Source organism: Felis catus, chromosome B1 (assembly GCF_018350175.1).
Source record: "Felis catus isolate Fca126 chromosome B1, F.catus_Fca126_mat1.0, whole genome shotgun sequence".
Lineage (NCBI taxonomy): Eukaryota > Metazoa > Chordata > Mammalia > Carnivora > Felidae > Felis > Felis catus.
In genome coordinates, this window is record NC_058371.1 from 163787284 (window position 1) to 163913786 (window position 126503).

Below are 126503 nucleotides of genomic sequence, written 5' to 3' on the forward strand. Positions count from 1 at the left end.
TCCTGTAATTCTAAATTTTTTTTTAATGTTTATTTATTTTTGAGACAGAGGGAGACAGCATGAGTGGGGGAGGGGCGGAGAGGGGGGGAGACACAGAATCTGAAACAGGTTCCAGTCTCCGAGCGGTCAGCACAGAGCCTGATGTGGGGCTCAAACCCACGAACCGTGAGATCATGACCTGAGCCGAAGTTGGACGGTTAACCGACTGAGCCACCCAGGCGTCCCTGCTTCCTGTAATTCTAAAAGTTTATCTGCAGATTCTGATGAGTTTTCTTACAAAACAATCATATGTTCTGAAATAATGACAATTTTATTTTTTCTTTTCCAATTCTTACAGCTTTTTTTTTTTTGCTTTTCTAGCCCTATTGCACTGCCTAGGGCCTCTGGTACAATCGAAGTAGTCGTAGCAGGCATCCATTGATCTCATAAAAAAAAAACCATGCCTGATCTCAATTAAAAAAAAAATTCAATAATTCACTGTTGTCATGTTCACTATAAGATTTTATATGTATACTTTATTAAGTTAAGAAAGTTTTATTTTTATTCCCAAATTGCTAAGGTTTTTTTTGTCTCAAAAATAATGAATGGGTATCAAGTTCTATCCAATGCTTTCTTACATATATTTTCACACATATTGTTGACATGGAGAATTATATTGGTTGACTTTCAAGTGTTAAACCTACCTTGCATCCTTAGAATAAACCTAACTTCGTCATTAACACATCTTTTTATACAATGCTGGATTTGGTTTGCCGATATTTTGCTTAGGAATTTTGCATCTGTGGCCATGATAGAGACTGCCCTTTAATTTTACCTTCATTTAACATTCTTTTCAGTTTTATATTGTACTAGTCTGGGTTCTCCAGAGAACAGAACAATAGGAGAAGAAGATGGTAGATAGATAGATAAGAGAGAGAGAGGATAGATAAGAGAGATAGATAATAGATAGATAGATAGATAGATAGATAGATAGATAGATAGATAGAATAGCCTATATGTAGCATACATACAAATAGATACAGATACAGGTATATCTGTATGGATTGGATGATGCCCATTAACAGGAAATAATTTTGGCAAAGCACTTGGCTCAATAGAGGGTCAATAGTCTGTTTAAGTTACTTGTATCTAAATCTGTATCTTCCATTGTTTCTGTATCTCTCGATATGCCGTATTTTCACACTATTTAGTTCAAAATATTTTCTAATTTCCGTTGTGAGCTCTTCTTTGACCTACAGATTACTTAGAAATTTATTATTCAATTTCCAACATTTATAGATTTCTCATTATCTTTTTGTTATTTGTTTCTGACTTGGTTTCATTGTCATTAGAGAATATACTCTATTAATTCAGTATTTTGACATTTGTTGAGTTTTGGTTTTGGGGACGGCATAGGATCAGTTTAGTAAATATTCCATGTGTAAAGAATGAATAATTTGAAGCTGCTTGTGGCACTGCTCTGTACGTGTCTATTAGGTTAAGTTTTACAGTGTTGTTCAAATTTTCTGCTTGTCCTGTCATTTACTGAGAGAGGTGTATTGAAATCTCCACCATGGAAAAGCCATTTAAGATGTAAGGTAGGTCCTGGGGTGCCTGGGTGGCTCAGTCAGTTAAGCATCCGACTTCGGCTCAGGTCATGATCTCATGTCTCGTGGGTTTGAGCCCCGCGTCGGGGTCTGTGCCGACAGCCCAGAGCCTGGAGCCTGCTTCAGATTCTGTGCCTCCCTCTCTCTCTCTGCCCCTCCCCTGCTCTCAATCCCTCTATCCCTCTCTCCCTCAAAAATAAATATTAAAAAAAAAAAAAAAAGATGTAAGGTAGGTCCTGAGAGCTTAATGAGAAAGAAGGAGACAAAGAAAAAGAGATAATCTGATCTGCAGTAGAAATTAACAGATATCTTGGGTGAATGTGGAAATCAAAGAAGGTAAGCGGGAGATTCCTAACCTACATGATGTGGAGGAAACAAAAGATTTGTGAAACAGGAGAATATCTATTCCATTTGAAGATGTTTAGGGTTTCTATAATGTAAACTCCTCTCTGTCTTTCCAAATCTTCAGTAAAATACACTATCCACTGAAGCACATGGTGAGACTATTTTACTTTGTTTTGAGGAAGTCAAGGGAAGAATCAAGTTCTATGTTTACTTGTCACAGTCCATAGGTGGCACTTGCTGTCAGTGTAGATCTATTTGCTCAGAACTTTGGGAAGTACGGAGCACCTGCTGAGTGCCAGGCACTGACGAGGTGCATTAAATGCACCCTCTCCTTGCATTTACCTTGCTTTGTAGCATAACCCAAGTGTCAGAAATGCAAGAGCAAGACCATCTATGAACGGAAATGTGACAGTGGAAGACAAATGAGAGAGACCATAAAAATGTGAACTTTGCCTTTCAACCTCCTACAATTCACAGAAGTCTTGGGGAGGATGCCTTCTTCAGGAGGGAGTGGAATGTGGATTCTGGCCATCTTATCCAGGGCTGGAAGGGAAGGAGACCTCACTTGGCATCTAGGTTACATGACTTTGCAGTATTGTTGTCAGGAGATAGTGTTGATAAAGCACTTGGCTCAAAAGACGGTCAATAGACAGTAGTTACTCTTCAAGATGTCTTTGTTATCTTTCTGTGTCTCCAAATTGGCAGTTAGGATCCAGAGAAAAGGGCAATGTCTTTTGCAGTTAAGTGACACCTCCTACCACCACCTCATGCTAGAAGAGAACTATGGCCCTGACACTAATACATTTGCTGTTGTCGGGTTCTCAAAGTTCCCCCAACATGAATAGGTTCAAGGGCTATATTTGTTATCTATTGATGCATAACAAAATATTGCAGTACATACGTGGCTTAAAACAATAGTTATTGTCTGTTAAGAATTTAGGAGCAGCCAAGCTAGATGGTTGGGCCTAGGTCTCTCATGAGTTACAGTCAAGATGTCAACTGGGGCTGAGGTAGAGTTTGGAGCTTGACTGAGGCTGCAGGGGCCACATCTCAGGTGGTTCACTGACATGGCCATTGGCAAGGAGCCTTAGTTCCTCACCACTTTTCCTCAGGGCTGCTCATGACATGGAAGCTGGCTCTTCTCAGATCCAGGACAGTGAGACTAAGGCAGGAGCTGCAATATCTCTTACAACCTAAGCTTGGAAGTCACAGGCCCTCCCTTTCGCTTTACTCTCCTCATCAGGAGTCAGCCATTAAGTCTGTCCCAAACTCAAAAAAGAGAATTAGGCTCTACCTTTTCATGTTTATTGATTTTGAGAGAGAGAGAGAGAGAGAGAGAGAGAGAGAACAAGCAGGGGAAGGGCAGAGGGGAAAGGAGAGAGCGAATCTCAAGCAGACTCTGCACTGTCAGTCCAGAGTCTGATGGAGGCCTTGATCCCTTGAACTGTGAGATCATGACCTGAGCCAAAATCAAGAGTTGGACACTTAACCAACTGAGTCACCCAGGCACCCCATGGGCTCTGCTTTTTGAAGGAAATGCCAAATCATTTCTAGAAATTTTGCTTTTTACTTAATTAAAAATTTTTTTATCTGAGTATAGTTGATGCACGTGACATTAGTTTCAGGTGTACAACATAGTGATTTGACAAGTATAGGTTATGTTGTGCTCACCACAACTGTACCTACCATCTGTCACTATACAATGCTATTACATCATCAACTGTATTCCCTGTGCTGTGCCTTTTATTCCCATGATTTATTCATCCTACAACCGGAAGCCCATATCTCCACTCCCCTTCACCCATTTTGTCCAACCCCCTACCCCCTCTCCTCTGGAAACCATCAGTTTGTTCTCTATACTCCTAGGTCTGATTCTGCTTTGTTGTTGTTGTTTATTCATTTGTTTTTTTTAGATTCCACATGACTGAAGTCATATATTTGTCTTTCTCAGTCTGACTGATTTCACTTAGCATACCCTCTAGGTCCAACTATGTTGTCCCAAATGGCATGATCTCACTCTTTTTTATGGCCGCATAATATTCCTGTGTGTGTGTGTGTGTGTGTACATATCACATCTTCCTTACCCATTTGTCTATCAATGGACACTTAGGTTGCTTCCATATCTTGGCTGTTGTAAACAATGATGCAAATTTCAAATCAGTGTTTTCATTTTTTTTCATCAGAAAGTTTTTATTGATAAATTATATAGGAAGTAAAGTATAGAAATGATTTGTTGTATTTAAATATTGTAGCTATTTTAGTTGTATGTTATAACTTTTTTTTTAGTATGAAATTTATTGTCAAATTTGTTTCCACACAGTTTTCATTTTCTTTAAGAAAATACCCAGTAGTAGAATTATTGGATCATATGATAACCTCTATTTTTAATTTTTGAGGAACCTCCATACTGTTTTCCACATTGGCTGCACCAATTTACATTTCCATCAACAGTGCACTAAGGTTCCTTTTCTCCACATCTTTGCCAACACTATCATTTCTTATCTTTTTTATTTTAGCCATTCTGACAGGTATACGGTGATACTTCATTGCAGTTTTGATTTGCGTTTCCCTGATGACTAATGATGTTGAGCATCTTTTCTGTGTCTATTGGACATCTGGATGTCTTCTTTAGAAACATTCAGGTCTTCTGCCCATTTTTTAATCAGATCATTTTCTTGGTATTGAGTTGTACAAGTTCTTTGTATATTTTGGACGTTGGCCCCTTACTTGGATATATCATTTGCAAAGACCTTCTCCCATTTAGTAGGTTGTCTTTTTGTTTTGTTCATGATTTCCTTTACTGTGTAAAACTTTTTTATTTCGATGTAATTCCCGATAATTTGGTTTTACTCTTGCCTTAGGAGACATATCTAGAAAAACATTGCTACATCTAATGTCTGAGAAATTACTGCCTGGGTTCTCTTCTAAGGACTTTTACAGTTTCAGGTTGCATATTTAGGTTTTTAACCCATTTTGAGTTTATTTTTGTGTCTGGTGTAAGAAAGTGGTCCACGTTCATTCTTTTGCATGTAAGTGTCCAGCATTCTGAATGCCACTTATTGAAGAGATGGTCTTTTCTCCATTGTATATTCTTGTCTCATTTATTGTAAATTAATTGGCCATGTAAGTGTGGGTTTATTTCTGGGCTCTCTATTCTATTCCATTGATTTATAAATCTCTTTTTCCGCCAGTACCATATTGTTTTTATTACTACAACTTTGTAGTATATCTTAAAATCTGGGAGTGTGATACTTCTAGATCTGTTCTTCTTTCTCAAGATTGCTTTGGCTGTTTGGGGTCTTTTGTGATTCTATGCAAATTTTAGGATTATTTGTTCTAGTTCTTGGAATTTTGATAGGGATTGCATTGAATCTGTAGATTGCTTTGAGTAATATGGACATTTTAGCAATATTAATTCTTCCAATCTATGAGCATGGAATATCTTTCCATTTGTTTGTGTCATCTTCAATTTCTCTTATTCATGTTTTACAGTTTTCGGAGTACAGGTCTTTCACCTTCTAGGTTAAGTTTATTCCTAGATATTTTATTCTCTTTGGTGTAATTATAAATGGAATTATCTTTTTCTCTTTCTGCTACTCAGTTAACAGTGTATAGAAATGCTGTCAATTTCTGGGTATTAACTTTGAATCCAACAACTTAATTCATTTGTTACTTCTAGTAGTTTTAGGTAGAGTTTTTAGGATTTCCTATGTATATTATTATGTCATCTGCAAATAGTAACAGTTTAACTTCTTTACCATATAGATGCCTCTTATTTCTTTTTCTTGTCTGATTACTGTGGCTAGGACTTCTAGTACTATGTTGAATAAAAGTAGCAAGAGTAGTGGACATCCTTGTCTTGTTCCTGATCTAAAAGGGAAAGTTCTCAGTTTTTCACTATTGAGTTATTAGCTGTGAATTTTTCATATATGGCCTTTATTATGTTGAGGTATATTCCCTCTGAACCCACTTTGTTGAGAGTTTTTGACGTGAATCAGTGTTGAATTTTATCAAACGCATTTTCTGCATCTATTGAGATGATCATATGATTTTTATCTTTCATTTTGTTGAGGTGTTATATCACGCTGATTGATTTCAACTTATTGAATCATCCTTGCATCCCTGGAATAAATCCCACTCGGTCCCGATGATCCTCTTAATGTATTGTTGAATGCAATTTACTAATATTTTGCTGATGATTTTTGCATCTATTTCATCAGGGATATTGGCCTATAGTTTTTTTTGGGGGGGGGAGCGGTTTGTGGTGTCTTCGTTTGGTTTTGGCATCAGGGTAATGCTCACCTCATAGAATTTATTTGGAAGGTTTCCCTCCTCTTCTATTTTTTGGAATAGTTTGAGGAGAAGAGGTGTTAATTCTTTTTTAAGTGTTTGGTAGAATTCACCTGTGAAACCGTGTGGTCCTGGATTTTTATTTTTTGTTAGTTTTTTTGATTACCAACTCAATTTCATTACTAGTATTTGGTCTGTTCAGATTCTCCTACAGATTCGGTTTTGTAAGATTGTATATTTCTGAGAATTTATCCATTTCCTCTAGGTTGTCCAATTTGTTGGCATATAATTTCCTATAGTATTCTCTTATAATCCTTTGCATTTCTGTAGTGTCATAGTTACTTCTCTTTAATTTCTGATTTTATTTATTTGGGTCCTTTCTGTTTTTTTCTTGATGAGTCTGGCTAAGGGTTTATCAATTATCTTTTTGAAGAACGAGGTCTTGGTTTATTGATTTTTTTCTATGTTTTTTTTTTCATTTCTATGTCATTTTTTTCTGCTCTGATTTTTATGATTTCCTTCCTTGTACTCACTTTGGGATTTCTTTGTTCTTCTTTTTCTAGTTCCTTTAGATGTGAAGGTTAGATTGTTTATTTGAACTTATTCTTGTTTTCTGAGGTAGGCTTGTATCACTATATATTTCCCTCTTAGAAGTGCTTTTGCTGCATCCAAAGATTTTGGACCATTGTGTTTTCATTTTCATTTGTCTCCATGTGCTTTTAATTTCTTCTTTGATTCCTTCATTGATCCATTGGTTGTTTAGTATTATGTTTTGACTCCATGTTTGTGTTTGTGCTTTTTCCAGGTTTTTTCTTATGGTTGATTTCTAGTTTCATACCATTGTGGTAAAAAAAGATGCAGGTATGATTTCAATTTTCTTGAATTTACTGAAGCTTGTTGTGTGGCCTAACTTGTGCGATCTCTTCTGGAGAATGTTCCATGTACACTTGAAAAGAATGTGTATTCTGTTGGTTTGGGATAGAATGTTCTATATATATCTGTTATATCCATCTGGTCTAGTGTGTCATTCAGAGACACTGTTTCCTTATTGATTTTCTGCCTGGATAATCTACCCATTGATGTTAGTGGGGTGTTAAAGTCCCCTACCATTTTTGTATTACCATCAAGTTCTCTCTTTATGTCTGTTAATATTTGCTTTATGTATTTAGGTGCTCCATTGTTGGGTGCATATATTTTTGTAACTGTTATTCTCTGTTGTTGGATTGATCACTTTATAATTATGTAATGCCCTTCTTGTCTCTTGCTCCAGTTTTTGTTTTCTCTGATTTTGTCTATTTTGTTTGATACTATATATTTTTTTTCTGCTTTCATTTTCGTGGTAAATGTGTTTACATCCCTTTACTTTCAGTTGGTATGTGTCTTTACATCTGAGTCTCTTGTAGGAAGCATACAGATGGGTTGGGTTTTTTAAAATATATTTTGCCACCCTATGTCTTTTGATCGGAGCATGGAGCATTTAGGCCACTTGTATGTGAAGTTCTAGCAGACAGGTGTGAACTTATTGCCATCTTATTGTTTTCTGATTGTTTTTGTAGTTCTTCTCTATTCCTTTCCTCCTCTTTTGCTCTCCTTCTTTGTGACTGATGAGTTTCTGTAGTGTTATGTTTGGTTTTCTTCCTCTTTATTTTTTGTGTCTATGTCATTGATTTTGGGTTTGTGTTACCATGAGGTTCATATATAGCATCCTAAGTATATAGCAGTCTAAATTAAGTTGATGGTCATTTAAGTGCAAATGCATCCTTAAAAAAAAAATTCTTGGGTATTCTACACATTCAGAAAAACTGCTCTAGTAATGAACTATTGACGTGATCCCTGAAAGTATCATGTAGATATATTTTAAAACCCGAGGGACATAATATTTTGAATATGGCAGTGTGCTCAGTACATGTTTACTAAATAGATGTAAGGAAGCCCCTTAGATTGTGACATAAAACCTCTGAATTTCTCTCTCATATTTTTTGATCTCTATCCCAAAAGATAAAACAATATTTAGGGCCCTTTCCAGTTCTAAGATGAAATGTGCCCCCATGAACATTTAAATTACTATTCCCCACAGAGATGGTGCTGTTGGGCTGAATTCTCTCCATCACCTACCTGCTTGGTTCTAGGGAAGAAAATGCATTCTGTGGGACCTGTGTGCTGAGGTGTGCTCCTTGACAGCCGGGGCCTGACTGGAGATAACACCACAGTGTGTCGTGTACAGCCATGAGAGAAAAGACAGATGATTCTATCATAGCTCCAGGAAGAATGGTGATGGGCATGCTTCTCCTGATGAGTCAACAACAGTTATATGGACACATTATTCTTCTAACAATTAGACTTAATCGTTAAACATTTTTTTCCTTGCTTTGTCCCAGGAGGAAAATAAGTCTGGATTTAATGTTTGTAAGTAGTCCTTCTAGCTCATCAGTAAATCAATTTTTCTATTTTAAGCATTAAAAAGGTAAGGCATTTTTTTATTCTTTTGTCTCTAGTAGTAAAACTTTCTATTACCCCACATTCTATATTTTATCAGAAATTTAAGAAAAGCAATTTGGAGAAATGCTTTTATTTAGTAAGATATTTAAATAAATTGATAGAATTTCCCACTGCATAAATACCATATTTTTTCAAAACTGAGGTTCTTTGTGTGTAGTTTCCCATTTTCATGCATCTCTCTTCTTATATACTTTTGTTTTCCACAGACGCTCAGTCAATGAATCCTGTTTTAAATAGGTCATAAAAAGTATTTGGGAGTACTCATATGAAAATGGTGATCGTTCTCATAATGGTGTCCTTCTTTATAGGATCCAAATCTAAAAAACAAAAACAAACAAAACAAACAAACAAAAAGACATGTAACTGACATGTAAAAACCATTCATGAAGGTACATTCTTATATAAAATTTCAACCATAATCTACTTTGGTTTTACTTACCTATCATAAAACCAAGAGAGATGTGATCAATTTATAAATCAGTAAGTGAAGACATAAAAAAGGATTCATGCATATGGGAAAGGCAGACTAAAATTTTAACCTCTGAAGTCCTCTTTCCAGGTATATGAATCATTCCAAAAGCACAACTGTTTAAGAATTATTAGCTGATAACATTGGCGGAAAATAAGCCTGGATTTTCTCTCTAGTGTTCAGTTTGCAAAATATCCATTTTATGGATGAGGGGATCATGAAACCTGAAATGTTATTCGTGTTACATTAATGCACGTGCAATCTACTTGCAATTTCAACTTCTTAGTCTTCTACAGATGCTACAGAAGAACAGCTTACTTTACTGATGAATAATTAATTCTATAGCTCTTGTTGGTATGATGAAATATAAAAGGCACTAGAAAGGAACCTAAGACATGAGCAAATGAAGCCACTGACTTCCTTTTCTTCATCAGCAATCACAGCATCCAAATAACCTTCATAATACAGGAGATAGGAGGTCTGTTTAATTTGTCATCTCAAAACAATAATAAGGAATATTAAAATAGCACCTCTGATCTGCGATGACTAGAACTGAGTCCTAAGGAAGTAATCAAGGATGCGCCCAAAGTTATAATTAGGAGTCCCCAGAAGACTTCTTATAATAATGAAAAGAATAAATGAGCAAAAACAACTCATTTGGTTAGCTATATTTGGTACATCCATATAATGGAATATTATGGAAGAATTTACAAATATTTTCAGAAGAATATATTGTTATGGAAGGAAGCTCATCATATAGTGTTTGGATGAAAAAAATCAGGTTAATACATAAAATGACTATACAGACATATGCACATATACATATATGATTCATACATTTATAAAGTTGGGATAATTGTGTGATATATAGATATATATGCACATAAAAAGCAGAGATGCACCAAAACTATTACCAGTGATAACCTCTGAATTGCTCGTCTCCCCAGTAGAACATAAGCTCCATAGGACAAAAATTTGGTCTTATTCACCATTTTGTCCTCAGTATCTAGCACCAGGCCTGGCCTCAGGCCTGGCAATGAGTACTTGTTGACTTAAAGAATGGGCTTTTTGGTGAACTCAGTATTCATTGACTTTATTTAATACATCTTCATATATATATATGATATGATATATGGAATATATATCATATATATATATCAAAAAATATGATATATATATGGAATTTTTAAATTAAGACACGCTTTCTACTTATGCTTCTGTTATTTTCATAATTAAACTGAGTGCGAAAACAGATCTAGCTCCCTTCACAGGTGGTTTGGATCAGTCTGCAGTTGTGATTAGCTAAAAATATTTTATTTGGACTTCTCCACACTCCTGGTATATGAGAATAAGGAAACAGGGAGACCTTTTTCCTTCCTAGATTTTCTAGCTTCCATATAAGAAGCCACCTCAGTTGGCAAAAGGAAGAAAACTTTCTATTTCACTTCTACCGCGACTACTATAAATATTACTGCTGCTATTGTATCTACTGCCTAATAAGCACTCACCATGCACTATTTTTTTTTCTAAACAATTTTATCGAAATGTGCCAAGAGCACACGGTCAGCACAAATGTATGAACAGGAAAAAACCCACATGTATCACCATGCACTATTCTAAGAGCTCTAGGTGTCGGTCAGACCTCAAATAACCTTGGGAGGTAGGTGCTACGATTTTTCCCGTTTTGCAGGTGAGAAACTTGAGGCTTAGAGGGATTAGCCAACTTGCCTGCAGTTACCCAGCTGTTTCTGACAACAGTGAGGATTGGAACCGGGTAGCTTGACCCCAGAGCCCATGCTGTTCATGAGCACATTTCACACACTAGGGATGAGATCAAACAGTAATGCAAGCAATCAAGACTTGGTTGTATGGAGCACCCAGGTGGCTCAGTCAGTTGAGAATACAACTTTTGATTTCCGCTCCGGTCATGATCTCACGGTCGTGAGATCGAGCCCCAGGTTGGGCTTTGCACTGGGTGTGGAGCCTGCTTGGGATTCTCTCTCTCTCTCTCTCTCTCTCCCTCTATCCTTGCCCCTCACTCTCTCTCTTAAAAAAAAATAAATAAATAAAAAAGACTTGACTGTAGCTCTTCTTACATGTGTTCCCTATACTTCGGTACAGTTTTTTCTTGTTGTGAGGAGAGACAAGGAAGAAAAAGAAAATGGATAAATTCCATCACGAACACCACACACCCCCCCCCCCCCCACCCAGGCAAATAAAATGAAGTCTGAGAAGTTTCCATAATGACTAGCTGGTAAAAGTAGTATATATATCAAATAATAATAACATATATAGATATGTTCTGGCTTTGGTTTTATGCAAACATTGCTTCTCATTATCTAGTCATAGGAAGAAAAAAGAGCACACACTCCAAAGCACATAGTTTGCTGCAAATAGATTTCTCAGATAACCTCTATTCAGAACTAAACAAAATCCAATATATTTCGCATGCTAGAATCTCTGTGGTGAAAACGAATTATCCACTCTCCGCAGGCTCAGTCTTAATTGTACGTCTGAATAACGGGGAACGATTTTGTAAAACTCAAAGCCGACACCACCAAGAGGTCCTGCTGAGTCGGTCTGGGTGGGGCTCTCCACGTGAGTGGCACATGCAGCCAGAGCTGAGAATCTCAGCAACCTAACGATGCTAACAGGCTTCCTCCCCAGTTGTTAGCTCTGTCACTCACTAGCTATGTACCCTAATGAAGTTACTTCATGTTCCTCAGCCTGAACTTACCTATAAAATGAGGACAACAAGAGTACCAACCCAATGACGATTAGTTGAGGTAATACCCAAAGCACCTAGAACAGGGCCTGGGACACAGAACACTCACAGATTCGCTGTTGTGATGGTGTTGATGGTGATGGTGATGAAGAGGATGCCAATGTGATCTTTTTCACCTGAGCCTGAGACCATAACATGTTTCTCTATCCCAGAAAGCAGGGACCATAACTTCAACCCAAGTGGGATAGTATCTTTTTTACCATGAGATCCCTTACCTGAATGAACTTCTAGAACCATACATAATTTGGAGCTCATTGTGAGATAGTATTTAGGTCTGTAAAGGGGATGTGGTGCCTCAACTGTAGTCAACAACATGAAAGAATTCACTCACCTAGGATTGAAATGAATTTCCTTAGGAACTGCCCTCTGGTCTGTGACTACTTTCTGATTGTCTCTATAATTAATGGGGTCATCAGGGATCCTAAATTTGGCCATCTGAATTTCAGAGTCACTCAGTTCAGCACGGGAGATTCTTGCATAGCCCAATCTGTGGCAGAAATAGAAATGGTTTGCAAAGGTTTTATCACCAAATAGAAATCTGATGAGATCTAATAGATAACACCTGCATTATTAAGCCAGTTTCCCATTTATAACTCTACTCTGTACATCACTACAATTAGCTTGATTTATTACTCCAAATATTTATCAAAACATTGCTTTTACTATATAAATGAATAAGGAACATGCACCCAGGCTTAATTAACTAAACATACACTAATGAATATTCTGTCTCTACAAATTGCCTATCACACGATTATATTTTGCATCGAGAAAAGGAGTTCTCCACAATGACAGCAGCATATGCCTAAATTCTTTCTTACCTTTAAAATTCAAATATCACATGCATATTTTCATCCACATTTACAAGTCTAATAGAAAAGATTTTGTATGTCTGAAAAAAAACTGCACATCCTGTTTTTGCTTAGAGCTGTCAGTTCTTCAGGAAATCAAAGCATTTTATAGGTATTATCCAAATAGTTACAGAGAAGCCCAGATGGAAAAATGAGGGAACCATAAGCAACCAAGAATTCATTTTTATTTTATTTTATTTATATCTGGTCTCTCTAAAAAATACCTATCAGCTTCAGTTATTCACTTATTCGAGGAACAAAGATGTATCGAGTCCCTACTACATACAGGCATTGTTCCAGGTATTGGGGATAAACAGTGAACAAAACAAGGCTCTTGCCTTCATAGAGCTTTCGTTCTAGCTGAGGAGGACAGATTAAATATGTATGTGTACACTCTATCAGGTGGTGAAAAGGCCAAAGTCCCCTAGGGGACTAAGCAGAGTAAAGAGGACAGGGAATGCTCAGTGGCAGAGGCTGCTTAGAGTAAATGCTCACAGCATACTGCTCTGACCGAGTGCCATTTGAGCAAAAGTTTGAATGAAGTAAAGGAGCAACCCCGTACGGATACTGGAGGATGGGCGCTCTAGGGAAAAGGCATAGCAAATGCAAACATCCCGAAGGAGAATGTGCCTGGCTTTTTTGAGGGCCAGTTCCACAATGACCAGAGTGGAGTGCCTACGGGCAAACACCTTGGGGGTGAGTTTGCATGGGTGCTGGGGATAGTAGATGACACAACTTTCCTTGCAGACCCCTGGAAAGACTTCAGATATTTTTCCGACAGTGAGATGGCAATCCAAGGCATTCTGTGCAGAAATGCAGTGGCTACTGTGTAGAGAATAGACTCCAGGGAAAGGGGGGAAGAAGGGAGACCAGGTAGGAGGCCACTGCAATAATTTCGGTGAATGCTGGTGGGGGCTTGAGCCAGACTAGTAGTAGGAGAAACATTTAAAACAAAACCCGTACCTACGTACAAAATAGAGACAGGAACCCAGAGCTGAGACAAGTAGAGGCAGCAGGTCTGCGCACCACGAAGGGTAAAAGGAGAGCCACGGCAGCATCGGAATGGGGTGGAAGCTGTCTGACAGGCTGACGTGTTTACTAAGCTCAGGTCCCAAACCTGTGCGGTACCCTGTAATTCTAGTCACTCTGTCCAGTGAATCTAGGGTTTTTTATTGCTCAAATATCTAAGATCAACGTTCTAACTCCTTTCATGGACACTGCCTTCAAGGTCCTTCTAAAAGTCCTTGAAGATAAGGAACCTGACAATCCAAATCATCTACTAAAACAAGGGATTTCTCATTGTCCATAAGTTTTTATTAAGTGCTTGACTGAGTGCAGATGATTGAGATAACGTTTACAGAATTGGTCTTATGGACAGAAACTGAAAAACAGTAATCCCTAACTTCATTAATTTGGGTATTTTTTACATTTTAAAATCCAGGATGGTTAACACACAGTGTAATATTAGTTTCAGGTGTACGATCTAGGGGTTCAACACTTACATACATCAGCCAAGGCGCATCATGACAAGTGCCTTCCTTAATCGCCATCACCTGTCTAGCCCATCCCCCCTCCCCCAGCCACTTCCCCTCTGGTGACCATCAGTTTGTTCTCGATAATTAAGAGTCTGTTTCTGGGACTGCCTCTCTCTCTTTTTTCTTTGCTTGTTTTTTATTTGTTTCTTAAATTCCACATATGAGTGAAATCATATGGTATTTGTCTTTCTCGGCCCTCTAGCTCCATCCACATCATTGCAAATGGCAAATTTCATTCTTTTTATGGACGAGTATTATTCCGTTGTGCATATACACCACTTCTTTATCCATTCGTCTATCAATGGACACTTGGGCTGCTTTCATAATTTGGCTATTATAAATAATGCTGCCGTAAATACAGGGATGCATGTATCCCTTTGAATTAGTGTTTTGTATTTTTTAGGTAAATATGATTACTGGATCGTAGGGTACTTACACTTTTAACTTTTTGAGGAGTCTCCATACTGTTTTCAGAGTGGCTGGAAACCAGTCTGCATTCCCACCAACAGTGCAAAAGGGTTCCTTTTTGTCTATATTCTTGCCAACACTTGTTATTTCTTGTGTTTTTTCTTTTAGCCATTCTGACAGGTGTGAGGTGATCATTGTAGTTTTGATTTGCGTTTCCCTGTTCATGAGTGATACTGAGTGTCTTTTCATGTGTCTGTTGGCCATCTGGGTGTCTTCTTTGGAGAAGTGTCTGTTCATTTCTTCTGCCTATTTTTAGTTGGATTATTTGTCTTTGGGGTATTGAGTTTTATAAGTTCTTTATATAATGTTTTGGATACTAACCCTTTATCAGATAAGTCGTTTGCAAGTATGTTCTATATCTTCTCCCATTCAGCAGGTTGCTTTTAGTTTTGTTGATTGTTTCCTTTGCTGTGCAGAAGCTTTTTATTTTGCTTCTATTTCCCTTGCTTCGGGACACAAATCTAGAAAAATGTTGCTATGGCCAAAGTCAGATAAGTTCCTGCCTGTGCTCTCTTCTAGGATTTTTATTGTTTCAGGTTTCATATTTAGGTCTTTCATCCATTTTGAATTTATTTTTGTGTATGGTATAAGAAAGTGGCCCAGTTTCATTCTTGTGCATGTCACTGTCCAGTTTTCTCAACACCATTTGTTGAAGAGGCTGTCTGTTTCCCAATGGATATTCTTTCCTGTTTTGTTGAAGACCAACTGACCATATAGAGTTGCGGGTTCGTTTCTGGATTTCCTGTTGTGTTCCATCGATCTATGTGTCTGTTTTTGTGCCAGGACCACACTGTTTTGATCACTACAGCTTTGTAATATAACTTGAAGTCTGAAACTGTGATGCCTCCAGCTTTGTGTTTCTTTTTCAAAACTGCTTTGGCTATTTAGGGTCTTTTGTGGTTTCATATACATTTTAGGACTTTTTTGGTTTTAGTTCTGTTACATTTCCATCTGTTATAGACTAAATGTTTGTATCATCCCCTGAATTCATATGTCAAACTGTAATCCCCAATATAGCCCTATATGGAGATGGGGTTTCAAAGGAAGTAGTTAAGTTAAATGAGGTCACAGGGGGTGGGACCCTGATCCAATAGGACTCTCATTCTTTTAAGAAGAGACACGGCACAGCACGTGTGCCCACTCTCTCTGTCTCCAGAACAGTGAGAAAACACATTTCTGTTGTTTAAGCCACCCAGCTATATTTAGCATATATGTGTAAATATTTATATATAAAAATCTGCTCCCCAACTCTTCCAAGGAAAGGTGATAAAGGTCTTGGGCCACAAGTATACATAGCCAAATGATTAGCTATTATGGGCACTGGTATTATAAACAGCACTTTTCCTTGGCAACTAACAATATTACAAGTTCAATTTATACCTATTTCGGTCTATATCATAAACTGTGTTCTAGAAATTCCCATGAAAACAACCACTTTGATATGAATGCAAACAGAAACAATGTTTTCAATCTGATATACATGTTACAAAACTAATACTTTAGCATCTCCCTCCCCCACCTTAACCCTTTGGAAACCCCAAAATAATAGTCGACCTGTCTGTCCTGCAGCCATGTGGGCGTGTTCTGGGCCTCTTGGAGTTTCTGAGTTATTAGTGTAACCAGAATGATCCTGACATCTCAAGCATCTCCTTGTCTCACCCCAGTAAGCATATGAACCCGTAGAATTGTTCAGGACCTAATAAAGGTCACCATTATATTAAGTCATGGCCAAAGTTCTTAATTAGAGTCCACAGAACTTGTGACCTGCTGCCTTCCTCCCTGCCCATATACTCCCCTTACCTCTTCTCCCACCTCCATTTAGCTACACACACTCCAGCCCCACTAGCCTCCCTTTTCTTTAGATACCTCTGGCACTCTGTCTTTGGGCTTTTACACTAGCCAGTCCCTGGAGGGGTCTTCTCTCAGATAGCCACAGGGTCCACTGCTTTAAATCTTAGCTCCAGTGTCACCTTCTCAGTAAGACCTACCCAATCCCCTACTTATAATGGCACCCCACCTCCATACTCTGGATGCTCTTTACCCTGCTCAATGTTTCCCCACCACACTCATCACTTCCTAAAATACAACGTCATGGAATTATTGTGTTTCTTCCTCCTGCCAGGGTACAGATCTTTCTCTGTCTTATTTACTACTTATACCCCTGGTGTTCCGCATACATTATGTTCCACCAATACTTGTTGAATGACAAATAAGGTAAAGAACAGTTGGACATAATGGTTTGCTTTCACCAGACTATGACTCATAACTGAACAAGCCGTGTCTCCAACGGGAGAGAAGCTGACCCTGTGATTCTGTATCATCCCTAGAAGGCAAATGTTTTCTTCCATAAATGTGGACCACAGATCTTAGAATGTTACTTAGGGGTGATCAGTTCAACATCGCCCCTAACTTCACCAGGTAGCCAATGCCAGGTCACCTCTGGGTGATGAAGTGCTCTGTGCGGAGGAGGGTCGAAGGCCCAGGGAGGCCCATTCATAGAAGCCCACACCAGAGTTCCCAGCACTTTCCCAAGGAGGGTAGTTAGGGACCTAGGGCCAAATATCTCCAAACAGATTGTGTACTAGCTAGCAGAAGAGCGCTGTGAGCATCGGGGACTGTCTCCAGCATGTTCCCTCCACTGAAGAACCCTGTAAGTGGAGGGACCTGTGAATCGATCCGCTGTCCACAGGATCTGTCCCCACTTACCTCTCTCATGTCTCCTCCCATCTCTCTCTGTTCTAGCCACGCTGGCCTCCTCACTGTTGGCAGCCAACACCAGGCATGCGCCACTCAAACTTTTGTACCTGCTCTTCCCTTTGCTGGCAGTGATCGCCACAGGATATACGCAGGTGACCTTCCTCATGTCTTCCAGGCTGCTGCCCACCCTAAAGATCACACCACAGCCACCCCTCAGCCTGCACGCTCCATCCCCACCCTTCTTACCTGGCCTCACTCATCTTTTCGTCACATTTACCACCACCTGCCCTTCTCTTTCTTCGGTGCTTACCTTCTGTCTCCTTCCACTGGAATGTAAGCTGTATGGTAGTCAAGGGTTCTGTTTGGTTCCCGTGACAGCCTCCCTGCTTAGAACAATGCCTGGCACGTAACAGGCATTTAATAAATACTTGTTGAATAAACGAGTGAATCCAGGAATAAATGACTAGTCCCTTTTTTGGTATTAAAACTGCTTCGGCTTCTTTAAAGGAAATACTACTTTCAAAACGGATTTACAAAGTTCCATATTTGAATTTTAAGATCCTTCAGGTATATTATTTTGGAACATACATACCCTAATATATGCATATGTGGATAGTATTCACTTTTTGATATGGGGTGATTTTTTAAAAAATATAACTTACCTAGAGGTCTCACCACAATATAGTAGTGATTCCAACAAGTGAGTTAACCTATCCCAAATTACATGATTAGAACTTGGCAAAGCTGGAATTCAACTTATTCCATGGTCCATGATGTTCCCACCATGCACACAGTCAAAACTGGGAGCACTCCTAACGTGTTAATATGTGTTTCTCATGCTTAATAATTTACACGGTATCCTTTTTATACAATCAAGCTTAATTTACTCTGTCATGTATTCTTTCTTATATCATTAGACCATGCCTTGAAAAAATGGTTAAACCGTGTAACTAGCCAAATCAATGTATATAAAAAGTCACAAAATGACGTCTGTAAAGTTTTTTCCTTCCAGGATAGACCCAAAAGATCGCAGTCGTAAGAGATAATAAAACAACAACAGTCAAAAACCTATGCTCACCTGATCAGCCCTCGATACATAATATATTCACACCATCTGTCTCGATCTGTGCTGTCAATATCCTACATAAAGAACAGAGAAGAGAATGTTTAAAGCATAAAAAACAGTGCTCTATTCTGAATTGCCAAGGAAATGTGTGAAGGACAGTAATAAATATGCTTTTGTGCATGCTGTTTTCTCTGCCTCACTCCTAATGATCTGTCAAGGTCCAAATTATTTATTCACCCTACAGACATTCCTGGAGCACCTACTGGGTGCCCATCTAGGCCCTCTACTGGGTGCTGGGGGCACAAAGGTGAAGGTGGTCTACAGAGAGGGTTAGGCAGGTGAATCAGCAATACAGACACTGGCTTCCTGTGGCTTTCCACGTCCTTCATCCCAAGCAGAATTTACCGCATCCTCATCGTTCATGCCCTGCAGTACTTTATACACACCAGCTACACCATTCTGGACAGTTACTTGTTTCTAGGTCTCCACCCTCCCCTTCCTGAGCGGAGGGACCCTTCATCACGTTGCCGCCCTGGTACTTAGCACGAAGCCTGGCATTCGGCAGGAGCTCAATCTGTGTTTGTTAAATTGAATCATTGGAAATAAACACATTTGGGGAGTAACCATGAGTCTTTTAGATGTTGAAAGCTTAAGACCGGTGTTATTTTTCATCAGAGAAGCAGAACATAAACATATTCTTTTTCCGTAATGTGGTGGGAAACTAACTAATATGGAGCTTTTATACTGAACAAATTTCCACCTCCTTCTTTTTAAAAATCCTATCAATAAAAAATATACGTCACTTTTGATCATTTCTCAATTTTACTATTAAAATTTAACTTAAAATATATTTTTAAATCACTAAAAGAAAACACATTTATTACCTATTTCTTCATTTTTTTCATAAGCTTAGTGGTGAACACATAGATGCTTGTTAATCTTTACTATTATTTATATGCCACACTCAACCCATTTACATGCCTTTGCATACATGGAAAAAATTATACTACATTTTAAAAGTTAAACTTTAAAATGTTAATGATGAAAAAAGCAGATAAAATTGAAAGAGTACTGTTTGGTTTGCCTTGGAAAGAAATAAAAATTTAGTCATTCAGCTGTATATACTGGGAACCATAAACTATGAATATGTTTAACTGTCATGTTTTTTATTAGATTTTTAAAAAGATGCTGTCAAATTTTAAGACTGCAGAATTCAAATACTCATTTCTTAAAGAGAAAAATCTGTCCATCCAAGCATTTATGATTAAAACTCCTCTCCTCATTAATAAACTTCCTAATAGAAAAAGCTATATGAGAATTCACTGCCAGTCTTGACACAGCTTTTGACCATGATAGTGGTAACCAACAGAGGATTAAATAAAAATCAAATAAAATGCCTCTTCCTTAACACCATCCATATCCCTTACACATACACACACACACACACACACACACACACACACACACACACTATACGAATTCCTTCTCTTATTAGGATGCAATTGTTTCTTAGACTTGCCCAATATGGTCATCTAACATTCTTTTATACTTTATAGACTATGTACTCACACGTTTATCTTATCTGATTTTATGCGTACAGCCAGATGCACATAGTACATATACATATACAGAGCTCCCACTTCCTGAGTGCCCCCTACATACAAGGTTGAGGGCCCTGCAGACATTATCTTATATTTCATCCTCATATCCACCCTGTGATACAACAGACATTACTCTCACCACTTTACAGATGTTGCCACGGAGGCCTGGAAATTTTAAATAGCTTGCCCCCAGGTCACACAGCTGGTAAATGAGGCACCTGTTGGGCTAGTGAGACCACATGGAGAGAGAGGCCCAGCCATTGACCAGCACCGAAGCCCCAGGCATGTGAATGGGACCATCTTCGAACCCCGGCCACAGCCACCAGCTGACTATACGAGTGAACCCAGGCAAGAACAGAAAACCCACAGAATCAAAGGAGTCTTAAACTACTGTTGTTTTAAGCCACAAAGGTTTGAAGTGGTTTGTTACACAGTGCTAGGTAATCAATACGGCCTCTGACTCCACACGTATCAGGATTTCCTTTTTTTCTTCTGACCTCTCTTTAATCTCTCTTCTGAAATAATCTCCCTGGGGCACCTGGGTGGCTCAGTCGGTTGAGCTGGGGTCATGATCTTGCAGTTTGTGAGTTCAAGCCCCACACTGGGCTTGCTGCTGTGGGCTTGTCGGTGCAGAGCCCTCTTCAGATCCTCTGTCCCCCTCTCTCTACCCTTCCCCCACTTGCGCGCTCCCCAAAATAAACACATCTTTGATAATCTCCCTTCTCTTCTCTCACCATCATCCCCATGATAGCTACATCAGTGTTTATTTATTTTAGAGAAAGAGAGAGAGACAGACAGAATGCAAGCAGGGGAAGGGCAGAGAGAGAGGGAGACACAGAATCGGAAGCAGGCTCTAGGTTCTGAGCTATCAGCACAGAGCCCAACAAGGGGCTCAAACTCAGGGACTGCAAGATCATGACCTGAGCTGAAGTCAGACACCTAACCGACTGAGCCACCCAGGCACCCTGATAGCCACATTAAATGCAACTTTATCAGAGGTTCTCTTTGGCCTTCCTTTTACACTTCTCTAACTTAGTAGCCGTATCATCCACTTCCAAGGCTTCCACGATTACCTAGATGGTGGCAGTTCCTTAATCTATTTTCTAGTCCTGACTGTTCTCCTCAATTCCAAATCCATATATCCAGCTGCCTGTTGGACATCTCCATGAATATCCCACAGATGCCTTGAGTTAGCCGAGAGCTGAATTTATTATCATCTTTGCAAAGCTCTTCTTCCTTCAGTAGTCTCTTTAATAATGTCACCATCATAAACCCTCTGACCAAAGCCAAAATCAGGGGCCCATCTTGACTCCACTTCCTGCTTTATCCATTGTCACAGAGATTCACTCATCTCCCCGATATCTGACTGTCTTTTTCCCCAGCTTGTAGTATTTTTAGCTGCTGGGTGTATCATCGAGATTTAAGAGTGTACCTCCTGACTTCTTATACATCCAGTCAATGAAATGTAAGTACGGTGTTGGAAGTCAGTTTCCTGGAATTTGCACTCTTAGCCCCTTCTTAATCCCGTCCTCTATCTTGCTAGCTAGAACATGGATGCTGCCATCGGGGACCATGAGGCAAATTTGGGAATAGAAACCTTGTAAAGTGATGCCACAGGATAGAAGGAACACATTCCTGAAACCATGGAGTGCACCAGGACTGGATCACCTGCCCAGAATTTTACATAAAGAAATACAGTAGTAAAAAATATTTTTAAAAAATTTAAGGGGCACCTGGGTGGCTCAGTCAGTTAAGCATCCGACCTTAGCTCAGGTCATGATCTCGCGGTTGTTGAGTACAAGCCTCGCATCAGGCTCTGTGCTGACAGCTCAGAGCCTGGAGCCTGCTTCAGATCCTGCGTCTCCCTCTCCCTCTGTCCCTCCCTTGCTCAGGCTTTGTCTCTCTCTCTCTCAAAAATAAATTTAAATATTAAAAAAATAAATAAATAAGGGGTGCCTGAGTGGCTCAGTTGGTTAAGCATCTGACTTCGGCTCAGGTCATGATCTCACAGTTCATGAGTTTGAGCCCCACATCAGTCTCTATGCTGACAGCAGGGAGCCTGGAGCCTGCTTCGGATTCTGGGTCTCCCTCTCTCTCTGCCCCTCCCCTGCTTGTGCACGTTTTTATCTCTCTCTCTCATTCTCTCTCTCTCATTCTCTCTCTTTCTCTCTCTCTCAAAAATAAACATCAAAAAAAATTTTTAAACATGTTTAGAAAAATAAAAATTAAAAAAAAGAAATACAGCTCTCTGCTATTTAAGCCACAGTAGAAACCCTATTCATACTATGCTCTTTCTCTTGTCTTTCCAAGCACTTGGTAACATAGGTAAGCTTTTTTCTCTGCAAATATCTCAAGAAGATGAAGTTGAAAACAAAAGGTAAAGGACCAAGAAATCTACACAGGACTTAATGGAATATAACAATTATATTTCTCATTATAAGTCACTGCATTTATTAGCATTCTAGTGTATGTATGTCTCAAGGATTTGATTTGTGTGTCAGTTCCCCAGAGCATGATTATATCTGGGTACACTGACAAATTCAGGTTTTGGACCCAAACAGGTAAGGACTAAATTCAGTTAGTGAGGCCCTAGATGGCTGATCAGCCAGCCTCTCTATATATTTCATTCTATCTTTTACACTCAACATCATAATTAACTTGCATAATGTGTCAGATTATAGTTCCTAAACATGGCTACGATAACCCACTTTCCATATGGTATTCTTATAATGTGACTTTGATTCTCCTCCCATGGAGATGATGGGATTTCTGTTTCTCCTCCTTGAATGTGAGCAGGCTTCTGATGATGGCAGAGGTCACACTATGTAACTCAAGGCTAGGTCATACAAGGCAATACAACTTCTTCCTGGTTCTCTTTGAAACACACTCTGAGAACCCAGCCATCTGCAGGGAGGAAGCCCAAGTTAGCCCATGGAGAGAACCCAGGACCCCGCACCCAAAGCCTGAACTGGGCTCCTGGTCAACAGCCAACAGCAACTTGCCCCCTGTGAGTCATCTGCAAAGTGGATCCTCCAGTCCTCAGTTGAGCCACATCTCTGTATGAAGCACAGATAGGCTATGCCCTCCCAGCCCTGTCCAAACTGCAGATCTGTGAGCAACCGAGGACTGCTGCTGTTTAAAGCCCCTATGTTTCTTGGTTTTCTACGCAGCAGTATATAATCAGAATACATATTAAATTGTTGCACTGGGGTTTTTTTTAACGTGAAGAAGAAACATTTTAGTTAGGAAATCAGAAATCCTATTAAGATTATGTTACCTTCACATTGCCGTGTTCAATGAGCTGTGTATAATCCCTGGAACCAGGTGCTGAAGTGATATATCCCAGAAATATCACTTGATTAGAGCTGCTTTTCAGTAGTTTTGAAACAGCAATAGCCTGAAGTTTCCTGTCAAGGTCATCTCTAAAATGCAAAAAAAAAAAAAAAAAAAAATGTACTTCTTAAAAAAATGTACTTCGTCATTGTACTTGCAAGACCATTTTTTAAAAGTACTAGGGGGGCGCCTGGGTGGCGCAGTCGGTTAAGCGTCCGACTTCAGCCAGGTCACGATCTCGCGGTCCGTGAGTTCGAGCCCCGCGTCAGGCTCTGGGCTGATGGCTCGGAGCCTGGAGCCTGTTTCCGATTCTGTGTCTCCCTCTCTCTCTGCCCCTCCCCCGCTCATGCTCTGTCTCTCTCTGTCCCAAAAATAAATAAACGTTGAAAAAAAAATTAAAAAAAAAAAAAGTACTAGGTATCTAAGTTCCCAAAGAGGATCTTCAAACAGTACACAACCCGAGTGATTCCTACTTGGGCAAATGACTGAATGTTATGCCAATGAACCAGACAGAGACCCAGTGCTTCAGCTGGGTAGGCTGACAGACTTTGGACTAAGATCATGATCTCTCCCCACAAACTAGTTGGAGTCAAGTTGATTTAAATACCTATTCTAAAATAGCGTTTGCTCAACTTTTCATCAGAAGAAGTTATGTCAGTAATCTGAGACCTGATCACCAGTATTACAGCTAAAGACTAGGAGGTAATAATAATAATAATAATAATAATAATAATAAAATAGAATTTAAAAAGAGCAAGAAGTACTGGTAAGAGAGAGAATCCTAACACTCACAGAGCACACCAGGCTTATGTAACCTACTCAGCTCCATCAACTGAACACTTACTAAAAGCCTCCCGAGTTTCTCCTGGTCAAATCCTGGCAAACATGAGGCTTCTATTAGTCTAAGCACCGCTGATGTGTAACTGAGATAATTAGGTAGGTACATCATGCTTTTGAGGATTTTACAGTTGGTCTGTTTGGGGAAAAATAGGGATATCATATTTGACATGATCCAGCCAGGAAACCTGAAACCACTCTAGGTGTTTCGAACAGGGTGAATTTAATATAGGAAACTGGTTACCTAGCTGATAGGAAGCAAAACAGGAATCAGTGAGGCAACCAGAGTTTAGCACCCAGTACAACTTGTTGGGCTAGAGGGACAACAATAGGAGATGATATTCCCAGTGTCTGCAAGCCAGCCATGGAGGAGGCAGCCCAGAGGTTGCTGGGGCTATCTAAGGAGGAGTTAGAGTCACAGGAGAGACTCAGCTGCAGCCAGAAACAATAGAGAGAGCAGAGAGAGAGAATGAGAAACACCTCTTCTTCTCTCCTCCTCCTGCTCTCCAGCCTTGCACTAATGTCTTCCATTAGCTAAACCTACCCAGCAGCCAGAAGGCAACAGACTCTGGGAAATGTGGTTCCCTGTGATGTGTAGCCAAGAGGGACACGAGCCAGGAATGGATCCAAGAGCAAATAGGCAGCAGAACCAACACAGGCATTTATAGAGAAAAGTAGCTAATAAATGACTGTTCAGTAAAAAAAAAAAAACAGGCAAAAAACAGTGACAAAGGCAGACAGACATCACCAAGTACTGAGAATATTGGAGAAAACTCATTGATGTAGGAAGGTAGGATCTGAAGGCAGAACTAAGCTTAGATAAGAATGTATAGACAGCTGAGTACCATTCAAAGATGCCTTAAGAAATAGAAGAGTGAAAAGAATGACCATTTATTAAATATCTTTGATACTGAATATTCACAATAACTGAGAGGCAGGCATTAGCTCTATTTTTTTTCTTTTTTTATATATTAAATATAATTTATTTTCAAATTGGTGTCCATACAACACCCAGTGCTCATCATTAGCTCTATTTTTAAATGAGATTAAGTAACACGCCCATGGTTATTTTCCAACTGCCCTGTCTGGATCTGTTCTCAGTCCTTCTCTGTGCCCTGAGAAGCTAACCCAGGCAGATTTCATGTCCTGGGCTCCCTTTTCTACTGATTTCCAGTTAGGTTTGGTCAACTACAGGCACCAGTAGGAGATAAAAAGGAGAGAGAAGTTGTGGTATTTCTTCCCCATTAGCTGCATTCTTTTTGCCTGTGGCCCCTCTTCCTGAATACTATAGTATCTCTTATCTCTTCTTTTGATCCTTCCAGCCTCTTGGTAAATAGTCCCTTATTTAGGTCTGCAGTGAATTCTGTTCCTTCTGATACACACAACTGGGATTCAAATCTGGTCTAGAGAATTCCAAGGTCACTGTACCATTAGAGAATTCCAAGGTCACTGTACCATAGATAGTGTTTTCATACAAATATATTAGCAATATATTGGAAAATAATCTATGAATTTGGTTTCATATTTTCTCAGTCGATAAATTTTATCCAGTGACGATAATAAAAATAAATAGTATATGTATGGGTACAAAGAAAGGAGAGGAAAGGAGATGGGGGGGAGAGAGGGAGAGAGCAAGAGAGAGAACACATTTTATATTTCCTTATCAGTTAATATGTGATCAGCCCCAAAACCCTATAATGTGGGCTGGAAAAAATAATTTCATCCCATTCAGAAATAAAAGGACTGGAACTCACTGAGGTTATGTTACAGCAGGACCAAAAGTATAACTACAGACTACCGGTTCTGCACTCTTTCTTCTTTGTACATTTCTGATGTTACAGAAAACAAAGTGGTGATGGACTGGTGGCTCAGTTAATTACATAAAATAACATTGATTTTAGTTATGGTGTATACCTAAATGCTTCTAAGGAACGCTGCTATTTCCTATTTATTGGTTGTAAAGAGGTATTTGTGTAGTCAATAATTTTAAAAATCCTGTTGAATCAGCTAACAACATGCATAAGCATTCCATAATTCATTCCTAATATGACTTCGTGTTTATATGCCATAATCAGTAGAGAACGAAATCTCTAAATATTTACTCACAGTAAGAATTTTGTATCTAGTATTGTAGAAAACAAAGGCAAATGAAAATATGGAATGATGGCTTCACAAATCCTTCAATGTATGAACGTCTTCATGTCACCTGTTGGAAGGCTACAGGGTTCACGGACAGGGCTTCTAAGGAGTGACACAGAACTGTGGCTCTAAGGGGAAAGACTGCAACTAGCACTGTGCCTGGGACACGGCAGATGCTTGATCTGCGTTTGATGAATGAATTCTTTTTTTAGCTGCCCAACAGACCTTACATTTAGGGTTATCTGATTTGGTTTAATAACAATGGCCAGTATTAATGGAGCACTTGCTATATTCATGTAGTTTGCATGAGATAATATTTCTCACAAGAACCCTATAATGGATTATTGCCCCTGATTTACAAACGAGAAAACTGATGCCCAAGGTGATTAAATAACCTGGTGAAGGATACACCTTCAATTAGTACTCAAACCAGATTGTCTGATTCCAAGCTCTGGAATTTCATGCTTTTAACCACTCAAACACACCACTTCCCTCCCTGGTGCTACATGTCCTCAGTAAATGTTAGCTAGCTTTGTCACTGCTGTCATTGTCATTGTATGTGTGTGTGTGTGTGTGTGTGTGTGTGTGTGTGTGTGTATTATTAAATCAAGTGAATAAGTGAGAACATGTGAAAAGTGTGGTTTTGATTAGAGAGCTTTAAATATGCACTTAATAGAGGGTGCCTGGAAGGCTTAGTTGGTTAAGCGGTTAAACATCTAACTCTTGGTTTTGGCTCAGGTCATGATCTCACAGTTCGTAGGTTCAAACCCCAAGTTTGGCTCTGTGCTGACAGTGCAGAACCTGCATGGGATTCTCTCTCTCTCTCTCTCTCTCTCTCTCTCTCTCTCTCTCTCTCTCTCTCTCTTTCTCTCTCTCTCTCCCCCCCTCCCCCACTTACACAAGTACTCTCTCTCTCTCTCTCTCTGCCCCTCTCCCCTGCTAGTGCTTGCTCTCTCTCGAAGTTTAAAAATTTTTTTTTAAAAATATGTAGTTAATAGAAAGTTAGAAAAGGTAATCCTTTCCTCCTCTTTTCCAAACACATTCTGAGGGCTATCTTTAGTCTTCTCTTTCAAGTCTATTCTTTACATGTTGGAGGTTGGAGGGGGTTGAAGAGGGCAAGGGGGAAAAGCAAAGGAAAAATGGGAAGGACTTTATTCAACTGTTTCTCAGGTTAAGACCTTGCAACTTTAATCATAAAAGTGCTATTTTTTAAAAGCTAAACCCAGGGCAATTTAAGGTCAGTGGAATGATTTTGGAATGCCTGTGCTTGCTACATGAAAATTATTGAGAGAAACAGAGGCACTTCTTCAAATAGCTTTCTAAAGAGACATGGACCATCATCTATATCATCTGTCCTCTGAACACCCTTTTTATTTCTAAGACAAGCAAGAGTCTGGTGAGTGAATGGTTCACATAATTACGTTTGGATGGTTTGTTTATATTGCTAAGTCTGATTTCGTTCAGAAAATATTCAAGGATACCTGCACAGAGCCACATGATGCTGTGAGAAAAAAGCGAGGTAACAGGAAAATAAAGGTAGCAGACACATTAGTTTTGTTTAGGTGAAATTATAGTACAACCATGTTGTTCTAATGTACTGTATGTCACTTCAAAGCTCAGTGGCCTCTTGTCATGAACGTGGATAGGACCTATATGCCCTGTATTATAGCACTTTATGTTACCGTTTTCAATTATTATTACACAATGTTTAGTATGGCAGAGTTCGAATTATATACTTTTATCTTTGCTTTTAGATTACATTGTTAGCATCATTCATGATTTATTCAGTACTAAGTCACTGGTTGTAAATGTTATCCTTTGGGGATAAAATTCATTCCCCATTCCTCATGTCTCCTTATAGAAGGACTTGCTTAGAAAACCATGTCTGGCCTCTTTCTCCCACCTTTTACACTTGGGGAAAACTTTCCTAACTAGTTGAGTTTGGCAGAATTAACTGGGCATGCTTGTCTCAACGCCTTCCTCTCTCTTCTCCTTGGAGCCTGCCAGTTTGCAGACAGGGTATTTCTGGGATATTCTCTCTACCAAGGGGAGAGTTTGACAAGGCAGACACTGCACCTGCTGGTGGGTCGGCTGCTTTGGGGCAGTTTCATGTATTATTGGCGGATGAATTAGCAGGTCCACATAGACACAACTAAGCCATGCCATCCACATAAGTTTATCAGAATTAAGAGATACTTTGATGTCCCTGCCAAATTCCTCTACCTACCCATCAGTGGACTCTGAAAACATGAAGAAAACAGTATCATTTAGTACCCTCAAATCCTAACAGTACTTCCAACTGTAATAATCCTGTAGGAAAAGAATATTTCATTTTTCTGTAGTCCGGTTTACCACATGGTCCCAAGTACATGCAGGCTCTGAGTTAGGTCTACCTAATGCCTCATTGGGTGACACTCTCAGACTAGTCATCTAACCTCTCTCAGTCCACAGTCTTTATCTGTAAAATGGGGCTATAATGGTACTAACATTATACAGAGTAAAGACTAAATGCAATAATGTACTTAGCACAGCACCTGCTCGGCCATTGCTGGCTAACACAGCCATCATTGCTGCCCCGTACCATCTCTGAGGACCACCCACAAATGTTTTATGCTTCATTTTTTTTTTTTTTAAATTTTTTTTTTTTTTAAACATTCATTTATTTTTCGGACAAAGAGAGACAGAGCATGAACGGGGGAGGGGCGGAGAGAGAGGGAGACACAGAATCGGAAACAGGCTCCAGGCTCCGAGCCATCAGCCCAGAGCCTGACGCGGGGCTCGAACTCCCGGACCGCGAGGTCGTGACCTGGCTGAAGTCGGACGCTTAACCGACTGCGCCACCCAGGCGCCCCTATGCTTCATTTTTTAAAACCAGCTACATAAGGAAAAATACTTTGGGAGGGAAAAAAAAAGAAAAGTCACTGCGTTGAAATCAAAGTAATGTACTAATAATATTTCTTGGCATTTGTGTACTATTAGAAAGACCAAAGAAACCCACTCATGATTCCCAAAGTGTGTCACGACAAAATCCACCAGTTTGTCCGAGATGTTAACAGTCATTGTTATAGCTGGTGCGATCTCGCCCTCTGGTGATGGAAGAAGGTGGTGCTCTGACTTCACAATTGGGTATCGGGACAAAACCATAATCCTGCATTGGAATGAAAAGAAACATGTGCATCATTATTGGTCCCACCATATCATGGAGACAGGACTAAGCACATGTGTTAAAAAGGGATGTGCTCAAAGCACTAATATGGCTGTCTGAGACAATACATTGCATCTCTGCTATTTAGCATATCTCTTTATGTCGCTAAGCACAATGCCATCAACTCTGTTTTATTAAATACTATGGAGACACAAAAAGGGCAGAGTTAGCAATACACAAAATCTATTTTCCTTAAATTGTTACTCTGGCAACATATTTTCATAAATAGTTCTAATATTAATCAACACATTTGGGAATGTACAATCTTGCCAGCAAGGACACAAAGTAACAATTTACAAAATTAGGAATTATAAACTGTCCAATAAAGATATGAAAACATGTTCTACTTCACTCTAAGTCAAAGAACTATATATAAAAAGGATGAGCAGAGCTCAGATCTCAGCCAGGTCTCTTCCCTGGTCCCTGGCTGCATGCACTCTCTCTGGCCCCTCATGGAGCCCCTCCAACAGGATGACCTCTACAGTGATGTCACCTGAATCTGTGCACATGTCCAGCTTATCCTGTCCCACTTGGCCCTCCACGCTGCACAGAACATCCTACTAGATGTCACTTGACTGTCCAGAGGCATCTCAAATTTAGCACAATCTGTCTGCTCTGCCTAGTTGTCCCCGTCCCATTAAACAACAACATGTCCTATCAGGTATTTGGGTAACAAACATAGATGTTGTCTTTTATCACTTCCTGGCCCCTGACATCTAAACCATCAGTAAGTCCTGTCAGCTCTGTTCCAAAGTAGGTCTTAAATTTGCCCACCCCCCTCCTCCCCATGACCACGGCTCCTACCTATCATCTCTCACCTGTGCTAGTGCACCTACCTCATCACCTGTCTCCCTGTTCGCTCCCATCCTTGCCCCCAACAAGCTGTTCCCCGGAACAGCCAGAAGGATCTTTTTGAAATGTAAATCAGATCAGATGGCTCCCATTTAAAACGCAGCCAATGGCTTCCCATCAAAATTGAATTCCTCAGTCCCCAGCATGGATTATGCGACTTTCTAAGAGCAGGGGCCTGCCCTCGACCTCATCTCTTACTGGTTCCCCTTCAGTCCCCACATTCAGGCCCACTAAGCCTAACCCTGCCTCAAGTCTTTGCACTGGCAGTTCCCTCAGCACTGCCCACGGCTAGGTCCTGGGTCCTCCTCATGGTGAGGTCTGCAAAGAGACCTTCCTGACCATCCCTCAGCATCCCCTGCCCCTCCTACCCAGTCATGTTCCTTTTCTACATAGCACTTATCACGATTTCAAATTCCTATTTATTTCCATGTGTACATATTGATTTTCTGTTTCTTCACACCAGAATGTAAGCCCTGTGAGGACAGCATCCAGGTCAGACATGCTTAGCGCTGTAAACCTCAGCTCCTACACCGAATGGTTTATAATGCTGAAGAACTGAAAATATCCAGCAGCCGGGCCACCATGAAAAACAATCACGGAATATGCAAAACAATCACGGAATATGCTATCTTCGGCACCTTCTCATCCCTCCCAGGAAGCACCCCTAAGGCATATTCATAGGACAAAGGAATGAGAACATCAACCTTCCGCTCTAAGCCCAAGCTTCCTGGTCTTCAGGGCTGGGTTCCCAAAGTACACTCACCCCCACGTGTGATCCCTTGTGCTTGGGCCAAAGTCAGTATAGAAACCCAACTTCTCCCCTAGCCACATGGTTAAGTCATTGTTCCCAATATAGGGCTTAGAAGCATCACTCTCCAAAATTGTTATGAAATCTGCACCTATTCAGAAAAAAAAAAAAAAGTATGTAGTGATTAACCACAGCTGTGCAAAAACAGTAAAACTTTCTTCTTCAACCCTTTGCCTTTCCTCATAAATTGAAAAACAAAGTAATTTCTAATGAGTCACTAAAGTGAAATGGGTCAGGCCTGAGCCATAAGAGGAGTCTTCCCATGTTTAGAATGTAATTAAAACATGGGACACCTGGAGAAAACACAGAAAAGGATGAAAATGTATCTTTTACATTTTCAAATATTTTTAACATCCTTCCCAAGATTTCAAATGAGCATAATGTTTGTTTCAAATACGCAACTTATGTTCAGAAATACAAAGTGGTATGTAACGGCATTTCATTCCTGGGAAAACACTTCCATGGTATTGGCACAGAAGTAAGTTTACTGGTTTTCTCTGACTCGGACCAGCTGTCCCGCAGGGCCTATAGTCAAGAAGAAAGGCCACGGAAATTCCTTACTGGCATTAGAATCATACAGACTCTCAGCATAAGTATGTCTCAGGGGACATGCTTATCATTAGGAGCAACGAGAACAGTTTAGACCTTCACAAACCTTGCTCCACGTTCCACAAAGTTGATCTAAGAACCAAATACCCGCACCGTTTAAAGGATGCTTCATACAAAGAGGCGCACCCCAGGGCACAGAAACTTAAAAACTGGCCCTTAGGCTCTTGAAAGCAATGTGCTTCACAAATGAGCCCTCACTCTGACCCATTCTGCCTTTTGATCCGACTGCTTTTGGGTCCCCCATGGTGGGTCCCCAAGCAACAGAAAGCACCAGGAAGAGTATCTCTTGGAGCAGGGGCCTGACAAGAATTCCCTGCAGATACTCAGTGTGAGGCTTTGTTCAGGATCAACTGAATTGACTGCTCTCAAAGACAGATGTGGTTATGGTAGCTTAATCCTTCTGCAGCTGCCTACCAAAATGAAGCCTTTTTATGAGATTAGTTTATGATCCAGCAAAGCCTCCTCCTGTTCCTTATGATCTCGTTCAAAATAAAAATAACAACAGCGGTTTCTCAAAACCTGGAACTAATTCCGGTAAAAGGCTTACCTGTTTGACTGAGCAGCTGAGCCGATCCTTCTAGATTGGACCATCCTTCATTGTCATAGCCAAACCGAAAAGGCCAGATGGCAGCAGAGACCTCTGTGGCTGGTCCCTGAGGAGTAATTTTAATGGTAATTTACAATGACTAGGAACAATGGCGGTTCCAATCACCCAGCTTTCTCCACCTCTCTCTACCAAAATTCATATTTCAGCAAAGGAATTTTCTTGGTGAATTTTCCCACATTTAATTCATAAAACAGGGAGCTATTTGCTAGGTGATATTCTAATAATAAATCTTCTATGAGCTTCCAGCTTAAGCTTGGAAGTGAGGAGGAATATTTGGAAAGTGAGCATTTATAATAAGCATCATTTATAGTAGCAAAAAATTAGAAGCAACCTGGCTGTTGTTTCAATAGGAAAAATAGGAAAATGGATAAGTAAATGGTGTCACAGACCTACAATGGAATACTATCCAGCCCTAATAAATGAGACAGGGATGAATCTCATGAAAGTGATTTTAAGTAATAAGTTGCAGAATGTATATGTCAAATGTCATATAGGTGAAGTTGAAAACACGGAACAAACGATACTGTCGGGGGTTATCTCATAGGTAAGCACAATATAAAGAAATGTATGAAAAATGATAAACACCATATTCCAGATGGAGGTAACCCTTGCACAGGAGAAGAATGAGATCACAGAGGGATATACAGAGTCCTTCCACGTATTTGTAAAGCAGCCTGCTGATTCTGAGTTATACACATTGTTACTCCTCTATGGCACTGACAAAGCCAATATTCAGGAGCACAGCCGCCTTTGTGAGTTCATCTTTTGGGCTCATGGGCTCAGTCAGAGAATCACTGCCCAACCCTCACCATCCATCTTAAGCAAATACCTCACTGATCTATAACAGGGATCCTGAGGAATAGTATGGCTGCATTAGAACAAATCTATCACCGCAACTGGAAAAGCAACTTCGAGTGAACCATACAGGTTGAAGTTGGGAGGATGATAAGTAGCAACCTCTTGCAGTGGAATGCCACCATGTAAACACTGGTGACTCGGTATGCTACCAGCAGTAAGCTGGGCTTTTCATCTTCATACAAGGAAAATTATTCAGTTTAGTGAATGTCATATAAAGAGAAAGGAGACATCAGGGATTTCAAGAGGCATGATTATATTCATTACACTATCCCTTTTCATGTAACTATGTAACTATAATTAACTCTGGATTTCACCACTCCAAAACCTATTATTCTCTCATTCTTCCCATGTCAGTAAACGCCACCACCCTCCATCCAGTTGCTCAAGCCAAAGACATCAAAGTCATTCTTGATTTCTTCCTTCTCTTTATCGAGCAACATCTAATCCATCAGGAAATCCTGTCAACTCTTTCAGAATACCTTTGACTCTGGAACAACACGAGAGTTAGGGGCTGTCTCCCTGCACAATTGAAAATCCATGTATAACTTTTGACTCCCCAAAACCTTAACTACTAATAGCCTACGGCTGACTGGAAGCCTTACCAATAACACAACAGTCGACTGACATACATTTTATACATTGTATACATGTATTATGTAAGGTATTCTTATAATAAATATAACCTAGAGAAAAGAAAATGTTATTTAGAAAATCATAGGGAAGACAAGACATATTTACAGTAGTGTGCCGTAGTTATCGATGCTGTAAGTTTGTATCATCTGTTTACAAGATGAATCTTGTGTCAGTGTCTATATCAACATGGTCTTATATGATACAAAACACTATAGGTATTATACATATTACTAACAGCAGACATGAAAAATGAAAAGATGAGGTGAGGGGCGCCTGGGTGGCTCAGTTGGTTGAGCAACCGACTTTGGCTCAGGTCACGATCTCACAGTCTGTGAGTTCGAGCCCCGTGTCGGGCTCTGTGCTGACAGCTCAGAGCCTGGAGCCTGCTTCCGATTCTGGGTCTCCCTCTCTCTCTGTCCCTTCCCCATTCATGCTCTCTCTCTGTCTCAGACATAAACATTAAAAAAATTTTTTTAAATAAAAAAAAAGAAAGATGATGTGAAAAAGAAATTCATATTTACTTCCAGCTATAACAATTCATGCATTGATAATGAAGAAGCAGCAATATGTTTGCTTTATGGTAACCTAGTATAATCGAGATGACAGCTTCATGCTAGCCTAGCCTATACAATTAATGAATGAATCATTAAAAAATTTTTATGGCATACAGTATTATAGTCATCGTTATAATGCAATTTTGGAAACACTGTTCCATTTTTTTTAACCACTTGTCTGTAATGATAGGCTGATACACAGTTTCTCCAATTATAAGAGAGAGGCATACTGTATGCTGATATAATTCTTTGAAAGCAGAGTTATAAAACAGTGGGAAAACTAAGACGTGATTAATTTTACATTACATACACTCACCTTATGCCTATGTAAGGATAGGCTGTCCACCTCCATGGGAGTCTTGCACAGAGTGTTCTGCATGGTGAATACTTTGATGACAGGGACACCAAATGTCTAAACAGTTCTTGCTGTACAGGTGGTAGATTTTCACAAAGACACACACACACAACAGACAGGTTTATTAGGTGTACAGCGTGATGATTACTTACAATTCATAAAGTGCAAGTGGATCATCATCAAGGTCTTCATCCTCATTGTGTTCATGTTGAGTAGACTGAGGAGGAAGAGGAAGGGGCGGGCGGGTGGTCTTGTTGTCTCAGGGGTGCCAGAGAAGAGGTGGAGGAAGAGGAAGGGGAGGCAGGAGAAGCAGGCACACTTGGTATACCTTTCTGGAAATGCACTGTAATTTCTGTCTGACTTCTTTTGCGTTTTCATGTCTCTAAAAATGTTTCTACGCGGTACCAGTCCTTCTTCCACCATTTGCTTTAGGTTCGGTGCCCTTATCGTAGAAGGGTCCGTGTCGCGAAAGAAGTCAAAAGCAGTCTTGACTCACTGGACCCCTTCTGCTAGACTGTCTAATGTCAGTTTGTCTTCTGGCACTGCGTCCTCTACATCTTCCTCATCATCTGGCTCTGGTTTGGAAGCACTCATCTCCAGTGGGTCATCTGTTCATTCCTCTGGTGTGGTGTCTGTTACCTCTTGAAGTTCTCTAAGATCCGGATCTTGAAACGCTTCAGCCTCCACTTTTTTTTGCCATTATCCACAGTCCCTTTCGTGATTCCCTTGATTGGCTCTGTCATAAATCCTGTGAAGTCATGCACAACATCTGGGCACAGTTTTCTCCAGCAGGGATTTATTGTCTCGAGCTTGATGGCTTTCGTGACTTCTTCTAAACAACGGCATCTTCAGTGATGTAATTCTTCCAGACTTTCATGATGTTCTATCTGTCAGGGCTCTCCTCCACAGCACTGACAATTCTTTCATAGAATATTGTGTGTAATGAGCCTTAAAGGGCCAGAGAACTCCCTGATCTAGAGGCGGAATCAGCAAAGTTGTGCCTGAGGGCAAGTAGAGCACTTTGATGCCTTTGGTGTTGAACTCATGGGATCCTGGGTGGTCAGGGGCATTGTCTCATATCAAAAGAACTACAAAAGGCAGTCCTTGCTGGCAAGGTACTTCCTGACTTCAGGGACAAAGCATTAATGGAACTAATCCAGAAAAAGGGTTCTCATTGTCCAGGCCTCCATGTTATACAATCAAAAGACTGGTAGCTGGTGTTTATCTTTCCCCTTCAAGGCTCAGGGTTAGCAGCTTTATAGATAAAGACAGCCCTGATAATAAATCCACTGCATTGGCACGAACAGTGGAGTTAGCACATCCCTTCTACCTTAGATCCTAGTGCTCGCTTCTTTTCCATACAAACAGGTGTCTTTTGTGGCATTTTTTTCCACAATAGGGCCCTTTCCTCTGCAAGAAAAACCTGTTCAGGCTAATATCCTTTCTCCTCCATGATTTCCTTAATGGGGTCTGGGAACTCTCTGCTGCCCCTTGGTGGGCGGAAGCTGCTTCTCCTGTTATCTTGACAGTTTTTAAGCCAAAACCTTTCTAAAGTTAAATTCCCCAGCTTTAGATCCTTCCCCTGCCTTTTGCGCTAAGTTGTTACATAATGATCTCGCTTTTTCTCAAGTCGTAATGGAGTCTATAGGTATGCCTCTCTTACAGCAATCCCGCACCTACCTAAAAGCTGCATTTTCAGTATGACATAGAAAGGTATTTCGCAAAAAAAGTGGGAGGTTTTCACGCCTGCTGGTGTGGCCGCAGCGACAGCTTCATGAATCTCCTTTTCTTTTCTCCTTTTTCTTTTTACACTGGATCTTTTATTTCAAGACGGCTGGTGAATGTAGCTGCAGACCCCAATCTACAGGATATCAAGCAATTCAACGCTCTCTAGTCATGACTTTTCTCTGCTTCTTGGGAGCACTTCTAGCATCACTAGAGGCACTTCATAGGAGTCCCATGTTGATGTTCAAGGTCTACAGTATTGTTTACAATCAAAACCACCTGGGAACCACGAGAGATCACTTTTTACTGTAATATGAAATTTACTAGGGACAAACTGCTCGCCTGGAGATCAGCATCACACCGAGTTTTAAACTGATACGACGCTTGAGCTCACCGCGATAGCCGCAGGAGGTGCGGTAGTACAGTATGGACTACGGGTAATTTGATGCAGTTATGATTTAATATTGCATCTTTATGTTTACATTTCTCTCCACTGCAACCGAGCCAGGTATAGTCTGTGTGTGTGTGTGTGTGTGTGTGTGTGTGTGTGTGTGTGTGTGTGTGAAGTTTCGGTACATTGTAACTTTTGATAATAAATCTACCGACACTTTCTGGTAGTAAATGACAAAACAGACCAGTCTCTACATATATATTCCGCATTCACAACACACCTTTTTCTTAATTTTTTCACTATTTCTACATTGTGTGGGTGGCCTGCAAGTATTTGCAAATTGTCACAAACCTCCAGTATACTTTTTTTTTTTATGTTTATTTATTTTTGAGAGAGACAGAGACAGAATGTGAGTGGGGGAGGGGCAGAGAGAGAGGGAGACACAGAACCCAAAGCAGGCTCCAGGCTCCGAGCTGTCAGCACAGAGCCAGACGCGGGGCTCGAACCCACGAGCCGTGAGATCATGGCCTGAGCCGAAGTCGGACACTGAACCGACTAAGCCACCCAGGCGCCCCTCCAGTATACTGATTGAAAAAAGATCTGCATGTAAGTGGATCAGCGCAGTTCAAATCCACACTGTTCGAGGATCAAGTCTATCCTCTAAGTCTGCCCAGTTGTCTCCAACGGCTCTGCCACCGCACCCATCCAAACCTCCATAGTCTCTCTCTTGGATGACTGAAAATGCCTTGTCACGTATCTCCCTGCTTCTACCCTACAATCCATTCTTCACAGAGCAGCCAACCTGCTCTCACATTTCTTCATGATCCTGCTTGAAATACCCTATGACTTCTACTGAAAGAAAACTAAAATCAGGACACCTCACTGTGCTCTGTAAGGCCCTGTATGATGTGACCCTTCCCGGCCTCCCCATCCTCATCTTCTATGACTCTTCCCCTTACTCACCAAGCTTCAGCTGCACCAGCCACCTTGGTGGGCCTCAAACATGCCCCACCCACTTCCCCTCAGCCCTTTACACACATGCCCTCTGACTGAATCCTTTACCCCTAGCTCTGTGATTAACTGGCTTCATCTCAGCTTTCAAGTCTCCACTCAAATATCACCTCCTCAGAGCAGCCTTCTCTAACCACCCAGTCCCGTTACTCTCTACTCCCTAATCCTCTTTGCTTCCAAGCAGCCTGATCTAAAGTGACAGTCTATTTCCTCCTCTGAATATCGTCTTTCTTCCCTACTAGAATGTAAACTCCATGAGGGCAGGGGTCTTGTCCAAATTGTTTATGTCTGTACCCCGGGAACCAGGCACACAGGAGACATTCAGTATGCATTTATCAGATGAATGAAGGAAGGAAGGAAAGAATGAAAAGAACAGGTATTAAATCTAACTGAAATGACTCCTTTTGAAAAGAGGAAGATTATGGGGCGCCTGGGTGGCACAGTCGGTTAAGCGTCCGACTTCAGCCAGGTCACAATCTCGCGGTCCGTGAGTTCGAGCCCCGCGTCAGGCTCGGAGCCTGGAGCCTGTTTCCGATTCTGTGTCTCCCTCTCTCTCTGCCCCTCCCCCGTTCATGCTCTCTCTCTGTCCCAAAAATAAATAAACATTGAAATAAAAAATTTTTAGAAAAGAGGAAGATTAGGTATCTTCATTTGACCGACATGCTGCAATGATAACAAGTAACAAAGGACAAAAGAAAGGGACTGCGTAATGAATTATTCACTTACTAAGAAACCATTACTGAGTTCTGAGTGTGTGGCAAGCCCTTTGTCAGGTGCTGGACGTGCAAAGGTAAATAGGAGAAGCATGCTCTCCGTGCTCAGTATAGCTTTTTATTTTCATGAAAAATTTGCCCGGTTGATGCAGATTACTAAAATTCAGAGCTGACCCTCAAATTCTGTTTTAGCCAAAACTGTAATTCTAACTGCATTATGAAGCACATCACACTTCATCAGCGCAGAAAGCAAGCACAACACGGCAATAACTTACTTTTTCTTCTACCCACCTATCTAGAAGAGAAGGGGACAATAAAACATTTAAACCTGTCGACCGCAGGCAGGGAAAGGAAGAACAGGAAAACTTCCATGACTCATCAATACACAAACTACCCATAATCTTCAAAATCAAGAATTATCTAGAAGATTGTTTTTAAATCAAAGGCTCTCATAGTGTTGCCTTCAGCAATATCTGCCCATAAAAAAAGCCCACTATAAAGTAGTCCTTTACTTCATAGTTTAGATATATTAAATGATAGAATGGCAAAGATAACATCATACAACAAAATTTTCAGCAGCTTGCCTTTAATAAATGGGTCTATCCTGTCCCAAGAACCCAACTTCATGAAATAATTCCATTATATTATTAGCCTATGACCTAAGGGTTAAAGAAATGGGGTTCAGGGCCCTGAAGTCATGAGATCCAGATCTACAGTTCAAACACAATGTTAAAGTGTACAAATGTATGCATATACGTACATAACACATAACATTCTCTATCCAAATTTTTCATTACTTACCCCTTTGCCCAATTTCCTCTCATAGGTTTTATGCCGTAGTCCTAATCCCAGTAGCCCCGCACCAACAAGCAGCCACAAAACTAAACAAAAAGAAGAAATACTTTTTAAAAGAAACTAAGTTTGTCTTTTTATAAACAATTTTTTAAATAATGCTGCAACAGGGGCGCCTGAGTGGCTCAGTTGGCTAAGCGTCCGACTTCCGCTCAGGTCACAATCTCACGGTTTGAATTCGAGCCCCGTGTCAGTCTCTGTGCTGACAGCTCGGAACCTGGAGCCTTCTTCGGATTCTGTGTCTCCCTCTCTCTCTGCCCGTCCCCCACTCACACTCTGTCTCTCTCAAAAATAAATAAACATTTAAAAAATAATTTAAAAATAAATAAATAATGCTGCAATAAACAGAGGGGTGCATAGATCTTTCCAAATTCATGTTTTCATTCTATTTGGGTAAATATCCAGAAAAGGAATTACTGGACCATATATATGGTCATTCTATTTTTAATTTTTTGAAGAACCTCCATAACGTTTTCCACAGTAGCTGTACCAACTTGCATAGATGAATGGATAAAGAAGATGTGGTATATATACACCATGGAATATTACTCAGCCATAAAAAAAAAATGAAATCTTGCCATTTGCAACAACATGGATGGATGTAGAGGGTTTGATGCTAAGTGAAATGAGTCAGTCAGAAAAAGACAAATACCATACGATTTCACTCACATGTGGAATTTAACAAGAACAAATCAAGAAAAAAGAGACAAACCAAAAAACAGACTCTCAACTATAGAGAACACACTGATAGTTACCAGAGGAGAGGTGGGTGGGGGATGGATGAAATAGGTGAAAGGGATTAAGCATACTCTTGTGATGAGCACTGTGTAATATAAAGAATTGCTGGGGCGCCTGGGTGGCTTAGTCGGTTAAGCATCCGACTTCAGCTCAGGTCACGATCTCGTGGTCCGTGAGTTCGAGACCCACGTCGGGCTCTGGGCTGATGGCTCAGAGCCTGGAGCCTGCTTCCGGTTCTGTGTCTCCCTCTCTCTCTGCCCCTTCCCCGTTCATGCTCTGTCTCTCTCTGTCTCAAAAATAAATAAATGTTAAAAAAAAAAAAAGAATTGCTAAATCATTATATTGTACACCTAGAACTAATATAGCACTGTACGTTAATTACACTTGAATAAAAAATAATTTTATGAAATTATTAAATCTATTAGGAAAGGATTTTGTGCAAAGGAGAAATGTCTAATTCCTGGGTTAATTTTCATATGCGACATGCATGTACAACCCATACTTGAAACTCAGGCTTCAAGGAATCTTCCCTGAAAATGTTCCAAGGACCATGAGCTTAAGGTAAAAATAAATCACAAGTATGTACAAGAAATAATACACAAGAAAACAAGCCTCCACCGGCAGACACCAACCAGCAGGGAAAAAAAATAATCCTGTAGAATCAAACCCACAAATACTTCAGATGTTGAAACTTATAGAATCAGAATATAAAATAAGCATGCTTAACAGGTTTAGAAAAATAAAAGAGGTTATTCAATAGGATGATCAGGAACACGTGTGAAGAAATAAAATAGACTTCTAGAAATAAAACTACAAACTCAGTGGACAAGATAAGTAGCAGCAGACAAAGCTGAATAGAGAATTAGTGCAAGGGACGGCTTAAAAACAAAGGTAGATAATATGGAAGAGGTTAAGGGACATGGAGAGATAATTAAGAAGACCCAACACAATCCAACTGGATTCAAAAAGGAAAAAGAGAAAGAATGGAAAAACAGCAATATTTGCAGAAATAAAACTGAGAATTTTCCACAGGTGATATAAGACATGACTCTTCAGATTCAGAAAGCCCAAACACTAACAAGTAAGGTGGAGGGAAGAAGGGGAGGGGGAGTGCAGGAGCAGAAATCCACATCCAACATATCACAGGGAAACTCTGCAACACCAAAACAAAGAGAAATCGTTAAGCGCTGCCAGGCAAAAAAGATTATTTCCAAAGGAGCAAAGATTACACCGACAGCTGACTTCCCAATAGCAAAACCTGAAGCCAGAGAACAGAGTAGTATCTTTAATGTGCAGAGAAAAAAAGTAACAACCAAGTACTAAAAGAGCAGAAAGTGAAGATATAATTTCCAAACTAGAAAGAGGAGTAGGAAGGCGGAGGATAAGAAAAAGAGAAAAGGAAAACCCAATCCATGCAAAAGAAAGCAAGAAGAAAAATAGGGGGAAATCTACTTAAAGTAGACAAAGCAAAAGCAAAGTAAGATGACAGAAATAAATCATAATGCATGAGCAATCACAACAAAAATAAATTACATTTTCAAGTTAAAAGACGAGACTGACAGTCTAGAACAGGCACAATGGAGGCTGTAAAAAGATGGGTAGTTGCCAGGGTTTGGAGGAAGGAGGGAAAGATAAACAGGTGCAGCACAGGGGAGGTTTAAGGAAGCGAACCTATTCTGCAGGATACTGTGATGGTGGCTAGATGTCATTATACCTTTGTTAAAACCCACAGAACATACAACAGAGAGTGAACTCTAATGTAAACTATGGACTCAGTATCGGCTCATCAGTCCTAACAAATACACCACACTAATGCAAGATGTTAATAATGGTGGAAACTGTGGAGGTGGGGGTGTGAGGGGGTGTATGAGAAGGAACTCTATACTTCCTGCCCAATATATCTGTAAATCTAAAACTGTTCTAAAAAATAAAGTCTATTCTTTTTTTTAAAGACAAAGATAGTAGTTGCCATTGGTAGAGGCAGGGAACGATGAACAGGCAGAGCACAGGATTTTAACGCGGTAAATCACTCTGTACGATGCTATGATGGTGAATACATTTCATTATACATTCATCAAAACCCACAGAACATACAATACCAAGAGTGAGCCCTAAAGTAATCTAGGGACTTCGGGTGACAGTGACGTGTCAGTATACATTCCTCAGTTATAATAAATGTAATAATAAACTGGTGGTTACTGGTAGTGGGGGAGGCTGTGTGTCTGTGGGGCCAGAGGGTATATGGGGAACCTCTATACTTTCTGCTCAAACCAAAAACGGTTCTAAAAAATAAAGTCCACTTTTAAAAATTACACAAAACTGTCTAAATAACTTTGTAAATAAACTGTTCCAAATGCCTCAATTTGATGAATGAACTAAAGAATTCTGGTTCTTAATACTCTTACTACTACTACTACTAACAACAACAGCAACAATAGAGACAAAGATTGTCAGGATTAAAAATAAACAAACAAGGGGTGCCTGGATGGCTCAGCTGGTTAAATAAGCGTCTGACTTCGGCTCAGGTCATGTGCTGAGTTTGAGCCCTGCACCGAGCTCTGTGCAGACAATTCAGAGCCTGGAGCCTGATTCAGATTCTGTCCCTCCCTCTCTCTGCCCTACCCCATTTGTGCTCTCTCTCTCACACAAAAATAAACATTTAAAAAAAGTATTAAAAATAAGCAAACAAAACCTGCCGATCTTAGTTTAAGAGACCTACCTAAAACATAAGAGCAATAAAACAAAATTCTAAATTTTGAAAACATCCCCTAAAGTTTAGTACAATCTTTTCAAATTATGATGGAACAGTATGAAGGTGTTTACATAATGGTGGTGCTGCTTTGTGGCATTTCTTTCAGAAATACATTGAAACTTTATTTAGCTTGTTTTCTATCTCTTCACACTGTAATATTTTGTCTTCTTTATACAAGTATCAAGTCACTGACGGTGGAGACCCGTTTTTACACGTCTTTACATCCGACATAATGCTACGTAGTTCGGTAGTGCACTGTATCCTAATACACTGCCTGCAAATGCAATCCTTTCAATAAACATTTCTATTTAATCTAGTTCATTTGAAATCAGTCAGATTGAATAGTAAACTAACTTCATGTTTGAGTTTCCAGTTCATCAGTATTCCCAATGTTAACATATTTAAGCTTCCAAAAAAGAACAAGAAATGAAATAAATAGTTTGAAATAGAAAATAGTTCTAATGAGAACAAAGCATCTTGGAAATTCTACCTGTTAACTAATCTTATCTACATGAGAAGTGAAGCAAAACTAACAACAGAGTATTTGTGCTTGACATGAGAGGCTACCAGAGATTTGCTTCAAAGTATTTCACCACAACAAGTAAGGAAGACAGCTGTTAAGGATACTGGCAAAATGTTAGTGATTCTTGAAACTGGGTGAAGGGGGCATATGCAGGTGCACTATACTCTTTAATTTCATACATGTTTGAAATGTTATTACAATTAAGTGATTTAAAAAAAGAAAGCAAAACTTACAAAGTTTCATATATTTTTCACTCTTTCTGAAAAGCACTTTAGGACTGTTTTTTGTTTGAAGAAAGTCAAGGCTTTTCTTAGGACTAAATAGCATATTTAGTCCAATAATTAGCATCACTGTCCCTGTTAAAAGAGAAAGCAAGAATGTATTACATTCTAATCCAAAAATCCTCCCAATGGTAAATTTCAGGTTCCTAGATTTCATTTCAGTGGACATACCCAGAAAATTCAGTGATTGTGTTAATTTATCTCAGTACCTAAGCAACTACTCCAGCAGTGTTTTTGATAATTGGAATTGATCATAAGAAATTGGGGGGACGGGAGGTTCTAGGAACCCTGCTTCAAATGAGAAGACTCCAGCGTTTTCTTGATGAGGAATGTCTTTTAATTTCCTGAGTGTTTCTTCGTTGTTAGGTTGGTAATGGGTATCGCTGTCGATTTTGCAGAGGAGGGTGGAGCCCAAGAGAAAGGCGCCTTTTGAACTGCCCTAGGGACTGAGTTTTCTCCGTTGAAAAGACCTCAAATGCACCAGGTTGAGGAACTCGAAAGGAAGATAGGTGGACTCTTACTACAGCCGTGTCTGGGACAATAATTCTGGCTTGGGATGTGGGTCCTCACAGTGGATGCACGCTAGAACCAACCACATGTGCCAATAAGGCCAATCAAGACGAGCTCCATTCGGATGCATTATGATGTAACTTACATGTAAAGTTTACATACTTCTGAAGTTGTATACAATGAGAATGGAAACTGAATGACTGAACGGTATGTAAGTTAGAAAATGTCAAGCAGAAGTTAAGCTTAGGCAGAAGGCTAGCAAAAAAACATTATATGCAATTTTCAGGAAATAGCTGGAGTAACCTTGACAATGTTTATTGCTAGTTTCTGATTCAATACAGATTCTTTTCAATTGTATTAAAAGCTACACTGAGCATTACCAACTCTCCTTAGTTTTTGTGGCCCTATCAGTATGGCAGTCTTACTTAAAAAAATGTTTAGTTGTATGCAGCTTTAAAAAAAAAAAAGCACTCTCTGCAGTTTCAGGGGCAGCAAGCACTCAAAAAGCACGACTTCGTAACATTCTGAAGAAATAAACATATGCTTAGAATGGCTCTTACTGTTGTTCGTTTTCTCCACATGGCAGACCCCTAAGCAAGCTGGAGTAAGGAAAAAGCAGGGCATTGGACAAGGAGATAGAGCAGGACAGAGTACACACACCTGAAAGAAACCAGAAGAAACACAAAGTTTGCAAAGCCAAGGTTCTTGCAAAGGAAATGCAGCAATTTATGCCTCCAGCTGGATGAGTGCATGGGTGTTTACCCGAAATAGCAAATTCTCAGCTGTTTTAAAATATTTCACATAATTAAAAAAAAATATATCTTCCAAATCAGCCTGTCTTGCTAGATGTCTAGCTCAGGGAGTAGAAAAGTTTATGCGAAAACGTACAGTTACCGGAAAAATACCAAGGGCACAGGGGGATGGACAGGTAGAAGCCTAGACGTCTGTGCAGCCCTCACCCCCAACCATAATTCTGTAAGGATTTGTCTAATTTTATGTATGGTGTTTCCCCTACTACAAGTGCCAGATGGTCAAGGACCCTATGTCTCTTAAATCTCCAGCAAATGGCACTGTGTCTGAAACATACAGGCACCCAAGATTTTTTTTTGAATGAACGAACGAACAAAGCGAAAACTGCATTTGTGAACACAAAAGAACCGAATCCCTAACTGACATGTTTTGTCTCCTGAATTTTTCACAATTTTTATCCTGGAAGCATTTGACATGTCTTACTTAAACTAAAATGACAGGCAACATTTGATTTGTGGATGCCTGTATACATCAGTAATTTCATCACTGCCAGAAGGCAATTTTTGAAATACTCAACTGAGCTAAGTCTACGAAATTTTAATGGGGTGCATGGAAAATATTTATCCTATGATTTGGGAATTTATCATTTAGACTAAGATTCATATATATAAAATATATTTTATTGGTTAAAAATATGGTAAATAAAAATCACCAGTAAGACTTGGGAGAACCAGAAAAATCCCAATTTCTTTATATGTTTATGAGCAGCACTCAAGTAGCAACATGAGCGTCATGATCATACTTTTCCTAGCCTATCGTGTAATGCAACTGTTACACAGTACCTCTTTATACTTTACTAAGGATTAAACTTGGGTTTGTTTGTTTTTTTACAACTAATTTACCTAAAAGGCCTTTACAGTAATGAGTATTACTGAAACTCACTGATGAATTAAGAAATCTTTTAAGGGGCGCCTGGGTGGCGCAGTCGGTTGGGCGTCCGACTTCAGCCAGGTCACGATCTCGCGGTCCGGGAGTTCGAGCCCCGCGTCGGGCTCTGGGCTGATGGCTCGGAGCCTGGAGCCTGTTTCCGATTCTGTGTCTCCCTCTCTCTGCCCCTCCCCCGTTCATGCTCTGTCTCTCTCTGTCCCAAAAATAAATAAACGTTGAAAAAAAAAATTAAAAAAAAAAAATCTTTTAAGTAGTAATTTAGACATTCCTCCAGTTGTTTTATTTTTTATCAAGAGAGTCTATTTTAATAATAATTAAAAAAAGACACAATTATCCCATTTAAAGTAGGTCACGTAAAGTGCTAAATCCTAGTCAGCCTGACGGGTATTCTCAAGCAGTTACTTTAATCCAGACCTTTCAAAGATACTCACCCAAAAGCAAATCAGATCTTTCTCTAGCGTAGACACCTCCTGGAACAAACTTAAAAGCCGTGCACCATGCACAGAAAAGGATCTCCAGGAGATAAAATACCATGGCAATGGTCATGGCTTTCCCAGGGCCTGACCCTGAGCCAATAAGATGTCCAAGCACTTGAGGCCACATGGACGCTGTGAAGACAGCAAGCACACAGCCAGAAACGGCAGCTGCCCACGTGGGGAGGTAAAGAAGGCCCGCAGCTGAAGCTGCTCCTGTTTGTGACAGAGAAAGAAAAGAATCAGACGGGGAAAACAGAAGAGTCTCTCCCATTTTCTTAAAAAAAAAAAAAAAAAAAAAAAGGAATAACGGGCTCATAGGATGACCAATTTATAGCTAGCTATTCAGAGCCAGAAGGGACCTCGAGGGCATCCTGGTCCAATTTCCAGACTGATGAGAAACTGAGGTCTAGCGAGGTTAACGTGATTTGCTCAAGGTCATGCGGCTAGTTACTTGCACAGGTGGAGGCAGAGTGTGAACCTAGTAAATCTCAGTGCTATTTCTTCCGGAAAGACAGGGGGAATGAAATGGCCTTTTTAGCTTATTTGTGTTAAGACCCTAATAGCAAAACAAAACAAAACAAACTTCTAAAGAAGTGAAATTTTCTGTAATACCAAAACTGGGTCCATTTAATTTAACCAGCCGGATCCAGGACATTGGAAAACACATAAAATCAGCGCGGCTTCTAGAACATTTTTGTTAAGGAATTTTCGTGAGGACTTTGCATCCACTTAAACGCTGCCCCTTGTCCTACAATATGTAAGTTGGCTTTCCCAAGCTCACCTCCCCAAAAGATGTGACTGAGGGAGGATTAGTGGGCTTGCTGCTTTAGCAATGCTGCAGTCAGTTCATTCGTTACCCGATAGCCTGGTAGGTGTTGAAGTCTATGCCATCTGCCCAGTCCACAGCAGGCACTTAGTAAATGTTTGCTAGTTTGCTGAGCTAAACCTGAGAGTATAACGTTCGTCCCAATTCCTGGGAAATCAGTTCTGAAACAGCACATCAGGGTCACATGGCACCCCACTTTCAAGCCACCTGTGTAACACCTTTCTACAGAATATGACTTTTTATAGACAATTCAGTCAATTTTGTTAGAAGTGTGACCCACCCTTCAAGGATGTCTCCCGCAGGCTCCTCGCTGCTGGGGTGAGAACTGCAGAAAAGGAGTAAGGAACAGGAAGTGGTTCCAGCCAGCCTCTTGGTGCCCCGTGGTGCCCATCCATCAGGAAGTTCTACTTGTACCACGACAGGGCAGTGCCACGTAACCGCCTATCCTCCCCACCCCTGCTTCAAGATCATCGCTAAGATCAACGTGAGAACCAGATTCCAGAGCCCTCTACAACCCACAGAGTTTAACCTCACAGTGAGACCTTAAAATACTTAGATTTCATAATGGCTATTTTCATAACAAAAATTTTTTTTCATTTTGAAATAAATAAATGTAATGACCAGTTACTGTAGAAATTTTAAAAATACAGAACTGTAAAAAAGCAATTAAGAATTGCCTAAAAAAAAAAAAAAAAAAAGAATTGTCTAAGACTGAGCTGATCACAGCCAGTACTCCTATGTATTTTCCCTTAAGTCTTGTTTTATGTACATATGAAAATATTTTTATACTAACGGAACAATACCACTTATTGAAGATTATATTCTTCTTTTTATGTAACATTATACTGAGAACATCTTCTCACATTATTAGTGTTTTTTTCTAAATCATTTTTATGTATATATACCATCCACTAGATAATCCACAATACAAGCAACCATTTTATTATTGTTGGCCATTTATGAAGCTTCCAATGCTGTGAGGAATATCTTTCTTTTGTTAATAATCTCTTACTACATCTCCACTCATTTCCCTAAAATTGTCCTTTAAAAAGAGTCTAAAAAGTACAAGTACTGGGGTGCCTGGATGGCTCAGTCGGTTAAGTGTCCGACTTCACCTCAGGTCATGATCTCACGGTTCACAAGTTTGAGCCCTGCATCAGGCTCTGTGCTGACAGCTCAGAGCCTGGACCCTGCTTCGAATTCTGTCTCTCTTGCGCGCTCTCTCTCTCTCTGTCCCTCCCCCACCCATTCATCCTCTGTCCTCTCTCTCTCAAAAATAAACACTAAAAAAAATTTTTTTTTGAAGTATAAGTACTGTGTTAGGAGGTAAAAGCATTTTAAAGAATCATTAATTATGGGCAACTGCTTTTGTGAAAGGTTAAGAAACCTTGCTGGGGCACCTGGATGCTCAGTTAGTTGAGCATCTGACTCCTGGTTTCAACTTAGGTCACGATCTCACAGTTCGTGAATTCGAGCCCTGCATCAGGCTTTGTGCTAACAGCATGGAACCTGCTTGGGTTTCTCTCTCTCCTTCTCTCTCTCTGCCCATCCCCTACTCCTCCCTCCCCCCTCCCCAAGTAAATAATAAATAAATAAACTGTAAAAAAAAAAAAAAAAGACTTGCCAGAAGTCTCACCTTTTGAACCCTGCAGAATTATTCCTTTCTAAAAATCTTTACCAAATTAAAGATGAGAACAGTATCACATTTTGAGTTTCACTTTTCTAATGATTAGTGAGAGTGACTTTTTCCTGTTTACCAGCTTACAAAGGCTATTTTTTAAAAACAATGATTCCTGAGTTGATATTCCAAATGAAAGACATTAGAATGACTTTGTTGTTTCTATTACAAAGAATTGTCTGGAGGGAAAAAAAACATCTTCTCAAATTCCCTTGACTATTACTGTTTTTATTTTTAATTTATATTTTTAAATAGGCTATATATATATATTTTTTTTTTAACGTTTATTTATTTTTGAGACAGGGAGAGACAGAGCATGAATGGGGGAGGGGCAGAGAGAGAGGGAGACACAAAATCGGAAGCAGACTCCAGGCTCCGAGCTGTCAGCCCAGAGCCCGACGCGGGGCTCGAACTCACGGACCACAAGATCATGACCTGAGCTGAAGTCGGACGCTTAACCGACTGAGCCACCAGGAACCTCTATACCAGTGGTGGCATATGACCCACACTGTTGGTCACTTTGCCTTCTTCACTTACCTCCATACCTTAACTGTTTTGTGTTGGAGACTGAGTCCTTCCAAATAACGTCCTCCAAATCTTTACAACATCTAAGACACCAAGCAGAATTATTTTTTTAAGTTTATTTACTTTAGAGAGAGAGAGAGAGAGAGAGAGAGCAATCAGGGGAGGGGCAGAGAGAGAGAAGAAGAGAGAGAGAATCTCAAGCAGGTTCTGCACTTCCAGCTCAGAGCCTGATGCAGGGCCCAAGGCCACGAACCATGAGATCATGACCTGAGCCGAAATCAAGAGTCGGATGCCTAACTGACTGGGCCACCCAGGTGCCACGACACCAAGCAAAATTAATAGTAACTGAATATTCCAGTACTATTTATAATAACTAACATGTTAGTTTTCAATAGATCAGATTTTTCATACAATAAAATTATAGGAACACTGTAAAGTACACCGGGGTCCTATCAATACGTTTAGCACATCTGTTTTTTCTTTTAATAGAACTTTGATTTTTGTAATTTAATTGCCACCAAGATTTAAAGCCCATTAGAAGCTTCAAATCTGCTTGGCCCTGAAGTCTTTTAAACTACTATTTAACACTTCAGAGAGACAGCAAAACTACATTAGGTTTGACTCTGCTTATCTCGGGAAATAAGTATAACACTATAGGTTCACAGCTTTTCTGTCTTTTAACTGACAATGTATGTTTCTGGGGCCCCCAGTTTTCCATGTTTAAAATTAAGCTGCCAATTACCTACCCAGTAAGCATTTTCCTTATATTCCATGAAAACAGGCATGACATCAGGGCTGAACAAACCTCCGATGTATTTCATGTTCCTTTCCCCAACTGCATAGAGATTAAAAAGCTATATATGCTCATTGCAAACTCAGCATTTACAAAAGTATCTGACCCTTTTCTTGAGGAATCTCATGAGGCATCTCTCTGATAAGAAAGGTTACTCTTAAATTCTATTCATACTAACTTCCACAGACGCCATAGAGAATGCCTACCACAAAACACACGTGCAAGTAAAAAGGGCTCAACACGACTACAACAGTTTGCTCGTGACGCTCCAGGACGACAAGGACCTGGCTAACTTCATTAAATGAGCCAATCTATTCAAATTACACATATGTCAGGGCGCCTGGGTGGCTTAGTCGGTTAAGCGTCCCACTTTGGCTCAGGTCAAGATCTCATAGTTTGCGGGTTCGAGCCTTGCGTCAGGCTCTGTGCTGATAACTCAGAGCCTGGAGCCCGCTTCAGATTCTATGTCTCCCTCTCTCTCTGCCCCTTCCCTGCTCACACTCTGTCTCTGTCTCTCTCAAAAATAAACATTAAAATATAGTTTTAAAAAAATGAATTACACATATGTCTCCATCCGAGAGTAATAGCACTTAGGATGTAAAGAAATGTCCTTATTACGTTAGTCGATCCACACCTTCTATTACCAATCCAGTCTCAAACCCACACAGGACATCCAGTGCAACACTCTGAATCACCTGGTTAATGAACATGTAAGAGGGCATCTCTCTTCACAGAGACCAAGTTCACTGCTCTGTTACAGAGTGCGGAGTTTTTTATTGAACACTAAAACCAACTCTAACCATTTTCTGCCTTTTAAGGGGAAGGGAGAGGAGTGATGTAATTCAGGCATAGTAATAAAATAGTCAATCATAAAAATAAGTAGTTGCTCCTAACATATGATGGCTTCCATCAATATCCTGTAATCCTAACCAGTGTGACTGGGAGTGGAGGGTCCCAGCCTTGAATAAGCAAACGTGGACCCCAAAGGTAAGTCGAGAGGTGAGAAGCTCAGGAGGGCATTCCTGAAAACCAGAGAAGCAGGGAATCTTGGAGAGGGCAAGAGGTCTGGCAATGCGGTAATGTCTGACTTCCATCTCCTCAGACCTGCAGTAGAGACAGGGGCGCCTGGGTGGCTGGGTCGGCTAAGCCTCTGACTCTTGATTTTGGCTCAGGTCATGATCTCACAGTTCTTGAGTTTGAGCCCTAAGACGGGCTCTGTGCTGACAGCGCGGAGCCTGCTTGGGATTCTCTCTCCCTGCCCTTCCCCCACTCAGGCACGCACGCTCTCTCTCCCTCCCTCTCAAAATAAATAAATAAACTTAAAAAAAACTGCTACTGACACACATGCCTTGTTTGGGAGATGGGGGAGAGTATGTGAGCACCATGAGGTGGCAGTATGGCAGCTATAGGAGGAGAGAGGTAATGAAGGAGGAGGAAGTAAATTGTCAACTGAGTGGAATGCCAGGCACAGACACGTACAGGTAAACCCACGTACCTGTGACCCACCAGAGTAAACTGGTACCAGGAAACCATGAACAAGCTGAGAGCATCAATCCGCTCGCCAAGCTCAGCAGAACTGCACCTCTGTAAGAAAATAATGTGCTGTAGGACATCTACCATCATTAATATTTTATTGTCCCAAATAGAAAATACATCTCCTACCTCTGGGTACATCCAAGAGATAATATGAGTGTGAAAAAACCCAGTGAGATAATGAGAGCTCATTGAAAACCAATATTATATCCAGTCAGAACACTGAGGGGTAGCCAGGTGGCTCAGTCGGTTAAGTGTCCAACCTCAGCCCAGGTCATGACCTCACCATTCCGGAGTTCGATTCCCCAGCCGGACTCTGTGCTGACAGCTCAGAGCCTGGAGCCTGCTTTGGATTCTGTGTCTCCCACTCTTTTACTGCCACTCCCCAGCTCAGGTGTGCACGCATGTGGGCACGTGCTCTCTCTCTTTCCCTCTCTCTCTCAAAAATAAATAAAACATTGGGGCACCTGGGTGGCTCATCCAACTTCGGCTCAGGTCATGGTCTCACTGCTTGTGAGTTTGAGCCCCACATCGGGCTCTGTGCTGACAGCTCAGGGCCTGGAGTCTGCTTCAGATTCTGTGTCTCCCTCTCTCTTCTCTGCTCCTCCCTCACTCCCACTCTGTCTCTCTCTGTCTCTCAAAAATAAACATTAAACATTTTTAAAATAAATAAACAAATAAACATTAAAAATCAAGAAAAAAGAACACTGAAGTAATAGCAACTCAGACTTGAAATAAATGATATCTTCAATCTTTCATGGTCAATGTAAAACACAGCGATTGAGTACTCTCAGACTATTAAATTATAGTCCATATTGGCCATGTGACATGTGACATGTGACAACTCTGCCGAAGACAAAGAGAAAAAGTCACTGGGAATCGTTTCTATTTAGTTTGCCTCTTTTTCCTTCCTCTGCCTCAAAACAGTCTGGGCCTTTCTGGGACTGCTGTTAACTGTATAAATAATCGACAGTTGTGTGAGTTTTAAAACAACCACAAACTGCTTCATTCTTTTGCTACTTCGGCAAAAACTTGCAGGAGGAGGAATCAAAAAATTTAACTCCACTTTAGGGGAATATCCAGAAGCAATAATAGCTACCACGTGGCACTCAATTAAATAGCTACAACATAAACTAAGCTAAAAAACACAGCACTTACTACCTCCCATGCACTGTTTTAAGACTTTTGCATCTTGGGGCGCCTGGGTGGCTCAGTCGGTTGAGCGTCCGACTTCAGCCCGGGTCACGATCTCGCGGTCTGTGAGTTCGAGCCCCGTGTCAGGCTCTGGGCTGATGGCTCAGAGCCTGAAGCCTGTTTCAGATTCTGTGTCTCCCTCTCTGTCTCTAGCCCTCCCCCGTTCATGCTCTGTCTCTCTCTGTCTCAAGAATAAATAAACGTTAAAAAAAAAAAAAAAGACTTTTGCATCTTATTAGGCTCTCAATCTTCCCAAGTCTCTAAGGTAAATGCTCTTCTTATCCCCATTTTGCAGAGGCAGACACTGGGGGAAAGAGCACTTAAATAACCTGTCGGAGGTCATACACGGCAGCTCTGCTAGGACTCAGAAACCAAAAAAGGTCATCAGGCCCTGGAGTGAGGCTCTCGGCTACTATCCCGCCCACCCCCACTTCCAAGGTGAAGGATCACCCTGGGTCTACAGAAGACCAGATGTGAAAAAAGGCCGTGGAGGACACTGTTGATTTTTTTGTATCCCCAATTCAACGACAAATGTTTACGAGGACCTACTATGTGCAGGCTGTGTTCTAGGGGCTTGGGATACATCCATGAACAAACATCCCTTTCCTCTCGAGGGCTCCCATTCCAGTGAGGGAGGAACAGACAGTAAACACAATTAATAAATAATGCAGGATATCAGAAGGCGGAAGGCACTAGTGGTAAGAGTCCCAAGGCTGGGAGCACTGGGGCGGGCTGATGGGAAACTGGAAGCATGAGGAAGACACAGTTTATCTAGCTCCCTCATTCTCTCGGGGTCTATCATCAGCACTGATCCTTCGGCTTCCCAACGTCCCGTCGGTACGCTCTGGGCCCCTCCCTCGCCCTTCTCCCATCCCTCACCTCTTTACCGCATCAACACTTACCTGGGATGCAATCTCTTATGGATTTTAGAAAGCGATTTCTACTACGATGGTCATGACTCATGAAAGCCTAATGCAACATTTCTCCAGCAGGGTTCTGAGAAACACTAATTTTATGAGATGTTAACAGGTGTTCTAAAAGAGGAATTCTACTTTTTTTTTTTTTGGAGGGAGAAAGAGAGCGTGCACAAGTTGGGGGGGGGGGAGCAGAGGGAGAGAGACAGGGAGAGAGAATCTCAAGCAGGCTCCTCGCTCAGCGGAGCTTAGGAGCCCTATGTGGGGCCCCATCTCACAACGGTAAACTCATGACCTGAGCCAAAATCGAGAGTCGGATGTTTAACCAACTGAGCCAACCAGGCGCCCGGGAATTCTATTTTCAAATAAGTTTGAGAAACTCCCAGGAGGTCTCTCGTCTGCGGATGTGCATTGTGAATCACAAAGAGAGGAATGTGAAGTGCAGATTTAGGAGACGTTGCCTTTTTCTCTCAGGGTATCTATCAACATCTCAAGACACCAGTGTCCCACAGAACACAGTTGGGGAAATGCTGGTCCCATGAGCTACATCTCCATCTTCAATGCCTCCCTCCAACAGACAGAATTACAACACGTCTACCAAAAAAGCCCCTCATTTTACAGGTGAGAAAAACAAAGCCAGGGACACGACGTGACTCTTCCACAGTCGAATGATGAGTTACTGTTGGCTGAGCAGGACTCCAGCCCTCAAGCCTGGCCTCGGGGTCCTGGCCCAATTCTCCTTTTGCTGTTCCATATAACCGATGCCTATTTTTAAAGGGAATTTTCGAAACAAAGCTTTGATGCATGGGAAGAATCCCCTTCCTTTCTCTTCCTTTGTGCCTTTCTTCCTTCTTTCCCTTCCTCCCAAATATGCGAAGGCATCCAAGATCAAAAGATACAAGCTGTGAATGAGCTAACATATGGAAACCTCCTGGCTCCATGCCTGACAGAGTTAAATCATAAATAGTAGTTCTTTTTCCCATTCCCTGCCCTCAAGTTGCTTGCTGTCTAGCAGGAAGATCTAAAATAACTGTAATGGTATTTTTTTAATTTTTTTTATTGTTTTTATTTATTTTTGTGTTTTTTTTTAAATTTTTTTTCCCAACGTTTTTATTTATTTTTGGGACAGAGAGAGACAGAGCATGAACGGGGGAGGGGCAGAGAGAGAGGGAGACACAGAATCGGAAACAGGCTCCAGGCTCCGAGCCATCAGCCCAGAGCCTGACGCGGGGCTCGAACTCCCGACCGCGAGATCGTGACCTGGCTGAAGTCGGACGCCTAACCGACTGCGCCACCCAGGCGCCCCAATGTTTTTATTTATTTTTGAAGGAGAGAGAGAGAGACAGAGCATGAATGAGGGAGGAACAGAGAGAGGGAGACACAGAATTTGAAGCAGGCTCCAGGCTCCAAGCTGTCAGCCCAGAGCCCGATGTAGGGCTCGAGCCCATGTACTGTGAGATTATGACCTGAGCCGAAGTCAGACGCTTAACTAACTGGCTGAGCCACCCAAGTGCCCCTAACTGTAATGTTTTTTAAAATTGTAATACACAATAATAATAAAAGACAGAAGAGGTTAAGGGTGGAATTTAAGGTAGTATGTAGCATAAAGGAACCCTTGGGATAATCAGAGAAGACTTCACAGAGCAGATGCTTGAGCTGGGTTTAGAGGGGTGAGTAAGAGCTTGCCAGGACACCAAGGCATAGAAGGCAGCCAGACAGAGGGAAGAGCACATACTTGCAGACAAAGGCCTGGAACAGTCCAGCACTTCTAGGGAACTGGAAGTGATTTCAGCCCAGATGAAGCACGGGGATAAGGTAGGAAGTGTCTGTAAAAGTAAGAGGGGTGGGGGAACAGATCCTGTCTCACATGACCTCGTATGGAAACACCACTTAAAGGTTCTAAGCCAGGGAGTGATGGAGTTAGATGTGCATTTCTGGAGAGTTCACTGGGGGCGGGGCTGGTGGGGGCAGTGCAGAGAAGGCCACACTGAAGAGAGACCATGAAGAGGCAAGAGAGGAAGCCTAGATGAAAGATGGTGAGGGCTCCACAGAGGCAGATAGGGTGGGGATCGCAGGGGAAGGGACAGATCTGAGAGAAGTAGTAGAATTGACTAGACTTAATGCCAAATAGACACAGAAAATGAGAAAGACACAGTTGTAGGAGTTTCTGGCTCGGATGATTTCTGGTTCCTGGTTTCTGGCTCGGATGACAGAGTGATAGCTAGGAAGGGTGAAGCAAGGCATGGAGGAAGACGAACGTGTTTGGGGACTGGGGACTTCTGAGTCCAGACCTGGACACCTGGGGGTATGCTCTCATGTCTGCTGGGGAAGGATCCACCAGGCATTTGCCAAATGTGGGAACCTCCACACTGTAAGAGCAAACAGTTATCTGAGGCAGATGTTTTAAAGGTTCCTCCAATCTTTGTACATGAAAGGCTGGGCCTGAACACAGGAGAAAAGACGTATCCCAAAGGGTAGAGACAGGGTTAATGAGGACCAGGCATATGCTGGTTCCGACACTTAATCTCAAGACTGCTGACTCCCTGGGTGCCCCATGGTTGGAGCAAGTCCCAAAATATCACAGGATGCAGAGATCTCTCTGGGTGTCCCTCCTTCGCAGAGAATAGAGATCGATGCCCAGGCTGCCATCCTGTTTTCTCTCATCAGGGCACCGTGGTCTCGTCCCATCAAATGCCCGTAACTGTAAGGAGGGGTCTGAAGGAAATGGCAGCAGCGTGTCTTCTCTGCCCCTGAGAATGCTCCCCCATGTGGAAACTTCCTCAGAGCACCCAAGCAGGAGCTTCCAAAACCTTACTTGACCGGGCACAACCTTCAGCCCTCCATCCTCTGCTTTCTAGCAACTCTTCAGCACCGGGGCAAACACCCTCCACAGTACGCAGTAACGTCATGCAACATTGTTGCTATCTAGGGAAAGTGGAATATGAAATACCTGGCTGGCGCAGATCTAGCTGCTCAACAAAAGAAGTATTTCTTCCTTCAACTTTAATAGCCAATTCCTTGATGGCTTCCAAACCGACACTCACCCAAATGGGTTAGGATCTGGCCCTGGATGGGGGTGCCCACTCACGGCCCATCTGGAAACAAGCGAGACCTCTCCAAAAATCCAGTGGGTGAGGAACACGAGACTGCCAAAGGCAGCCCCTGCCAGGCACCAGGTAGGTCTGGAGGCCACGCCCTTGACTGCCACTCCAGTATTTTTCCCCTCTGGCTTACTGCAATCGCCATCTAGGATAAAAAATGGGAAATGGTCAATTACATGAAAATGTACCCTCTATATTTCACAGACTTGTAGCAAGCAAGAAATGGTACCTGGCTTCAAGGAGCTTATTTTAGAAGGGAAGATGTGGCACTGTAATACAAAGCGGAACGTGCTAAGAGCTAGTTGGTGTGAGAGATGATTTCAGGCAGGCTAGATCAGGAATGCTTTGGGGAGAACCAAGCATTTTGGGATTTCACAAGGGAAAATGCAGCGAGTTCTTTACTTCATGTGAAGTTAACAGTATGAGCAAAAACATATACAGGAAGGGGCACCTGGGTGGCGCAGTCGGTTAAGCGGCCTACGTCAGCTTAGGTCATGATCTCGCGGTCCGTGAGTTCGAGCCCCGCGTCGGGCTCTGTGCTGACAGCTCAGAGCCTGGAGCCTGTTTCAGATTCTGTGTCTCCCTCTCTCTGACCCTCCCCTGTTCATGCTCTGTCTCTGTCTCAAAAATAAATAAACGTTAAAAAAAATTAAAATATATATATACATATACAGGAAAAGTGACTGGTATGTTGAGGGAACAGATGCAGTCCTACTTGAGTGGAACATATTCAGGACACCAGGCCATGTCCCCGCCTTCCCCTGGGACACCAGGCCATGTCCCTGCCTTCCCCCCACCCCCAAAGAGGGCTCTCACCTACCCCACTGTGCACCCAGGGTAATAGTCGTACACTTACTGAGCAGTTCCTGAGTTTCAGGTCTCTTCCTAGCCTTTGATAGGAACTCATTTAATCCTGGCAACAACTTTACAAGGTAACCTCTGTTACTAGACCCATTTAGTAGATCCAAAAACTGAGGCCCAGAGAGAACAAGTCACTTGTCCAAGATCATACAGCTGGTAAAGAGAGCTTAGGCAGACCAACTCCACCACCTGTGTCCCTAACTATTCCCTACTTCCCAGGGCTGTTTCACCAAGAGGTCTCATTTCACTGCATCAATGACTTCACACACAAAAACGTAACAACCGGAGAAAATGCTGGCAGGAGAATGTCTTTGTAAGAACAGACAGCCTGCTGGGCTGATGGCCCGTGCTACTGGGAAGCTCTCTGCAGGACAGAAGAAAGTCTTAGGGTCTGTTTCATGAGGAGGAGGAAAGCCATTCTGCCAATAAAGGAGTCAGAGGGAGAGAAGCAGAGCTGTGAGCCACAGGGATGATGGGAAGGGTGGTGAAGACAAAGGAGGCCAGGGCCTGGAGACTGAGCAGTCTTTGGGTGGGGAAGAGGGAGACCTAAACTGAATTTGCGGAGCACCACTGCTGTGGACTCTGGTCGGGGACCCCTCTCCCAGGACCCAGCAAATCCTCACGAAAACTACAAAACTGCCTGGTGTGATCTGATATTCTGGGGAAACTGATGAGGAGTCTGGGGTTTTGTAAATGAGGTACGGGGCAAAAACAGGAAGGGACCAACAACTGGGTCACATAAATTAAAACAGAGGCGAGAAAAAAGAAAACTCAAGTCAGGAAATGTAAATGATACCCTGAAGTTCAGATCTTTATCAGCCTGTACCTGTGAAATTTGCTGCCTGAGTTTCCACCTTTCAATGTTAGTGTTTTATGAAACATAAAGCATATATTAGGGCACCAGACTGAGTTCTAAATGTTCTAATAGTAATGTCACTTGACCAATATCCTTGAATGATGTTCCCTTGTTCTCACTGTCCCTGTTTCATGCCAAAATTGGGGCGAGAGGCGGATTATACAAGCACTTTGTTCATGCTGAGCCAAAACCCTCTAAACTTCCATTAATCTGTGAGATTTCTCCTTGTATTGACAAAAGAACAGTGACTCACTGAGACTCACACAAAAAGCCAGGTGCAAGTTACCAGAATCTAGTAACACTTCTCCCTTCTTTTCAGAAGGATCTCAAGTTAGCATATGGAGTAAATATGCAAGCTGGGGATGTGTATGTCTCTGAGAAAGTCAGCTCCAGAGAGAGACAGGTGATTTGGTATAAATATGCAAGATTTCCTTTCTTTTTCAACCTTCAGACTTGGAGCTTAAACATCTTCAGACTCCCAGAAAAGAAAAAAAGAAACAAAAAATAAAAAACCCAGACAGTTCCCAGAGCCTTTGCTCATGAATAACTTCTCACAGTGTTAGAGATATACGGGGGTCAGTGTGGAGGAAGAGAGATGAAGGGTCTCATCCCTCAGCCCCATCCAGAGGGAGAGGGGAGAAAGACAAACTTTAAGCCAGCTGGGAGTCTCAAGCCTGGTTTACTCTCCCACTCCACACTGATACAAGCCAGAAATGGCTTATTATTTTCATCCTCGGTTCTGGCAAGGAAAAGGTGCCTTCTGCTTAGATAATAATCCACTGGCTGTGCTGGTTACTCTTTCAGAGGGAGCAAAAAATTGAAACAGAGGCAAAATGCAGAAAGACTTCTTATCTTTTCAAGATGTGTTCCATTCAGATAAGTAAATTATGCAAGAGAGCAGATCCCTAAATAAATTGGGCGTACGCTTACCTGTGTAAATGCGATCAAGTGTGGCTATGGTACTTAATGTCAGTATCACTCTGTTGGACATCTGATAACTCCAGATTGGATTTAGTGAAGTGTACCATATGCGGAGAACAAGAAGAAGAATCTGTCCTAAGATGAATCCCCAGATTCTGAGGTACCTGTAAGAACAAAAGTATTTTTAATAACTTTTTATGTGCTTTCAATGTACCATGGTCAGAGTGAATTTCATAGTTTCATAGAAGGAGTCTATAAAGTAGCCCTGTTGGTAATTTGCAGTAATGAACATGCCTTCATCTTCAGTCTTTATAAAGCCCATTACCTAGGCAACTTGTTGCAATTTCCTAATTCTCAAAACATCGTGGAGACTGATGGCAAGTATTCGCATTCCGATTTTGTGAAAAGGGGGAAAAAGTGAGACTTCTAGAAGCTGTATGCAAAGTAAAAACTATCACTTATATTCCTGGTCCCAACTTTCTCTTTGGTAAATGATCACACCTGGTTAAGATACGAACCTTTGTCGATGGATATAAGATACCATACCTTTGTAAGCCACTTCCTGTCCACCATGTCACGGCTTGTACTATCAACGAGGAAGACACTCCAAGGGCAAGGACCACTAGCCGAACTCTGGCATTTGGAGCCTGGAAGGAGGCGATGCTGCCTACAAACAAATTAAGGAGAGCTCAACATTTCCGGCAATCATGCATTGGAACACAATGATCTGCATTCGATAACTGTTGCATCTGACACCATCTCTACACCCAGACAGATAAATATGGACTTGTGTGTATAAATTAAACAATTTTTAATTTTTTGTGATGTCATTCTTAACAATACGTTCACTACGTTCAAGTGTACAATTCAATGGTTTCTAATATATTCACAAAGTTGTGCAACTATTACCACTAATTCCAGAATATTTTTACCACCCCAAAAAGAAACTCCCTTTTCCTCCTCCCTACTGCCCCAACCCCTGGCAATCACTAATCTACTTCCTGTCGTATAGATTTTTCCCATTCTGGGCATCTCATATCAGTGGACTCCTATACTAGGTAGCCTTCTGTGACTGGCTTCTTCCATTTAATCAGAATATTTTCAAGGCTTATCCATATTATAGCATGTATGAGTACTTCGTTCCTTTTTATGGCTGAATCATATCCACTGCATGGATATACTGCATTTCATTCATTCATCAGTGATGGGCATTTGGGTTGTTTCCATTCTTTGGCTACTAAGGATAATGCTGCTAGGGGTGCCTAGGTGCCTCAGTCAGTTAAGTGTCCGACTTCAGCTCAGGTCATGACCTCAGTTTGTGAGTTCGAGCCCCACATCAGGCTCTGTGCTGACAGCTCAGAGCCTGGAGCCTGCTTGGGATTCCGTGTCTCCCTCTTTCGCTGCCCCTTCCCTGCTTCCATGCATGCGTGCTCTCTCTCTCAAAAATAAATGAACACTATTTTTTTAAAATCAGGATGCAGAAAAAACATTGACAATTATTAATTTTATCATTCATTTATAAATATATAAATCATACACTGGAGGCACCTGGGTGGCTCAGTCAGTTAAGCAACTTCAGCGTAGCTCATGATCTCGCAGTTCATGAGTTCGAGCCCTGCATCGGGCTCTGTGCTGACAGCTCAGAGCCTGGAGCCTGCTTCAGATTCTGTGTCTCCCTCTCTCTGCCCCTCCCCTGCTCTCCCCCTCTCTCTCTCTCTCTCTCTCTCTCTCAAAAATAAATAAACATTTGTATTTGTTTTGAAAAAAGAATAATACTGCTATAAACATTTGTGTGCAAACAAGGTCTTATATGAACATAGGTTTTCGTTTTCTCAGGTATATACTGAGAAGTGGAATAGGTCATATGAGAACTCTGCTTAACGTTTCAAGGAACTGCCAAACTGATTTCAAAAGCAGCTGCACCATTTTATATTCCTACCAGTCATGTGTGAGGGTTCAAGTTTTCCATATTCTTGCCAACACTCATCACTACCTATCTTTTTGATTAGAGCCATCCTAGTGGGTCAAAATTTATCAGGCAAGAAAAGACCTAAACCAATAGGAATATGAACTAGTTTGTAGTTAAGTACATAGTAATTAACCCAAAACGTCTGAGGTGCCAGATGAGGTGATAGCATGTAACACCCAGATCTTCTCTGTCGTTATATAAGGATTCCTTAGGACTTTGTCTTTAAAGACAAAGTTGTTTCATTTCCTTAGCAGCATCTGAAGGGAGTTTTAAGGTAAACCACAGCTTACAGCAGCCTCTGTCTAGCATCAGCAGAGCTCAGTGACTACCCAGAAGAGGATCTGGCCAAAACAGTCTCTTCATCCTCAAATTCGACATCACTTTCCTACCTACTCCATTTTCTCAAATTTATCTCCACCTCAACTCAAGTGATGGATCTGCACAGAGGAAGGAGGCGAAATGGGAACAACAGGAAGCATCCCAAATACCATACACACCCCAAACTTATTAATATCAACATCCCTTACAGCCACCAGAAGTTACTTGGCCAGAAGTGGATTTAAACAATCAAAAAACCACCCCAGTAACTCTCAGTCAATAGCTCTGTAGATAAGGCTTGACACAGGCAGCATTGAGCAAAGGCAACAAAGAAGTGCCACTGACGAGACCACTCCCATTAAAGCCAACCAAGGAGCGTGATGAGAAAATGAAACCTGCAACACTCAGGCCACAGTAATTCCTAGGAGGGTACTGTAAGCCGAAGGCAGTGTAGCTCGGCCACTATACCCTCAACTCAGGGTAGAACGCCTCATTTCTATTATTTCTGGAGCTGACATTTTCACATTTGATTGGTCTTTCCATTTCTCTGGACGTCGTCTGCATAAAGGGTGCATTTTTCAGTGGTCTTTACCACTATCCTTTCGGAGCCCAAGATCTTGAGAAGCCGAGTCCTACACCCTTGCGGGTATCCACAGAACTCACTGCCCTAACCTCATTCTGCCTTCTTCGGGGACTGGCCCACAGAAAAGCAGAAGGCAATTTCATAGTAATTCCTGTCACTGTTTCTGAAAAAAAGTCAAATGACTGTATCCAGAGAGAAGAAATACACGCCACTTGGAAAACTCCAGAGAAACCGGCTGCACTGCATTGTAACAGAAGAGTAAGACATCTGGAGTTTTCAGCTACAGATTCAACCAGATCACAGTCTGGTGTTTTTGTTTTCTAAACCTTTTCTTCCATGACCCCACCCTCTTACTTTTTTACTCCCAGTACTTCTTCAAGGTCTCTCAATATTTATTTATATTAATAATCTCAATTCCTTGGGACAGTAAGTGTACATTCAAAATTTTTAATTGATAATTGCTAATGGCGACATAACACATTCAAATTCAGAATCTAAAAGATACCAAAGGTATGTATGGCAAAGTTTCCCTTTTATGTCTGTGTCTAGATACCATTTTCAAGTAACTAAAATGCTATCGGGATTTTGTTTTTTTTTTTTTTTAAATGCTTCTAGGGCCATTTAATGCATTAAAAACTAACTATATTTCCATCTAAACCTTCTTATACAAATGTTAGTATTCTGCACACACTGTTTAGTGATTCCTTTTTTTCACTTAATAATATATTTAAAGATTATTCCATTCCTTACATAATGTTCTCGTTCGTTTATATAGCTGCCCAGTATTCTACAGTGTTCCAATTTTCAAAACCATAATTTATTTAACCAATCCCATATATAGGACATGTAGGTTATTTCTAACCTTGCTATTACAAATATTGCTATAATGATTAACAACCTTATAGTTTTACCATTTTTTTAAAAAAAAATTTTTTTAACGTTTATTTAGTTTTGAGACAGGGAGAGACAGAGCATGAACGGGGGAGGGTCAGAGAGAGAGGGAGACACAGAATCTGAAACAGGCTCCAGGCTCTGAGCTGTCAGCACAGAGCCCAACACGGGGCTCAAACTCATGGACCACGAGATCATGACCTGAGCCGAAGTCGGACGCCCAACTGACTGAGCCACTCAGGCGCCCCAAGTTTTACCATCTTAAGCCATACGTAAGTATATCTGTAGGGTATATTTCTAGAAATGGAATTGCTGAGCAAAAGGGTATATATGTATTTGTAATTTTGATAAATGCTGATAAATTATCGTCTGCAGAACTTGTGCCAATTTATATCCCCACCAGCAATGTCTGAGTGCCCGCTTTCCCGTCCTTACAATACAGTGTTACCCGACTTTGGCAATCCAGCATATGAAGCTACATACAAATATATGTGTGTGTGTAAGTTGTATTCTACACATTTTAATTTTAAAATACATATTTAAAAAATTACATTTTTTCCCAGTAAACTGATCATATCCTTTGCTCTGTTACCTATCGAATTGTTGTTCCTTTTTATTATTGATTTGTAAAAACTCCATGTTAGTGATATTAGCCCTTTGACAAAAGAGTTACAAATATCTTTCCTAATTTGTTTGACTCTGTTTACTATAGTGTTCATTGGGCATAATTTTCCTACTTTCATGAAGTATCATTCAACAAATTTTAATGGTTTCTGAGTTTTCTGTCATAGTTGGAAAAAAAGTACACAAAATTTTCAAGAGTTGACCTGTTCTCCCTCTTGATTTCAGTGATTTTTTTAGGCTTTTCTGATCTGACAGAAAAGTTAGAAATGTTAAAGACATTGGCTCTTGGTCTAGTCTTCCAGTTCTAGTAAAACTCTTTAAGACAGTAGTAAGAGAAAGAGTGATCTTTGTTTTTCATTTAATCATTTAGCATACAAAGAACAATGTACATATTTTCCCTTGATTTTGAAAAAAACAAAAAACAAAAAACAAACACACATACACAACCCCTTCAAGAAGCACTTTTAAATCTTACCAATAGTAATTATCCGCAACAGGATTAGCATCCACTTCTTGTTAGCCAATTTCCAGAAAGGAGTAAGTGTTAGGAATATTGGAGAAAGAAACACTATGCCAAAACCTTCAAGCCCAGTGAGTTCTAGAGTTTGCAGGGGAAAGTAATAAATCATCGGTCCCAGGCCATGGCAGAGAGACCAAGAAACATACCCTAGGAAAAAAAAAAAAAAAGATTAAGGAGAATGTGTAAATGTGACTTTGTTTCAAACAGTAGCCCTGCCCCTCCACTGTAAGGGCTCCGGCTGACCACCCTCCTTCACGATTCTGACCCTAACTGGGTTCCTGTACAGAATTAATTCCTCCCCTTCCTGGGACAAGAAGAGAATATCCCAGGTTGAAAATGGCTTCCTGCTGTTGTGAGTCCCTTGACACCCCTTGTTTATTCCTTTAACCTTGTTCACACCCACACAGGTCGTCCGTTTATTGAAACCTCTTCATTTGGACCATCTAGGTTGAAATTGACAAAATTTCTTTACCTAAGTCAACCATCCTATAAAGAGCAATATCATGAAAAACAAAAAGGGGAACTAACAAGGGTGTCCAGCTGGCTCAAAAGGAGGACTATGCCACTTTTGATCTCTGGGCTGGGTGTAGAGATAACTACCAAAAAAAAAAAAAAAAAAAAAAAAAAAGCAAAACAAAAAAAAACAAAAAAAAAAACGAACAAACAGCAGGTGGCCCCTCCTTTGCTCCCACTCCAGACTACATCCAAAGGCAGGTTAGTCAGGCAACAATCATTTACTTGTTAGCAGACTTTTTAAAACCTAACCTTATAAGACAGTATGGCGTAGTGAAATTCCAGGATCTGGAGTCAGGTTCACCTCTGCCAACTACTGACTGTATAATCTTCTACAACAATAATTACCTAATGGGCACTTACTATGCGGCAGCATCTGTGCTAGGTATTTACAGAGATCTTATTCCTCCTACAGCTCACGTCCTATGATAATGGACACTTTTTACTCCCCTCTTACAAGCGTAAAAACAAACAAGAACAAAAAAACTTCTGAGATTCAGAAAGTAATCGTCTAAAGTTGAAAAAGTGGCAAACGGCAGAGTGAACTTAAACCCACGCAGACTGGCTCCAAACGTAGCCATCTAACCATCACGTGTAGTAACTTTCTCCCGAGGTACTTCTCAGGCTCCCTCTCTGAACCAGCAAAGTAGTCCTTTCAGCCACCTCACCGAGTTGCTAAGATTAAATGAGATCAAGTACACAGAATACCTAGCACCCTGGGTACTTACTGAACGTAATTCACTTTACACCGCCGTACTTAATACATTTGAACCTAGGGGGAAAAAAAGTGGGGGGTACCCTCCCGAGTATTACCAGCTCCCAGAAAATCAAGTTCTTAGGAAGGTGCCCCTCCCAAGCGAAAATAATGTTTCATAATGAACAGCGAGATTATAACACTGTCCCAAACATTTGGGAAATCTGACTTTAGTCACACGACTCCGAGAGAACTGCCCAATAATTGTCCTTGGGGCTTTTTGCAAAGCTGCGAGGTGCGCACATGGGACCCCAGTTCGACGCTTTTCGCGCAATGCCCAAACGCGCAGCCGCCACCGAGGCCACTCGTGCGGGGCCAACACAGACAGCAGCTGCCTCCCTGCGTGCTCACCTCAAGCCGCTGGGGGACACGGGGACCCCTTTCCTTGTGAAAGTTAAGGTCCGGTACTGAATCTTACTAACGTAAAGGTCGCGGAGGGGGCCGGTTCGGGAGCGGTCCCAGCCGCGCGGGGTCAAGGTCGACACGTGGAGAATAGAGAGCCATCCCAGGGTGGAGTGGAGCTCGGAGGCACCGTCTCCCCCACGGAATCCTCGGCTTCCGAACCTCAGTCTAGGTCTCGTCTTTTTTGACGGCGGTAGCAAAAGTTCCCAGAGGACTTCTGCATCCTGGGCGCGCGGCGCGCTCCCTCCCGAGCCCAGCCAACCGGCCGAGCGCCGCGGCTCCGGGCCGGGTGGGGGGCAGGCCCCCGCGAACGCGCGCCCGGGGGCGGCGGCCTCAGCTTACCCAGGAGGCTCTCCAGGAGGATTTCTCGCCACAGCCAGGACATGGCCGCGACGCGCAGCGGCGCTTTCCGAGCGAGCAGCGAGCGCCTGCCCCGCCGCGCACGCCCCGCGCCCGCCGCCGCGTCCTCCGGAGCCGGGTCCGCGCGCACGTCCCCTCGCCGAGCCTGCTGCCACCCTCCAGCCCCGCGGCCCGCGCGCCGGGCCGGGCCCAGGAGAGGGTGGGGCCGCCGCGCGTCCGCCCCCGCCCACCACACCCAGCCCAGCCTGCCCGGGCCCGCACCACCTGCTCGCTCCGCCGCCGCACCCCCGGCCGGCCGCCCCCGCCCCGCGCCGTGGCGCCAGGCAGACTCGCGGGGGCCTGGAACCCCGTTGTCGGGGCGAAGGCGGGGTTGCCCGGCTCGGCCGCAGAGCAGCGCGGGGATGGAGCGCTGCCGGAGCCCCAGAGGACGGGCGGCTGGTGCGGGGTCTAAAAGGAGCCCCACGTTGGTGCGCTGCGAGGCGCAGGCTGGACGGGAGGGGGCCTGCAGGACGGGCTCCGGCGCCCGGGGCCATCAGGTGCCAACAGGACCGTGGGCCTTCTTTAAGCCGGGGCTAACACTTGGGAGGCGGCATTAGCCTCCCGAGACTGAGCTACTTCTCAGCCGGGCGGTAAACAAATTGCGCTCTGGAAGGGTGGTCCGAAAATCCCAGAGGCTCCAGGATTTTCTATGGCTTGTAGAGACCTTGCAACACTTGCTCAGGGGAGAGGAAACAGGTGAGGTGAGTGGAAACTCTGCCCTCCTCAACTTCATGAATAATGATGTCTGAGAGTGCCCATCCCGAAGGGGAAAAGGGAGAGGAGTTCCAGTCAACAGCGGAGCCAGTGAAGAAGGCCGGTGGTTTCTCGCTCACATATTACCACACCCCAGAATGTCTTGAAATTTTTTTTGAACCTTCTCAGAGCAATTTATTTTAATTCGCTTTAATTTTTTAGAAGAGTTTATCATTTATCACTGCTGGAAAGTTTGCTCTGAAATGAAACAATGATGAGTTGCCTAAAAGCCTCAGAATCCCTTAAGAGCAGTTGTTGCTAAAAGTCCATAGGAGTTTTAGGCAAAGAGTTCCAAAATCACTTAGTTACTTCCTAGGACTCCTGTCACAAGGATAGCATATACATCAATGCAATAGAACTGAGAGCCCCAAAAGGAATCCTCTCCATTGGGGTCAGATGCTTTTCAACAAGCTTGCCAAGACAAGTACATGGGGAAACAGATGGTCTTCAACAAATGGTTCTAGGACAACTGGATAGCCACCTGAAAAAGAATAAAGTAGGACCCTTACCTCACATAATATGCAAACACTAACCCTAAATGGATCAAAGCCCTAACGGTAAGACATAAAACTATAACTCTGAGAAGAACACATAAGAGTAAATCTTCAGGGTCTTAGGTTGGGCAGTGGATCCTTAAGAATGACACCCAAAGCCCAAGTAACAAAGACGTAAGAGGTAAGTTGGACCTCATCAAAATTAAAAGCTTTTGGGCTTTCCATTTTTTAATGTTTATTTATTTGTTTTTGAGAGAGAGAGAGCACATGCACAAGCCGAAGAGGGACAGAGAGAGACAGACAGACAGACAGACAGACAGAATCCGAAGAAGGCTCCAGGCTCTGAGCTGTCAGCACAGAGCCCGATGAAGGGCTCGAACCCATGAACCATGAGATTGTGACCTGACCCAAAGTCAGATGCTCAACCTACTGAGCCACCCAGGCACCCCAAAAGCTTTTGTGCTTTAAAGGACACTATCAAAAAAGTGGAAAAGCAATGTACATATTAGGAGACCGTGTTGTCAAATCATACATCTGGTAAGGAACTGGTATCTAGAATATGTATTAAAAAAAAATACAAGTCAACAGTGAAAAGACAAATAACCCAATTTAAAGATGAAGAGATGTGATAGACCTTTCTCCAAAGAACATTATACAAGTAGCCAATAAACACAGGCAAAAAATATTCAAATCATTTCATTAGGGGAAGGCAAGTCAAAACCACAACGAGATGCCCCTTTACACTCACTAATATGGCTATAATCAAAAAGTCAGACAATAACAAGTATCGGCAAAGATTTGGAGAAAGTGGAACCCTTCTACATTGTGGGAATATAAGATGGCGTAGCCACTTTGCAAAACAGTCTGATAATTTCTCAAATGACTAAATAGAGTTAACATATGACCTATCACTGCTCCTGAGTATGTATACCTAAGAAAAATGGAAGTGCAGAATTTGTACACAGATGCTCACAGAAACAGTATTCAGAATAGCCAAAAAGTGGGAAAACCCAAATGCGCGACAACCGCTGAATGGATAAACGAGATGTGGTATGGCCAAACAATAGAATAATATTTAGCAATAATGGAATAAAGTACTGATATATGCTACACGATGAATACGGCTTGGAAACGTTACACTAAGTAAAAGAAGCCAATCACAATGTAAGCCACATATTGTATGATTCCATTTAAATGAAATTTTCCAAACTGGCAAATTTATAGTGACCAAGAGTAAGTTAATAGTTGCTCAGGGCTGGGGGCCAAGTGGCAAAGGAAAGGGAATTAGTAGGTATATGTTTCTTTCAAGGGGGGATAAAACGCTCTAAACTTAGATTGGGGCAGTGGTTGTACAATTCCATGAATACACTAAGAATATTGCATAATACTTGTTAAATGGGTGAATTATGGGTGTGTGAATTATATCTCAAGAAGATAGTTTTTTTTTTTTTTAAAGGAGACAGTTTTTGAAAATGCAATTCATTCTGGTTATTTTATTTTGTAAAAATGTTTTGGCTGAGTTTCAGTCATTTGGTATCAGCCATTCTTCAACATGTGAGGGACTTCAGTGAATGTAAACAGCAGACACTGCATTTTCCTCCCTTTTTGCCCACATAGGTTTATTTTTCATACACCCATATGAAAAGCATCTAACCTAGTGCTCTGTGTGCCATGTAGGTTTCAAAGCTAAGCTTTAGGGAAAACTTTGCTTCTATTAAGGATACACTGTGTTTTCTCTTCCACTCAGAGCTCAGTTTTTAGTCTTAGTATTTTCTTTTCCTCTTTAACTGTTTGATCACAGCTAACTTCAAGAGAATCTGGAAAAATGCAGTCTAGCTGTGGGCCCAGAAAGGAAAGAAACCAAGTTATGGTGAGCAGTTGTCTGTCTTTGCTATAAACACCTATTTTATACACAGTGTTGACTTGAGGTTCAAATACACCTCGTACTAAGGCACTCAGCACATCGCCTATGGTATTTACGGTATTTAACAAATGGTAGCTTGCATTATTATTTGTATATTCCTTCATAATATTTGACCTCATGCTAAGCATATTGTAGGTAAGTACTCATTTGACCATTACATCAATAGCCTCTCCATCCTGAGCTCATGTTAATTGCCTTTTCTAGGCACTCTCCAATATATTCTGAATTTTTTCCAACTGCAGAGAGAAGAATGGCGTCAGTATGCCAATGAAAATTTCATCAAAGGTTTTTTCCCCCTTACCCTCTACAAAGGGATAATAATATTTCGGTTGTGTTTGCAGTAATTTTTCTGATTTACCATTTTGTCCCTCTGTGGCGCATTGTGGGAAAATGTATCATGATTCCTGACCCTTTCCTATGTAGCTTGTAAGTGTAGTTTGAATTATTGTTCCTTTAGAAGGTTAATTATGAAGTTGCTTTTCATTTCATTCCCAAATATCGTAAGTCAAATAGAATGCTTATATGAACTTTTAATTAGCTTGCTCTCCATTGAATTTCATTGGTAGTTAACTACTGTTATTATATAACTTTTACTAATTACATACAGAATATGTTACTGTATAGCTGATATCAGCACCATTCAGTTTGGCCTGCTCTGTGAATGCATCTATTATATATAATTCGCTGCTGCTGCCTCACATTCTGTATTTACAATCTGCCTGGCTTTAATTTGATTTCAAAGGCCATGGTCTTTTCATTTTTGTCCTTATCTCTTCTTTGACCTCCAAATGCCATTTGCATTCTTATTTTACATGGAAGTGAATGAAGCCCATTATGGTATTGCCCACTGCTTCTTTCTTCTTTCCCTATTACTTGGAGCATGAGCACGTCAAGGTCAGTGTGAGCATATTGAGACTATTTTTATCAGAAGACAAGAATCTCTACTAGAAGATAATACTTTTACGGAATAATGAAGATCTTCTGGTCTAACAAAAAACAGAAATGATTTTCTTTGAAGAGGCAAAATAAGAAGAAAGTCCTTCATGTCACTTCAAGCTCTCAATTATGCTCATGATTTTTTGAAAAGGGTCTGTGCTGCTTCATATAAGCCAAGTTCATGTTTTACAATGACAAATGTTTGTTACTCCCTCACATCACATGTCCACGGTGGGTCGGCTGCGGTGGCTTTCCATCATCAGGAATCTGGGACTCAGGCTGAGGGAGCAGCGTCTATCTGTGGGTCTCATGGAAAACCACATTTCTCCCAATCACACTCAGCAAATACAGTGGTCAAGCCGACCTCAGTGGGGCAAAGTCTGTACAAAAGAGGCAGGAAGGGTTTCAAACAATAATGCAATCTATTACAGCATGGATACATACATACATGTATATATACATATAAATATATATATATACACATATAAATATATATATATATACACACACATAGAGAGAATATGCCATATACAGAAAATGTATAGTTCTGTTAGTCCTTTACATTTTAATTAATAATTGATTAGTAGTTATTTAATTATCTTTGATTATTTGCTTCTTTTTGCCTAATACATTGAGAATATTTTCTCCTGTCCATAAACAGTCTTCTGCAATGTGACTTTAAATGGCCATATGTTATTTCATAGGATGGTTATATATCATTTACTTAACCATTCCCCTTTTGATGGATATTGAGGTTGCTTTGTTTATGATAGTATTCAATAAACAGATTCCCTACCTAGAAAACATGAGAAGAGAGAGTTTACACGTCCCTAACAAAATGAAAAAAGTAATGAAGTTCTCTAAGAAGCTGATGATCTTTGGCTTTGCTTTAGCCAAAGTCTTCAAGGCACTGGATTTTACTTGAGATTAGCTGACTTCAACTTGTCCCTGTGAAGAAACAGAGTACTCGTTGCCTGCCTCTCTCCACTTTGGACGGCTAAGTTTCTTCCCTTGAATGGAAGCAAAGTGGAAGCTCTCCATGGCAGAGAAGGTTGGCTATCTACCAGATATTCCTGTCTGTCCTCGACTGTCCGTAGGATAGTGTTGTTACTGGAAGGGAGCTGCTAGCCAGAGGCTGCCCTTCTGAGCTCTCTGGCATCTCCACGGGGTCTTGTGTGACTGGTTCTCATCAGTGAAATGTGACCAAGTGACATGTGTCACTGCCAGACAAGGAGGTGGAAACGTGCTGCCCTCTCCCCTTCTCTCCTCTTCTGCTTGTGATATTGAGGCCCCAGGGAAAGACTGAGCCACAAGAGGAGGGGGGCCTAGGTCCTTGACTCATTACAAGGTGGAAAACTAGTCCATTGACTGGGAACACCAACCTTGAACTGGTATATGTGATTAAGCCACTGAAATGCTGGGGTTTATTCATTAGAGAACTAGCATTGCCCCAACCAATATGCCCACATATTGGTTAAGTGGGTATGAAAATTTAAGGGAATGCCATTGAGCACTCATCCTGTGCCCTTCTAGGCACAAAAAAGAGAACGAGGAATAATCTGGTTACAAAATGTGAGTGTGATGTTTGTACTAATTTGTCCTCTAGGAATTGTGACGCTGCCCCTCATGAATATTTGGTCAGTAAACACTCTCTAGGGAAATCAGTCTCCTCAATTGCCAGAGTCTTCTATCAGATTTTCAACTAAGGTTACCTATAAAATCATCACATTCGTTTGAACTGGAAAAATGGGAACCATAATACAGTTATTAAGAGTGGGGCTTTAGGAGCGCCTGGGTGGCTTGGTCGGTTGAGTGTCCAACTTCGGCTCAGGTCATGATCTCACAGTCCGTGGGTTCGAGCTCCATGTTGGGCTGACAGCTCAGAGCCTGGAGCCTGCTTTGGATTCTGTGTCTCCTTCTCTCTCTGCCCCTCCCCTGCTCATTCTCCCTCCCTCCCTCCCTCTCTCTGTCTCTCTCCCCCCCCTTCTCTCTTAAACACAAATAAACACTTAAAAAATTTTTTTAAATGGGGCTTCAGAGCTAAACCGACCCGTATTCAAATCCCAGCTCACTCATAGACTAGCCCACAGCTAACCCTCCGGAAACAACAGCCAAAAACCAAACTGCATTACTGATGTGCGGAGAAAACCTCTGCTGCCCTGGGCAGTGATGCCACAGGTTGCTCCGCTGACATGTCCATGCCGGAAACCCAACTATCCTGCAATTGCTCCTGCTACCGGCATCAGAGCCACCATGGCCCCCAGATCATCCCTTTCTGGCTGTCATATCTGCCAGCACCTCCAGAGAGGGTGTGTCCGTTAATGTCCCTAGGGAGGAAGCACACACCAGGACAGAATTGGAAGTGAAAGATATTTGTCGCATACTACGCGTCTGGGGTGCTCGCTTGTCCAGGAAGAGGGCAGACACAGAATTGAATATGAGAGAGGCTGACGTCTATGAGGAGACAAAAGCCCCAAACGGGTTTCAGCTCCATATTTATTGAGCGTTCAAGATCTTACACACACGGTGAACGTGAAGAAAACAATCAGATAGTAATCAACTTGTGTGTGTAAGAAGCAAAGGGTCTAGGGGACAAGCGGAGTTTGTGATCAAAATACAATAGTACATTGGTGTCAGATGGAAAGTAATTCCCTGCAGGTGATATAACAAGCTACTCGTGATTCCATTATAATATCTCGCTAGCTAACCCCGGGAGCTTTTGCCCCATGGTGGCGGCTTTCCAACCTAAGCTTTTTTCTGACCCATGTACATAAATAGAACCTATTTCCCCATAGATATTTATGAGGGAAATACTCATGAAAAACAACAGGGGAGGGAGCAGGGGTAGGCAGAGAGAGCCTTCAGAGGGTGATGCAGGTCTGACACTCAGGAAAAGAGAGCAGGTGGGAGGGAGGATGGGGTGAGAAGAACCTAAGACTGCAGTGACTGCTGCGAAAGTCTCAGCCGGATGGAATAGGAGCCTGTTTGAGGATCCTGCATGGGAGAGGAATAGCCCAGCCCCCCTGTACACCCCTTTTCCCCTCTGTTGAATGGAGTTGCTTGGTTAGAGACATGGAATCAATGCCTCAGTGGATGCCAGAGGCTGTCTGCTAATTGTACTCCTCACAGCAAGATTCTCTTGAAGGGTGATCTGAGGGGCACATTTCCCTGCTGCCAAAGAAGCGCTCCCATCTTTTCCTCTGGCATCACTGGCTCCTAAGTCAAAGTCTGACTGATGGAGATTAGACCACATGCCCTTACTGCAAGGCAGCCCAGGGGAGCAAGTGACTGGCATTTTCAGCACCAAAGGAGGAAAGAGTCTTCTTGGATATTGGTCAAAACAAATGAGTGTAAAATATGCAAAGCACTTTGCCCAGTGCCTGGTGTGTAACAGACCCTGGATGGATGGAAGCTGATTTCCTCACTAACCACACCAAGGATGTCAGGGAAGGTGATGGGAGGATTCGTTGTTAAATCAGTCTCTCCCCGGCTCAGATCTTGACTCCAGCCTTCCAATGAAATTAGGCAAGTGATTTAACCTTCCTGAGCATCAGTTTCCTCATCTGTAAAGCGTCCTTTGCAGAGTCATTGGGAAGATTTGTGTTACTATATGGAAAATGATTGGCCCAAGTAGGCTCTGAGAAAAAGAGCAATGCTACAGTTACTTTGTAGTGAACAGAGAAAGGAGCACCAAAATTAGAGTATACTCTCTGGGGGGGTGGGCACTCTGCCATGTTCATCCTTGGAGGCCTGGCACTCAGGATGAACCGCGGCATATGCCAGGCCCTCAATAGACACTTGTTGATGAATGAATGGATAAAACTATTTTTTCTTATGGACAGATAACAAAGACAAAGCTACATAAATCATTTTAAACTCGGATTTTATCTTGCAGATTATTCCTCTCTGATAATGTCTTCCCTTCTTATTTTTTCCCAACATTCTCACATTCTCTCAACCTCTCCAAAGAGCATAGGAATTATATAGTCAAATCATTTTATTTCATTAATTTGATCTTTATTCTTATCAAAGTAATAGAATATATGGTTTTAAGAGTCACAAGGGGCGCCTGGGTGGCGCAGTCGGTTAAGCGTCCGACTTCAGCCAGGTCACGATCTCGCGGTCCGTGAGTTCGAGCCCTGCGTCAGGCTCTGGGCTGATGGCTCAGAGCCTGGAGCCTGCTTCTGATTCTGTGTCTCCCTCTCTCCCTGCCCCTCCCCCGTTCATGCTCTGTCTCTCTCTGTCCCAAAAATAAATAAAACGTTGAAAAAAAATAAAAAGTAAGAGTCACATAGTAAGGACAAAAGATCTTTCCCCTGGTGCACCCCTCCCCACCCTTGATCCGCATCCCTCAGAAGCAACCAGTTTCAACTCCTTAGCTAGTTTTTTTGGTATTTACTTTCCTATTTCTATTTCTTGATTTTTTAAAAGATATTGGACACCGTTGATTTTTTTATTGTAGAACATGGGGGCTTAAATCTCTTCTCCCTATGCACATAGACACATACATACATACACACACACACACACACACACACACACACGCACACACACATAATTCTTACCTTCTATCCAGTACAGTTGTTACAGTGATTTCACAAACTTTTCATAAGTTAGCAGTGTGTTTGTTGTATTAGGATCATGTCACTGCTGAGCCTTACAGAATACTGCAATTCTATTTTATTTCTCCTATAGTTTTTGTGTCCTCTTTAGTTTATAATTGATTGATTTAATTTTTTTTCATTTACTTACCTGTGACAACCACAGATACATTCCCAAACTATCCCCAGAGTCGTAAAACTTCCTGATAGTCAAACCCATGAGATATCCTACCAGTTCCCTTCTTCCCCTGGAATCATCTCTCCTGGTTCCCTCCGCTCTTCTGCTCCAGTCATGGCAGGCTGCCTTCCAGGCTTCTCCGGGGCTCTTGTCCCGGAGCTTCCCATCAGCGCCATGGGAGATACTCCTTTCACCTCTCTTCTGTGTTGGACTCCCTGTTCCCAGGATTCCATGTCTTCCTCTTGACTGGTTTACTCCAGTGACTTCCTGAGAAAGAGGACATAGAAAGCACATAGGTTTTTTGAGGCTTTATCTGCAAATGTTATTATCCACCCTGCCAGTGCAATCCCCTGAGATTGAGAAATTATCACAATAGGAAATATATCATGGCAATGATTCATCCCAAGGCTTGGCCAAAGATGGCACAAATTCCAAAATAGCAGTGACTTCAACAAGTTGGGGTTTTGTCTGTCTCACATGAATGTCAGCATCAGTAACCCTGGGTTCGTTTGATGGCTCCACAGTCATCAGGAACCTAGGCTCTATCTTGTAGCTCACCATCCTCAATGGGCAGATCCCACTTCATGACCCAGGATAACTGCTTCCGCTCCAGACTTCATATGCTCAGTCAAGGCAACAAGAATAAGGAAAGAGGAGAAGGAGAAGGAGAAACGATGGCCCTTGAAGGACATTCCCTCAAAGTTGCACCCACTGCTTCCGCTTACATGTCATTGACCAGAACTCCATCATATGATTGCATTGACATTCTTTGCTTATTTTACCCTGGTTTTTCACTTTATTCTTACACAGATTTTATTATACTTTATGTCTGCATCATGATTGTTATTGTATTTTAAGGACATGGTGTGAAGTAAACATGCATCTTAATTTTTATGACGTTTATAGCTTCAATTTGCAACCCAGATGCTGGGTCTCACCAACCAGCGCTTCTGTTTGATAAGTTATACCCAATTTGAAGCACAATATCAGCACCACCCACAGATGAAAATGACTTTTGAAGGCTGGCCTGTTGTCTTCCATGGGAACTCTGTCCGTGTTGGTGGCTTTAGGCTTCGTAATTAGTTAGCTTCATTGGTGGTGGATGTCACACAATGTAAGGCAGGGAAATGGTGCATGCCTCCCACCCTGCAGAAGAAAGTGCTTTGCACTGGGAAAAATGACCACATGAAAAGAAGGGCAGAGAAGAAAGAACAGTCTTGGCAAGTGTTCAAGTCCCTCATTCTATGTTTCTAAGATCCAGCTGCATGTATGGCCTTCCCATAGTTTGCTTGTTCAGTGCGTCCATGGAACCTGTTAGACAATAAATCCTCCCATTTGCCCAAGCCAGCATGATTCAGGTTTCTGTCACTTGAAAACACAATAATCTTGACTAGCTCATATTCAAACAAAATACCTTCTTGTAATTGCAACAGAGCTTTCTCACTGTGCACGCTAGTTTCCTGGGGAGAGGTTAGGGAGTGATGGATAGGGGATACAAAGTTTCTTTTCAGGGTGATGAAAATGTTCCAGAACTGGGGCGGGGGGGGGGGGGGGGGGGGGGGGGGGGGGGGAAGGGGGCGTGGTGGTGATGGTTGCACAACTCTATGAATACACAGAAAGCCATGGAATCGTATATTTTAAATAGGGGAATTTTAGGGTATGTGAACTGTATCTCAATAAAGTTGTTTTTAAAAACCAGTATAACTTGTAGAATTTCATTCTGTGCCTATCAAATAGTTAGCAATGGATTCTCGTTATATCTACCTGGAGCCAGTTTACACTCACTCACTCTTACACCTGTAAGATTACGATCATCCCCACAGGACCCAAGGCAGGTTGTGTTCCTGCAACAGCAGAGCAGGAAGTGCCCCTTCTCAGAGACCAGCAGAAACAATTACTGTGGCCTGGGACACGGGGGTTTCTCGAAGAGTTGAAAGGAAATCAGTCACGTTGGCCAAAGTAAAGAAGATCTGCCTGAGTGAACATTTTCAATACAGTAAAAATACAATGAGAAAGTCTTGAGAAATAATGAGTTCACAATGCAATATAAGCATTTGGTTTTCTTTCAATGAAACTTATCATCAAGAGCACTATTTTAGCACAGGTCACAAAGAAGACTTACTTAGGACACAGGCCTGGAAAGTCAAGAATACATTTTATACATTAAAAAAATGTTTTTTGATGTTTATTTATGTTTTGAGGGGGGGGGGGGACAGGGTGCGAGCGGGGGAGGGGCAGAGAGAGAAGGAGACATAGAATCTGAAGCAGGCTCCAGGCTCTGAGCTGTCAGCACAGAGCCTGACGCGGGGCTTGAACTCATGGAACACGAGATCATGACCTGAGCCGAAGTCGGACACTCAACCGACTGAGCCACCCAGGCACCCCATTTTATACATTTTCACTTATTCATTCTAGCATTTCCTGGAAGCCCTCTGTGTGGGAGGGGATGTCGTCATCCCCGAGTGCACAGAGGGCATCAAGACATAGTCCTGCAAGGGAGGAGCTCATGGTCCAGTGGTCGAGTGGAATTGCTCAAGTACTAACAGCCCAGGATGGAAAGTGCTGCAAATCCTCACAGGACGGAGTAGGCCTGCAGGCCCTTGGAGGCATGGCTGTTAAGAGTCTATTTACTTGTAGCATAATGTGATGCTCATTTACATGCCTGAGCCTCCATTTGCCCACCTACAAAGGTGAGCTCCCTTGGAAGACTGTGACCCAAAATAATAAATTTCCAGAAAGAGTTACCTAGTATTAGTATTGTCCAATTTGGATATCATATATTCATCCAATAAATATTTGTTGAACATCTATTGAGCCGTGCTTCTCAAACTGGAATAAACAACAGGGCTGAGCAGCAGTGTATCAGAGAATATGGAGACTCGGCAATTCAGTATCACACGTCTTTCATGACATGTAAGCATTTCATCACATTTTTATGTTAAAATAGATGTGGATATACTACAGAGAAGGATGCAGAATGCTTATGAAGTTTCAGGATAGAGCACTTGAGGCTCATAGTAGATTTCTTTGTCGTGTGTCTTTGCTGGAGGAGAATTTGCTCCAGAATTTGCTCCAGAATTTGCTGGAGGAGGAAGGAGGTTTGTCCATTCTTTTCTGCCATTAACTGAACACCGGTTGTTAAATAAGCATCTCGGGAGATGCAAAATAACATCCCTGCAAGAGTATGTAACCTGAGCTGAAACAAAACACTTGAACAAATGAATCAAATAGAAATCCACAGGTGTGTCTTTTGAGAAGTGTAAGAGATCGCTTCTGTGTCTATGAAATCACTTACTAGTAGACTCCTACATGACAGAACTATGAAAGAAACAATTCAGGGGCCCCACTAGAGAAACTTCAAGAAGAAAATGAAGTTCAAACAGGTAGCTCATTAAGGAAACAGATTTAAGTAGAGAAAAGAAAGCGTCCTCCTCACATAGAGCAAAATCTCACATTGCTAGGGTGATCAAGGCAGATGGGCTTGCAGGTAGGAAGGGGATTCCAAAAGGCAGGGATTGGGAGAAGCCCATTCCAGATAAGCAGAATGACATCTAGAAAAGGGACAAAGTCAGGAAAAGCAAAGTTGTATATGGAATTCAGGGAGTGATCAGTAGATCTAAGACAGAAGTTTCACCAAGCGTGCCAGCACAGTCTAACGAAGAAACCTTGAACCCAAAGATGAAGAATGTGAAATGTACCTGCCACTGAACACAGGCTCAAATGAAGTTTGCTGACTTGCGTGAAAAGGACTAGACAGATGTGATAATGTACTCCACTGCTCCCTGGCAAGTTAAAACACGTTCAGGACCAGAATCAACCTGAAATAGTTCCAGTTTGTTGTAGATTCTGGGTCTGGAGTTCTTTTTTGTCCAGCAAGAAAGTGGGACGCAGGACTAAAAATGCGAGAGAGGCTAATGTCCGGGGGAAGACAAGAGCCCCGAGTAAGCGTTCTTGCTCCATTTTTATTAGGATCAGAAGGCTTACAAACATGGTGATGGATGTGCACAAAGAGACAACGAAATCGGGAACATTAAGTCATGGGCGTCAGGGAAAGGGGGTTTTGAGGATACGTGGTGTTAGGGGTTTGGGTCAATACAAAACAAAATAGGGCAGAAGGTTGTTTAGAGCAGATGTGAGGCAGCACCTCTGTTTACCTAAACTGGCCTAGGGGCCAAGAAAGAGGGCATGCTACCTCAGGGTCAACAGGGCACCTATCTTTTGCTAATTAGCTCCACTCTGGGCAACTGGCTATAGCCCTGTTTACCTGTTTACCTAATTTGGTCATTCCTTCCTGGGAAAGCAGCTTTCTTCTATAGTACTAAGTTGGGGAGGGGGGGCCTTTCCACCCTGAATACCTAATCTTGTTTACCTCATATACCTACTGGACATATACCTTGTCCTACTGGGGCCTTTACCCCGCCTTACCTAATCTTACTTACCTAATCTTGTTTACCCAAACTTGGGTGTGAACATCCTATGGCTTTCTAATTCTTTATGCCTTAGTAACCCATTGGTTGCAGGCTCAGGGAATTCCTAAACTTATTCCTCACACCAGTTAGCTTCCTCCTCCTTTTCTCTCATCTCCTGTCTATTTTCTCCCATTCTAACACACACAAGAAAATATTTTGCAACACTGCCCACACCATTAGCTTCATCATACACAGTTATGTCCAGGAGTAGCCCTGATGGCTCATCCAGAGGAAGAATAGCTTGTGCTGGTGGATAAAGGGGGAAAGAGTTGGGCTTGCTCAGTTTGGGGTGAATGTTCCCCATGCAGATTTGTCATTTTTACATCTTCATAGTTTCTAGATTGTCCACTCACCTTGGGAAGGAACTCTATCTTGATTAATGTAGTTCCCTGTGTCTTGGCACATGGTGTGGAGGTTTGAAGGAATCAATAAATAGCACCATTTTTCCCCACCCAATACCTAAACCAACTGAGAAATACAAAGGAAACAAGCAGATGGAGATTTAAAAATTAACGGCTTAATTACAGGTAAAAAGCTGAATGGGAGCATGTGGTTTAGATTGGCAACAACCCTAGATGTCTTAATAACAATGAAAGAAGTAGGCAGACTCACCCACACAGCTACAAAGCACCCTAGGAAACCACAGGTCTCCACCCACCGGGCAAACCCTTCATTGGGTGGCCAGTTGCAGAACAGAGCACCTGCTTTCTGCAGATTGATTCCAGAGAGAAAGGGAGGAGGAAGGACTGAGCATTGTATGCTAGGAACTCCTTCCCAAATCAATAGCACCTTGGAGACATTTGAGCAGGATGCATGAGAGGCAACATGTGTTGCCTATTAGGTGTCCTGAGAGGCCAAGAAGTCCCTCCCCCAATATGTGGCATTATGAACCATGTGTGCACTGGATTGCCTATGTGACGGGGAACTTACCAAGGTCAACTTGAAATAAGAGGTCCATTGAACAGAGGTGCTCAGTTATTCTAGCTGATCCTCTCTGGTGATGGAAGCTTCAGTGCACCTTCTTGTCCTCAGGAAAATAATCTGATCATATGATATACATTGTCCAGGTGGCATTGGAGGAGGGCAAAGGGTGCATCAGAAGGAATGAACCCCAGCACTGCAACTCCCAGAGATCTCTAGAGTGCAAAGCAGGTTGCTGGAGAGAGATGAAATGAATTCGCACAATGAGCCCAGGACCTTCTGGGAGAGAATAAATCAAGGACCCAACATTTTGGATATTTCAGAATAAATTCTGAAATCCAACATTGCTTTCAGAAATCCAAAGCCTTTGTATCAAAAATCTATAAAGAACTTATCAAACTCCACACCCAAAAAACAAACAAGCCAGTTAAGAAATGGGCAGAAGACATGAATAGACACTCCTCCAGAGAAGATATACAGATGGCTAACAGACACATGAAAAGATGCTTAACATGACTCATCATCAGGGAGACACAAACCAAAACCATGATGAGATACCACCTCACACCTGTCAGTATGGCTTAAATTAACAACTCAAGAAAGAACAGGTGTTGGCAAGGATGCAGAGAAAGGGGAACCCTCTTGCACTGTTGGTGGAAATGCAAACTGGTGCAGCCACTCTGGAGAACAGTATGGCGATTCCTCAAAAAACTGAAACCAGAACTACCCTATAATCCAATAATTGCACTATTAGGTATTTACCCAAAGGATACAAAGACATAGATTCAAAGGGTTGCACCCACCCCGATGTTTATAGTAGCACTGTCAACAATAGCCAAACTATGGAGAGAGCCCAAATGTCCACTGACTGATGAATGGATAAAGAAGATGCAGTATATATATATATAAAAGGAGTATTACTCAGCCATCAAAAATAATGAAATATTGCCATTTGCAATGACATGGATGGAGCTAGAATGTACTATGCTAAACGAAATAGGTCAATCAGAGGAAGACAAATCCCATATGATTTTACTCATATGTGGAATTTAAGAAACGAAACAGATGATTATAATGGGAAGGTGAGGGGAGAAGAGAGGGAAACAAACCACATGAGATTCTTAACAATAGAGAACAAACGGAGCTGATGGAGGGAGGTGGGTGGGAGATGGACTAGATGGGTGATGGGGATTAAGGAGGACACATGTTGGCATGAGCACTGGGTGTTGTATGTAAGTGATGAATCACTGAATTCTCATCCTCAAACCAATATTGCACTATATGTTAACTAACTAAAATTTAAATTTAAAAAAAAGAAAGAAGAAATCTGAAGATTTGCAAACTGGCTGGGTGAGGTGGAAACAGCATCAATCTTTCTAAGAGACAATACAATTTGGGAATGCAAAGCCGATTAAAGCAAAAGACTTTTATCTTTTTTTTTTTTATTTTTTTTTCAACGTTTATTTATTTTTGGGACAGAGAGAGACAGAGCATGAACGGGGGAGGGGCAGAGAGAGAGGGAGACACAGAATCGGAAGCAGGCTCCAGGCTCTGAGCCATCAGCCCAGAGCCTGACGCGGGGCTCGAACTCCCGGACCGCGAGATCGTGACCTGGCTGAAGTCGGATGCTTAACCGACTGCGCCACCCAGGCGCCCCAAGACTTTTATCTTTTATTTATTTTCAAAACAACATTTTCCCCTAGAAGTTTCATTATTTTTCAACAATACAAAAGAAAGTCTAATGAGACAATGATGTTTTGCTAGTACTGCTAATACTATATATGTATATATTTATTATTTATATATATATATATAAAACATTCATTGGACAATATAAGTCACTAGTAATCACCATGGAACTGAACTATAAGTAAATTGTGTACTATAACAGAAGAATCTATAATATTAAGCTTGTGACTAAAGCAAATGTTTAGACCACTTATTATAACCAAAATGTTCAAGCTTAGTAGCACACAAATAAGAAATGATCCCCCTAATTATAAATAATTACTGCAAGTTCATTTTTGAGAAAAAGGTCTGATTTGTTCTCTTCTTAGAAACAGCTCAGTGTATGTGTATTTATGTACATCAAGTTCACAGAGTTTTTGAGTTATAAAGGATCTTAGAAATCATCTAGTTATTTAGTTCAGCGGATATCCAAGTACTCTCACTTTACAGACGAGTAAAGTCACTTTACAAATGAATCAAGGTCAAGTTGTTTCAGGGACAAAACCAGACCAGTCTCTTATTTTCTAGCCTATACCTTAAAATGTGTATTTAAAAATATTTCCTATTTCTGAATTTTCTCTACTTTAGCATGACTTTCCATCTACCTGATCTAAATTAAAGCAGTTTTCTGCACAGACAGAAACCACAGAACAGAATCAGCAAGTGACACAAAGCTGTCCACACACCGCGACACTTCCTGGGAACAGAAGTAATTACAGTAAGGTGTGGAGATTTCCAGTGGACCCAGTGACCCCTGCAAAGGGCCCCAGCAATGTGCTCTCATGGGCATACGTTTACATACAATTTGCAAAGATAAACTTTTTTTTTTTAATTTTTTTTAACGTTTATTTATTTTTGAGACAGAGAGAGACAGAGCATGAACAGGGGAGGGGCGGAGAAAGAGGGAGACACAGAATGGGAAGCAGGCTCCAGGCTCTGAGCCATCAGCCCAGAGCCCGATGCGGGGTTCGAACTCACGGACCGCGAGATCGTGACCTGAGCTGAAGTCGGACACTTAACCGACTGCGCCACCCAGGCGTCCCAAAGATAAACTATTTTAACCACAGTTGGTGCAGACAGCCCACTGTCCCTTTCCACTCCAACTTCCTGTCTGTCACATTTCCCTGCTGCAAGGGTATTAGAGCATCTGCAAGAAATTTTGGGATCCCGCTAAGGAGGAATTGAGTGGGGAATATGTCGTGTCACTTGCAATTTGGAAAGTGTTTTGGAAAGTTTCAATAAAATGAGTAAGACACAACAGATATCATTGGACTTCTTATTTATTAAAGAACCAGAAGAAAAAAACTGTCTAGCTTTATTGAGGTGTAATTGACAGATAAAGCTACATAAATTTAAGGTATACAGTGTGATGGATTGATATATGTAGATGTTGTGAAATGATTGCCCCAACAAATAAAGTTACTTAACATATCCCTCACCTCACATAGTTTTTCTTTTGAAAGAAAATTCAGATTAAAAATTTAGAAGAATATGAAACAAAACTGGTTACTATGAAGAATGAAATCAATGGAAATTAGTCTGACATTGAGAAGCAAACTTGTGACAAAAAATTCCTTTCAGATCATACCAAAAGCAGTAATTCATCAAGAGAAAAAGGTAAATTTCAAATAGAAGTAATATATAGGTTTTCAGATCGTTTAACAATCCCACGAATGAACAGGAACAGAACCATATGTAAATTGGAAAGATATTTAAATTTCTTGCTAACTTGTCATGAAAGAGTGGCATCTGAAAAGATCAGAAATCACAGTATACTCCCAAAAGGAAAGGTAGAGGATCTGAGGTGGGCTCTATGCTGACAGCAAAGAATTGGACACCGGGCTTGAATTCACGAACTGTGAAATCATGACCCGAGCCGAAATCAGATGCTTAATTGACTGAGCCGTACAGGCGCCCGCAACAGTATTTTAAATTAGACACTGCACTGGGGTGCCTGGGCGGCTCAGTGGATTGAGTATCTAAATTCGGCTCAGGTCGTGAACTCGTGAATTCACGCCCCATGCCGGGCTCTGTGCTGACAGCTCGGAGCCTGGAGCCTGCTTCAGATTCTGTGTCTCCCTCTCTCTCTCTGCCCCTCCCTCGCTTGTGCTCTGTCTCTGTCTCTCTCTCAAAAATAAATAACCATTTTAAAATTTTTAGATTAGACACTGTACAAGCAAGCTAAAAAATTTCCTCAAATCATATAGCAGATATATGAATGACAGACTTCCCCAGATTTGACCACAAACCTCAATGTATACATGACATTACAAATGAATTGTGAAGCTGAGGAAAATTCTTCTCAACTGTCAGTAGTAAACAAATGTCATTGAGCCATGATGGAAGGAAATGTGAATTATCTTTCTACTCTCACATAGAAAATATTACAAAATCATTTTTTATGAAGAGACAAATAATTGTTTACATGTTGGGGAAAAGTGTTAGAGAAGTGTGTGAGACAGTTAATTAATAAAAAAAATACTTTCTTTTTCTGGATTGTGTGATGTTTGTAGTGGTTGTCCACTTTTTGAGATTTGTACCTTGTGATCATTTCTCATTTTAAGATACTCTCTTCCGTATCTGATTTTGTATTTGTAATTTTGGATCCTTTCATCTTGAAGAGGGTCCCTCAAATTGAATGAGCTACAGGTCTCACAAAACCAGGACCTGGCCCTGGATTTAAATTTAAATGGTAATAGGGGCACCCGGGTGGCTCAGTAGGTTAAGGGCCTTAGTTCAGCTCAGGTCATGATCTCTTGGGTTCAAGCCTCGCATTCGGCTCTGTGCTGACAGCTCAGAGCCTGGAGCCTGCTTCAGATTCTGTGTCTCCCTCTCTCTCTATGCCCCTTCCCCACTCATGCTCTGTCTCTCTCTCTCTCTGTCCCCAAAATAAAAACATTAAAAAAAATGTTTAATAAGACAAATTTTAATGGCAATGTATTTTCTTAATAGGAAGAAATGAGGGCCTCTTTTTGCAACCTCTGGGGAGCCCTCAGAAGCCCAACCCCTGGGTCCTGGGACCGCAAGTTGGACTGGGCCTTGACCAGCAGGTGGCAGTGAGGGAGAGCAATTCCAAATAACCTCAGCTGCCATCAAAAATAGCTGAAAGGTAACAGGTTATTTTTTGCATACTGCCTGGTACCAGATGTTTCCACTTTGGTGCTTCGGAGTATTTTAGAGGAAGAATTTTTAAGAAAGATACGAAGCATAAATATAGCCTCCCTAGCCAGTTAAAATATACCAAAACAATAATATATTTAATAGCACGTAGACCCCCTCCCCCCGCCGTGTTATAATTATTTTGTTATACCAAGATGAGCACTGTGCTTCAGAGTTTTACTATACCCCGACCAGTTTCTCCTAAAAGGTGTCTTCTTCCTCATTACCCTGCAGAAGCCACTGTTTTTCCACTTAAGAACAGCCTCTTCTAATCTGGAAAAGCAAAGATTAATTTACAACGTCTGTTACACGCAAAGCTAAGAGAACTTCGTGTTGATGAAAAACAGCCAAAGCAACCATAGCAGCAGCATAGGCTGGCGGCAGGTGGAAAGACTGTGGTCAGTTGAACCCCAGGGTTCTTTCCAGCGCTGACACCCCAGATCCTTAGCATAACAATTAACAGTCGCAGGAAAATACTTCCATGGGGCTGGCTCCGTGCCAGGCATTGTTCCAGGTCATTCACAGTGTTTATTCAGTTTAAATAATGCTCCAACAATCCTATCAGGTGGTCCTGTTATTACTCTTGTTTTCAGATGAGGAAACGGGGCCACAGTGAGGTTAAATATGTTGCCTTCTGCCACACGCCACGCAGGAAGGGGTAGGGCTGGGCTCTGAGCCTAGACAGGCTGCTTTACGAATTGAGGCACTTCAGCCACCTGCTACTGCCTCTGCTATAAATCCGGTCCTATTCGTATCCCTTCCAAAGAGAATGTCATTGTAAAATAGTCAGCAGGACATCCCCCTAAAACAGTAATATTGCCATATTCCCGTCTCTTACCAATGCTACAGAGGACGCTGCTGCTCAGTCTCATCCCCACCCCCCCACCCCCATGCTCAGAAACCTGCATCGCCCAGAAGTGGGAGAGAGAGAACTCTACTTGCCTCACGTCTCTTCTGCAGTGACTGCCCCCGCCAGCTGCCAGCTCTGTCTGCAACTCCACACGGCATCTCCCTGGGATTTCACCCCACGGGGTGCTCCCCTCCGGTTACCCGGAGTCTCTGCTTTCCTAGCTGCGCACCTCTGATAGACTAGGCGGGTCCCACCTTGCCCGCCGCCTCATCACCCACTCACCCCCCGCTCCCGGACCCGGCTTTGCCCCATCCACTCCTGGGAAGCTGAAATTCCTGAGGTTCCCGAGAACCTTCAATCAGCCCAAACCGGGACCTGCCTCTTCCCTCGGCTCGGCTCGTGTAACCTGTCTCCCTCCGGGCCTCTTCCCACCGCCCTGCCCTCCCCTCCTTAGCCCTGTGTGCTGATTCCTCCTGTGCCTTTTCTTCTCTTCACTTTTCTCTCCACCCCTCTCCCTGACCCTCTCATCCTTCTAACCTCACTCCCTCATGCAGGCTGGAGCTGTCTAACCCTTCCTGGTTCCAGCGGCTCTCCTTTGCTCCCGTCTCTTATTTCCTGCGGTCCCTCCTACATGTCTCTTTAGATGTGTCCCCTGCAAGGGCCCCAATATTATCTTCTGCCCACCAACTGCATTCCTTCTCTCATACCCTGTTTCAGCTAATGGCCTCGTCCCTCACTCAAGCTGGAGATCCCAGCCCCATCTTGCCTCCCTTCCTTTCCCTCAAATCCTGCCCCATCCCACCCCCCGACCGGCCACCCTATCCCTTCCCACCCCCCCCCACCCCCGTCTCCCTGAAATAGACACTGCCAGCAGAGTCACTCTCCTACTCGAAGATCTCTGGTGGCTTCTCACTGAGGACCGTGTATGTTCCTCAGTATGTCATTTAGGGACGGCTGCAGGCTGGTTCCCGCTCTGGCTCCAGGGCCAGCTCTGTTCCCTCACTGGACACCCTCTGTGTCAGCCACACGTGGGCACTTAGCCACACAGCTGGCAAAGAATATAACTGTGGGTCGATATCTAACTGGGGTCGATATCTAACTCTCGCTTCTAGTTACATGACTTTCAAACTATTATTTCATCTTTCTGTGCCTCAGTTTCCTCATCTACAAAATGGCTGTGATGATCCTTTTCTAACAAGGATGGCTATTCGCTGAACAAATATTTCTAGAGTATCTCCTACATACCAAATGTTACATTCAGAACGCAATAAACATTAGTTCGTTCTCTCTATACCTACTTCCTCTTTACTTTTGTTAATGCAGCACTTTCTACATGAGCAGGAACCCCCCTCCACCATCCTCCAAGGCCAGTCCAATAGTTGTTTGTGACATTGGGACATTCACTGAGGGCCGAGCCTTGGCTTGAGGGCTGGGGGAATACGTGGAACCAGTGTTACACAGTGGATCTTGTTGGTTTTCTGGTGGGTTCTTTCTCCCTATCGACTGGGAGCTTTTTTGAAAGCAGGAAGGATGCTCTATGTATCTGCATCTGATGCATCTAAACATGTACGTCAATATATTCAGGAGGAAAAAATTACAGTGTTACCTGGTGTTACCAAGACTTTATGACTCTTAGCATGATTCTCTGGAAATTAACTCTCAGTATACTTGTGTTAAAGTGTCTCCAACATTTTCAGACTGCCTTTCATATTGTGCCAAATAACTTCCTGCCTTGATATAATAAAGCCTTCTTAATATGACATATGAAGGACTAGAGAAAATAGGCTTTGATTGAACTGGGTTTGGATTTTCTATTTTTTGTATTAGAAAACAGCTCGTGATGAGTTAGAAAATAGGTCACTGTTAATGTGTATTATTTTCAATAAATAGTTTTGAATTAATGATGTTTAACTATACTTGTTTCTGCTAGTATTGGACACATTTCCGTTACTTAGGTTTTTTGGTTGTTGTTTTTTGTCTGTCTCTCCTACTGGAATGTACATGTTCAAAAATGTCTATCTTGTTCATTGCTGTATCCCCAGAATCTAAAGCAGTGCTTAATAATATTTGTTGACCAGACGATGAATAATGAATGCATATTCTATTTTAATTTTTAATAGAATATAAATTATTAAAATGTAAAATATGTGCACCAACATATTTAAGAAATTCATTGAGTTATAACCAGAGTGATCCAATATTTGTAGATCTCTCCATTTGTATGACCTATTAACACCTGAAGATCTCATGTCTCAATGTCTAGTCGAGTTTCCAACCCATATCCTACAGCCAAACCTTTTCCACACTCCTTTGGAGTCAAATTCCACGCCATTTCTTTCCTCCTTTGAATATACTCTTGTTTCTTTCCTTACTTGAAAGCTTAGGCCATCTCTGTTGTGATCTGCTCAACTTCCTTCTTTTCTATTCCAAAGTTAACTCATCATCAACTTGACTTATGATCTGCTTTCCATGCCTCCCACTGTTTCACCTCTGTACACTTCCTTGTTTCCTAGAATTCTCTTTCCCACTCCATGTGCCTGAATCCTGATCATTCTTCACTACTTACCTCAGAAACCGTTTTCTCCATGAAGCCTTCTGGGACCACTCCATCTAGAAGTCACCCACCCCTCATCTGACTTTCCACAGCACTTTATGTGCCTTTTCTTTAGGGCATCCTAACAAAAGCAAGACCTACTTTGCGCAGAGCATTGCAGGTGTTGGGAAGGGTAACAGAACATGGCTCCAGGCTGTGAGGAGTTTACTATCTAGGAGTGCAATGCAGTCCAATAAACAACTACGAAGTATTATCATCAAGAATATTTTAGATAGCTTTGAAGAATACAAGCTACCTAAAGCAGGTCTTTGGTTTTCTCAACTTTATATTCCACAGAGCACCTCGTATGGTGTCGTGCACTGAGCAAATGCCTGTTTCTAGGTTATTTAAGAAAATTCTGGCTTTCTGCAAAAAAGGGCTTGCCTGCCCTTCATACAACATTGTCCAGACAGGAAGTTCCCCACCATCACTCCCAGAATAAGGTAAGATTTCCTATGATCAGTCAGCAGACCCAGATGAGAAAGCCATGTGCTAAAAAAAGGGATTGTTCCTTTTTTTTTTTTTTTTTTTAAATAAGCCTGGAAGGAATGGGGACTGGAGCAGAAAAGGGGAAAGAGGTGAAGGATGTGATCGTTAAGATGTGCTAAGACCTGGGGCGCCTGGGTGGCGCAGTCGGTTAAGCGTCCGACTTCAGCCAGGTCACGATCTCACGGTCCGTGAGTTCGAGCCCCACATCAGGCTCTGGGCTGATGGCTCAGAGCCTGCAGGCTGTTTCCGATTCTGTGTCTCCCTCTCTCTCTGCCCCTCCCCCGTTCATGCTCTGTCTCTCTCTGTCCCAAAAATAAATAAACGTTGAAAAAAAAAAAATTAAAAAAAAAAAAAAAAAAAAAAAAGATGTGCTAAGACCTAAAGACCTTCCAGCAGGCAGATGGTTATTTTCCATAAGAAAAAAGAGGGAAATAAGGAAGGGAGGAGAGAGAGAGAGAGGGAGAGAGAGAGAGAGAGAGAAAGAGGCAGCAGGAGGGGGCATGGGAGGGAGAGGGTAGGAGAAGGAAGGGAAAGGAAAGGAAGAGAGGAAAAGAGCCACCTTTCTGGGAAGAGTGTGTTGTTATGCCCGCCAGAAGCTAATGAGAAGGTTTTGGGTTTTTTAAATAATTTTTTAAGTTCATTTATTCATTGAGAGAGAGTGAGGGAGGAGTAGAGAGAGAGGGAGAGAGAGAGGATCCCAAACAGGCGCCACTGTCAGCACAGATCTCGCGACCCTGAGATCATGATCTGAGCAGAAACCAAGGGCCTTTTAACCTCTTAACCGAATGAGCCACCCAGGAACCCGGAGTTTTTTGGTTTTTTTTTTTTCTTTTTAATAAGAAAGATATGTTTTTCAAAACACTTTCTTAATGTATGCTATAGCATGAATGAAACTTGAAAACATTATACTAAGTGAAAGAAGCCAGTCACAATAGGCCACACATTATATGATTCTATGGGTATGAAATATCCAATATAGGCAAATCCAGAGAGACAGGAAGTAGATTAGCAGTTGGGGGGAAGGGGAGGAAGGGGGGAGTAACTGCTAAAGGGGTATGGGGGGGTGGGGGATGGTGAAAACGTTTTGGAATGAGTATTCTTGGTTGTGTTATTTTGTGACTATACCAAAAACAGTAACAACAACAAAAAACACGTCACTGAGCTGTACATTTTAAGAGGGTGGATTTTTTTGGCATGTAAAGTATATCTCAATACAACTGTGCTTTTTTTTTTTTTTCAACGTTTTTTATTTATTTTTGGGACAGAGAGAGACAGAGCATGAACGAGGGAGGGGCAGAGAGAGAGGGAGACACAGAATCGGAAGCAGGCTCCAGGCTCCGAGCCATCAGCCCAGAGCCTGACGCGGGGCTCGAACTCACGGACCGCGAGATCGTGACCTGGCTGAAGTCGGACGCTCAACCGACTGCGCCACCCCGGCGCCCTCAACTGTGCTTTTTAAGTAACTATCTTTGACAGTAAGAACTTTAATATCCAGGCAAAGGGACTCTCTCCACCCCACCCCCACCCCCTCGAAGGCCTTCACCACCTTTCCCTTTATCAAACCCTGAACAGCAGCAATTATCTAGCCAGTTGTAATGCTAATACTTTAAAATTAGGGAGACTTTTTTCTTTCCCCTTGAGAAACCATCCTTAAAGTCTGTAGAGACTCGTTCACAAGTCTGTTCGTTTTTAACGGAGCTATTTATTGATCTGTTTTGTAAGAACACAAAAATTTGTGGGCCATCTGGGTGGCTCAGTCAGTTAAGCATCTGACTGCGGCTCAGGTTATGATCTCGCGGTCCGTGAGTTGGAGCCCCTGCGTTGGGCTCTGTGCTGACGGCTCAGAGCCCGGAGCCTGCTTCGGATTCTGTGTCTCCCTCTCTCTCTGCCCCTCCCCTGTTCACACTTTCTCTCTCTCTCTCAAAAATAAATAAACATCAGAAAAAAAAAAAAAAAGAGTTGGTGTGTGTGCACAGGAGGCATGACCTCCAGCCTTAGCTGGGCTGGGCTGGTCCCCTGGGTGAGCAATTACCCCTGGAGAAGAAAGACTTAGGCCACTTCCTTCTAGCTGCCTCCCCTCCCACAATTCTCTGTAAAAGGATCTTAACATTTGCCTTCCCCCACAAAAAAAGCCTAGTCTGATCATCTGGGATTCCTCCAGCCCCACAAGTTTTCCCCATGTTGCTCCCTGCTGCCTAAAATCCCTTTAACTGGAATCGTGCTCTTCACGCACAATTAAGATAAAAAGCTCAGTACTGAAAACTTGTCATGCCACAGGTCATGGACCAGCCACCATCACTCAGACGGCACAGGAGGCGGCTCAGTGACCATGAACCGTCATCTTCCTCTAACCTCTGGTCCTAATCCAGTGTTTCCCAAATCCCACGTGTCATCTTCAGGATGCTGGCTTATCCACCTGTTCTCTTATTTAATTTTTTTTTAAACGATTTATTTATTTTTTGAGACAGGGAGAGACAGAGCATGAACAGGGGAGGGTCAGAGAGAGGGAGACACAGAATCCGAAACAGGCTCCAGGCTCTGAGCCGTCAGCCCAGAGCCCGACGCGGGGCTCGAACTCACGGACCGCGAGATCATGACCTGAGCCAAAGTTGGCCGCTTAACCGAGTGAGCCCCCCCAGGCGCCCCTAATTTTTTTTCTTAAAATAACTCATGCTTCTTCTTAATAAGTGTATTTTAAGAGAAGATTTTATATTAGATGCTAGTTTTAAATCACGGTTGAATATAAATATTAACATTTTCCATGTCCGTGTACCTAGGGGGTCATGTAAGGACCATTTAATAATGCAGAGCAGCAGGGGGGCCACGAACAAGCAGCAGAGCTCCTTCGATTCTTACCACCTGAGTGTCCGCCCTGCCCCGCTCACCTAAAATCATCCTGTGCACAGCCACACAGTGCACTTACCATATTTTGGAAACTCTGCGGCTGCCTGTGCTCATGCATTTGCTAATTTAATCTGCCTAAAACACAAATTTGATGTTATTTTCCTGCTCAAAAATATTCAATGCCCACTGCCCCATATTGCCTATAACAGGAAGGCCAAACTGCTTAGCTCTTTGATTCTGGCATTCAGTGCCTCTCTGATGTGACCACAGCCTGCCTTTAATGTACTCATCTAATGGGTATTTATTTACTAAACACATAAATGTGTCCTTCCAGCTTTATCTTCCACTCCTGTCTTTAGTGGATAAAAAGTGCTACTTTAACATATCTTAGACCCCAGCCACGCTTAAACCCCAGAACCTGGCCTTCTCCTTCCCACCTTTGTTCCTTTGCTCATGCTATTCCATCCCTCCCCAGTGCTGCTACCACCAGCCATCTCCATCTATCAAAATAATACACAGCTTCGGGACTCAACTCAAATGCTCTCTCATTCATGAGGCCACCCCATGTCCTTCGGGACCACAAATAGTCTCTCCCTCCTCTTCTTTCCCACAGCCTTTGACCATCCCCAGGGTGTTAAAATACATCATAGTTACATTCAAGCTAGACGTCACTCCCTTACAAAATGTGTACATTCCTGACAGCAATCTTGCCTGACTGATCCTCCCCTCCCCTCCCCTCGCCTCCCCTCCCCTCCCCTCTGCTCCCCTCCCCTCCCCAGTGTCTTGTCCAATCCCTTGCATCATTAAATACTGTTTCTTGGAATCAATCTCACATGCAAACTGTCCCCTACCTATTCCATAGTGTCTCAAGTCTAAAAATACAAATTAGCCCTAGCACATATATGGACTGAGTTGTCATTTGTCCAGAGATATCTGTATTAAAATTTTTCCCACACTTTGGACCTGATTTGCAAGCTATTCCATTGTGTTCCATTGGCTTGCACTTCGGGGTCTGGGTGGAATGTTTCAACAGGCAAGGAAAAGAAACTGTGGGGAATTGAAAGATCCATAAATCTTACCTGTGCCAACAAGTTGCAACTAGCACTCCCCGTAAAAGATGCCAAGAGGGAGAGTCCCTTGTGAGTCAGCCATGGTGCCCATGAAAACAAGGGAAAAAACATTTCCAGATGCTTGGCCATCAGGAAACAGCACCGTCATCCCCTCTTAATTTCTAATATAGCTGGAAAGGCCATAAAGTGCTTTGCAAATTTATTTCTTGGGCTTTCAGCCATGTTAAACTTTTACCCTTTGTATTTTCCCTTCTCAGTTAAAAACTATAAAATTCAGCTCTAATGAGGCCTCAATAACGTGGCATGACATTTATTCAGAACTTCTTAAATGTGCACCTGCCTCACAGTGGGGGGGGGGGGGGGAGGAAATCCAAAAATTCATGGGAAAAACAATATAAGCAAAACCACCATCCCTTTTTAAGGCGTTGAACTCTTGAAATTGAATAAACTCTTGAAATTGAATCTTTGAATATCCAGGTGGGACACCAGGGAGTTTCATTTCCCCAGAGAATTCTTTTGCTTTGATTTCTACTGCCACCCCAGTCCCCATGGCTTCCAATGTCTGCTTGCTCCACCTTTAAGAACTTGTTTTGTGCATATCCAAGAAACATTTCCTTACCCCTTAGCACAGCTGAGACAGGACAGAATTTTGAGGAAGACCTTACAAAATGCCAAAGGTCAAACAAGGGAAGTAAGTACAAAAGCATAAGAAACAGTCTAGCTCAGTGGTTCTCAAACAGGCTTGCCCAGGGGACATTTGACAATGTCGGGAAACATTTTTTTTATTGTCACACCCAGGGAGGTGTTATTGCTATCCAGTGAGTAGAGCATTCAATTTCTCCCTGCTTTCAGTACCTACAAGTATGATTCTGCTAACTCTCCTACAATGCCCACAACAGCCCCCTGCAACAAAGAATTATCCAGTCCAAAAACCCGGTAGTGATGAAGTTGGGAATCCCTGGTCACAGGTTAGGAACCAGGAGAAAGAAGAGGTCCCAGCCCTTTGGAATCAGAGGATAGCTATCTCAGATGACAATGACAATAAGATAGGGCTGGGACTCAGACAGAAAGTGGCCACATGGAGGGTGTCATGTAAAGACATCCTTCTCAAAGTCTCTCTGTAATCATCTTGACATCTCAGTGATCACGTCCAAGAGAAAGAAAGACCCTGGGGCACCTGGAAGGCTCAGTCAGTTAAGCATCTGACTTCGGCTCAGGTCATGATCTCAGGGTTCCTGGGTTCCAGGTTCGAGCCTCACATCGGGCTCTCTGCTGTCAGCACAGAGTCCGCTTCAGATCCTCTGCCCCCTCCCCACCGCCCCTTCTCTCTCTCTCTCTCAAAAATAAATAAACATTCAAAACACAAAAGAAAGAAAGATCCCCATTCTGTTACCCCCTTACACTTCTCTCACCCAATTCTGGGATCAAGGTCTCTTGCCTAGTTGATGACACAATGAATTATCTTACCCTTTAGGCATGACCTCACTCCTTATCACATGACTGGATTTACCTATGTCCAACAGTATAAACATACATTATGCAAAACAATTATCATCACATTGACATAACACCAATGCTCCATATATGGCCCTCAAGCATATCATTCAGGCACAAGTAACATCCAACATGAACAGTTCTAGGAACTAAGGAAGAGTACCCCAAATATTATCATGGGTTGGAAGTCATTCGAGTCTTGGTGCCAAGCCCTGGGCTAGGTCCTGGATAGAGCACACTGAGCAAGACAGATTTGGATGAGGGGGGAGCAGCCAAGATGGCAGAAGAGCACGGGAGGTTTTTTTGTGTCTTGCATCCATGAAATACAGCCAGATCGACACTAAACCATCCTGCACACCTAGAAAAGTTACTTGAGGATTAACACAACAATCTGCACAACCTGAACCACAGAATTCAGCAGGTACACAGTGCAGAGAGGTGAACTTGGGGAGCAAGAAGCCACAGAGGGCAGGGAGCTATTTTTGCTTGCAGAGAGAGGACAGAGATCAGTGGGAGGTGGGGGGGGGGGGGGGGGGGGGGGGAGAAGCACCACTTCCAAAAGCAGCTGGAGAGAAAGTGGAAAAGTGGAACAGCCACAGGGACTGAACTAAAAAGAAAGAAAGGAGAAGGTTTAAATTCCATTAAGACTCTATAAACAGGGGGAATGCAGAGTCTAAAACTCCTCAGCTCAATACCTGGCAGTGCTCTGGTGAGAAGGGCAAATCCCCAGGAGCAGAGTGAAGTCCGGGGATCTTCGGGCCACACAGGGAAAGGTGGTTCCCCTGCTGGGAGGTCACCTGGTAGAGGCTGTGTGGCCCCCCCACAGGCAAAACCCCCAGTGGACCCAGGAGAACAACCACATTCTGGAACAAAGTCGTTGTGGATGAAGTGTGGTGCTGGATATGTGTTGTGATTTTCCATAATCCTTCAAATGCTGCTACTGCATGATTGCATGAACTTTCTCTGGGATGGGCTGGCACCCAACTGCAGTCTCTGGGCATCAGCAGCAGCACAGTCCTGTGAATGTTCCTGGGTGTGGCCGGCACCCAGCCATTGCTCAGTGAGACCCTCCTACAGAGGATCTGAGCAGGTCAAAGCTGCAGTCCCTCAGAAATAAGGGGCCGGGAAAAATAGCTGCATCTGAGATAAAATGCAGGAGGGAGATGCTGCCTGGGACTTGGTCACAGACAGTGTAAAAGCAGGGAGTGGACAGAAGCCAAAGACAAAGGACAGGCATGCAATTGCTGATCAGGGAGAATAGAGTTCGGATACTAGAGACTGAGTAGCTGGGAGACGCCATTTTCACCGCTCCCAAGCATGCACATATGCACCTAAAAGTGCCACAACAATCCACCCCCTAAGCTAAGCAGCCATCTAGTGGAGAATAGAGCCATTACACTAAGCCCCGCCCAACTGGGTCAACCTCACTCTTCAGGAACACAAATCTCTCTGCCTGCTTAGTTTATGGACTATAAAGCACTTCATAGTTTGACTTTCAGGGGAAAATGAAGTAATTTCAATTGTATTTCAGTCTGTTCATTGGTCCATCTATTGAATTTTCTTTTTTTCTCTTTTTCATTTCTTTCCTTTTTCTTGAATACAGAAAGAGAAACCTTTATTTTTATTTTCAATTTTTATTAAAAATATTTTTCCTTAATTTTTTTCTACTATATTTTTTACTTTTGTGTAAATTTTTCAAATTCTACTTCACTTCCATCATTTCATTTTATTCTTTTTCAGTGTATTCATTTTTTCAAATTTTCAAACATTTTTTTTTTCTTTCCCCTTTTTTCTCTAATCTGTCAAGCCCCTTTCAATACCCGGACTAAAACACACCTAGGATCTAGCATCATTTATTTGATTTGTGTGTGTGTGTGTCCGTGTGTGTGTGTGTGTGTGTGTGTGTGTGTGTGTGTTGTTTTTAATTTTTTAATTTTAATTTTTTAATTTTAATATTTTTTTACCTCATTAATTCCTTTTTTCCTTTCAACATGACAAAATGAAAGAATTCATCCCAAAAGAAAGAGCAGGAAAAAATGACAGCCAGGGACTTAACCAACACAGATACAAGCAAGATGCCTGAACCAGAATTTAGAATCACGATAACAAGAATACTAGCTGGAGTCAAAAATAGATTATAACCCTTTTCTGTGGAGATAAAAGAAGAAAAAGCTAGTCAGGATAAAATTAAAAAATGCCATAACTGAGCTGCAATCTCAAATGGATGCCACGGTGGCAAGAATGGATAAGGCAGAGCAGAGAATCATTGATATAGAGAACAAACTTCTGGAGAATAATGAAGCAGAAAAAGAGGGGGAGATTAAGGCAAAAGAGCACAATTTAAGAATTAGAGAAATCAGTGACTCATTAAAAAAGAACAACATCAAAATCACAAGGGTCCCAGGAGAGGAAGAGGGAGAAATAGGGGTAGAAGTGTTATGTGAGCAAATCATAGCAGAAAACTTTCCTAACCTGGGGAGAGACACAGACATCAAAATCCTGGAAGCACAGAGGATTCCCATTGGATTCAACAAAAGCTGACCACCAACAAGGCATATCATAGTCAAATCCACAAAATACTCAGGCAAGGAGTATTGCTTTCATGAAAGCAACAAGGGGGAAAAAAAGTCTTTAACCTACAAGGGAAGACAGATCAGGTTTGCAGCAGACTGATCCCAGAAACTTGGCAGGCCAGAAAGGAGTGGCAGGATACAAAGTACTGAATCAGAAAAATATGCAGCCAAGAATTCTTTATCTAGCAAGGCTGTCATTCAAAATAGAAGGAGAGATTAAAAGTTTCCCAGACAAGCAAAAATTAAAGGAGTTCATGACCACTAAACCAGTCCTGCAGGAAATTTTAGGGGAGAAAAGATGATAACAAATAAATAAACAAACAAGCAAACAAACAAATACGAAAAGCATCAAAGACTAGAAAGGACCAGAGAACACCACCAGAAACTCCAATTCCACAAGCAACATAATGGCAATAAATTCATATCTTTCAGTACTCACTCTAAACGTCAATGGACTAAATGCCCCAATCAAAAGACGTAGGGTAATGGAATGGATAGGAAAACAAGATCCATTTATATGCTGTTTACAAGATACCCACTTTAGACCTAAAGACACCTTCAGATCGAAAGTAAGGGGATGGAAAACCATCTATCATGCTAATTGTCAACAAAAGACAGCCACTGTAGCCATACTTATATCTGAAAACCTAGACTTTAAAATAAAGATAAAATAAAACAAGAGATGAAGATGGGAATTATATCATAATTAAGGGGTCTATCCACCAAGAAGACCTAACAATTGTAAGCATTTATGCTCCAAATGTGGAAAGCACCCAAATATATAAATCAATTAATGACAAACATACAGAAACTCATTAATAATACTACAATAGTAGGGGACTTCAACACCCCACTTACAACAATGGACAGATCATCTAATCAGAAAACCAACAAGGAAACAATGGCTTTTTTTTCTTTTTTTTCTTTTTAAAAATTTTTTAACGTTTTATTTATTTTTGAGACAGGGAGAGACAGAGCATGAACAGGGGAGGGTCAGAGAGAGGGAGACACAAAATCCAAAACAGGCTCCAGGCTCTGAGCTGTCAGCACAGAGCCCAATGCGGGGCTCGAACTCACGGACCACGAGATCATGACCTGAACTGAAGTCGGCCGCTTAACCGACTGAGCCACCCAGGCACCCCGGAAACAATGGCTTTGAATGACACACTGGACCAGATGGACTTAACAGACATATTCAGAACATTTCATTCTAAAGCAGCAGAATATACATTCTTCTCCAGAGCACATGGAATGTTCTCCAGAACAGACCACATACTGGGACACAAATCAGCCCTCAACAAGTACAAAAAGATCAAGATCATGCCGTCCATATTTTCAGACCACAACCCTATGAAACTCGAAATCAACCACAAGAAAAAATTTGGAAAGGTAACAAATACTTGGAGACTGAGGAACATCCTACTAAAGAATGAATGGGTTAACCAAGAAGTTAAAGAGGAAATTAAAAAGTACATGGAAACCAATGAAAATGATAACACCACAACCCAAAACCTCTGGGATGCAGCAAAGGCGCTCATAAGAGGAAAGTATATAGAAATCCAGGCCTTCCTAAAGAAGGAAGAAAGGTCTCAGATACACAACCTAACCTTACACCTTAAGGAGCTGGAAAAAGAACAGCAAATAAAACCCAAAACCAGCAGAAGACAGGAAATAATAAAGATTAGAGCAGAAATTAATGCTACTGAAAACAAAAAACAAAAAACAAAAAACAAACAAACAAACAAAAAAACCAAAACGGTAAAACAGATCAATGAAACCAGAAGCTGGTTCTTTGAAAGAATTAACAAAATTGATAAACCACTAACCAGTTTGATCAAAAAGAAAAAGGAAAGGACCCAAATAAATAAAATCAAGAATGAAAGAGGAGTGATCACAACCAACACAGCAGAAATACAAACAATAATAAGAGAATATTATGAGCAATTATATGCCAATAAAATGGGCAATCCAGAAGAAATGGACAAATTCCTAGAAACAAATACACTACCAAAACTGAAACAGAAAGAAATAGAAAATTTGAACAGACCCAATACCAGCAAAGAAACTGAATTAGTAATCAAAAAATCTCCCAAAAAACAAGAGACCATGGCCAGATGGCTTTCCAGGGGAATTCTACCAAACATTTAAAGAGGAGTTAACACCAATTCTCTTGAAGCTGTCCCCAAAAATAGAAATGGAAGGAAAACTCCCAAACTCTTTCTATGAAGCCAGCATTACCTTGAATTCAAAACCAGACAAAGATCCCACTAAAAAGGAGAACTGCAGACCAACTTCCCTGAAGAACATGGATGCAAAAATCCTCAACAAGATATTAGTCAATCAGATCCAACAATACATTAAAAAAATTATTCACCACGACCAAGTGGGATTTATACCTGGGATGCAGGGCTGGTTCAATACCTGCAAAACAATTAACGTGATTCATCACATCAATAAAAGAAAGGACAAGAACCATATGATCCTCTCAATAGATGCAGAGAAAGCATTTGACAAAATACAGCATCCTTTCTTGATAAAAAACCCTCAAGAAAGTAGGGATAGAGGGAGCATACCTCCAGATCATAAAAGCCATATACGAAAGACACAATGCTAATATCATCTTCAATGGGGAAAAACTGAGAGCTTTCCCCCTAAGGTCAGGAACAAGACAGGGATGTCCACTCTCGCCACTGTTATTCCACATAGTGTTGGAAGTTTTAGCCTCTGCAATCAGACAACACAAAGAAATAAAAGGCATCCAAATCGGCCAGGAGGAGGTCAAACTTTCACTCTTTGCAGATGACATGATACTCTATATAGAAAATCCAAAAGATTCCACGAAAAAACTGCTAGAACTGATTCATGAATTCAGCAAAGTTGCAGGATATAAAATCAATGCACAGAAATCAGTTGCATTCCTATACACCAACAATGAAGCAACAGAAAGAGAAATCAAGGAATCGATCCCATTTACAGTTGCACCAAAAACCATAAAATATCTAGGAATAAATCTAACCAAAGAGGTGAAAAATTTATACATTGAAAACTATAGAAAGCTTATGAAAGAAATTGAAGAAGACACAATAAAATGGAAAAAAGATTCCATGCTCCTGGATAGGAAGAACAAATATTGTTAAAATGCCAATATTACCCAAAGCAATCTACATATACAATGCAATCCCTATCAAAATAACACCAGCATTCTTCACAGAGCTAGAACAAAAATTCTAAAATTTGTATAGAACCAGAAAAGACCCCGAATAGCCAAAGCAATCTTGAAAAAGAAAACCAAAGCAGAAAGCATCACAATCCCCGACTTCAGGCTGTATTACAAAGCTGTCATCATCAAGACAGTATGGTACTGGCACAAGAACAGACACTCAGATCAATGGAACAGAATAGAGAACCCAGAAATGGACCCACAAACCTATGGCCAACTAATCTTTGACAAAGCAGGAAAGAGTACCCAATGGAATAAAGACAGTCTCTTCAGCAAGTGGTGCCGGGAAGACTGGACGGTGACATGCAGAAGAATGAACCTGGACCACTTTCTTACAGCATACACAAAAATAAACTCAAAATGGTTGAAAGATCTAAATGTCAGTCAGGAAGACATCAAAATCCTCGAGGAGAAAGCAGGCAAAAACCTCTTTGATCTTGGCCGCACCAACTTCTTACTCAACACGTCTCCAGAGGCAAGGGAAACAAACGCAAAAATGAACTATTGGGACCTCATCAAAATAAAAAGCTTCTGCACAGAGAAGGAAACAATCAGCAAAACTAAAAGGCAACCGACAAAACGGGACAAGATATTTGCAAATGACGTATCAGATAAAGGGTTAGTATCCAAAATCTGTAAAGAACTTACGAAACTCAACACCAAAAAATATATAATAATAATAATAATAATAATAATAATCCAGTGAAGAAATGGGCAAAATAGACCCTTCTCCAAAGAAGACATCAAGATGGCACACAGACACATGAAAAATGCTCAACATCACTCATCATCAGGAAAATAAAATCAAAATCACACCTGTCAGAATGGCTAACATTAACAACTCAGGCAACAAATGATAGATGTTGACGAGGATGCAGAGAAAGAGGATCTCTTTTGCATTGCTGGTGGGAATGCAAGCTGGTGCAGCCACTCTGGAAAACAGTATGGAGGGTCCTCAAAAAACTAAAAATAGAACTACCCTACAACCCAGCAATCGCACTACTAGGTATTTACCCAAGGAATACAGGTGTTTCGAAGGGACACAGGCACCCCCATGTTTATAGCAGCACTATCAACAATAGCCAAAGTATGGAAAGAGCCCTAATATCCACCGATGTACGAATGGATAAAGATGTGGTATATATATATATATATATATATATATATATATATATACACACACACACACACACACACACACACACACACACAATGGAGTATTACTCAGCAATCCAAAGAATGAAATCTTGCCATTTGCATTTGCAACTACGTGGATGGAACTAGAGGGTATTACGCTAAGTGAAACTAGTCAGTCAGAGAAAGACAAATATCATAGGACTTCACTCATATGAGGACTTTAAGACACAGAACAGATGAACATAAGGGAAGCAAAAGTCATATAAAAACAGGGAGGGGGACAAAACATAAGAGACTCTTAAATATGGAGAACAGAGGGTTACTGGAGGGGTTGTGGCTAAATGGGTAAGGGGCATTAAGGAATCTACTCCTGAAATCATTGTTGCACTATATGCTAACTAACTTGGATGTAAATTTAAAAAATAAAAGTTAATTTACAGGAAGATAGACATGGATGATAAAAATAAGGCAGTTATTGGTGATTATAGTTAACTGCATGCCAGGCACAACGCTGTCTGGTTTATGTACATAATTTCAACTAATTATAACAATAATCCCATGAATTGGGTGCTTTAAAGTTGAGAAAATAGAGGCACCTGGGTGGCTCAGTCGGTTGTGCGTCCGACTTCAGCTCAGGTCATGATCTCACGGTTCGCGGGTTCAAGTCCTGCGTCAGGCTCTCTGCTGACAGCTCAGAGCCTGCAGCCTGCTTCGGATTCTGTGTCTCCCTCCCTCTCTGCCCCTCCCCTGCTCATGCTCTATCTGTCTCTGTCTCTCAACAATAAACAAATGTTATAAAAAAAATTAAGTTGAGAAAATTGGGGCACCAGGATGGCTCAGTCAAGCATACGACTGGATTTCGACTCAGCTCATGATCTCACAGTCCTGGGATCAAGCCCCGTGTCAAGCTTCATGCCTAGCATGGAGCCTGCTTGGGATTGTCTCTCTCTCTCTCCCCCTCTGTCCCTCCCACGAATGCACTCTCTCCCTCTCTCAAGAAAAATTTAAAAAAATAATAATAATGAATTAAATAAAATAGGATCTGAGGGTTGGATAACTTTCCCGATAGGCATGCTTTTTTTAAGTTGTGAAGGCAAGATTCAAGCCCAAATCTGTTTGAGGCCATACTCTAAGCTCAAAACCCCCTCATGGGGGGGGGGGGGGGTGTCAAGAGGCACTTTTTAGAGCACAAGCCTCCTGTCTGGGTAGCACAAATTTTACACCCCTTCCATGGCAATGACAAGAGGGGAAATGAGAGGGGTGAGCGCCCCTCACTCATGCTTCTCCTCGCTCCTCCAGAACAAGCACTGGGTCCTTTGCCCTAAGCATCTCTTTTCTGCACCTGAGGTTATATCCAGAGGAAGCAATTGAAGGCCTTCTCCCTCATGTATCCATATCTGCCATCCTGTGACTAGCAAGAGTATAATGCTCTTCTGGAAAAGCCAGAAGAGAAGAAATGAGGACGTCTTTAAATGACGACCAGGGGGCGCCTGGGTGGTGCAGTCGGTTAAGCGTCCGACTTCAGCCAGGTCACGATCTCGCGGTCCGGGAGTTCGAGCCCCGCGTCAGGCTCTGGGCTGATGGCTCAGAGCCTGGAGCCTGTTTCCGATTCTGTGTCTCCCTCTCTCTCTGCCCCTCCCCCGTTCATGCTCTGTCTCTCTCTGTCGCAGAAAATAAATAAACGTTGAAAAAAAAATAAATAAATAAATGACGACCAGACTCAGACAAGAGTAGAAATATAGTAGAAAAATATAGAAATGAATCAGCTAGAAAATAAATTAGTTAAATGTAACCCAAAAGGGGGCTACAAAATTCCATCTTCACAAATGTTATGGAAAGGATCCAAGATAATCATCTGTGACATGCAGCATGGAGCCTGCAGGTCTGTATGCTGTTTAAACTCCAATGCTGTGCTCTGGAATGGTTAATCCTGTAATCTGGACCTAGGCACGGTGGTACAATTGTTTCTGGTAATTGGGTAAACGCTTTTTCAACCCTAGAAAAGATTGGAATTGAACACAGATGAAGAAGCAAATCAAAGCTATACGTAACAGCTTTATATTCACTTTAGGAATCAGTTTTATAATCACTAAGACTATCTGCAGGTGTTATTGGAAAGTTTCGTGGGGCGCCCGGGTGGCTCAGTCGGTTAAGCGTCCAACTTCAGCGCAGGTCATAATCTCACAGTTTGTGGGTTCAAGCCCCACGTCAGGCTCTGTGCTGACAGTTCAGAGCCTGGAGCCTGAGTCAGAGTCTGTGTCTCCCTCTCTCTCTGCCCCACCCCCTACTCACGCTCTGTCTCTCTCTCTCTCTCTCTCAAAATAAATAAATAAATAAATAAATAAACATTAAAAAAATTAAGAAAAGTTTCAAAAATATGGCAGATTCAAAAACCTACTGGATTATGCTTGTGGCTTCAATTTGAAAGGTGTAATGGGCTTTTGACCTGTAATTTTAAGTTGAAAAGCAAAAGAAAACTTGAAGAGATATTTAACCAGTAGTGAACTACTTAAGAGAATAAAAAGATAACTACGTTTACAAATTTAATTTACTGAATGTACAAGAGTTATCCAAATGCTTAGAAAGCTTTTGCTTGCTAGGTGATAAATTTGCCTTGTCAGACACTTGAAGCACTTAAGAAAATTAAGTATATTACATATATAAATAGAGTTGAAAATGTTTAAGGGAATTTAATTAAATTTGTAAGTGGGACCAATGTTTGGGGGACATTAATCTATTCAAATTGAGTAAATCGAACATTAACCTGATCTTATTTTATTAGGTTTATAAAAAGTCTAACGAGATTTCTAAATTTAACATAAAGGCTTAAGAAAACGAAGTTTTAATATTTATGACTTTTAAACAGTTGGAATTTCAAATACAAAAACAAAACAAAAACCTGTAAATAGTCCTCTCCAGACAAAAAGACCACTCCCTGAACATTCAAAAACTCAGGGAACAGGGGCACCTGAGTGGCTCAGTCCACTGAGTGTCTGACTTTGGCCCAGGTCATGATCTCACCGTGGGTGAGTTAGAGCCTTACATGGGGCTCTCTGCTGTCAGCACAGAACTTGCCTCAGGTCTTCGGTCTCCGTCTCTCTGCCCCCCCCCCACCCCCACTCTCTCTCTCAAAAATAAACATTAAAAAAAAAAAATTCAGGTAACAGATCATGATGAGGAGGAGTGCTCTAGAAGGATGGGTGGTAGTGGAGATGGCCAATTCCACTCTCTTTGGATTTTTTTTTTAAATCTAAATAGATTTGGCATTCCATTCCATAATATTTTTTTTCCATACGAAAATTATTTTTCCTAAAAACGCTCTAGGAAAATTGACATTCCAATAAGAGGCATCATGCTTATGCTGTAGCTTCATGCACTTCCTCGCATTCTTCTGGATCCTTCCAGGGGACAAGCACGCTTGTTGGAGAAGCAAAAGCCTAGGCCATCGGCCCAGCAGTGCTGGGGACCCTCATTCACGTGAGCGCCCCCTAACGGGTGCTCTCTAGCTCCACCCCCCCACGCCTGTAGCTCATCCCGGGGTTCTATTGCAGGAGAAATCTGTCCTCTTCCGATGACCTTGGATCATGGATCTCTGCTTAGAGCAAAAGGGGAGTTGAAAATAAGCCTCTCACGTCCCCATCCCCAGCCACTGTCTTCCAGACCTTCAGATGAGCTTGGGCTTCCCCGGCTTGCAATGGAAAACCATCTGTGCTGGTTATTAAGGCGTTGCTTCTCGGTTCCAAACCCGCCGGTTCGGAAGCGGGAATGCGGAGGCTGGACTGTACCAACGAGATTTTTCTTTTGCCTGCTTGTTCCCCTGGTTCTGCCATTAGAGGGCACTAGAGAGACTGGAAAACAACCAGCGGCCTTCCGCCCCAGAGGCTGGAGTGGTTAAGACTCCAGCTTTTCCCAACCTGCCTGGAAACAGCCTCATTTTACCGCCCTCGGTGGTGCCAGCACCATGGGGACATGGCTTCTAACTCAGAGATCTACATCCCAGCTCTCAGAGGCCCGTCCTCTGAATTTCTGGGTTCTGGCAACCCCCACCGCTCTCTTTTGTTCCAGCAGCTCTTGGGGGGAGGGGGGAGGGGGTACTACTTCCTGTAGTTCTGTGTTTAAGGCCTGTGTGCCCTGTTTGCTCCTTTAGTCCTCCCACACGATTGATTCTCTATATTAAATTCTCTCTGTTGTAGCAGCCAACGTGGCTTCTGTTTTCCTGCATGAATCCGGCTGTTACGTGAACTCCACTCCCTGTTGCCCATCCCGGCTGCTTCCACGAAGAGGCACTAGAACTAGCCCTATAAGATGCAAGGAAGAGGAATCCCAGGCCCAAGAGTGCGCATGAATCTAAACTCGCGAGGGTAGCACGGCCTGTTGGCACTCGGCAGACAAGCCCCAGTGGGTGGCTTGGTGCTCTGTAATTTGTTTCGGTCTCAGGGGAAGTACTTTCTGTATATCTTCGGGAATGAAAGCAACTGTTTCATTCAAAAAGCGATATAGTCAATGTAGAAGAATCCTTGTGAGGAAGCTTGCTACAAGTCCCGGAGCTTATATTGTCTTAACATGTCAGTCTTCGTACCTGATTTTTATAACTGGTTTGGAGTCCCCAAAATCCCATGAGGGAGGCAGGGTGAGCGTATCATCTCCAGTTTACAGGGAGGAACCTGAGGGGGGGGGGGGTTCTCTTTCTTGCCATGCGCTCCCCTAGAGCGACCAGTGGCAGAATCACGTCCCTTTTATTTCTTCCCTGTTCGCTCTCCAGGATGTGTTTAATGCAATGGTTTGGGTTTCTTCTTCTTTTTCTTTCTTTCTTTCTTTTTTTTTTTTTTTAATTTTTAATGTTTATTTTTGAGAGAGAGAGAGAGTACAAGTGGGGAAGGGATAGAGAGAGGGAGACACAGAATCCAAAGCAGGCTCCAGGCTCTGAGCTGTCAGCACAGTGCCCTAAGCAGGGCTCGAACCCATGAACCATGAGATCATGACCTGAGCCAGAGTCGGACACTCAACCGACTGAGCCACCCAGGAGCCCGTGGGTTTACTTTTCTATTGCTGCACAACAAATACCACAAGCTCAGTAGCTTAAAACAATACCCATCTATTAGCTCAGCATGCCTGATGTGAGGAAAATTTGTTTCCAAGATTCTTCTTGTCTTTGGTGGAGTCAGGCTCCTGCCATTGTGGGACTGGGGTCCCTGTTTCAGTGCTGTCAGCTAGGGGCCCCTCTCACTGCCTAGAAGCTGTCCATACTCCCTGCTACGGCTTCCTCCTCAAAACAGCAACACCACCACAACTCTTCTTGTGCTTCTGAGCTCCGACTTCCTCTCCTGCCACCAGCCTGAGAAAACTCTCCACTTTCAAAGGCTTCATGTGATCAGGTCCCGCCCACCTGGATAATCAATTGTGCGGCATAATCTAACATAATCATAGGAGTCAAATCCACCTCATTCACAATCCTGGGATCCTGCTGGATGCGTACCCCAAAGGCAGGACATCCGGGCAACTTCTCAGGATTCTCCCATCACAGTGTTGTCTGCGGACTCCTGCATTAGAGTAACCTGGGATACTCATTAAAACTGGAGATTATCTGGTGACACCACAGACCCCTGAACCACTCTCTGGGGGCACTGGGTCTAGGAGTCTGGATTCACTTCTCAGATAATGCTGATGCTCACTCCGATTTGAGAATCTAGGGGCACCTGGCTGGCTAGATCGGTGGAGCATGCGACTCTTGACCTCGGGGTTGTAAGTTCAAGCCCCACGTGGGGTATGGAGATGACTTAAAAGTAAAATCTTGAAAAACAAATTTTTGAGGCTTTAAAATCTGAGCTTAGCATTTCATCAGCCTGGGATAAAATACAGCACCATATCCACTTCGCTGCAAGTGAGGGCTACGTGGGCTCTAATGAATGGTGTGCTTGAGGGGTGCTGAGCATCCAAATGCTCAGTTATGACCTGGGCACTCATTTCCCCAGCTGCGGAGAGTGCTGGCCCAGGACCACTCCCAGCTGAGACCCTCTGCGGCCATTGCCCTCCCGGGAAGTGAAGGGAGCAGCCGTGCCCAAGGTAATGTCCTCCCTCCAGCAGCGGCCCCCTTCCAATGACTGCTCCACTGGGAGAACAAAGACCTACACCTTCCTTGCTTCAACTGGGGACATGTCACAGGGACTATCTCAGCTTTGGTCTTCCTCTGCAATGCCTGAGGCCACTGCTGTAAGTGTGGCTCCACTTCTCTGTCTGCCCTACTCTATGCTCCTCACTTTATTTATTTTTGAGAGAGAGAGACAGACAGACAGAGGATGAGCAGGGAAGGGGCAGAGAGAAAGGGAGACACAAAATCCAAAGCAGGCTCCAGGCTCTGAGCTGTCAGCACACATCCTGATGCAGGGCTCGAACCCACGAACTGAGATCATGACCTGAGCCGAAGTCAAATGCCCAACCAACTGAGTCACCCAGGCACCCCTTATCTATGTTCCTCAGTTTTTCATGCATATTTCATGCATATGCATGCGTATTTCATGGGCTTTCAAGAGCACCCCTCAGGCAAGTCCTGCCCCTGAACCTCCACCTCAGAATCTGTTTCCAGAGTCTAACCTAGGTAGCCTGACATCATCATCTGCTTGAGATCTGTAGCTCTGCTTCACATTCTATCCCAGATCCGCCCATTTCTCTCTGTCTCCACTGCTACCACTCTTATCCAAGGTACCACCTTTCTGTCTCAGTCATCTCTGTCTGCAGTCACAGCCACTAGCCATCCCTCCTCCCTCCCCCATCACATTCCATACTCCACACAGCAGCCCCACTGAATTAGAACAGCCCTTGTTACTTTGCTTGTGGTCTGTTTCCTCCATTAGAATGCAAGCTTGTGGAGGGCAGGGATTGTTTTTGGCGGTTGAACTTCTTCACCACTGTATCCCTGGCATAGAGGAGATGCCAATAAGTGCTTGTTGAGTCGATTAGTAGATTAAAGCACCAACCTCCCACAGATAACCAAAAGACACCATAAGATACCCAAGTACAACAAATTAAGATTAGAAAATGGGCTTTGTGCTTTCTTGCCCGGAATTAATGATATGAAGTCCACAAAGTTGCTTTCATATCAGGATTTTCTTCTGGAAACTTCCCTTAAACACCTAGGATTTTAGGTTACTGCTGGAAAACGTCAGAGAAAGGAAGAAACTTGGGCCTCTGAGTCACTTTGGATCCTAGTATCCAATTGTCATACCTTTTCTTTTTTATAATAGTCATATTCCAGCAAAATAAGTTATAGTAGTCATATCTGAATAGGAAATCTCATTCTCTCAATGCCTAGCAAAATTACTGGCATATTTCTTGGGTGGGTTGGAGGAATCATTTATGGATAGATCCAATAGAACACTCTTCAGGAAGACACGTGAGCCCCCTCTTACATGATTCTAGAAATTTTAACTTAGCTATTGTGGGTTTATTTAAAATGGAGTGTATCTGAATAATGTAATTTGCCAAGAACTTGAGAAATTAAAAACACTTAACTCGTCTTTACTGATGACTTCCTTTTTGGAAACATGTCTGTCTCCAGTGCAGTGATTAGTCAGGAATGGGGCACACACTCTCTAAACTAGTCATTCCTGAAACAGGATTTAGGACAGGACAGTTTTGTGATACAAGTGCAATTTTGGAATGCCTATTATTAAGGAAGAAAAAAATGCTCTCTGGGTAGTCAGGATGATTCAGACTCCAAAAGTGTCACATGATTTATAAGTAGTCATTTGCCAGCATTTGCTTCCTCAGGAGGGAAAAATCCTTGAGGATATATATATATATATATATATATATATATATATATATATATATGTATGCAACCTATATATGCAACATAATATACAATTGTGTTATTATATATTATAATTATATATATATATATATATATATATATATATATATATACGTAATACCTAAAAAGTACGTGAAATCACCATCAATTTAAAAGCAAAAATTTGAGATCATGAAAAATAACTAAAACCCATTTATTGACCAGGGCAATCTTATGCAAGACATAGAGAATGAAATCCTAGTGTTTGGAGGCATCCAGTGCTCACAGAGCATCTTCCTCAAGTATTACAGCAAGTTACAAAGTAATAAATAACAGAAATATACATCCTGGTGTCACATGGACCTAGTTTTTCCTGCCGAGGTGCCAACATCAGATTAAAAAACAACAACAACAAACAAACAAACAAAAAATTGAAATTTATTAGACCCAACACCCACGGAAGAAATTGAAAACATTTTCAGAGAATTGGCTGTATCCATGGGCTTTAACACCAAACAGTCATACTGCCCACACTCTCACACTTTCAAAGGGCAATTAATTCCAGTGCAATGTATGTTGCTCTGGCAGATAAAATAGAACTACCCAATTTATTCTATAACATAACTGATAGCAAACCCTGACGTGACTAACCCCCAAAATAAAAAAAAAATATATGAAAACGGCATTCCTTCCGGAGAGCCTTTTGGTCTTATTAGCCAAATGAAGTATGTGTGTGCCCTCTGACTCAGAAATTCACTGCTGAGCATACCTCCTGGGGACATTCCCACCCAGGCCCATGAAAAGACATTGTAGGTCACTGCAGCATAGTAGTGGCAGGGAGCTGGGGTCTTGGGCATGCATCACTGGGAGAATGAATGGGGAAAAGTGTGAGCAAACGTGGATGATTTTGCAGCAAGTAGAAGCAATGAATTGGACATATTTACAGCAGCATGGGTTGATCTTAAAAACATAGTGCTCAGTGAGAAATTCAGGAAGCAGAATAATACAACATCACTTAAATAAAAACTATATTACACAAGGCAATAATATACATTTTTCAAAAACACAAAATAGGAAGAGATATACACAGGGGCACCTAGGTGGCTCAGTTGGTTGGGCATCTGACTCTTGGTTTCAGCTCAAGTCACGATCTCGTGGTTCGCGAGTTTGAGCCTCACATCAAGCTCTGCTCATGTAGCATGTAGCCTGCTTGGGATGCTTTCTCTCTCTCTCTCTCTCTCCTTCTCTCTCTGCCCCTCCTCTGCTTGCACGCCCTATCTCTCTCAAAATAAAAATAAATACACTTAAAAAAATAAATGTACACATCAAAAGGGTAACTTACTGGAGACAATAGGACTGAGACATACGATAAAGAGAATACATAAATGCAGGGCTACATTCTGATTTCCACAGGCCCTGGGCCCTTTGGCATTTGTGGCTCCTTCTGTCCATAAAAAAATTAAAAATCACATTTTTAGGGGTGCCTGGGTGGCTCATTTAGTTAGCATCTGACTTTGGCCTCAGGTCATGATCTCGCGGCTCGTGGGTTCGAGCCCTGCCTTGGGCTCTGTGCTGACAACTCAGAGCCTGGAGCCTGCTTCTGATTCTGTGTCTCCCCCTCTCTCTGCTCCTCCCCTACTTGCACTCTGTCTCTGTCTCTCAAAAATGAATAAACGCTAAAAAAATTTTTTTAAATAAATCATATTTTTAATGACCAGCCCTAAAGCACCAGGCTTACTGTGCCCGATGATAAATTGGCTCCAGATAATGAATGACTGAATTAGAGAGGGGCCTTGTAGGAACCAGGAATAATCATGTGCTACAAACTGAGGAGTATGATTCATTCAGTCCTCTGCACCTGAGGTCCAAAAACTCTTCCTTAGTGTTGGGGGCCAGGCATTGGAATTAAACTACTGACTCACTATCATTTGATTGCTCTCTAAAGTCCTAGACCTCAAGGGATCTGGAGGGAAAATTCTGTAACCAATTCACTGCATAGTCATAAGAAAAACAGCAAATTTAGAACTGAATAGACTGTGGCTACGTGGGATTTTTCCACAGGCAGCACAACAGGCCTGAACTTCTGATGATGAAGTCTAAGGTTCAGTGGCACCTTCTCTGGAATAATGAGTGAACAAGGTGTTCCAGGTCAGCTGAGGGAGGGACTGGAGAGAAAGGGGTCAGTAAAATCTGCAGTGCCTTCGAAGGCTAAGGAGCAGTATTACTTACACATCGGCCTAATGCAGGAAGAGGAAAAAATGGCTGAAGCCCAGGCTCAAAAGAAAAAGAAAAACAAACAAACAAACAAAAAAACCTTCTCAAAAAAAGTAGTTCCTTAGGTGAGAGCCCTAATGCCCTGGGATATTACTAAGGCTTAAGAAAAAAAAAAAAGAAGGTTCCCCAAAAAAGGACTCCATCTGGGAAATGCTGAGTTAAACAACGTCAGGCAGATTTTCTCATTGTATGATCTATCATAACCTTTACTCTACACTATAATATGAATTGTGTATCTCCAAAAGGGGGGACACAGAGATTGGTATGTCGCATCCCCCAAAGCAATTGGACAATAGAATCCTTCTGCTCTGATGGTGGACGCACTGACAGCTGAGAACTCCCCAGGAAGCGTGGTCCACGTCAGGGCCTGTCCCCAGTTCAGGCAGGTGAATTAAGAGTCTGAGCCCACAGCCTGGGCTGCCGTGGCCTGTCTGTGCTGCCTATCTCAGGGGAGCTGGACTACCCCTTGAGGGCAGGGGGCGGGTATGGCTCCCTTAGCCTCCAGATTGCCAGGACAATCCCTGGGGAGTGCTGTAACCATGCTGGGCACAAGGGCTAGGCTGCAACAGAGCTTGATTTATACTTTTGGAACATTTAGAGATGTGGCATGCAGGCTTTCATTTATACTATTGAATGAGCTCCTCAAATATTAGGGGCAGTCCAGGCCTGATGGTTTTTCTAAGAAGGATGATCCTATTGTGCCACAACAAAACTTGCCTTGCATAATCAAAATCACCATCAGTCAGTCACCCAAGATCCTTCTCCCGGGTGCCGGTCAGCCCCCAAGATGCCTGGCAGGTCAGCTTTGAGTATGGACTGTTTCATGGACTCAGAACCATCACAGCATGTGAGTTCTGGGCCCTCCACCTCAGAAGTTCCCCTCTTTTCTCTCCCAGCCCAAGCCCCTGCTTTCAGGGAAACACACACACACACACACACACACACACACACACACACACACACATCCAGGGACACTCACAATACATACAGAGACCTACATCTACACCGACATAAACACCGACATACATACACACACACACAGACATACCTACACACGGACACACAGAGGGACACAGACATACACACACAGACACACACACAGACACACACACACAGATACAGCCAGGTTACAGTTATGAAACCTATCTTTAAGAAAAATCCAAGGTTGGGGCGCCTGAGTGGCTCAGTCGGTTGAGCGTCTGACTTTGGCTCAGGTCATGATCTCACGGTCTGTGAGTTCGAGCCCCGCATCAGGCTCTGTGCTGACAGCTCGGAGCCTGGAGCCTGTTTCAGATTCTGTGTCTCCCTCTCTCTGACCCTCCCCTGTTCATTCTCTGTCTCTCCCTGTCTCAAAAATAAATAAAAACGTTAAAAAAAAATTAAAAAAAAAAAAGAAAAGAAAAAATCCAAGGTCTAGGTTGAGCGATAACATTCGAGAATTCCCAGTGGGGATCAGAATTTCCCTAAATACTCTTACCTCAGGCACTGTGCTGATTATTCTCCACATGCCCCACCGAATTCATCTGCTGCTTTTTCCTCTTTTTTTTTTTTAATTTACTTATTTATTTTGAGAGAGAGAAAAAGAGAGCATGAGTGGGGGAGGGGCAGGGAGAGGGAGAGAGAGAATCTCAAGCAGGCTCCGCACTGTCAGCGCAGAGCCCAACACGGGGCCCGAACTCACCAACCGCGAGATCATGACCTGAGCGGAAATCGAGAGCTGGACGCTTAACCGGCTGAGCCACCCAGGTGCCCCCATTGTCCTTTACTGCCATGCTCTGTGTTCCAGGGGGCTGACCCCTAGGGACTTCCCTACTGGTCTTCCTTGTCCATTCAGGCCTTCAGCTTTCGAGAAGAGTGCGAGGAGGGATGAGGGAAGAGAGGACACTCAAGTATCAGAGCGGTGGAGGAATCCCCAGAGTGCAGCTTTCACAGAGAAGGCACATTTATATCTACACTCCAGAAAGTGCTGCATTGAGAAATGTTTCTTTGTGTCACCAGACACTGCGGGAACCACTAGACCTCTCACCCTACCCATTTATGAACGCCTGATGAAAAGAGATGGAATTATCTGGATTGAGCTTGGAACAACGCAACCTGGATTGGGTTTTTGGTATTTCCTACCCGCTTTTATTTTAGATTGAATAGACCAGCTTTTGGGAAATGTACTAAACATGAGGCCATGATAGGATTATGTTATTGATGCCACAGGGCCAGACCATGTTCTCCCGTACAGTTTCCCCAGTAAGAAATGATCATTTCCAATTCTTAATCATTTGTGCATAGAATCATCATCTGCAGCAAGTAGGCCAAGGACAGAAGCGAGGAAGAAGCTCCCATTTCTCTCTAGGGATGGGAGACAGTTGGTACGAAACACGAAGTGTTTAGAACCTCCGGTAGAGAGTGAGCTGCCCCCGCCTAGTGCAGGGACATCTGGGATCAGGCAGGGACGCTGAGTACTTTTAGGGAAACTGAGTCTTTCTGGTCTTTCTCTGCTATATTGCACATCCCTTTCGTCATTATCAAATCTCCAGGAAACTATCCTTAAAATAGAGGCATAGGGAATGAAGCGATAGGAGTGTAAGCCGCGTTCCCTTCACCTGCTCAGAGTGCAGACGATATCATCAGTGAGTAAGAGAAGAGCACCTCCACCAACAGAAAAGACCCCCTTGAGGGTCAGCCACAGACAAGGTCACAGCAGGAGGAACAGGTGGCGAGGCGTGGGACGTACATCCTGAGGATGGCTCAGAAATCACTAAGGGACAGGCTGCGAGGGACTAATCTCCAGGAACAATAATGTGAGTTACAGGAAGGAAAGATCAATTCAGATCACTGAGAAAGAGAGACACGTTGGTTATACCTAATCCTGAGCTACTCATTCAGTTTTGGGAATTAAACTTCAAAAACATCACTCTCAATCACACATGATGGTCTTTTATCCAGCGTTCACAGAATACAATTCTTAAATAGGTGGGTGGCTGTTTAAAAATTCTGTTCCTGTATTTGAAAAATGGGACAGCTTTATACTCCCCAAAGCCAACTTGCCTGGAAACTATAAAAAGAAACAATCTTTTCAAAATGTATCTACCTAAATCTCTCGGTGCTCCTGAGACATTAAAATAATCAAATGAGATTGTACAGCACCTGATCAATGGCCTTGCTCATAATACTCCTTCCAAAGTGCATTTGGGCTTGCAGCTAATAACAGCCATGAATCACATGAACCACACAGAAGACTGGGCAAGGGGTAATTATATCAGGTAATAAAAGTGAGAAATAGCCAGCCATAAGAACTGGGAAGCTATTTTTGTACAAAGTACAGCCTGAAAGTACAGGACAGCCTAAAAGTGACATATTCAGGATGGAGCCATCTATGTAGAAGCAGCAAAAGTAGGAAGATCTGATCCCGAAGTGAATGTTTCTACCACATAAAGCCACGGAGGACTTAATGCTCAAAGCCAGCCCTGGTGTGGGATGGCATCCAGGAATAGCCATGCCATGCACAGCAACTGGCTGGGTGTCCCTAACAAGTCACTTAGCCTCTCTGGCATTCAGTCTCAGCTGCAAAAGAGGAAGTTGGAACAGATACTCTCTAAATGCCTTTCTAGCTCCAAATTTCTCTTTGTAATTGATACAGAACTCATTCAACACTTGGGAGACAAAATCAACCCAGAAATTGGTGTCAGCTCTGACTTAAACAAAGCTTATGATCAGCAGTTTTGATACTTGGTGTCCATCAAGTACATAGATAGACTTGTGAGATATAGTCCCGAAAATTCTGATTCTGTGCTTTTGAAGTGGGTATCAGGTGGTGGTATATTTCACAAATTTCTGGGATGATTCTGATATGCCCTGAAATTTGAGAACTACTTGTCTGTTAAGTCAGCAGTTACGGGAAGGCATGACGACCCGTTATAGGAAGAGGCTGAAAAGAAAAGCAATGTTTACTGAAAACTTGCTTTATGCCAATATTGACCACATGCTATCTCATTTAATCTTCTTAGCGGTCTTTGGTTCAGGAAGAAAGGACATCTTTCCTTAGGAAGAGAAACCAACCCCAGTTGAAAGTAAGGCAATAATGGGGTGCCTGGGTGGCTCAGTTGGTTGAGCCTCTGACTTCAGCTCAGGTCATGATCTCACAGTTTGTGAGTTCGAGCCCTGCATCAGGCTTTGTACTAACAGCTCAGAACCTGGAGCCTGCTTCCCATTCTGTGTCTCCCTCTCTCTCTGCCCCTCCCCTTCTCATGCTCTGTCACTCTTGTCTCAAAACTAAATAAACATTAAAAAAAATTTTTTTTAAAGAAAGTAAGGCAATGAAGAATCCTAGATAATCCCGATAAATTAATTCCCCTTATTGACTCTTGCCCAGTTAAATAAATGATGACGCTAATGGTATGCATTCTTTGCACAATTTCTTTCTTTTTTTTTTGAAGTAGAGTGATAAATAATATGAGAAATAAAGTTCATAAATTCAACATAGTTGCATAAATATAACATACTCACTTTATAAGTAAACTAATTGAAACAGCAAAAAAACCCAAAAAACCATCAACGAGAATTGAGACCTTCCTCGGGTACATAAAACTTGTCAAGCCATAATTTAAGTGTATATTTCATCTTGTGTATGCCAACCAACACTCTAGACAAAGATATTCTCAGCTGCAATAGAAAATGAAGGTCTCTTAGACCTCACACTTTACACATAAACTCTCTATTTAATGATGTTTGGGTTTCTCCTCTTAGATATGCCAAGCGCAGAGGAAGACTAATAAAAAGCTTTAAACCCCAGGTTGCTAGGTTACATTATCCATTTATTTTAAAGTACAAATCTCCATTCTTGCTCAGGCTGAGATGAATTATCATTACTAAGAAATCTTTAGAAATACAGTCCGTTCTCAAAGTACTTTCCCCAGAATATTTATTCAAATAGCACTGTTCTAGAAAGGCTCTATGTTCTTTATTCTTAGTAACTTGGGATGGTGTGCAGAGCATTCTATGAGTTAGCATTTGGTGAGACATTTACACCCTAGTGGTAGTTCACCCACCAGAGAAGGGAAATTTATAGCCATTTTGAAACTTCAGAGTGAAAATAGAATTCGGACCTTGGAAGGGTGGGGTGAAGTGAATGGAATTTTTTCCAATATTTATTTTTAGTATCCCTTCAGATCTAAAGTCATTTTGTCCGGGAACATAAAGATTGAATTATGATTAGCTTAGTTTACTTACCAAAGTATCATGTGTGATGTCTTCTATTTTAAAGTATAATTTATTTAGATAGTTTCAAATATATTACTTGGGTGTTCTTTTCAACATTCCAAATTGTTCCTACAGGTGGAGCCGTCCATTACCAAACCGAAAGAAATCCAGCACCTTCCAAATTTGCTAAAAGCAGGCCAAAATCTACAGAAGAGGAGAGAGGAAGGAAGCATCTTAGGGCGCTTACTGTACACAGGCACGGTGCATAGGTAATCTCATAGATCATGTCAGAATCCGGGGGAGGTGGGGATTGTTGGCCCATTGTACAGGTGAGGAAGGTGGGGCTTAGAGAAGTCACTCAGCTAGTAAGTGGTAGAACTGGGATGGAACTCAGTCTACCGGACCCCACAGACTGTGCTTTCTCTCTTATATCACTCAATGACTGCAGGAAGCCATTAGCCGCCAGGGGGCTGCAGACTGTGTGTTGCCCACTACCCTCACGCACCCTAGGAGGTACGGAAATACCATTAACCCTTTTCTGCCTCCACTGCCTCAGTGGCACCCATGAAAAAACTTGTGGGGGGCAAATAAAGAGGCGGGTTCTGAAGTTCACCGTTGACTGCACCCACCCTGTAGAAGATGGAATCATGGCTGCTGCCAACGTGGAACAATTTTTTTGGGAAAGAATCAAAGTGAATGGAAAAGCTGGGAATCTTGGCGAAGGGGCTGTATACCTTGAAAGGAGCAAGAGCAAGACCACCTTAACTCCTGAAGTGACTTTTTCTAAAAAGTATTTGAAGTATCTCACCAAAAAAAAAAATATTTATATATATATATATACATGATATATATATACATATATGATATATATGTATATATATGTATATACATATATGATATATATGTATATCATGTATATATGTATACATATGTATATATGTATATATACATATATCATATATATCATATATGTATATAATATATATTTGAATAGTCAACATGCTTGGCTGCATGTAGTTGCTAACAGGAAACAGAGTTACCAAATACCTTAACCACATTAACCACAATGAAGAAGAGGAGGAAGATGGGATTAAAACTTGTTTACTTGGAACGTTTTGTATGAGTTCTTGAATAAACGTGGAAAAAAAAAACAGAAACGAAAAAAAAGTGCCATTAACCCACCATCATGTATCATTGAGCTCCTACCACGTGATTCTGATTCTGTCATTCTTTTTTTAATGTTTATTTTATTTATTTTGAGAGAGAGAGAGTGCACACACAGGAGGGGCAGAGAGAGAGAGGTTGAGAATCCCAGTCAGGCTCTGCATTGTCAGTGCAGAGCCTGATGCAGGGCTTGAATTCACGAACTGTGAGATGATGACCTGAGCCAAAATAAAAAATCTGATGCTCAACCAACTGAGCCACCCAGGCACCCCTGATTCTGTAATTCTTTAATACAAAGGGCTCATTAGTGCAGGACAGTTTCCCTGCATGAAGAGAGCCAGTGCCTTAGCCCAAGAGCTCGGGGCAGTGTCTCCAAGGTAGCCCCGCTCAGCCAGGGATGAGAGCTGTCACCAGTCCAGCTCCTGCCAGCAGCTGGTGCCTTTTTGCGTCAAGAGGCATCAGGACTAGAAAATGCATAGTAATGTGGTTCCAGGAAAGTGATTCTAGTTTCCGGCTCTACTATCTGAAAGTGTAACCTCACTCCTGATGTCAGGAGTGGGCCCATGACACATACCTGGCCAATCGTAACCGCATTTCCCCAGGCACAGCGAGTAATCCAGGAGTGGGCGATGCCTCAAATAGAGCCAGAGACTTTCCTGAGTCTGATACGTGGATAACGGGAAAGAGAAGATCCAAGTTGGGAGGCTGTGACATTTTGGCTGCCAGCAACCATCTTCCCTATTATGAGCCTGAGGAGAAAGCGTGTCTGCAAAATGAAATCAGAGATGAGAAACAGTGGGAAAACAAGAGAGTTCTGGTGGTGCCCCATCCCGGGAACAGGCACTGCTGCGTACAAGCTTAAAAACTAACCCAGAACGGTCTCAGGTGTGTGAACCAATATATTCTCTTCCGCTTTTAAACCAACTGGAGTGGATTTCTGTCCCCTGGACTCGACGCAGCTTTGATTAATGCATTCGGTTACCTTTCCCAGGGACTGAGATTCTCTTGGTTTACAGCCATGTCCTTGGCCTGGTTTAGTTTACAACTTCCCCCAATGAACTCCTTGAACATGAACCATATTGCCACGCATATATCCATCTCTTGAATCATTCAGCATTATAAATCATCCTGAAGAAACAGTGGCACTGTATTCCGGTTAAAATATTCAGGGATACTGATTACACAGGATAGCGATGCCATGCAATGGTGATTGATTGCCTGCGGAGGTGGCTAAATCCCAGATATGGGATGACAAATGAGGGGCCTCTGTGGGGCCAGCTGCTTCTATTTCAGTGTGGAATCTGTCCTCACGGAATTGCAGCCTTCTTATCTGGTTTCACTTTTAGGATGGCACATTTTGTAGATGCCTTTACGGAATGTGTGCTGATTACTCCCTTTCCATATGCGTTTACGCCAGGGTTCCTCAGCAGTGGCACTATTGACCTTCTGGGCCAGGGGATTCTTTGGGGAGCTGTCCTGTACACGGTATGCACGCCCTAGCTGCCAGGTGCACCTTCCTCCATTTGTGATGATCAAAAATGTGTTTGGGCATGCCAAGTATCCCCTGAGGGACAAAACTCCCCCAGTTGAGAACCACTGGTTTAGAGAGATCACCAAGTTTGGACATTTGGTCTTTAAAAGATACCTTTTTTTTCCAATCATTGTCCTGAAAAAGCACATGCTAGGTCACTATCTATATTTCTTTAAACTCCCAAATAATTGAGAATGTTTCTCTAGCAATGGCTAGACTTAGGTCATTATTTCAGGTGAGTTCCTGTAATGCGTTTGTACATTTAACCATGCAAACACATGTGCACGGACATTTTTCAGAGTTTTCATTCCACAGTCCTCTGATTGGACTACTCCATGTTTCCTAGTTGCCTCAGTCACAATGACTGTAGTTTATAACAAAGACTTCAGTCAAGGTCTGATTCCAGCACCCAACTTTTTTCCAACACTGAACCCTTGTACCCCCGTATTTATGCCTGGGCATCTGGCATTGAAGCCAGCTCACAACATGAGCTTATTCTCTATTAAGGTTGCCAGATTTAGCAAATAAAAATGCAGGATGCCCAGTTTAATTTGAATTTCATACAAGCGATGCATAATCTTCTTTTTAAGTGAATTTATTTATTTTGAGAGAGGGACAGTGAGTACAAGTGGAGTAGGGGAAGAGAGAGAGGGAGAGAGAATTCCAAGCAGGCTTCATGCTTTCAGCGCAATGCCCAACTCGGGGTGTGAACCCACGAACCATGAGACCATGGCCGGAGCCAAAATCAAGAGTCGTATGCTTAATGACTGAGCCACCCAGGCGCCCCTACAATGCATAATCTTTTAGCGCAAGTATCTTCCAAACGTTGCTAAACATCATACGATACATGGGACAGCCCTGACAACAAAAAATTATATCGTTTATAAATTGCATGAAACATACCTACATTTGATCTGGGCACCTTATATCTCTACCCACTCTGTCTTCAATCTGCTGATTTGTGCTGTTTTCACTACAGTCTCTTCCCACCTACTGCTTGGAACCAGAAGGCCGTTCCTTTGCCCAGAGTTGGCCTTGATGGTAGTGTGCTTGTCAGATTCTGGGTTACTCAGGGTCCAACCAGGAAACCAGAAATCAAATGGAATTTTAATATAGAGAAGTGGCTCTACAGATGATGTAAGAGGCTTGAGAAACAGAAAATAATGAAGTAACTCACAGATTAGTAAAAGGGTAACGTTTATTCCCATCCCTAGCCTGGAGGGACAAAAGAAGGGGATGGGGTTACTGAGGCCAAGGTCTGAGGTCATCTGGCAGACCTTACCTTGCAAGAAGCCTGATGCAGCAGAAGCAGGAGACAAAAAGAGGTACAATGCCTGTCTCCACCTAAGGAGAAAAGGAGAGAGAAATACGCTGGCTCCTCCCACCAGCCTATTTCCTACCAGTGCCTCCCACTGGCCAAACCCAGGCAGTAACTATCTAAGACACCTGAGAACTGCAGCCAGTCTAAAACAGTCTGAGCTCACCGACCCTGATCCTCAGGGCCCCTTCTCTTCTCAGGGGTGGGCTGTCTCTTCTAGATCCACAGAGCCCAGGAGAGGTGGAATCGTCCTGTCTCTGGGATTCAGACAAAGTCTTGGCAGCCACCACCTCATTCACCAGTGCCAACTCCAAATCTAGTAGTGAGAAATTTTGAACTGGTTTTTAGAAAATTCTGGGGCACCTGGGTGGCTCAGTTGGTTGTGTCCGACTTCGGCTCAGGTCATCATCTCACGGTTCACGAGTTCGAGCCTCGCATCCGGCTCTGTGCTGACAGCTCAGAGCCTGGAGCCTGCTTCTGCTTCTGTGTCTTCCTCTCTCTCTCTCTGCCCGTCTCCTGCTCACACTGTCTCTATCTCAAAAATAAATAAACATTAAAAAAAAATTTTTTTTAAGAAAAGTCTGATGGTGTCCACTAAGTCACCTACTGAGTTTTCCTGTGGTGAGTCATACTTTTGCTGTTCTAAGTGCCCTTCTTTCCAGTTCTGCTCTTCCTGCATGTTAGTCCCTACAGCTAGTCACAGCCGCTCTGGCTCCCCACTGTGCCAGCACCGCACACCCCACGCCCCTCGGAAATCAAGTGCGACCACGTGACTTGCGCTGGCCAATGAAACGCAAGCAGATGCATACATGCTGCTGCTTCTGGTTGAAGCTTTAAGAGCAGACACATAATTCACCACTTCTTGTTTTCAGCCTTAGGGCCCCTGAGAGAGTCTGTCAGGCCGGAACACAGGCCCCGCTATTGGTTTCCTATTGCTGCTGTAATAAATTGCCAGAAACTAATTGCCTTAAGAGAATACAAATTTGTCATCTTACAGTTTTGGAAGTCAGGGTCCAAAATCAGTGTCACTGGGCTTAAGTCAGAGTGTTGACAGCTGGCTCCTTCTAGAGGTTTCAGGGGAAAATCCTCTCCGTGCCTTTCATAGGGTCTAGCAGCTGCCTACACTCCTTGACTTGTGGTTCTCCCTTGCATCACTCCAGCCTCCTCCTCCAACGGCCGTATCTCCTGCTATGGCCTTTGATCTGCTTGCCTCCCTCTTTTGAGGATGCTTGTGATTACATTGGGCCCACCTGGCTTATCCAAGACGATCTCCCCATCTCAGGAGCCCTAACTTCATCACATCAGCAAAGAGCCTTTTGCCATATAAGGCAACATATTCACAGGTTCTGGGGACTGGGATGTGGAGATCTTTGGAGACCATTATTCCCTCTACCAGCGTCCTTGAGAGATTTCAGTGAGCAGAACCCCACCTGCCAAGCAGCGCTAGACACATAGTATGAGTAAAAAATAAACGTTTATGGCATTGAGTCACCAAGATTTAGGGGCTTGTCTGTTACTGGTGCACAATTTAGCCCTCATTCACATCCTGTTTCCTTTCTGTCTCTGTCTATATTTTCGCAAAATTTAAAAATAACTTAGAGTATTAAATATGGCTATTCTCTGCACAAAGTACATTTTTAAATAGTATGCCATTGGGGGGCCTGGGGGGGCTTAGTTGGTTCAGTGTCCAACTCTTGATCTTGGGGTCATGAGTTCAAGCCCCGCATTGGGCTGTGTGCTGGGCGTGAGGCCTATTTAAAAGATAATAAAAAAATAAAATAAAATAAAATAAAATAAAATAAAATAAAATAAAATAAATAAAATAAAATAAAAAGTATACCATAAATAATCTATGAGCAAACCAAGGAGTTTGTTGTTCCTATTGTTCTCAACTTTAGATCTGCAAAGTAGACTTAAAAATAAATATTGCACGTATTCAACACCCTATCAGAAGTCTTTTCTGCATGTGAAAAATCTTCACAGCTTCCCTTTGTTGCAAAAAACCAACAGGTTAGAAATGTTGATTTACTTAGATGTTGACCTGGGTGAAAGTGAGAAAGAAAACAACTCACTGAAAGACTGCTAAACATAGTGTTGTTTTTCATAGAAGTTGGGGGAGGGAGAGGTCTGACCATGGAAAGAAACACTGAATTTCTAAAGTATAATCCTTCTCTTAATTTCCGTAATTATGTCATAGGTCATAAAAAGTAGAGTGATAAATGTCTAACAATCCTGAAAGCTGAAATGCAGAGTCTGAGCTGGGCCAGGACCCACACCACTTCATCATATGTCAGATGGACATGTGGACACGTCAGTTTCAGTCCCAAGCAGTGGTCACCAGCATTTTGGTCCTGCCCTTCTATTCAGTAAGAAGCCTTCAGTACATGCCTCCAATATGCGTACTTACCAAAGTGTTATGAGCGTTACAATGAATGCACACAAAAAAGAAAATTAAAAGATCATGTAAAAGTGAAATAAATAACATTTTGAAATGCCTTGCTAATCACAATGGCATCATACTACCCTAGTTAATATTTTAGGACACAAGATGCCCTTAAGGAAAGATTTCTCGTTAGTGATAGTAGATGCAAATCCAGTTGTAAACTTCTTGATAATTTTGAGTATTTTTGCCTGACTTTTTTTTTAATATTTTTTATTTATTTTTGAGACAGAGAGAGACAGAGCATGAGCAGGGGAGGGGCAGAGAGAGAGGGAGACCCAGAATCCGAAGCAGGCTCCAGGCTCCGAGCTATCAGCACAGAGCCCGACGCGGGGCTTGAACTCACGAACCATGAGACCATGACCTGAGCCGAAGTCGGACGCTTAACTGACTGAGCCACCCAGGTGCCCCTGCCTGACTTTTTTCAGATCTAATTTGACCTGCATTATTTTTACCTTTTAAATTTTTTTATGTTTATTTATTTATTTTGAGAGCGAGAGAGAGCACAAGCAGGGGAGGGACAGGGGAGAGACAGAGACAGAGAGAGAGGGAAATACAGAGGGAGAATCCAAGTAGGCACCATGCTGTCAGCACAGAGCCCAATATGGAGCCCTATCCCATGACCCCAGGATCATAACCTGAGCCAAAATCAAGGGTCAGACACTTAACCAACTGAGCCACCCAGGCGCCCCTATTTTTTATTTTTTAATGTGGATAGCCAAGCATTTGTTTTAGGAGTAAGACTATCTGTTTTGTCACTTTTGTTGTTTGTCTGCTTGCACTTGTGTTATTGTTTTCACTTTAATCCATGGTTCCCTTGCAGGAAATGCCTTTGAAGTCATTTGTCTATTTTATGATAGTTAATGTAATGAAAACAAAGGGCTTTTACTGCAAAATGGTGATGCATCATACTGTGCTAAAAACAAATGCAAGAGTGAGGAAACCACCTTCAACCTTCTAGAATTCCCAGTAGTCTCTCCTCAGAGAGGCTCCATGTGATACAACCAGGACACAAGACCATCTGACGTTTGGATCAAGTGAGGCTGCCTATGTCAATCCATGTGTTTAACATTATAATGCTTCTGGGATGCATGTGTCATACTCCATACAACTATAATACAACCCCCCCCATCAGTGGGGATACTTTCTAAGGCCCCAGCGGGTGCCTGAAACCACAGGCAGTACCGAACCCTATATGTACTATATTTTTCCTATCCATACATACAATAAAGCTTGATTTATGAATTCATCACAATAAGAGATTAACAAGAACTAATAATAAAATAGAACAATTATCACAATATACCATAATCAAGGTTATGTGACCATGTCCTCTCTTTCTCAAAGTATTTTACCATGCTGTACTCACCTTTCTTCCTGATGTGAGATGATAAAATGCCCATGTAAAGAGATGAAGCAAGGTGAATGGCGTAGGCATTGTGACCTAGCATTAGGCTACTACTGACCTTTTGACAACGTGTCAGAAGGAAGATCATCTGCTTCCGGTCTGCGGTTGACTGTGGGTAACTGAAACCACAAAAAGCGAAAACCGCAGATAAGGGGGGAATACTGTGTAAATAATTGAAATGCAAGTATCTAAAAAGGCCTTTACAAGAGCAATGAATTCAGGTATGTGGCAGAAGATCTATTATCTATCCAATTAGCATTTTGCTATCATAAAACAAATTACAAAGAAACTGAAGCCCAAAGAGGCTGGACGACTTTCCCCTAATCCCACAGATGGCTCTTGGCAATTAGGACCAGAGACCAGATCCCCTGTGCCTCAGGCCAACATGCTTCCCATTACACCGCAAGATTACGAATGAGGAAAGTTAGCAATTTTGTGGCTCAGTTAAGTCCTGCTGGCCTCCATTCAGCATAGTGCTTTATGATGAGGGGGAAATACTCAGGCCAAAACAACAAGCAGAAACCAGGAGGTGACACGTTCAGCCCTCGAGATGGAAGGAGATTTTTGGCTCTTTGCAAGGTATGAGGGGAAATAGTTGGTCTTTCCACTGTGTCTCCAGCCCCCAGGTACTGTTTGTCTCCCTAACAAGGATCTTTTTTTTAGTATTTATTTATTTATTTATTTATTTATTTATTTATTTATTTATTTTTGAGTGAGAGAGAGAGAGAGAGTGCACAAGCATGTTCCATGCTGTCAGCGCAGAGCCCAACTCAGGACTCAAATTCACGAACCGTGAGATCATGACCCCAGCCAAAACCAAGAGTTGGACACTCAAACCACTGAGCCACCCCAGGCATCCCTCACCGACAAGGATCTTTAGATTGACTCATTAAGGTTCTCCTGGAAAGAGTTCTTTTGTGCCTCCCCTACCAGATATTCAAGGACATTGTATTCAATGTCACACGGATCATACTGCTATATATTGATTATATTCAAGGACAACGATCCAGAAAGATGTCTGGTGTGGCCATATATAAAGAATGATAAAATGTCCCTGGAAATGTAATAAGATGAAGATAATTAGATTTCCCTCCAGTAAAGTTCAATCAGGGAAGCAAGACCACTA

The 126503-nt window shown here is 42.2% G+C and overlaps 1 protein-coding gene across 2 annotated transcripts; it reads right to left on the bottom strand.

Annotated features, from left to right (window-relative positions):
• Window positions 1–8774: 8774 nt before the first annotated feature.
• CWH43 (cell wall biogenesis 43 C-terminal homolog) lies at window positions 8775–66900 on the bottom strand. 2 transcript variants are annotated; one of them, XR_006597107.1, is made up of 17 exons: window positions 66771–66900; window positions 64715–64906; window positions 60401–60521; window positions 59864–60018; window positions 57160–57361; window positions 51970–52058; window positions 46608–46865; window positions 43921–44043; window positions 39624–39703; window positions 32523–32628; window positions 31322–31457; window positions 29500–29649; window positions 23470–23614; window positions 18604–18665; window positions 17836–17924; window positions 12306–12461; window positions 8775–9037 (listed from the first exon to the last, which is right to left on the bottom strand). XR_006597107.1 is itself a non-coding variant. In XM_023253127.2 (16 exons), exons 1-16 carry the CDS (start codon window positions 66811–66813, stop codon window positions 8959–8961), a joined length of 2097 nt encoding a protein of 698 aa, XP_023108895.2. In that variant the 5' UTR covers window positions 66814–66828; the 3' UTR covers window positions 8775–8958. The 2 variants fall into 2 exon arrangements, 1 of the variants encoding a protein (XP_023108895.2); XM_023253127.2 differs by lacking the exon at window positions 17836–17924 and having other exon boundaries at window positions 66771–66828.
• Window positions 66901–126503: the final 59603 nt, after the last annotated feature.

Excerpts from the sequence above, each read along its gene's own strand:
- CWH43 (XM_023253127.2), bottom strand. The coding sequence starts at position 66,813 with ATGTCCTGGCTGTGGCGAGAAATCCTCCTGGAGAGCCTCCTGG. Across the intron at positions 60,019-60,400 it reads ACAGGAAGTGGCTTACAAAG|GTACCTCAGAATCTGGGGAT; the intron begins GTATGGTATCTT and ends TTGTTCTTACAG. Across the intron at positions 57,362-59,863 it reads ACTTGATCGCATTTACACAG|ATGGCGATTGCAGTAAGCCA; the intron begins GTAAGCGTACGC and ends TTTTTATCCTAG.